General features: G+C 39.1%; 10 protein-coding genes across 19 annotated transcripts; 5 read left to right on the top strand and 5 right to left on the bottom strand.

Moving 5' to 3' along the window:
* Window positions 1–7,888: 7,888 nt before the first annotated feature.
* On the top strand, window positions 7,889–8,555 carry sln (sarcolipin). Its single transcript, XM_088920142.1, has one exon. The coding sequence runs from the start codon at window positions 7,889–7,891 to the stop codon at window positions 7,982–7,984; it is 96 nt and encodes a 31-aa protein (XP_088776268.1). The 3' UTR covers window positions 7,985–8,555.
* A 1,509-nt stretch (window positions 8,556–10,064) lies between these two features.
* Window positions 10,065–15,330, bottom strand: kbtbd3 (kelch repeat and BTB (POZ) domain containing 3). The gene is made up of 4 exons (XM_088921205.1): window positions 15,237–15,330; window positions 14,809–14,852; window positions 14,132–14,376; window positions 10,065–13,721 (listed from the first exon to the last, which is right to left on the bottom strand). The coding sequence occupies exons 3-4, from the start codon at window positions 14,350–14,352 to the stop codon at window positions 12,122–12,124; spliced, it is 1,821 nt and encodes a 606-aa protein (XP_088777331.1). The 5' UTR covers window positions 14,353–14,376; window positions 14,809–14,852; window positions 15,237–15,330; the 3' UTR covers window positions 10,065–12,121.
* Window positions 15,331–16,211: 881 nt separating this feature from the next.
* elmod1 (ELMO/CED-12 domain containing 1) lies at window positions 16,212–28,563 on the bottom strand. 8 transcript variants are annotated; one of them, XM_088920137.1, is made up of 12 exons: window positions 28,457–28,563; window positions 26,785–26,862; window positions 23,431–23,576; window positions 23,207–23,235; window positions 22,814–22,911; window positions 22,575–22,704; window positions 21,783–21,916; window positions 20,958–21,026; window positions 20,003–20,026; window positions 19,750–19,800; window positions 18,332–18,465; window positions 16,212–17,804 (listed from the first exon to the last, which is right to left on the bottom strand). In XM_088920137.1, exons 2-12 carry the CDS (start codon window positions 26,799–26,801, stop codon window positions 17,632–17,634), a joined length of 1,005 nt encoding a protein of 334 aa, XP_088776263.1. In that variant the 5' UTR covers window positions 26,802–26,862; window positions 28,457–28,563; the 3' UTR covers window positions 16,212–17,631. The 8 variants fall into 8 exon arrangements, with proteins under 8 accessions (XP_088776263.1, XP_088776262.1, XP_088776260.1 ...); XM_088920136.1 differs by having other exon boundaries at window positions 28,461–28,520; XM_088920134.1 differs by lacking the exon at window positions 28,457–28,563 and adding an exon at window positions 27,619–27,918.
* Window positions 28,564–29,438: 875 nt separating this feature from the next.
* LOC148830447 (queuine/queuosine transporter SLC35F2-like) lies at window positions 29,439–39,257 on the bottom strand. 2 transcript variants are annotated; one of them, XM_088922121.1, is made up of 9 exons: window positions 38,880–39,257; window positions 37,918–38,041; window positions 36,542–36,717; window positions 35,815–35,942; window positions 35,445–35,604; window positions 34,668–34,824; window positions 33,775–33,827; window positions 33,015–33,169; window positions 29,439–31,817 (listed from the first exon to the last, which is right to left on the bottom strand). In XM_088922121.1, exons 2-9 carry the CDS (start codon window positions 38,022–38,024, stop codon window positions 31,587–31,589), a joined length of 1,167 nt encoding a protein of 388 aa, XP_088778247.1. In that variant the 5' UTR covers window positions 38,025–38,041; window positions 38,880–39,257; the 3' UTR covers window positions 29,439–31,586. The 2 variants fall into 2 exon arrangements, with proteins under 2 accessions (XP_088778247.1, XP_088778248.1); XM_088922122.1 differs by having other exon boundaries at window positions 31,516–31,817; window positions 35,815–35,922.
* A 595-nt stretch (window positions 39,258–39,852) lies between these two features.
* LOC148830446 (ras-related protein Rab-39A-like) lies at window positions 39,853–44,028 on the top strand. Its single transcript, XM_088922123.1, has 2 exons — window positions 39,853–40,641; window positions 41,219–44,028. Exons 1-2 carry the CDS (start codon window positions 40,427–40,429, stop codon window positions 41,643–41,645), a joined length of 642 nt encoding a protein of 213 aa, XP_088778249.1. The 5' UTR covers window positions 39,853–40,426; the 3' UTR covers window positions 41,646–44,028.
* A 1,144-nt stretch (window positions 44,029–45,172) lies between these two features.
* LOC148830445 (cullin-5) lies at window positions 45,173–64,473 on the top strand. Its single transcript, XM_088922381.1, has 19 exons — window positions 45,173–45,939; window positions 49,343–49,452; window positions 49,696–49,795; window positions 49,989–50,165; window positions 50,477–50,618; window positions 50,985–51,130; window positions 51,696–51,776; window positions 52,156–52,249; window positions 52,673–52,803; window positions 53,310–53,417; window positions 53,754–53,818; window positions 54,435–54,567; window positions 55,001–55,132; window positions 55,598–55,721; window positions 55,908–56,083; window positions 57,271–57,432; window positions 57,809–57,927; window positions 58,425–58,548; window positions 59,304–64,473. Exons 1-19 carry the CDS (start codon window positions 45,916–45,918, stop codon window positions 59,496–59,498), a joined length of 2,343 nt encoding a protein of 780 aa, XP_088778507.1. The 5' UTR covers window positions 45,173–45,915; the 3' UTR covers window positions 59,499–64,473.
* A 1,040-nt stretch (window positions 64,474–65,513) lies between these two features.
* dcun1d5 (DCN1, defective in cullin neddylation 1, domain containing 5 (S. cerevisiae)) lies at window positions 65,514–73,594 on the top strand. 2 transcript variants are annotated; one of them, XM_088922379.1, is made up of 11 exons: window positions 65,514–65,611; window positions 67,316–67,372; window positions 67,764–67,809; window positions 67,904–68,012; window positions 69,678–69,769; window positions 70,330–70,400; window positions 70,778–70,869; window positions 71,033–71,141; window positions 71,462–71,566; window positions 71,843–71,945; window positions 72,464–73,594. In XM_088922379.1, exons 4-11 carry the CDS (start codon window positions 67,942–67,944, stop codon window positions 72,517–72,519), a joined length of 699 nt encoding a protein of 232 aa, XP_088778505.1. In that variant the 5' UTR covers window positions 65,514–65,611; window positions 67,316–67,372; window positions 67,764–67,809; window positions 67,904–67,941; the 3' UTR covers window positions 72,520–73,594. The 2 variants fall into 2 exon arrangements, with proteins under 2 accessions (XP_088778505.1, XP_088778506.1); XM_088922380.1 differs by lacking the exon at window positions 67,316–67,372 and having other exon boundaries at window positions 65,515–65,611.
* A 145-nt stretch (window positions 73,595–73,739) lies between these two features.
* LOC148830443 (uncharacterized) lies at window positions 73,740–78,505 on the bottom strand. The gene is made up of 4 exons (XM_088922443.1): window positions 77,980–78,505; window positions 76,778–76,947; window positions 76,189–76,510; window positions 73,740–75,460 (listed from the first exon to the last, which is right to left on the bottom strand). The coding sequence occupies exons 1-4, from the start codon at window positions 78,503–78,505 to the stop codon at window positions 73,740–73,742; spliced, it is 2,739 nt and encodes a 912-aa protein (XP_088778569.1).
* Window positions 78,506–80,290: 1,785 nt separating this feature from the next.
* On the top strand, window positions 80,291–117,837 carry LOC148830441 (calpain-5-like). Its single transcript, XM_088922376.1, has 13 exons — window positions 80,291–80,411; window positions 87,206–87,378; window positions 95,455–95,586; window positions 103,204–103,412; window positions 103,652–103,844; window positions 104,893–105,086; window positions 108,740–108,817; window positions 109,519–109,714; window positions 110,769–110,891; window positions 111,479–111,675; window positions 112,452–112,573; window positions 113,186–113,322; window positions 114,435–117,837. The coding sequence occupies exons 2-13, from the start codon at window positions 87,214–87,216 to the stop codon at window positions 114,615–114,617; spliced, it is 1,929 nt and encodes a 642-aa protein (XP_088778502.1). The 5' UTR covers window positions 80,291–80,411; window positions 87,206–87,213; the 3' UTR covers window positions 114,618–117,837.
* On the bottom strand, window positions 100,157–103,084 carry LOC148830442 (olfactory marker protein-like). The gene has a single exon (XM_088922378.1). It carries the CDS (start codon window positions 102,402–102,404, stop codon window positions 101,931–101,933), a length of 474 nt encoding a protein of 157 aa, XP_088778504.1. The 5' UTR covers window positions 102,405–103,084; the 3' UTR covers window positions 100,157–101,930.
* Window positions 117,838–119,949: the final 2,112 nt, after the last annotated feature.

The following is a 119,949-nucleotide window of genomic DNA, read 5'->3' as shown; positions in this document are numbered from 1 at the left end:
AAACACCTGTTGTCTTACTCTCTGATCTTTCTGCACAAGCCTTCTATATTAATGGTTTTAACATTCTGGATGTCTTCCCAGAAAGTTTCCCATTGGTCTCATTGGTCTAACAAATAGATACTAAACTCCCTCTCTCCCAGATTGCCTGCCGAAAAAGAGGAAACCCTTAAAAGTGTTCTCTAAACTCTTTCACCGTCTGCTTTTATTACACAGTAAAATTTCTGAACATGTTTATGACATATTCCACTAACAGCGGGGTTTAGTACACAAGAAGGTGTGTACTGTCTGCATAAAATAAAACATTGTTTTTACTTTTGTATAGTGGGTAAAGGTGTTCAGAACTTCACTTTCAATCTGAAGCACTTAATGGTACATATTGTGACTTTAAGGCCATAGGAGCCCCTCAAAGACCAGTAATTTCTCCAGTAGTGTCCAAATTATATACAAAAACATTATAACATAACATCACTTTATTAGCCCTATACAATTTCTTGCATTAGGAATTTGTCCTTTCAGATACCCCAGCTTGCTCTCCATGAGACACAAACAGGGAGAGAGAAGCTTGGGGTCAGAGCACAGGGTCAGCCATTATACAGCACCCCTGGAACAGTTGGGGTTAAGGGCCTTGCTTAGGGGCCCAACAGAGTAGGATTCCTCTGCCAGCTAAGGGATTTGAACCAGCAACTTTCCAAGCACAGGCGCAGATCCTTAGCCACAGAGCCACTGCTCCGCCTACATTATCGGAATACTACTGCTGAAAATCTTTTCATAAAATACCCTGATGGCACAGTTACTGTGGACACATGAAACAGTGGCATTTCAAAGGGAAATTGATGTCTTTGCAGAATATTGTCCCTTTAAGTTCATTCTTCTGCTTAAATGTGCAAAAGACTCTGGTAAAGTTAATAACTGAGAATGTATGGTCAGCAGGTTGTAAGAGAAGAGGGGTATAAATATGTGGGCACTGTCACAGAACTGTAATTTGATCTAAAGAGTACATTGTTGTTGAGACAGGTGAACATTTATCAGTCAGCACTGCAATCCTTTTTTTATTGGTACCTTCATCTAAATCATATTTACCTTTGGTATTGTAGCCTGGCTTCAGGGCATCAACCCTGTGAAACAACCAAAATCAAATAATCATGAATTGAAATAGTAAGACTATCGAACTTGATAAGAAAGTATGGAAGAATTTCCTGTAGAAGCACTTTTGGGAGAAAGCAAGGTAGATTGTTTCCTATCCCACTACAGTACAGCTGGCTTCCCGCTGTGTGGCGATTTTAATCACCGAAAGCTTTGTTCATTCTTGTAAGGCTGATGAACGCTTAAGGTTCACGTACATTTTAAATATGAGTCTCATATCTGTATTAGTAATGCAACCGCAACTGAAGTTCCCTTCAGTGTAAATAAAAAAGGTACTTGCCTTGCTGTCCAGGGCACTGCTAGGTATTTATCACCTTTTTGGTATTTATTTATGTTAACGTGGAAGGCTTGGGGAGGGCAGTGAGTTAGCTGGTGTCAATGTGAAAACAGAGATCAACTTTAGTTTCAGCACCATAGATCAATCATCAAGAGCAAAGAAGAATTTAGCCTATGGCGGCAAGCTTTAAGCTGTATGTCTGAGGGGAATCAATTAGACTATATCTATCCTCTGCATTCTGCATTCATCCCTGTCTGTTATGGTCTGCTGATTGTTTGAGGGCTTTTTTTCATGATATTGTATGACTGGCTGCTGAACTGGGATCAAACGAGGCGGCACCGTGTTTAATAACAAATTTTGAAACCCACCTGTCCAGCAATGTCAAGTGGCTTAGTTGACACATTGTTGGCCTGCCCTCTCTGTCTGGAAACTTACCACGGCCAAGACCAACAGCGCACATGACTGACCCGTGGAGCTAGTTTAACATTAAAAATACGTCTTCCCTTAAACCTCCGTCATACAACATGACACCTTTGTGAGCGGCAATTAAATTTGCCATTTCCTTTTTTAAACAGAAAGTGACAAATTAGAGGCATTGAGCCAGCAAAGGTTAAAGCTGACAGAGCTGACAGAATAAGATCGACATTCAGTGCAGCTGGGACAGACACTTTAGTTTAAACCCTTAGTTTTTACCATCAACTGACAAACCTGCTCCCTCCAGTGGTGCTGTAACTCAAGGCACCTGTTCGAAATGTCTGTAATTTTCCATGGCCTCCTTCATCCTGGTTGGGATTTTTCAACTGTAAGGTGTATAATTGCAGTATGTATTCAAAGCTCTGTTATTTCAACCTTGTAGCCAAGGCAGATCTACACTGGAATCCCTATATTTTAATCGCATGAAACAGAATGCTCCTGAGACATCTGACCTGTTTTTTAAATAGCACTGATTGCTTATATAGTGCCCTTTAGAATCATCACTAAGAATGAAAAGCATGAGGAAATTTTTTAACCTGCAATCCCTTTAACAAGAACCAACTTCCAGCAGACAGGAGATGAGTTATATGTGTCAAACCTTTACACAAAGTCCTTCCACTGGCACTGATGCTTTATCCTAACATTAATCAATTTCAGGCCTTCCTGTACACTCATTTTGATGAATTGCAATAAACACAACATCTTGTGTACAGCATATATGGTAAGGGTGAGGTTATTAGATTTACAGCAAGATATGCGATACAACATGACGTCTGGTTCTCTGTTCATTTGATGACCATCTGGTACTCTATTCATTTTTCTACATGTTAGGGTCCAAAATGCAGGTGTTTGTGACCCAGAAGTTAAACTACTGCATCCAACTGGTGAAAATAAAAACCTTAAATATAAAATGCAACTTGTTTTTCATACATTGAAATCACTAAGGCAAAGAACAAACAGCCAAACTTGTACAGAGCTACAGTTTTGTGAAATTGTCGTACTTGATAGCATATCATTGATTTATACAATCCATTATGAAATCCTTCTAAAGTGTTTCTATTAGTTATAGCTAATCAATATTGACTTACTTTTACCATTTAAGAAGGCTGGGCTCTGCAGAACATTTGGATGAGAGAGGAAAGACAAAAAATAGGGTCTAAGTAGACGTGCCTTATAAGAATCTTTGATATGGAATAATCTAGCAATGTCTATTTTGAGTAGTAGCTGAGCAATACTAGTGTTCACAGCTGTTAAAGGTGGCAAATAGCCTGGAAGGACTCGGTTGCAGGCAAGGTATTGCAAGGAGGTCATATTGCAAGGATTCTAGAAAACATCCTTATATTTCAGCTTGTTAAATGCAAATATATACAGCTAATTTGACACAGAACATAAATGTCCAAGTGTTGTGCATCACCATATGGAATGTTTACCAAAAGATGAAGATTAATACAGGAAACATTTCTGCACTCTGATGATCTACTTTGTTGGCTTTCATTCAGCAAACAGAAACAGCACTGAAGTTGCAAGGGTGCATCGAATTTTGCTTCCACACTGGTTCCTAAAGCAGAGCTCTTGTCTGCCTATCCAAAGAGGTGCTTAAAGATCTGGGACACCTCTGCATTTTGCATTTTCTTGTTGTACACACACAAAACATCTGAGCTGCAATACCTTCAACATAATGGCAGAAGGTTATTACCTGTCACTTTGAACTCATATTTTGGTTAAAATCGTGACCTGAGTCACTCCAGTCACTCAAGGAGTGGGATCTACCAAAAAAGAAATGAAAAACCATGTACTTCTTTCTTTTCTTTGTAGTAAGAACCTAATTTGTTCTTTGGTAGGAGTGTTAAAATGTGAGTGTCAATAGTGACTCGTATAGCAGTTCAGTTGAACCACTGTACCCCAGAAATGTGTACAAGAATACTAGAAAATAATATGGACAAATTCATATTGCACAATATGTCAACATTTGAGGAAAATATGAGTTAAACAGGCTCATACTGTATCAGCTCCAGTCTCATGCCACACTGGATGTTTATTCCCATATGAAATTTAGGATAGTGAATGTAGCTTTATATTTAGAACAGAGTGGCTACAGTATGTGAAGTATGAAGCAGTGACTGCTGTGGGAATTTAGGAGAAGGTTAGAGTGTAGCCCTCCTCAAGAATTGTTAAGAAACACAATAGTAACTGAGCAGGAAATAATCGTAAAGAGGGAGGATATAGTGATATCTAGGAAATAAAATGTATAAAAGGCAATTCAATTTTCACAGATCTAACAACACTGATCCAACTCTGCTCTCTTTCCACTACTACAGCATAGCAGATAACTGAGCCCATAGTTGTTCAAGTTTTACAGCCCTAAAGAAAACTGTCCCACTGTTCAATAAGATATGGCACGAGTGTGCAAAATGTCTTCTATGTACAAAATGACAAAACAATGGTATAGGTTAACATTTTAAATGTTCTCCATATTTTTAATTTTTAAGAAGCATAACTGTGGTTATTAGGAGGATATAATCTTAACGCATAATGATATCTGTATTGCAGGTATCTTATTTAGGCTGTTATTTGAAAATATCCCAATCATTTGTGATCACCCCACTCCATTTAGTCCTCATAAACACTCTGTTAGATGGTGACTAGATGATTGTATTAGCAATGGAATAAATATTGTATTGATACCAGAAAATACTGGGCTCCCAACCTCCTATATAATTACCAGGTTTGGACAATATTAAATATGTATAGTTCTGATTTTCTACCCCTAAAAAAGTCACTTTAATGGTAGTGCTTGAAAATTGATCTAAACTCAGCATATTCGTTTCCGGACATCAAACAGCTGTATTTTAGATCATACATTAATCACATAATAACTAAATATATTAGTATATTAACTAAATACATTATCCACTTGCGAAGCACAAAGACGTTCTTCTTTTGAAGAGCAGAATGAAAAGCACATTGAACACATTGTCCGACGTTTAACATTTCTGTCTCCTCTCTGGTGTATCCTGCTTCATGGTAAGTGCCAGGATAAAAGTTTCACTTTTCATTACACCTTCATCCTTCAGTAGAAACAGAAGGACCTGGAAAAGGCTCATCCCGTATCTATCCTCCATCTCGAGTAACTGTGCTCACAATTTAATTCAATGGAATTTAATGGAATCAAGGCACAAAACAGAGAATAGGTCTTTATGTCTTCTTGTGGTGCACTCCTTAGATACTGTGCATTTATAAATTAGAGTATTCTCCCCCAGATCCACCACTTGTCCACTTGCCGTATAAAATCAATTTTCCAGGTACTCAGGACAACTGTGCCACTCTGTTGCCTCGTCCAAGACGCTGTCGATGCAGATGTCATGAAGTGCATCGTTTTCACCACTGTCCACTGAGCAACTTCCATCTATCACAACTGGACAAATGTTCAGTCTCCCTGCTAATGAGATCAGAGTCATCATATCCCAGTGCTTGCATCAGAATCGACGTCCAGGATCAAGCACGGTTGTGTCTGGAATACAGTAATAAGCCTAGCATACAGCCATTATCTTCAGCAGTTAATTAGTATCATTGATAAAATATGTCTGTCCTGTTTCTGCTGGTGAATCAGGTAAATGCAAACGTTTGAAAAAATGCTAACAATACAGTGAGTTTTGGCAAATAATTGTAGTTGTTATTTTCACTTAGAATGATTTTGCAATTGAAGATTTGCCATTGTGTAAATACAGCATATTGCCCAGAAACACGTATATGGTAACCACTGATTCAGAAAAGCCAAGAAAGATATCTGAGAAAAACTATGTAAAGCTTAGTAGTTGGTTAGAAGCAAGAATTTCTTAAATATTAAAGTCAGTGCATGTCATGGTTTAGTCAAACCAAAATGCATTGCAATTTGTATCAGATAGTATCAAAAACCACTATAAACACTAAAAAACTCCAATGTGATGTTTGTGAATGTTATAGTACCTATACTTTTATAGAAAACATTGAACTATAAAACTTTACATATAATATTGTACAGGATGGACTATGGCGTATTATATTATTGATAGAGTTGCTTTGACTTAATCTACATCATCAAAAGAAATATCTTAAAATAAGTTCCCCAAAGGGCTAAAATTCCAATAAATACAAACTGAATATTCAGAATCCCCCGAAAAATCCCCTCACAGAAATCCTTGGCTTGCTTTGTTGTCTGCAAACAGGACTTTAAATACTTACTCTGTGACATCACTGCTTTTGTTGCCAAATTATTTGGTGATCCCCTCCCTCGGAGTACTTTAGAGAAGACTCAGTCACTCCCAGCCCAGATGGACCTGGAGGATAAGGCACCAGCCAGCAGAACAGTGAGCCCCAGAGAAACCCTGGAACTGTAACTGGTTTTGTTGGAAAACTGCTCAATACCTGAACCAGGTAAGAAGGTGCTGACATGAGACAGAGGCTATTTCAATTGCCATGCAAACCTGTGTAGATTCCATCATTAAACTGGAAAGAGGATACTCACCTTTTATTACAGATATAAAGTCCTATGTGGAAAAGTAATAGCTTCATAATAGCTGAAGGAATGTGTTGTTTTTTTAGTTAATTCTTATTTCACGCATTATTTGCATTTATTTTAGAACATTGTATAATTTGTTAAATCCTTCTTACATCCACACTCAGTTCTTATAAAAAAAGGCATGGGCCAAAATAATTTCAGAATGTCAGCATTCTGAAATTATTTCAGTGTTCAGGGATTTCAGTGTTGTTTAATACATCTAGGAAATAATATGCATCCTTCTCAAGACCTGACACTGCTTTTGGTACAGCAAAGTAACAACGGTAATGTTAGCATTAATGTAATGTTTTCAGCAAAAAACTGTAAAATGAGAGGCGTGAAAGAAATCAGTAAAGCACCATCAAAATAGCAATGCTGATGGGCATATTTAGTGACAAGTGGCTATGAAACAATGAAATACCAGTATCCAGTTCACAATGTTGGGATGCTGTGTACGTGCTGTCACTTTGTAGTCTGTGGAATATAAGAGGACATGACACGCACCAAGAATCTATCAGAGCAGTAATTTTGGTTATATTGAAACGTGATCTTTTTTCACATGTGTCCTCTAGACTGTCAAAGAATCATCTGGAGCATGGCAGCTTCCAAACTTATGAAAGACGAGCAGCTTCACAAATTGGCCAGAGCTGGTGCATGGGTTTGGGGTGCCTTTTAAATCTCTCTGTAAATCTATGTACACAATTTATTTTTAGAGTGAGCAATCACAGCCGCTTGATAGGGTGACAAGCTGCAAAGTAATCAAGTGGTCCCTATGGGATGGTGAGGATTTGTGTTTCCCTGGTGAAACGCAAAACATTTCTCAGCAAGAAAAGGCGCTGAATCTTAAACACTTGCCCTTTTGATTAGCTTTCCCTAACATCCACATACATTTAACCAAAGCTCAAAAAAGTTAAGAACACTGTGACAGAAAGACTACACAGTTTTTAACTGAGTAGCACTACTATAACTAGTAGTAACTACTGTAGTTCTGCAATTTCCCTCACAGGATCAATAAAGTATCTGTCTATCTAGTTAAATTTAATATTGAAGTTCCGTAACACAATTTCCAGTGTTACAAACACGGGATATGAAGGTTCTGCATTTATATTGTTTTAGATGATGTGATAACACAGATTTCATTTGATATCCCCAGTTGATCTGCTATAGAACAACAGGCAATGTCAATGCAGCAAGGCAAAAGACAGTGGAATAGAATACATTATAAATATAGCTCTTAGATTAACTTACAGTGACAGAGCCATGGTAAAATTTGCACTCAGGATGCCTCAGGATCCTCAGGATTCTGGAATGTGACGGTTATTTTTTCTTCCCGTCAGAATCCAGCCTTGGGAGCAGAAGGTGTGTGGCTCTTCCTGCTGCGACTGACTCCAGCGTCTCGAACTGAGCCTTTGGCACAGATCTCCCCTCCAAAGCCCTCGTCCTCAAGCCAGAACAGAATGGATCGTTCAGTGCAGGAGCTCTTCCTGAACTTCATGATTGTCTTAATCACTGTGTTACTCATGTGGCTCCTTGTCAAATCCTACCAGGAGTGAGACATGTCCTGTGCAGCCAGGCTTCTCTTTCCAGAGGCACCTTTTATAGTCCCAACAATGGAGAAAAGTAGTGTTAAATATGCTGAGCCCCCATACCAGCTTGCCTCTGGATAAAGGGCTGATTAAGCTTTGGCATGTGCTCTTGCATTCATTACTGTAACCATCCTGCCCATAACAAGCTTGTGAGTACAACTGTCTGGCCTTTAAAAGCAGTGACGTAATAGTGATAATGTACGGAAATATAAACTGGATCAGGTGTTCTTTAATCTGTGTACCTCCTATTTCATTTTCGCTGCTGCTGTGTATGCATTAGTGAACAGTTCAGCAAAAAAAAATGTTTTGAGCTGTGTTGCAAAGTCTTTTTTTTACATCTGTTCTTGTATAACATTTCCAGTACTACAAGAGCAACTTCTTGAGTGAAAGCAGCTGCTGACAACTGAAATCCTTAGTAATGTTCTTTCAGTGCATTTGGATTTGTGCCTGATTATTCTTACAAGCAAAGATGTACTAGAAATGTGAAACCTCTGTGTACATTTCCGTTTACACTTTGTATAATAAAAAGGCTTCAGTCAGACTGTCTTTGTTTTGTATCAATGTCAATGAAGATTCAACAGTATTTTCCAATTATTTCTATTTCCGTTAGGCAATCACCCAATTTACAGCATCCAGGTCATGTTTCACAGCCACACCATGGGGAAAATCATGAGATATCAATAAGAATCACAGCCCATCCCACTTTGAGCCTTTCATCTTTATAGGAGACCCATTCAGGATGTTTAGTTCATATTGAAGTACAGTGGGAGTCCTTTAAGACTGGGGTGGTCACCATTTCACCGGTCAACAAACTGTAACTCTGCCAACTGTGAACAGCTGCTTGGTTAATTCTACACCTGTCACAGTCCACCAGTGACATGACCAACCCCTGACACCTGGGCAACAGTGCATCACCTCAGATGAACTCTCAGGAGAACACATTTTCAGAACATTATTTTGTTATAAACATTCTTTCATCCTAGCATTAATCCCGCATCAGCAGGGTCCGCTTGTTGGCACGCCCGTCTCCAGTTGGTGGTTTGAACCAACGTTGCCATTAAATGCGACCGAGAATACTCCAACCGGCGCGTCGCTCTGCCTGCTGTCAGAGGGGATGGGGGGGTGGGAGGAGAACACAGTAATGTAGCCAATTCATAGAGGGGGATTATTAGGAGCCATGGGAAATTTGGCCAGGATGCCGGGGTTACACCCCTACTCTTTTCGAGAAACACCCTGGGATTTTTAATGACCACAGAGAGTCAGAACCTTGGTTTTACGTCTCATCTGAAAGACGACGCTTGTTTACAGTATAGTGTCCCCGTCACTGTACTGGGGCATTAGGACCCACATGGACCGCAAGGTGAGCGCCCCCTGCTGGCCTCACTAACACCTCTTCCAGCAGCAACCTTAGTTTTTCCCAGGAGGTCTCCCATCCAGGTTGACCAGGCTCACACCTGCTTAGCTTCAGTGGGTTGCCAATTGTAAGTTGCAGGGTGACATGGCTGCAGGCACTTTGTTATAAACATTAAGGTGTTGAATTTCTCTTTTTCCAATTGAACTTTTCTACATTATATAAAATTCCGGAATCTTAGCTTCATTTGTACAGACAAAAGAACAGACTTTATTTGTACAAAGGAAGAATTCCCAATACTTGGCCAGTAGTTAAATAAGCAGATGACTAGAACTGGTCTACTGGAGATCACATCTTTCAGTGTTTACATTAGAGAATGATTCTGTCCAATTCTTAAGGGGTTCTCACAGTTCTAGTTATGACCAGAAGAGGGTGATAAAGTTGCATAACCTATGGCTCCTTAAATTTATATTTTTCAACTTTAACATATTTATTGAGAGCTTATTACACAGTTAGTATGACAGGATCACAGGAACAATATTTAAAAACCTTTCCTTACTGATTTCAGTGTTGTATTTTTACATTTCACTGCAAACACAGGGTGAAATCGAAGACCAGCGGTACTCAGGGTAGCTTTGCTTGGTGTGGAGTAGTGACTACCAGCCTTTCAAATTAAAACCCAAAGACAAATAATATATCCTTCAGCTTCGAGGCTACTTTATTAAGATAGAGTTTGGTAACATGGATAACTTACATAGCCTTAATCATACAGTATGTGTGTACAATATTTACTCATTCTTCAGTTTTCATGCATTAGAATATAATTGAATAAATATACACTGATATGAGCATCAGTGTCTCAGCATTTGATTTTGTTCTGAACATGTAAAGCAAAAAAGTTCTAAATGGCAAAATTAATTGTAAAGCAGCATAACATCTGAATCAATATAAATACATTTGTACAAAAATGAAATGGAAGAGACATTTTGCCTTCTTACAAATCTTCTATTAACACAGAAAATTGAATTCTAAAAATATAATGAGAGTTTTGAAAGTGGTAGCCCACTGAGCAACATCACTACTAGAATGATGGATAAAATATTGCTTTTTTTCTCAGAATCCTGTTTATATTGTCTTTAGGCAAAATTAGCATTGATAGTTACAAAAAGTATACAGTGTGACTCATGGTGTTTTTCATGTCTGTGAAGTGATGTCAGATGCTCTACTGCTTGCTGCATGACAAATGTACATGAATCACAAGTTTTACCATTCTCAGAAAGCACATCTCATGCTCAGGCCCGACTACTGTAAGTCCCTAAATCAGGAAAGGAAAGCCAGTGTGATGACGTATGAGATGGCAGAACTGCGGAGTTCACAATACTTACTCCATTCACAAAACCACTCTGACCGTGACTATAAACACAAGCATCAACATGACTACAGCTGAGTTTCCTTAAACATACCAAACCCTTTTCATTGCTCACTGAAGCACTGACAAGCCATGCACAATAGTAAAGTTTTCTTGGTTTTTCTTGTTACCCTAGTATTCAGCTGTTACAGAGCAAGGATGATCACATACCAGGGCTTTAGAAGGAAAAAAACTCACACCTAAAAGCCAAACTTCATTTTTGTTACCTCACATTGAAATATACTATCTAATATACATACTGTTGTACATAATATAATTTTTCTTTGTATGATATGCATTTTATGTGGTTTATTAAGGTAGTATAAAAAGTATATATTTGAATGTATGAGAGACTGCTAGGATAAACAGGCAAAATCTAACTGATAATGTGAAAGGGCATGATCAGGTTTGTATTCTGTGTGTCTGGTACTTGTATGAAAAATATTAAATTACATTTGTAAGTGCCCGTGTAGCATTAATAGATTATGTTGAGTTTTTACAGTACATCTTGTATAAAAATGTAGTTTAAAAGTAATCTTAAAAATCATTGTTATTAATAATAAGTACAACATGAAGAAAGATCAAATCAAGAAACAGTACTCCATATATATTTTCAGGGAAAGAAGCAGGAATTACATCATTTGAATGGTATCAAAGAAGAGAAAGGAAGTAGTCTCACAAAGAAGTGTAACAGCAGCTGTTTCTTTTATTTGCCAGTATTTGATTGTTCATGCTTCCTGTCGTGTCCTGATCTGGAAATTGAATGTGTATCTGGGAAAATGAAGAAAGTCGTGAAGTAAAGGCCATTTCATTGACCAAGTAGGCACTGTCTCATTATTACAGCCACCGGGCAGTCAGAACATATGAAGCTAGGAGCAGGAGGTGATTTAGACCATAACATTAAACACATCAGCTTTAGTATTTATAGAAAGAGCTTCATATAACAATAGTTTAGATAAATACACGACCACTCTACATCTACAGTATCATGTATATATCTGGATCTTTCGTCTTCATGCTTTATGTTGTCTTCTTGAACTTGAACAAAGATTTCTTCATTCTCAAATTATTAAGGATAATGGCCTAAAGCTTTGCACAAAAACTGAGCTTTGGCACTCATAAAGTGTTTTTTTGACAATGTTGAAATATATACAAACTGAAATGTCGACAGGATCGAAACCTTGCCCCGGCTGGGTCCTTATTTGTGATTGTTTGGGCATATTCAGTGACAGCTGTGCTATGTATGAAACAGGGCCAACCTATAGAGAAAGACATAGAATGAAGCCATTCCTTTTCTAAAGATACAGTCGCCCCTGGATATGATTAGCTTCCCACCACTGTGCATTCATGGATCTGCCTTCCACGGGTCTCTGTAACGGTTGAATCGCATCACCTGGCAATGGAATTCTGTCAAAGCTCTTGGCATGGGAGAAACCTCCTCCCATTCGGATCTGTTGCTGTGATAGACCTGCACTTCATCTGTTATTTCGTCCGGAGCGTAGTCTCCGCCCAGTATGTAGATTTTGTCTGCAATGCCAATAGCTCCTGCATTGAATCCGGCACACTCAAAAGAGCCTTCGCCCTTCCACACACAGGTTTCGGGGCAGAAGCTGTACACCTTGTAAGTGGACAAATCACAGATGTACAGAGTATTGTTGACTGGCACTGCTTTGACCAAGGTGGCATGAAAAAACTGACCAAATTCAGCAACTAGTTCTGACCACTGGTTGACCTGAGCATCATACCTGAAGAAACAGTCTAGCGACGGGTTGAAAATGTCAGCTATTTCTACTTCGGACCCCAAAGTGTAGATTACATTATTGCAGGCACTGGCTTCAGGATAGTAAATACCTCTGGGCAGAGGACTCACTGAGTTCCAGTCTTTTGTGAGGGGGTTGTAATACTCCACATCCAGCAGGCTTCTGATATTCCTGGCCCCTCTTGTCTTTCCCCCGATTACGTAGACCCGGTTCAGGGCTCTGACGGACGTATGCATAGTTCGTGGATTCTTCATCGGGGGTACCAAGAAAAAGTGGTTCTGGACTGGACAGTAACACCAGGTCTCATCTGTGGCATCATGGAAGGGCTCGGCGATGTGCAGTCTCACAGCCCTGCAGCAGTTTCCTTTGCAACCCCCCGTTACAAAGAGCTTTTCCCCAAAGCTAGCCAAGCTGGAGCCGGACATGTCCACGAGGTTGGAATGAGGAAGCTCTTTCCAGCGGTCAGTTTCGATGTTGTAGCAGAAGGCGTGGCGAATCTCCCCGTTCTCTTCCGTCTTGTGGACATAGATGTACTTCTCTGTGGTAGAAGGACGAGCATCAGGAAAAAAGCCACTGAGATCCTGGAGGCTAACAATAACCTCTCTGATGATCTGAAGGCAGTCCCCATTGCTTGACAACAGGCTCTCTGATTTAGAAATTTCCTCCAGGACTCCCCTGGGTAACTGATGCAGTCGAACCAGTTTGATTAAATGGGGAAAGAATTTTTGTCTGTTTTCCAAACTGTGCTTTGTCCACAAAAGTACTGCGTTCAGGACAGCTTCCTCGTCTGGGACATTGAGCTCATCTGCTTCCAGGCATTTCTTGAAGACGTTGACATTCATCTCCAGGAAGTCGGCGGACTTCGTCAGGGTGTGAAAGTGCTTGACCACAAACTCCAGCGTGCGTTCGTACAGCCGAGTGGATCCGTACCCTTCTGACAGAGACAGCAGCTGCAAGCAGTTCAACAGGTCGATGGTTTTGATAAGATAATCACTGCAGGCTTTTGAAAGAATGGAGATCTGCAGGAAGGAGGACAACTGGAAGAGCATATCTACATTCTCCTCTGTGATCATCGTCTGTCCAGTGTAGGCAAAATCCAGAAAGGCTTTGATTGCTTTGGGGGACAAATTGCTCATTGTCACACTGCCATCATCTCGCTCTCTCATGTTCACTTCAAACATGGCCCTGTGAGGAGGTGCAACACATTCCAGTTACTGTTTGGGAATTTCAGGCTTGTGCAATAATTAAAACTATTACGTGAATCAATTTTCATCTAGTGGGTGTAAACCATAACTAGACCCAGTCAACTAGAGAAAAGTTAAAAACTACTGTACACATTGACAAACACATTTTCCTTCATGTGAGGTATGGACACTTCATTGAACATTTCTTTAAAAAACGACAACATCTAACATTACTACCATTTGTCCAAACTATTTTCCCATGTACAGTAATACAGTTTTAAATTTAAAGCTTAAGGCCTGAGTGTAAAGGAAGAAAAACACTCTCTTCTCCTTTCATGTAAGTGACTTAAATCTGAAGGAAGTCAACTTTGTACTCTTAGGTTGTGTCTTCTAACATGTAACGTACAGTACCTGAAAAAATCACTGCAAGCCGCAAGCACACAGCGATGGCAGGGTATTGTCTCCCCTTTGACCAGGATTTGAAAATCGAAGAAGGCATTCTTCTCCCTGAAACTCTGAAGCACGCTCAGGATCTCCTGTCCATGGTCCTCTGCCACCAGCACAACAGGTTTCTTCTCCGGCACTCCATTGCACACAGTCTGGCTGAATGGGTCACACCGGCTCTCCATCATCACAGTTGGTCAGTTTAGGACGGACTAAAATTAACAACAAGGGTATTAATTAATTTAATACTTATTTATAAAGGATTGCGTTCTTTAATTCCTACGAGTGAAGAGAAACCTGAGGAGCAGTTACTGTAGTATGGAACATTCAATTACATTACAATTTAGACGGTTCCCAAAAAAAGGCAGTAAAATATAAAATAAAATTATGTAAATATATTCTATTCTTTCTGCTATTGCACATTGTGGTTCTGATCTGGCTTTTTAATTGCCAACCCGTTTTCCTGTAGGAGGACCATTACATATCTCTGACTTGCAGAAAAGAAAACTGGATGTCTTTACCACCAAAAGGCATTAAAATACTTTTCTCTGTCTAAAATAATCACATCGAGAAAACAGCAAACAGTCCACGCAGGCCAGTGTCAGAAATGGGTTAAATATTCGTATACTATCTAGCGGAATTACCTCGAAAAGCGAATGCAATGTTTGCAACGTGACTGATGTGCAACCTGTAAAAACAAATGAAAGAAACTTCTTTAGCAGCCCCAAGCAAGACCTGTCTGTGCATGCTGCTATGAAACTTGAGCATGAAGCAGCCACGTCCAATACGAACATATAACATTTAGTAAAAACCTGCCACAATGGTTTCCCGAGTCTTTTCCTGTTAATAATTCATATATTAGGGTGGATAATTTACTATCCGCAGTCTGTTTAATTGGATTTCCATGGGTCTTGATGTGCTCCTCAGAAGCGAGCGGTTCCGGAGTATTCGCGGTTTTATACAATGCAATAGTGGTTCAAAATTAACACTTATAATAATAGAATTACTGTAACCTTTTACAACTACAGCGAAACCACGACGTTGAACTGCACATTCACAATATTGTACTTACCCAATTTTGAAATGCTCAATTCTACTTTACCTACGATTTCAGCACCCTGGACAGCAATTGCTGCTCCGCCTTGAAAAATATACCGGAAGAGCGGGAGGTCGGAGTCTGAAGGCATGATAAGACAACAAGATGAGGAAATGATGTCAGGGTTTATCTCTGTGCTTCCTGGCAAAGGCGGACAGGTATTAAAGTTTTTTTTACTCCTTTCTCTGGGAAAAAAATAAAAAAAAACGTTTGTTCGAATGGAATTCCGGAATTCATATTTGTTGTTTACTTATTTGTCACCAACAAAAGACGCATTTCATACTAAACTCATTGAGTGTCCTTTCCTGCTTGTATGATTGAGTTACTGAAGATTTTAGAAATGTCCTTTTAAGTTGTCGTAGCTTGTTTCCTATTATTATTCTGAACATATCTATAGATTTTAGAGAGATTTGTAATTAATAAAATAGGCATAATAGGCCCGTCAGGTTAACATCTATGTAAAAATGATAGGAATAAAAAAAATCATCAGGTAATTTCAAAAAACAGCTTTTAAAGTACAATTGGAAAGCAGCTGCATTGCGAGATGCTATGATGTGTAACAAGAGAACAGACTTGCTTATTATGCTTATTATACTTGCTGTAACAGGGATGAACTATTAAAGCTTTATTAAGTAATTTAGTACACTACAAAATGAAGTCTGCATTAAAAGTATTTGTAGTACTCATTTTATTTTATATACTTTTTAGGAAATTAACATTTACAGTGAGTTCATAACACAAATATTTTGCCTCGATTCAAATGTTTGTTTTGTGTTTCTTAGCATAAATATGTTGTTTCGTTTTGACAACCTAGATTTGATATTGTAAAACGTATTGAGAGTACTGTATTGAGTGTGCTGGTTTGAGAAAATGGTGCCAATGTAATTATCAATCTACAATCTCTGTACTCCAGAGGAAAATGTAAGCATTTAAAACACAAATCCAGTAACATTTTTTTATTACATTAAGCGTTTAATATAATAAAAAGCATATATTTTTTACACTTAAGTACACTGAATCTGCACATTACACAAGCATCAGATCCACTAGTGTGTATTGTCAACAACACATAGGCCTGAGTAGAAACTGCACAAAAAAGCCAATATGCTGGACTAATGAATTTCAACATGCGCCATGATACTGTGACAAAGATTCTTTTTAAGCCATTTACACATCTTTTCCTAGGAGTGATCTACCTTAGTGCACGCTAAGGCAAAGCCCTTTAATTTTAAACACAAATGCATTTTTTATTAACCAAACTGTGTATTTACAATAAGTCAAATCAATCATACATGGAAAAGAAAATAACTAAAATAAAGTGAATGATTATATCCCTGCCTTATTCCTGTTAAGATGTCAAAGTAAGCTTAAGAAATAGTTCCACCACAGATTGACATTAACACAATTTTAGTGCAGCTAAAAAAACCATCAATTTTAATACTAGTCAATAATACTATAATGAAATGATTTATTTGCCAAAAAAATGTTATCATTCACCTTCCTTGAGCTCTGTACTGTTTTTGACTGCACAGCATGCTTTAAATATTATGATTTCATTAAAGTTCAGCATGCAAACCCTGTAATTCCTAAAGAAAATAACCAACACAACAGAGAGCTGTAATAATGAAAGGAATAAAAACCTTGAATAAATTAAAGGGCTTTACAAGACTATACACAGTTAAGAGTCAATTTTACAAAACATGCCATGATGCTAACATTTTGTATACATTGTGATGCTGTCATGGAAAACATTTACAAAAATAGAAAAATCTCCTCTAGGGAAACTCCAGGAAGAGAGAGTCACATGAGGCAACAGTAAGTGCAGACACTGGTAAACAGCTAACCTTTGGAATGGATGAGTGTGTAGCAATACTGGAGATGGCAGAAATATGGTAACATAACAAAAATGCATGCATTAGTGCTGCATGGATCTATCCTTAAAACACTTAAATAACTTCTTTATTATTGCTTTGGCTATCTGAATACTTAAAGTGAGTCATATTCTGTTTCTGCATCCTATCGATAAACAGGTACACCGTACAAATGGCCCACTATCAAATTAAACGTCATTAAGTTTCTCTCAGTGTAATAGCTAATCTTTCTTTAAAAATACCCCTCTATGTGCATTTATTTTTCTCTAATTAGAATACTCATTGCAGTTATTTGTTTATTCAGATTGCAGGATAGCCGCCTCGCTTGTAATACTTTGGCTATGTGGGTTAACCAACTGCAGCACTGCCACGCATGCATACAATTGCTATGGTCATTCATTTTGCTGGTGGTGCTCAAGGCTGCAGGTTCAATGTGGATGAGCAGTTGGCAGTGATGAGACACAGCTGGTGAAGGGAGGAGGAGGTGTGGTCAGGAACAATTACAGGTTGATTAAGTGATCTGAGGCAGTGAAATGGGGGCACAGGGCCATATCGGGGTTCCTCAGCTGCTTCAGGATCCTCTTGTGAAACTTTGCACGGACACAGTTGAACTCCATTATATCAGAAGGGTCCTCCTCAGTCCAGAAATTATGGAACTCCTGCATCAGATAACCTAAACAAGAGTAGAAAATATCTTGACAATGTTGCTACAGTTTGAACAACATTCACCATTTTATTCTGTGAACTAATATCCCATCTAAAAGTGGTATAAATACATTTGCCTTCTATACAGTAAATGATACAGTCTTTTTATGACAATACAAACAAAAGGACTATACATATCTAGTGAACAACAGTGAAGAGAAATACTATTATTTTACAGTGTAGTGGTGCTGTATCTAAACAAGCACTGAAATCAATGAATTATTAGCACCTTTCAAAGAAAAGAATTTTCTTGTACCACTGTACATTAAAAACAATTTGGATACAACGGAGAATGCACAACCAATCAGAAAATGAAAGAGAACAGTTAGAAGAATAATACAATTTTAATAAACTGGAGAGCCTGGAAACATCTGAACAGGGAGTCTTATCACAGATGTAAGTCTAGTTTGCCCTCTGCTGCATTGCAGAATCAGATCTCCAACTGAGACAAGATCTTGATCAGATACAGTTTTCTCTGTACATGTGTACACTTACAGAACGTCTGCTGAAAGTGAGCTAAAGTGGGCATCTCAGGGGCCACATTGTACAGATGTGTCTTCAAAGCTCCACTCACAAGCAGCGAATACGTCAGATCAGTGATGTTAATGCCCACTATAGCAAAGGAGTACCTGCAAACAGATCATTTTAAACAGGAATTTGTCATTATCTTCAATCCGTCCTGTCAGGTTATTTGCGAATTTCCAAAATATGTGGAACATCTTGTGTATTCTGTAATTCCACAGTTTTCAGCCTTTCTTCATCTACAGCCTGTACATATTATTACTCTGAAAAAACAATATGCACTCATATTGTTTGCACTCAGCCAATAAGCTTTAATTACACTCCACACAGATATTCAATCACCCAGATGTTCCTAACTGGACTATAAAATACTAGTTATAGTCTAGTTAAATCCATAACTGTGATTTATCCAAATCTGCAATATAATAAGCAATATAACTAAGGGTAGGTGTGTTACCTAAAACATATTTAGTAGAAAGTTGAAACAAAGACACAGCTCAATGATACAATGATATAGGATATGTTGTGCAACAGAGAACCTTTGGCAGGGAAAGGAAGGCTCTGAGTATTACTGACTAAGACTTCAGTACTGAAATACTGGAATATCTAACATCATAAATCTTTCTGTTTTGTTTTTTGGGGATACCCCAAGCCCTTTCCTCTAACCCCTTCCCACTCATCTTACACGCCTTTCACAAATCATTGGGCAGCTTTTTGCCTTTTTGGGCTCTTCCTGCCACTTTTGATCATCTTCAGAGCCGCCTCAGCTCTTTTTATTTCCTCCTGCAACCGATCTGCTGAGGTAAGTTCACCAGACAAGCAGATTTTCTTTAAGCTAGATGGCCACTGGTGACAATTAGGCTTAATGCATTGTGAAGGCGCTTGACAAGCACAGAATAATCCCCCTGTTTTTAAGGACTCAAAAAGCACAAGTTAGATCAGGAGATTCAGCATGCAATATCTGTGTGCAGTCTTCCATGATTTTGTTAGGTTTTTACCTTTTTAAATGTCTTTTTGATTTAATCTCTCATGTTTGAGCTTAACCCACTAATTTTAAAGGGTTCTTTTTTTCTTCCAACAGAAGGTACAAAGAGAAAGCTTTTAAATCAATGATCCTACCTTTGAGTGCCCTTTAATAGGCAGCTGAATCTATAGGGTAGTGGCCAACCATGTTGCATGTTAGCAAAGGGTCTTACAGTTCTTGTTTTCTATTAGCTTTTAAATATCAAACAATGTTTTCAATTAATAGGTCAAATTAGAACACAGCCACAGTACCTTTAGCAAGGTGCTTTACCCCAGTTATACAAGCAAACTAAAACAGGAAAAAAGTCAGTAGTTTTTAAGGACTGTTGCTCTTTAAGATTTGTATTGGTCAAAAGAGATTTACTTACCCTATGGCTTTATCAAACTTCTTTTTTTCCCATTCAAGTTCACTCATCTTGCTGTGAAAATACATACAAAGCAACTGTATTTCACGTTGGAAGCATCACTGTGTTCTTATTTTTTTTAATTGCAGCGTGACTGCTAGTTGAAAGTTCTCCCACAAAAAATGAGTAAAGTTTATTTGCAACATGTAAATAACAGTGAGGTGAGAAGTAAACATAAAAAAACCAAAATCAATATGAAATACAGTAATTGAAATACCTTTCTCCTTCCTTGAAAATATTCCTGGATGTGAACAAAGATGTTAAAACAAGAATGTTAAATGAAATGTGATGGATGTGGTCAACATAAATAACACAAGGTCCTAAATACAGTGCACCACAATGCCTGATTTACTTTTCACATTTTGATTCACAATGGAAATGCAGAAAATCAATACATGATGAGCGGAATGAAATACACAAGAAAAGCCACTGCCAAACCTGGTTGCAAGAGGTAGTGAAATGTTAATTTCTTCTCTAGAGTTTCTTTTCTAATAACTATGAACTAAATGAAGTTATTTCAAAACATTTATACTCCTAATTAACTGAGGACACCACTATCATTCAATACACTTTGTCATTCTATTTAAATTTATAAAGGACAACATACTACATGGGCCCTGGGTTATGTACGAGCTTTTAAAATATTCTGTTTTTTAAAGTTAGTAGGATTGTACTGTAGGTGTAAGGATATGACAGATCATCACCAGCTAGAGGAAACCCAGAATGGGGAAAGAACACAAAAGCTGGAGATAATTAAGTAAGTGTTCCTTTGTAATTAACAATATAATAAAAAAGCAACAATTATAAAGTGATTTGTAACCTAACCACAGACCTAGCCAGGAGGGAAGTATTTTTTTCTTAAAAGCCGTTTATAGCCACTTAAAAGCCATTTAAAGTACACATCTAATAGCCTTTAAATCATTAAAATAAGTTAGCTGCTGATTGTGCCAGATATAATTTGAATTGTTTTGCCCATTATTTGCTTTTCTTGATGGATTTTGCTTCACAAATTTAGGTTGAGGTACTAAATGTATTTCAAAGTATGCATTTAAATTGGTGGGTCGTCTTTTCTGCACCAGTAGGTACAAAAAGAGCATCTACAGTATCACCACATGTGACTCAATGGTGAATTGTCACTGTCACCAGTGTGTCTCTTGCTTTGAAAGCCTCACCTGTGCTTTGGCTGCAGAGAATCATGAAGCACTTGCAGGGCTGTGGTATTGTCGTGTTCAGCAAAGTATCTGTAAATATTAAGCTACAGCAGTTAAATCCAGCAACACTGAATACATTTACAGGGTTCAGGTAAGAGGTTTCAGTCAGTAATAACAAAATCCTCTCGCTCACATCCCCTGTTGAACTTCCCTGCAGGCTGTGTTAAAATGTGTTTTCTTTTTGTCTGGACAAACAATAGGAAATAGGAGGTTTCTGAGTGATTCCGTCAAGTGCAGGTGGAGTTCTATGATCACAGATGTCCCAAGCCTGAGTCTGTGATGCTTGTGATTCTCTAAGTGGCACTGCTGAGTGGACCAGGGTTGGGATGAGCTGGCCAGGGGTCTCTCTCTTCCCAGCAAAACAAAAGATCTGGAACTTCCTGAGCACATGGAGGCTCAAGGTGACACAGGTAAAGGAGGGACTCTTCTCCACTGGGCACTGAATCTCCTGTACTTCACTGCAGAGCTTGTAATATGTCAAGACATCAACAGCCTGATGGGTGGGCAAATCAAAGGAGGCCCTCTGCCCAGACAGAAAATAAGTTATTATATATCCAATTTGGGTGGTTCGACTATATAATAAAATAAAGATGGCTATTCTAGCTGTAGGTAAAAAATAAAGTATTGTAAACTGATTCATGAAACATGAAGAAGTTCTGTTTGATAAAACTAGTGCTCCTCAAAATGAACTTCCTTTTCCAGGATTTCGCAGAGCATTTTAAAGCTTTTGATGAATGTCAACCTAAAAAAATGTATGTGAACTGCAGCACAGAAGCCAATACTCACAGCAGGTTATGCAAGCCAAGCAGGCCCATTCCTCTAAAGTCTGTCTTGGGGTCACTGCCCTGGAAACCAATTTCACACCACTGCTTTGTGATTCGGCCTTTCAGTGCTGCATCAGGTCGCAAACACTTCCACAGCTAAAAATGGCAAAACAAATAGTAACAGTGTTGAAGAAATTAGATGAAACGCAGAAGTACAAAGATGTTGAATTCAATATAGAATATTTTTACATATTGAAGTATGTGAAATTCAAGAGTATTAATACTGTAGTAATAATATTGTTTTTTTTTATAAGGCCAAGTAGGTAGCTGCCTCAGCATGCGTAGGCTGCAAAGGAACAAGTAAAGGTTTATTTCATAGCCGAAATGTTGTGTTTCTTTTTTTCTTTTCAGCATGGAATAAACCTGTATTGTGTTTTTTTTTATGTCAGTTTGATTTCTGATCAATACAAATGATTAGCAATAAAAGATTCCTTTGGTTCACAGTCCTACACCTTGCACTTGGTTTAGAAGGAAGATGCACAAAGCTTTGTCAATCGCACACTTCTTGAATTACCAATAGGTCTTGTTCATCTCCAAAAAGTAATCAATGACCTCCTGAGATTTGATTTTGAAAGCAGATATTCAAATTTGACAGAGTTAACTAAAAAAAGCCTACATGAAAACTGTGAGATTTGCGTCCCTGTAACAGGTCTGATTTGAGTTTATATTATGGGGCAGTGTAACCAGTTATAAGCAGTATGCTGGTGCAGGCTGGATCTTGTTGTCAGGACAGCTGTCTGAGTGTCTGTTGCACCTTTAGCAGTAAGTCCTCATGCTCAGGGTTTTCACTGTCATATGGCTCTCGTCGCAACTTCTCCACCTCAGCCACCAGGCTCCTGTAACCTACAATCTGGAGGAGACTGGCCTGTAAGGATATTCCCAGCCTGGAGCACACAAAAACAAGGGAAAACACAAAACAGGGGACTTGAGCTCTTTGGTTTTAAGATCATTACTCAAACATGAAAAACTGTGAAAGCCGTTTGCCGTACATACTGTGGGTTAGTGTCCAGATTGATCTTTTTCAGATTCATTATGTCTTCGATGGTCTTCTCCACTGAATCAGGGTGGACAGTTACAGCTGACTGCAGGAGCTGTAACAGAAGGGATGATGCAATGCAAAGAATCAACACACAATGAAAATGGTTTGTGTTCGCTCACCTGCAGTGCATTACAAACCAGATGTACAATGAGACACAGATGGGCATTCCCTCTAGGTTACTCCCCAAATCATATCAATTTCAAACTACAGGACTGGGAGGATATAAAAAGACTGAGCATTCATGTTTGCTCCAGTTTTTAATGTTACAACGTAAGAGCCAGGAGGGGCTGAAAATGAAACATTACAATACCATGTAACCAGACAACACAAATGTGCTTCACACTCACCTCACTCTTAGAGAACTTGAGTGAAGACTCTGTTAACAGAGAAAAAAATACATTAGAATTTAAGAAGAAAGCAGGCTGTCAAATCTGTAAAACATCTGAGTTTCAGCACACGCAATGCACTACACTGCAGGTCCACAAGCTATGATTGAGCTCTGCTGATTGAGGAACCTGCTAGTCCATGTGAGTGTGCTCGAGAATGTCTTGTAAGAACTACAGTACTGTACCTATCTTGAGCGTTCTTTGAGCTCCTGGTTTGTTGTTGTAGCAGATTCGCTGCAACTCACAGCGGCCTGTCATTTTGCGAATCACAAACTTCAGGGATTGCCACAGACATTTACAGTAAAGATAGAGGAAGAACTGCATCAGCACCCTGCCGAAAAAACGGGACAGACGCAAAATGTATTTCAAAAGAAAAACTTGAAGTGCAAACATGTTTGAGATCAATGTAATATGCCACTCCTTACATTTTTATATCAGATTGCGCATTAATGGATATGCATATGAGCTTTTAAAAGCACAATATAAAATAATACTTATTATTACTTGATTGAACAGTTGAACGGCATAAACTGCCTGGTCTCCTTACCACAGAGTAGCCCTTCCTTCCATTATTTTGTTCATAAATGATTTGACCTCACGGACGTCTTAATTTCAAGAATTTCAGATTTGCTAATACAACATTTAATTATAAAGCATTTGACAGTTTAAGCAATGCCTTGTTTCTCAGAAGCTGGCTCCCATATGACAACAGCACAGATCAAATGCCATGTATCAATTAAACCACAGGGACATTGGCCTCATAATGGGAAAGAGTAAGCCAAATGACTTTTCAATGCACGGGTATGGTAAGCCTAAGTGCAAATGACTGCAGTCTCCAGAATTCTTTTTTATCATCAAAGAGCAAGAAAACACACACTGCCCTTCAACTCTCTGCCTCTTTGTGTAGTCACATTATGCTAATAGTGCTTAGAGTGTTTGCTCATGCAATTTTGGCTTAGTCATTCTGCGAGAAAGAGATGAACAATATTGGGTCTCTATCAATGCCCATAAATTGATGAACTTGCCTCTATTTCTATGGAGCTTAGCAAATTCATTATAAGGTGAAGTGTCTAATTTTTTTCTGTACTGAAAAGTCCAATCACACATGCAGCTCAGTCCCGTTTCTTGAGCTCAACTAGAACAGAGCAACAAACTGGGACACAGGACGCATCATCACCTTCTAATCTAGTACAGACTCAACAGGGCTTACGAAACTAGGCTAGTTCCCTATAGAAACAAATAGAGGATTTTATACTGAAATGGGCATTTATGTGTTTTTTGTCAAATGGGTCCAGTGGTTATTTGCATGTTTAGAGATCTGTTTTAAAGACTGTGTAGCTTAGGCTCAAACACATAGCCCTCTAATCAATGCAACCTTCAATTCTGCTTAATGAGCTATAGTTCTGTCTATATATTTAACTCTGTAGCTCAAGAAAATTAAATTGATCTTTTTTATGCAATCAGCAAGTGTAGTCATTAATTCTTCAGTTATGTGGTAGATTGCCATCTTGAATGAAGTCTGGGGTGATTGTGTTCATAATGTCCTATAGAAGGATACTCTTTCTGCACCAAAATGACTGAGATATTGTTGTATATAAGCGTCATTAAACAACTTGTTTCCAGAAACAAAGCACCGTGATTAAAGGGCTCTGGAATTTGTTTTCAGCATATTCCTTTTTTCTATTCTTTGATAATTCAAAATGTATTTTAATTTAATACAACACAGTCTCTATCCAGTTCCAGAACACCACATAGTGTTCATGTCATCTGTCCATACAGTCCCCTCACAGGATGAATCTCAAATGTTTTATTATGAGTTAACACTTTAGAATCCCCCTGTACTTCACCACAAAGCATGGTTGGATATCTGTTGATCAGTCAAGAAAAACACTTAAGGACTCCAGGTAAACTCCTACGTGCTCCTAGCAATACCTATTTGACAATATTGGGTTCCATTCCCAAATTGAACAGGTACAGATTGATCAAATTCTCCTCTCCTTTTACTCTAAATGGATACAAAACAGAACCTGTGATGATCACACAGCAGGTATGGGTCTTAGTTCATGTCAGACAAAGGGACAAATCCCAGGAAAGTCTTCTGCACTTACACTCAATGTTAATCACATTTATATACAAACATCGCTATACAAAACACTTAGAAAACACTTCCATAGTTTCTTGATATAGCTCTAAAGTAAATGCTGCCATATAATCATCATCAAAGCTGCCATTAAAGATCATGCAGAAGTCTACAATAGCAATTTTCCATTAGGCAAGGATGAGAAGTACAGTATATCTCAGATATACTATTTTGTTAATGGAAGTGAGTTGATATACTGTATGTACAGTATTGTCACTACATACAATAGCCCAGAATGACATTAACTTTTAGAAAAAAATGTGTTTAACTGTGTCTCCTTTACTCATATAAAATGAATTAATTACTAGCTACAGACACAGACAGTGTAGTTGTAAAATAAGCATGTTCAGGTCTATCATGTGGTAAGTAGCAAGGAGAAAAAAATCAATACTGTAGTGTTTCTACAGTACAAAACATAGGTTTGTAGAAAATGTACGGTAACTGCATTAACTACCACCAAGGGAACAATAGCTGAAATAAAATGCCCTTGGGTCTGCACGCAGACTTTGTAATTAAGGAGCATGCACATTGCACTACAGTACTGTGTACTACGAGAGAATCAACAAAACATAAAATTTAAACTCTGAGAGAACCACAACTATGACAAAATATTGGTGCGCGTTTTGTGTTGTTCAATGCCCAAATGACAATTATTAACATGAAAGTTTTGTTTTTCAGCATATGTGGTTAATAGGCAATAACATCTGAACACACAGGCCCAACCACAGTGTTTAGTTTACCAGGTTCTTTAGTGATGGGCATAAGCCAAGACAATTTAATTCATCACTTCTGTTATACAGTAGATGCTTTGCATGAAGTAGCACTTCCCTGGATTGAATTAATAAAAGAGCAGCCACATCATCACAGAAAAGCATAAATTCATTGATTTGTTTTCCTTACTAAGGGTCCAGATTGGAAGAGACATTGAAAACATGCTGAAAGTATCACGATCATATGTTCAGAATACACTTGAGGAAACAACCTGTTAAAAAATTAAAGACACGCAATGCTTCCATTTTGGGGGTTATTATATAAATAGCTTAATAATGAAATACAAAGATCATTATTGTTCGTGTTGCATCTCGTTACTGTTTTCTTCCCAATTTAGATTTCTACTTGTCACAGCATAAAGGATTAAACTTCAAATATACTGGTATTTAAGATGATAATTAAAATCCCAAATGAAGATATTTTCCTCCAGAATAAAAATATGTTTAAAAATGTGCTACTGATCTAGTATGATTTTAGTCACAAGAGCAACAATGAAACAACACACAAAGGTATACATGTTAAATTTTACATTCTAAATCACCTCCATAGTCTATTATAAGTTAATAGTAATCCTTGTAAAAATGTCTTACAAATAGTCCCAAAATAAATAAACACACGAAAAACATACCTTAGAAAATGCTTCATTTTGATTTTCCTTCGTCAAACCTTAATTGATGAATCAATGAAAATACTGAGGTTTCTCTCCCTGTGCAACAGAGTAAAAATACACATATGGATAAAATGCTCTTCTTTATGTTTGTCTAAAATATACACTGTATCATACTGTACATCATGGATAACTTACTCCTTTATACAATAGAAATGAAAATAGATAAAACTATTTTAAATCGATATATTACACACACAGAAGATGTCGGTATTTTACTCAATGATATTGGCTACTGTACCTCACAAAAGCCCTTCTTTGTGTGTTTAAAAGGTTAAGATGTCGCTTGTCTCAATTTTCTATTACACCTCACATTATAAAGACAGGAAAATAATATTAATATCGCTATATATGACAAATACGCTGTGTCATATGCAGGCTGTTCTTAGCTAATGGTTATTACACGTACCAAACGGAATGCAAGTGTCTAATAATTACCAAAAAAAAATCACACCTCAACAGAATAATTCTGTTTTCTTGAGCGTTAAAAGTAGGGAGCAGTCCTCTTTGATATAAAAAATAGAGAAACGCACAAGGAAGATGTCGCTGCAATTCCAAAGGCTCTTGTATTGTTCAGTCCTTGGCAGGTACCTGTTTCTCCTCCATGATGAACGTGTTATTGAATGCTAAGACCGAGCTACCCACAGCATCGCAATGCAGAGCTGCAGCAGAGACCCGATCTACCCAAGCCACAGCCAAACACAGGGGGCTGCTTTCCTGTCCCCCTCGCTCCCTAGGACAACTAATTTTAATGTCTGCTATATTTAGACGCTGCCCTACATATTGTATGCTTACCTGAGTGAATTGATACAGCGGCGTGCTCACTTCCCCCCCCCCAAAAAAAACGTGACTAGTGTGAAGTATCAGGAAAAACAAAGATAACTCAAGGGCATCGCTTTTTTCACGAGCCTAATGATTATATCCGTAAGAAAATCCAACTCTGATATAACTAGGCATTGGATAATGTACGATACATAAACCTTAGCTTGTACGTTGGCTTCAGTATCGCAAACACTTCAGTGATAGTCGAAGCTGAGTGCCCAAAAGCCCAGAAGGTCCAAACAGTATGGAGTGAATAATCGCGCATGGCATGTTTCAATAAGCATATTATTTTAAACCAAGCGGCAACACTTCTACCTTTTTTTTTCTTTCAGGCTAAGCAAGAGAACTATTCTTCTTTTCTAATTCCATAACAAAGTTCGCGTTTTTCTTTATTGTAGTTTTTCTCGATTCATTTATCTATCACCAACAACCCAGACGATTTTTTTTTACTTCTTTAATAGTGTTGTGCTGTCGCCTCCCCCCTTCGGTGGTAGGTTCGACATATTGATCTGTCGTCGCTTAGCGACAGACGAGTCCTCAGCTCCTGCTCGGACTGCAATGCTGAATAGCACATCTTTCACAATTCACACTCTTTTAGTCATTAAAATATTCTGGCATGCTGACAATGAAAATGGTCATCGCGCACTTTAACAGCATGCGTTTAAGAAATGTTTTAAAGACATATAAACATTTTTAGTGCTTTGACGATAAAATATGTAAAGAAAAATGCATTGCGATTAGGCGTTTTTTTGGGGCTACGGTGATATTAGGAAAAAGAGGCGATACAATGTGTAGAGCATTTCGTTCTCACCTACAATTAAGCCGGTATTAGCCTCCCATCTCTAAGTATTCCAGACAGTCAAGCCCAGTCCCCACACTCTTATGACGCTGTTGTAAACCATCGGACAGGAAACACATGGAGGAGAGCTGTAATGTATTGGTACTGTACTACGTCATCGTGGCCCGTACTAAATTACACGCAGACACAACGAAAATGTCATAATAAATGTTCCTTTGAAATGATTTTTTTTTACAGTTCCTTGCCCGAAAAAGATAAGATACTGTACGTAAACGGAGAGGTCTAAACTCACACGAATGGATTCTTTTAAAAATCCTAAGAGACTGGTAGTTTTCTCTAAATGTACCTGTGGGACACCAGACCCCACGGAAATGAATTCCAAAGTACAGTCACATTTTAAAGTCTGACATACGTTTTTACAGCGGATTGTGACCTCCACTTGATAGCACTCTCAAGATTCACGCAGAGTGCAAGATACCACACGAGTAATGTTTTAACAAGAAAACGTCAGTGGGGTATTTTGTTTTGTAGAACAAACATCTCCAGTATAAATTAATGCAGTTTGTGTACTGTGTGTTTAAGAGAGCTCTTAAATTATTACATTTGAAAATGTAAATAACTTGAATCATGCAAAGCACCTGCATAATGGTGCAAAATGATGACTGACCTCAGGATAGTAGTAGTAGTAGTTTGATAAAATATTGTAATGTGTGAGCTATGTCATTAAGGAGTAAATAGATTATAAACAAAACAATAGATCCACTGTCTTGCTCTCAAAAAGCAGCCCCTCAGAGGAGCATGCTCTAATGCAAAATCTCATAGACAGCATACAGAAAGGGGACAGTAGATTTACACTGGCAAATACTGAACCCCACCACAAGCACAGAGTGGGCAGGGGGGCAGAGGTTAATATTACAGCTCATGGCAGAACTACTTCTCTGTGTATTACTTAGTAATAAAGGCATAACAAAGGATGAAAATCAAGAAAAGCAGATTTTGTATTTTAATGGAGTTTTATTATGCATATAAAAGTGCTATAAAACCTTGGTATTTTTTTTGCCAGAAGTACACAACATTTGTTTAAAGTGCCCAAATAAAATCCTTGAAATCATCTTAGATATCTGTTGTTAATCTTAATACTTAATGGAACTTAGAAATACATTGACGCACGTAAGAAATGTAGCACTCAGGTCTAACAGATTTAATTAAAAAACTTCAAATCTATATGAAACAATCAGAACACGTTTAACAAAAGTACAGATCAAAGAATCATAAATTTGACACCCTGTCAAAAATGAAAACATTACAAATTCAGTATCACTTATTGCTGAATTCACTGAACTATAACACAACCCCGGTAGTGTTTGATGCCCGGACCTGATCAGCCTCTGAACAGACTGCTGTGGGATATCCTGCTTATTGCAAAGTTGAACACAGCTGGGGCCAGACTGGCCAGACACTGCTAGCTTGAACAATGCAACAGTCAACGTAACACATACAATGATATCCTCACATGCTGTGAAGATATTACTGTACATGGAGGTCTGTCAATTTATTGCAATATAAGACATTCCAACATGATACGTTATCTGGCCCACAAGACAGTAATTGTATTTCTCAGCTTTCAGTGTTACTCCTGTATGGCCTGTGAGCATTCAAGTAATTTTATTGCAGATGGTGAGCTACAACCACTCTGCAAATTTGCATTAATTCACCCAGGAATGTTTCATTTTATGCACACATACAGTCTGAAAATAATTCCATAAATAAGACGGATGTAATGTCCCACAGCCAGTTTGAAAGATCCCCTGTCTTACAGGATGTCACCTAACTCTCAAGAGTTTTTCTGGATTAGTGAAATTATTACTGAAACAGAATATCCATTCTACAGGCAAATTCCCTCACAGACAAGCCATTTTAAATCATGTCAGTAGTGATCAAAGGATCTTTACAACTTAAGTAGGACATGACCATATCTTTCACCGATATTGTTTTTATTAAAATCACGCTTTTTCTGCATGTCTGTTTAAAGATTTATAATCAACTCATTGGTGCAATTTACTGAATTCAAATACTAAACTCATGTGATTTTATGAAAGTTCGGTATTTTGTTTTACCAAATAACAGTACTACTCAAATCCTCAACAAACCCTATCACTATTTAAAATAAAAATAACAACCAATGTCCACAGAACTAGTGACTACTGCGACACTAAGATGGTTGCATTTTCATTGTTCAGCAGCATATCTTGTCTGAAACCAGCCAATAGTTAGCTGATGAATTAAAGTCATCTTTAAAGCCTACTGCATTATTATCCTTAAGGACTAGTTTCACACCTCTGATTTATTCTATCAAATGCACATTTTTAAAGAAACAACAATGTTTTAAGATTCAGCTTGCTCATTAATTAAGAAGCAAACCCTCACATATAAAACATGCGAGGTGTTATCTCAACAAGGTAGCAGCATTTAGGCAGTGGCAACCTCTGAATGAGTTACAGAAGATTCCAGTTTTAACAATGAAGATAAGGCTTCTCCTGAAACAGTACTGGCATTCATTTCTAAGATGGAAGACAGCTGAACAATATCTTCTCAGTGCTTGACAGACAAGTAATTTGAATGTCATTATTCTTCCAAAATTTTGAGATACGTCTCCATTTTAAAAACATACAAATCCATCATTTTCATAAAGAAAACACTTCACATCTCTAATACGCAACATTTTAATGTTTCAATCGTTTGTCAGAAGTCAAATAGGTAGTTGAAGACAAGCCAAAATCAAACTTGTAAAAGCATTGCTTCTGAAACCCAGGAAAGACAATGCAGGTCTTTTTTGCAATAGATTTTACACTCCCAGCTTCAACAACCGAAGTCATATGTTTTTACGGAATGTGCAAAATAATGATTCACTCTTACTCGACTGATTTCTATCATATCCTCTCACAAACAAAAAACAAATAAATAATACCATACTGGGGAAAAATGGAGACAGACGCATAATGGCTTTTGTGTCTCACCCTGTGAATGGCAGCAATTAAATCATTGCCTATTCTTTAAATTATCTATAAAAAGCAAACAAAAAACTCTTTCAGACTTATTTTTCTATATAAAAAGCAAGGTGTACTCCAGTCCATTTTAGATTTCACGTGCCTGGGCCATCAGTCGTTACTTGTGCAGCTGCTGTGTCCATTAGTGCCGGTGGAATCTCTATGGCCGCTTCCTGTCTGTTATCCTCCTCCGTCTCCGAGGCAGGATTATCAATGCCTTGCCCGGCCGGTTCAGGTGCAGCAGCCAGAGTGTATGTTGGCACCGAGTTATACATAACAAACCCAACCATGATCACCACCAAGGCGACGACGTACAGAACCGAGAACTGCAGGGAAAGAGAGAGGAAATTATTAAACAAGGACCTTGACTAAGAAACTATCCCGGATCCCCCAAAAAGTTATGCAAAATATTATAAATAAGGACAGGCCTGCATATCTGTTCACTGATCAGATGTAGTTCAGCAGTTAAATGTTCACAAACCAGCATCAAATCTTGGAAACCAATGCAAGGATATTTAGATATTATAGATAATATTCTAATTTAATGAGTTACATGCTAATAATGTTATGGTGTAAATGAAAGAAATACTAAAAAACAGTTTCACTGTATACTCTTAAGTCTATGAATTGGCTAGTTGTGAAAACTGAATTCTTTACACATCCATCCTACACCTGCATACATGATGAAGTCCTAAAAAAGCATCCAGCATGCTAGTTTATACATGTTGCTTATATTCTTAGTTCTAAATTCATATCATTTTAATGTTAATTCTGTATTGGCAACACAATAAACAGGAAAAAAAAGAACAGAAACACAGCATTGTTTATTATTGCAAGTTTAAGAAAATTTAGCCACTTAAAAGATGATATACTGGTATGAACATTTGCTCTACAGCGCATAATGGACATGATTAGCACTGTGCGACTGGTACGAACATTGCACTTTAAAAAAATGTGCAATACTGTTCTGTTTACATATTATCAGTGCAGCCGAGAGAACAAAATTAGCATGAAGCAACCTTTCTTAACATTGATATAGCGAATGAATACGAAATAGATGATAGAGGTGAATGATTAAGCACATACTCTTTCTCAATTAGAGCACTTCATCATCCTGTGAAGACCACGAGGAGACACTCTTCGTTAGAAAATCTAAACTTTTCTATTTTTACACTGTAGGCTTTTGAAGACAGCATGTCTTTTCTCAAAATTATTAAAGACATTTCACTCTGCTCTTGTTCACAGTTATCCCTGCTATAAAACGGATATCAGACCATTCTCGACAGTTGGCTGACTCCTGATGCCACATCTCACCAAGTCATGACTTTGATTTACTTCCACCGCAAACATGAGAGTGTCCTAGCTACTAGCTATAGACAATAACAACCCTTACGGCACTTATTCTTTACACAGTTCTGTGCTAAAGCAGATGGCGAGCCACACAGAATTACAATTCAATCCACTGATTTTGTGACTTTAAAAAACACATGCATGCAAATTTTACATTCCTGTGTTTACCTTACCTGGCAATGGAAAAGGAAGATGCCCAAGAAAAGACTGAACAGGTCAGCGGTCAGCAAGGAAAGGTTCACTGCAGTGGCACTGGTCATTTTAATAATAATGGACATGAAGCTGTACAGCCCAAACATACAGAGAGCATAGACGGCAAACAGCAGGCCTGCAAAGACACAAACAACTTGAAATCAATTCATCGGACAAAAACATCAATCATCACCCGTTTACTAATTAATTTTCCTGATCCAAAGTAACTCACATGTTTACCCATTTACAACAACTATATCCCACTTGAGATTTGAATCCATTACTTTCCAATTACCACTCCAGAGCTCTAACCACTACTCCACTGGTTAGTGAATATTCTGAAAATCTAACAACATTTAGAAGCTGTTAGTTAACCTCTGCAGCTGTTGTTTCTATTCTTAAACCTACCTGATGGCATTAGTACTGATAATAAGTTCCTGGTATATATTATAAAACTATCTGAACCTAGAAAGTAACAAACATAATGGTCAAACAGCAAAATACATGAAATGAATGTTCACAAAAATAACATATTCCCAAAAATTCAAACTTGGCTTAGCTGAATTAACACTGAGAAAAGTGAAACACTAAAGTGAAGGCAACCGTGCTTCACTCCAACGTTTGAAGATTTTCACATCCACAGATGGCGTTCAGAAGGTGACATTTACACCAGCAGATGCTTTTAAACAGTATTTCATTGAAAAGGATAAGCACATACAGGTTTTCAAAGGCAAAACATACCAACTTGCCAGTTCCAATTGATTTTTGCAACCTCTCTGTGTTCCAATATGGCTCTGCATAGAAAAACAAAAACTATTATTTTCCTAGATCGTTTAAGGTAACCCACCTAATAAATGTACAAAACAGCTTGTTTTTATTTCCCTTTGTAAACCTTGTTTAAAAGTGGCACACGTTTGTTTTGGGAGCGCCCAGAGGTGATTACTTTCTGCAACAAGGATTCTTCTTGTGTGGTACTGTTGTTAGATGATGACTCTGACCTGGGCAGTGGCTGAAATAGATCTGGCTGGCTGGTCTAATAAGAAGATGCTGGCACTGTATCGGGAGCCTCCATATTCCCTCGCCAGGGTTTTCCTGGATCCCGGCCTGCGATGATGTTATTTATATAGAGGTCTTATTTACTGCAGTCCCCAAGGCCAGTGGGAGGACAGCGGAGCCCTGGAATGTTGCTGGTGATGCAGTCAAAGCCCACTGCACAAGGGCTAACCTTTGACCATATTTTAGGGGTCTTTAAGAAAAAATCTGAGGGGGTTAGGGGTGTAGGACTGCTATGTTTCTCTTTGAAAAACAAAGATGTTCAGAAAGAAAGACAGTATTTATAGTATCACTATTGAAAATTACACATAAAATCCCAAATATTAAATTTTCAAAGGGAACTTAATATTTCTCTCATTTCCCTTTTTTACGTTGAAAAACAAAACTAGAAATTTAGCGTTTATAATTTTTTAGAACTGACCTGGTGACTTGTATCAACTCAATCATTCATATGTCCAATTAAAGTTACATAGCATACAGATAGCACAGGTGACCACAAGTGCAAAATACATGATGCAGAGGCACTTGTGGCATCCTTGACCCTGGACCCCACACATGGATAGAGAGAAACTGTGTCTTACAGCTGTATTCCACTGAGCAAGGTCCCGAACATTCCCACCATGCCTAGGAATTCCACTCGGCTCAGGTTTTTCACGGTGTACTCCTGGCACACATTGGAAACACCATACAGGGCAGCACCAATGAGAACCAGACAATCTCCTAACAGAACGTCACTTGCTGTGGGGAAAAACACAAAATCAGCTTGAAGACGAACAAGCCTCACCTTCGTAAGTCACTCAGACTTCCAGAACACACACAGCATATCCGGAATTTATCAGTCGAGGTTGAATAGCTACTCAAAACTTAATGCAAGTTAAAAGCACTACAAAGTTATCTTAAAAATGTTAGGTTCAAATTTTGTAATGCATCTATTTGAAGCCCCATGTACGGATTCAGTAATTTCTGAATTTATCCACATTTTCGAACCACAATTAGTCTGAATAAGAAGTAAATCTTTAATATAAATGGATTTATGCACAGTAGCAAATGACTCCATAAATGCTGCACCTGTCACCATCGCCCTTTTCCAGAAAGGAACACATTCCAAACACATAGCAGGTCAAGTTATTTAAAGTTTAATAATAAACAAAGCTTTTGCACATTAACTTAGACAGCTGAAAGCTGGTGGAGTTAAACTCAAGCAGTAAAATCTGGAATGACTTGTGCTGTTGCGCAACCTACAGTTTATTTTTCTCGATCTTTTTGTGAAACGTTATTAACAGGATGTTCGCTTAAAAACAACACATGGAAACATTTGCTCACTAAAGGCTTTGAAAAAAAAAACATTTTTTGCTTACAGGAGCCCTGGTCTCTTCCTGACAAAACATCAGCCCCAACCATGGCACCAACTCCCAGCAAGCACACCCCCACCCCCACATAGTGGACTATCCTGTATCTTGTCTTCAGGAAATACCAGGACAATCCCATCAACACGGGAATCACAAAGCAGTCCAAGAGCTGGAAGACAAACACAAGGCAAGTTTCACACCAGCAGAACAACTCTAAAGTCTTCTTTGTTTAAACACTCTTCATGAAGATTATGTATCTTACACATTAAGTTTTAGATATAAGAGCAGATTAGTTCCATTACACTCTAATCACTTAAAAAGCAAATGCTAGCAATGATAATTATATAACAAACCTATAAAGATTAAGGAAAGGTGTTACCTGTATGCTTGTGAGCGTTGTGAACTGATATGCCTTCACTACCATATAATTGGCTTCCACATCAGTAATTCCCAACAATAAGTACTTCCACCATTTTGCCTTTAGAATCTGCAAAATATTTTCATTCCCTATGATTAAAAGAAAAGTAACCAATGTGTTATTCCTGTAAATATATGTGATTTTTATACAACCCAAGAATATAAAAGTGGGTATTATCTTAAGAATACATTCAGTCCATTAGGCACTTAGATTCAGTCATTTCGTGAAAGAAGTCGCAGTATTGACTTCGACAATTAGTACATGTACAGTATTATTTCAACAACATCTTAAATAAATATTACTAAGGCAATTTTAACAAGCAATGACGATTAGCACACAATCCAACAACTGTTTTTCAGTTTGTTTTATATACAGCAAGAGATATCTGTAAATGAAGAGACTGTGTGAAAACAAATAAATTAAGGAGACAGGGATACACTGTATCGTATATTTTGCTGTTGTTAAGGAAGCCATCCAGAAAAACAACTGACAGAAAAACTGGCAGACAGAATACATTTGAATTCCAAATGGAGAAGGTCACAATTAGAGAGACACAGGCCACATTTCAACAACTAGGTCAAGCTGATGATAAAGCACGGAAGAAAGAGACAGCTGTGGCTTCTAAGTGAAAAGTGAGAATGACATGGTAAGAGATACGATGTGTATACTGTCCAAAAGGTTTACCCACCTTTTCTCAAAGCCAGCGCAAAAGTGTATGTCAGAAACAGTAAAACATAATTAATAAAGCTCTGTAGCATTGGAGTGTTCACAGAAAAACTTTGTGCCAAGTATTGGCTGGTGACCGCAGTCCCACATATAAGGACAGATAACCACTGACCCAAGACTACAGTTTGGAGCAGATTCCTGAAATACAGTAAATTTAAAAAAAATCAACAGTGTAAATACATTGAGAGAAGACAAGTAAATTCCCTGCCTGTCACTTAAAATCACTAGTTTCACAAAGACACAAAATCCTGTTTTAAAAGGCAATCATGATAATATGAATACCTTTAGTTAGGTGTCAGAATTCCCAAATGATTTTATCCAGTTCCATCATCTTTTAAACATGGTATTCTGGGAGAATAGCTGTCTGTTATTTTAGAAGTAAAGCATACTTGATCCTCATGAAAGGACCAAATATACTGTAGAGACCCTGCAGCAAAAACTTGTTTTGTTACATTTGGTTTGTATGTGCGTGTATGCCCACGTGTACGTGTCCAGTATGTGCGTGAAGCTTGGTACTGTAGTTCTAAAGCTTCTGGCTTAGTTTGTTGCGGGCCATGAAAAGAGAAACTTTCACCTCTATCCTGGGCCTCCTCATTAACTCAGCCAAGAAAAGGGTCGGCTTAATGATACTATGAGAAGTGACCTTGACATGACTTTCCAATTGGCAATCGAGCAAACGGCAGAGAAAGAAAGCCAAAATATTGTTTCTCCCAGTTCATCCAGTTAGGTGTACCCATTGGTGGTCTGCAGCTGTTGTTTTACATTACCTGGGCATGTATACTTTTAAACATCTGTACAATTAGTGTGTGTCTGTGCAAGAGGTCTTTCCCTATAACACATTTGGTCCTTCCAGACAAAGCAAGAATGTCAGGTTTGTGCTTACACATGAAGTGTGTTAGTTCTTGAAAACTACCTTCAAAACACTTTTTTTTTCCTAAAACTGGCAAATCATGGAGTTTAAATAATATGGGAGATAATGTGTCTGATAATTAAGAGTTTGGTTTTAATAGCCTATCAATAGGTTTAGGCTAACCCTGAAATAGGCTACATGTCTCAACTCTTTATTTTAACAACTACGGTTTAAGCTGAGTGGCAAAACGTGCACTCCAACCACAGGGCCTCCTTTTTTCTATTTTTTTTTTCATTTTTACAAAATGGTCAGTCTGATAAGACAATAAGTTGTTAACAAACACCTGCAACAAAACACTCCATTTAATTAGAAATAACTGAACAACTAAGAAACTAATGAGATGTTCTAGCTGCCTCTTAGTACAGTGTACAAACAGTACCTGCCACAACAATGTTTAAATAAGTTCTTTCAAAGCTTATTCAACTCACCACGTAAAAACTTCTTTCAGTTTATATTTCCGGAACATACTGAGAAAGCTGCTTTCCCTGCTTGTCCTTTGAGCAGAAGGTGATGAAGTTTGCTCCTGGACTTCCATTCTTTTTTGAAGCAGACCTAAAAATGATCAATAAATGTTACTTGCTGGAACTCTGGACTGTAAACTTTACAGCACTCCTCTAAATCATTAACTCCCAGACTCAAAGTGCAGAAGAAAATGCTTATCTTTCTTTGAGTGTCCCCCAATCAGACAACTAAGACATAAATAGATGCATTGCAAAGTACCAGTGTACCTGTCAATTTTTATGATGTCTCTGGTGTCTTTAATCCACATAAATATACCTCTACGTTATCATACACACTTAAAAACCTGTCTTGTAGCACAGTTCCAACAACTCAGGTCTTTTAAACTCATTCACTAAATAATTGCCTAATGTGGTGTTTTTAGATGCACCTGAATTTTAACATCAGTACTTACTATTTCTGTATACATCAACAACTGTCTAATGTTTTACTGTAAGATAGCAGACTATGGCAACACAGCAATGCCCGCAGAGCAGTAGCAACGTGACAATGAAACCAGTAAAGTTGGAAGCCCGCGGCTGTTGCATGCTATCATCTTCCAGATCAAAGACAGGTTTAGGAAGTGAAAGCACAGCAGTAGGTAGTCTGAACTACTTCTGAACTTAAGAATTGAAATAAAACGGATGTCTTCCTCTGTTTTCTGGAATTTGTTGTAGCTATATTTAAGAACAAGTACACTAATATACAAAAAAGTCGTTTATTTGTTCGACACAAAACCATAACTTGGAAAAAAAAACGTATCTCAATGTTTATGACTCGTTTCCGAGTGATTTTTGATTCTTCGTCGCGAAATACAGACCCGCATTTTTTCAGGTTGCTATTTATACATTATGTATGACCCGAAGAGGAAATACATGTGAAGGATTCTTACTCGATTCGTGAATGCATCCGGAATTTTCACTCGTCTTCGGAAGTCCATTTGATTTGTCAACGTCGAATGAAACCGGGACCGCTGTTTTCAAATAGACAAAAAAGGTTATTTACATTTTGCAAAAGGTACAGGTCGTGAGCTTTATTAGTTAATACTCCATACAACATAAATGCTACGTTTTTATCGAAACAATACGTGATGTGATAATAGTACAGGTAACCGGTAATAACAGATAATTAAAACTACCAAGTTGTTAAAATTTAACTACAGAAAACAGTGTCGTTAGTATACAACGTGATATACTGCAACTACATATGTATTCAAAGGTAATGCACATTAAACACATGCTTGCAGTAAAACAGGAAATCCTCCAAGAGCACCGACTGGATGATTTAATATCACACGTGGTTACAGCGCACACGTGTGGTTTTATCTGTACACAGTCCAATAAACCACGTATTAGTGAAGAAATCATAATGAAATGAGTTAAATATAAAACGATCTCGCCGTATAATAAAATTATTCAATTTTTTTTCAATCGTATTCAGTGTAAGAATGCAGATCGTCCACTTTCTAAATAAAATTCTAAATAAGATCTACTGCGCTGTATTATGAAGTAGCTATTTACGTGATTGCCTATGATGAAATATTGTATTCTACCTGAATATTTTATTCCTCGCTTGTCTTCCATTTATAGTTTATTTACTCCTTCTTAATTTTGAGACTAGAACAATATACACATCGCCGCAGGTAATTGTGCCAGGTCTACGGGATAATCTACCGTGTGACTCGTAGGTCCCTCCTTCCTCTGCTCTGATAGGCGAAACTGAAAAAGCCGGCGGCCTTTATCCTCCGTTGATTGGTTCAATTACGTGTCACTCGAGCTTGGCGCAGTTCCGCGTGGTACAGGGAGTTTGCGGCTGCAACCAAGCTCTACCGTGGTGCTGAAGTGACAACTCCTTTCTCTGGTGCTAGGGGTGCACGAGTATAACTAGTTAGTGTATCTTTTGTAGTTCAGTGTTGATTTTTTTTTGTATGTGTACTGTACACGTCATCATCAAAAAAAGAAAAGGATACAGACCGGCGGAAAGGAAACAGCCTAAAGTACTCTCCGTTGCACAGGATTTAACTTTACTGCGCTTGGTATATTTTTGTTGGTTTTTTTCCTTGGGTGAACTTGTTTCTTAATTGAATCGTCATGTTTAATAGTGTGCAAGTGCACGGAAGTATGCTTGAATTAAAGAAGCCGTGCTTAGATTTAGAAGAAGGATGATGTGATATCTGCAGTAAAGACATTTGAGCGAATATACTGGAAGCAGTGTCACTGCACACACACAAAAAAACTGGCGGATGGCATGATTCGCCCCAATAGACGCACATAATTTCAGATATTTCACCATTTAATAAAAATCTATCGGTTTATATTCGGTTATCAGATTTTACCGCACGTGGATACTGAACGAAAACTGGGGGTGCTCGGTTATTGCTTTGTCATTATGCGGGATCTTATGGGTGTTTTGAAATCGCTGATTTAAAGGGATGTTGTAATGGAAGCGATTTGGATTTACCAGTTCAGATTGATCGTAATAGGTGACTCGACGGTGGGGAAATCTTGTTTGCTGCGTCGTTTTACCGAGGGCAAGTTTACCGATGTTTCTGACCCTACGGTAGGAGTCGACTTTTTTGCCCGACTAGTTGAGATTGAACCGGGGAAGCGAATCAAACTACAACTCTGGGATACGGCGGGTCAGGAAAGATTCAGGTAGGAGATCAACCGTGTTGTGTCGCCTCGATGTAAAGCAAGGGAAGTTTTTGTTGTGCATGAGGTGAAATGATTTTTAAAACAGTTTAATCATTTATACCTTGTGCACAGCATTAAACGTCCTTTTCTTTCTCGACCATTTATTTGTACGATGCAATTCAGGTTCCTCTATTTATTGTGTATGAAACATTTAAAAAGTCTTACTGCATGGATCCTAGAAACTTTTGATTCACCTACATTTTTTGGGGGGGGGGAATGCGGATTATGATGATCTGTTAGTTAAAACCGCTTGTAATGACTTGACAAATAATTTGTGTTTGCACTTCAGGGCCAACGTATGTTATAAAACGTGCACTCCTAAACAACCAAATCTAATGTAGGCCGCGATAATGATCATGTAGAAATAATCTGCCACAGCTCAAGTAATAGATTACAGTTGGCACAGTCCTCAAAAGGACAATTAGGAATTAAAGGTAAACAAAATGTTATGCACCTTCAATCTAGAGTAGTAGTCTGTATGTACAGCAGGAACAGATTCCGATTGTTTAAAGTTACTATTATTTTTTTATTATTGTAGGTCTATAACGCGTTCTTACTATCGCAACTCAGTGGGAGGACTCCTGGTTTTTGACTTGACCAATCGGAGGTCCTTTGAGCACCTGAAGGACTGGTTAGATGAATCCAAGATGTACGTGCAGCCCTTTGAGATCGTGTTTCTTCTGGTGGGGCACAAGTGTGACGCCGGACACCAACGGCAAGTGAGCCGGGAGGAAGCCGAGAGATTTGCGCTGGCTTGGGGGATGAGATACGTAGAGACCTCGGCGAAAGACGCCACGAACGTGGAGGAGTCCTTCACCATCCTCACCCGAGACATCTATGAGCGAGTGAAGAAGGGGCACATAAGCATTCAGGAGGACTGGGAAGGTGTCAAAAGCGGTTTCATTCCAAACGTAGTCCACTCCTCTGAGGAAGCTGTAAAACCTGGAAGGAGGTGCCCATGCTAGCAAGTCAGACGTGAACTGTTCTTCAGCCAAAGACCGCGAATGCGACAGCGTGGTGTAGCCTAGTGCGCACAGAGAAGACTGTGTGATGTCCTGTCAACAAGCTTTTAGATTATGCCATCCCGATGCAGTCCTCTTGATCTGACCCAAGTTGCTGTTCCTGTATTTAATCACTTGACTTGGGTTGTAAGACATTTCATAAACAGTGTAAAGAAATGCTCGCCGTTGTGGTTCCCAAACGTTCTGAATCTATTGACTATAATTCCAGAACAAACTCACTTCTTTTAGGCTAGCCAGTTTTGTTTTTCCCATGTATGTGCTTGCATATTTTGTAAATAAACCTGAGGTTTTGGGAAAGAAGCTGCCTGAAAGACCAATATAGCAAAAACGGAGCATTTTTGATTTGTAACTCCACGGTTGTTTTTTATGTACATTTAACAATGCCTTTCTGTGAATGACTGTCTATAGTAATGTGCCTCCCTTCAGCAATAGGTCTTTGAAAGCAAGAAGCATCTGTTGTGATGTCAATTAAAGGGCTAAGAATGTATTTGAACAAAGTCGCTTGTCTATTATCAAGAGAATATTTAAACAATTTGTGTAAGTGTTCCCCCTCCCCCCCTTCCCCCTTAATTCAAAGCCATTAGGAAGTCATTTTAAAACCACGAAAAAAAGGTAGAAAATTAAATGTGTGAAAAAATCTGCAATCTCGGATAAATTCGTGTGTAAAAACATTGATCCTTGTGAAAACAATTTTTATATAGGAATTGTCAGTTTAATGTGCAGAACTTTAAGAGGATAGAGCTATACGTTTTGGTTTGTGAGAAAAACATTAGGAACAAGTAAAGGTTAATTCCATGCTGAAAAAGAAATAAGAACCCCATCTCAGCGGTTGAGCCTCTTTCAGATGTGGCACTACTTGTCAAGAGCACTTTTTCCTTACTGCCTGCAGCTCACAGCACCACTTGGGTGGTTGCTGCACTACACAATGAGGAAACCTCCCAGCCAGTGTGGATTACACACTGCCCCTCGGGGATTCCTAATCCAAGATGGCTGACAGTATCGCCAGGTTCAAACCAGCCAGATTGGAGCCCAACTCCAATCCCCAGGAGTTGCTGTCCAGCAGGTTTTAGAAACTCTCCTTAAAAAAAAACAAACTCTAAAGAACAAGGAGAGGCTTCAACTTTTCCACTTAAGGAAAACAAGGAGTCCAATTGTTTGAATTTAAGAGCACAGGTGGGAAGAAAACCATAAAGCCTCTTGTTCTCCAAGACTCCAGGTTGTGCATCTCCTGCTCTATTATTTGTACACTCAAGGCACCTAAATGCAGCCTTCGACAAACAGGCTATAGAGTGTATCTATCCCACACCTGAGGATATGTTATTTTAAAGGGAAATGTATTGTTGCACCAATGTTATATTCAAATAGGTGGGAAAAAGGGTATTGTGTTCAGAATGTCTCTATCCCTTGTAAGTGCGAGATTTAAAGCAGTGCATTTTTGGCTCTGAGGTATGGTTTCACAGACTCCAGAAGCCCTAGTCCTAGACTAACTTAACTTTAGGTAGCCAGAGACTAGAACTAATGAGGCTCTGTGAAACCAGGCCTAAACATATTTTGTGTTTTAGGGCGATGTTCGCCTACAAAGAACAATGTTTCAGATTCTGGGACAGTAAGAATGAAAATGAGAATGTAATTTAAGGGACTTTTATGGCTAATGAGAGTGCAATGATCCCTCAGTGTTGTAGGGACTACACTCTGTGAATGTTGCCTTTTTGTGTCTTCCAAGGCTTGCCAAGAACGTTGCCTTAAGCAGATGGTGTTTCTACTTGCTTGAAAACTTGCATAAAGAAGATATGCATGATTGTGTGTTGTTCACTGATTAGATCAACTTTACATTATTGCTTATACAAATGTGCTTAGATTGAGATCATCATGTGACTGTATTTAATAGATTACACACAACTTTAATATCATTAAAAACTCTAAACCAACAGTAATGTCTAGAGGAAATACTACTGGCTCTGTATTTCACAGACCACTGTTAAATGTGCACTTTTTCTCTTTCATGTAAAACTTTTCCTTATTAGATGGAAGATGCTTTGAATGAAAGTTAATTAAAAAAGTTCAACTGCTATACTGTAGTTACTTTGTAATCTATTTGTTTTTTTCAGTTATTTGAACTGCAATGATTGTTGTCCACATTATTTTTCTTTCTGCTGAAGTAACATTCCTCTGTCTGTTCAAGTTTCTAGAAAAACAGCTATATTTAGTGATAACACTATAGCATCATGCAGCTTGTGATGTGTAAAGGATGTCCTGGAGATTAGAGTTTTCTAAATGGATTTAAAAAATGCTTGCATACTCATGTACATTAAAAATTAACTGCCAGCATTTTATTGGTTTTGATGCATTTTTTAGTTCTTTATAATTTAGGACACTGAGAGACCAAGACTGAATCCACACCACACATGAAGTAACATGTCATTCCAAATTCTAGGTATTAATATCTGACCTTAACGTTTTGTTTAAAAATGGATTATTAATTCCTATGAACATTCAAAGTAGATTTATTTTTGGGATATGCTGATCAATAGCTTACACAATATAATACTTTACCATGGTGCAATATGCTTGCAATTTGATGTGGTTGTGTAAAACAGGTTTCTGCAATATTTATTTGTTTGCCCTACAACATATTATTTTAAAAAAGCATATAGTGTCCCCTAGTATGGGTACCATGTAATACCAAGGTAGAATAGATATATAAATTATTCAGCGCTAACCAGAGATACAGAATCTCGTGAGAGTCTTAAACATGAATTTGAAAATAGATATTGAAGGTCTCTATAAAGTAAGATTAACAACTATGTTTCAAAACCATTTACCTACAGAATAAAGGCTAATAAATCATTATATTTTAAAGTCCAGTAATTATTACTGCATAACTGAAATATTAATTAGGTGTGGAAGCATGTCAAGTATCATAATAATAAAAGTGGGTATGAGATAAATACTTAATTCAAGTTTAAGTTTTATAAATTACTTAGAATTGTTTTACATTTTCTATAAAAGGCGCAAAGTGTAAAAACTGTTCACCTGAAAATGAAATCTTTGAAAAGCCAACTTACCGCAGAAGCTTGCTTCTTTTAAGAGCCATTTTCTCTTTAGAGTGTATTGTTGGACTGAAAAGGTTTTATCGGTAAGGAAAAAATTCGGAACACTTTTTGTTTTTGTCTTCCGCATGATCCTCAATAGTTTGTGTGCTTTGGGAAACTGTTTTGTTCACAGCAGGATTTGAAGGAAGAGGAGGATCTAAAGAAAAACTTGGCCTTCACTGCGGTAAAAAAAAATGAACAGTTCCTAGAATCGAAGACTGCTGCGGCAGGTTAAAAAAAAAATCACTGTTGGAAAAAAACTTTAAAGACTTCTTTTAGCAATAACCCTGTTTCTTGGATACCGGCACACCATTTAATACAACAGTGCCACCTAGTGGACAACAACAAATAACAATTTGTGCAATCTGGTATTTTCATAATCATGGGAAGTTACACTTGGGGAAAAAAATGTCTCCCCGTTTCGGTTCTTGTCACTGACGACTTCATCTTAGCAAAATTTGCGTGTTCGAGCTAATGCACAAAAGTGTGAGGAACAACCAAAACATGTTTTTGTAGCTGCAATTCGTCTACACAAGTTACAGGTTCCTCAACCACCTTGTTATTGGATCAGTAGCACTTCTGCATGCCTCTCTGTTCACACCATTTATAGGTTTTATGGGTCTGTTTGAAATTGTATAATTTCTGCCCCTGCAATACACAAGCCAGGCTCTGGATAATATAGTCATTGCAGTTAATGGACACAGCTCTAACTCGGAATCTCTCTTACGCTGTTTTTTTTCTCTTGAATTGTCTATTCTGTACTGTTTCCCGGTCATGTGATATACCCTTGTATGGATCGACTTAGTTCGGCGAAGCTAAGTTTAGCATCCACTCAAATACATGACACGGTTCCAGTGAGTTGCGTTCGTGTTTTGAAGGCCAATGATTAAAAAAGGGATTGCAAATAACAATTTAATGCGTTCCACTACACCACATAATAAGTGCCCGATAACGAACTTAATATGGAATAGTATAAACTGTAATTTATAAAGGGACTATTTATATTTTAAAAACTTTGCCGACTGTATCTCTATCAACATTACTCCATCTCTCAGGACCCCTTGGTAACTAAAGCCTTCGGAAATCTCGCGAGGCTGCGCGAGGGGATAAGTTGAGGGAACATGGCGACGTCTAATTTGCTAAAGGTAGGTGGCACTTCATTTTAATAATGATAGTATTTTGTGTAAGTAACGCTAATTCGTGATCGACTGTCTGCATTTTAAAACGCGGCTCTTTACAAAGACGGAGCGTTTGGGGGCAAGGTTAGAATAATACATGTGTGCATATTAATAGAAAAGGGAGACAAAGCTATCTTTGGTGGTAAATATTATTGGCACTGGGTGGCTGATGTTCAAACTTATTTTCAGGATATGGGCCTTTTTAATTGTACTAAAACAATAAAGATTTGTTATTGCTAAGATTTTTTTCATTTTTAGATATAATATACACCCTGACTGTAGTAAAATAACCAGCTAGCTGTGGTTGCCCGGATTTCTGTACGTGTTGTCAGTCTCACTAGGAATTCCGAGTTAAAATTAAAACAGTCGAAGCTTTGAGAGTGCTTTAAAGAGACACTGGATGTATCGGATACGACTGGGGAAGTTCTATTTTATTGAAAGAGATTTCAGCTTAAATAGCCTGTGAGCTTGTAGTTGGGCTACACGATGTACGCCATGCAATACAGGAATCCTAATAAATCATTCCCTGCTCTCAAACATTATGAGGATACCGGTGAGTGTTGAAGTGTGTATCAGGTCTTGTCTAATCTGAGACAGTTCGTATGACCACAGATTTTTATTCTATGTTCTAGATGTCAGAGATCCTTAGTTTAATATTAAAGACTAAGATGCGTGATGTCATCTTTCCACGAATTTGTGAAGAATACGTCGTATGCCGGGAAATTATGTAATGCAAATAACACGACCCAGCAGATTGCGTGAATGTAAATCCCACTGTGACAGTCGTTGAAGCATTAATGTTCAGTGTTAAAAGCTGCACTAGGCGAGGTGTGGGCACTAGGCAAGCATCATGAGAGCTCGCCCAAATCTCTGCCATTTCTCCTGCATTATTTTCAGCCACAACCTGGATTAAAAGCGCATACTTAAATAACTGTCAGCTGCGATTGACAAGGTTTGTTGTCTGTTACCTTATCCTTTGCTCAACCTTATTTTGACTTATCTTCCTAACATTAAGAGGAGAATGCAGAGTTTTTGCCAAACTTGTTCAGAACTGCAGCTTTTGGGGAAAAAAGAATCACAATGTCAGAATTAAACTTGTGAAGTCCCAAGGTTTATACATACCAGACCCTTTTTTCGTTGAATTATGGTATGTAGGTTCATGTTCCACAGTGGCATGCCATACAGTATGTCTAATACAGAATTGAATAAACCCTGGTCTTGATGACTCACCCACCTGCTGGTTTGTGTTCCAGTTGAGGTCTTTCTTACATAATTAAATCCTTAATTGACCTAATAGGATTAGTTTGAACTCTTTAATTGTTTTCAGTTACTTAAATTCTGGAAGCGGCCTATTGTGTATGGCTAAGTATGGATCCCCACAGGAATTAGTAAAGAGAGGACTCTTTGCAAACTATCTCTCTCCTTGCAGCTCCAGGTCAGTGATGTGCATTCCTTATTTTCCAGTGCCATTTTTAATGCATTCCAATTCAGGCCTAGTTAAAGCAGTTGCATAATGAAATCATACGTTTATCATAGATGAAAGGTTTGGTATGGATTTAAAGTGCAATGGAAGGATATTGGTACTACATCTTGCCTGTCGATGTGCAGCTCAAGTGAAGAAATCTGGGTTTTAGAAGAAGTTCTCCAGGCTTCAAGATAATTGAAAACACAGATCTTAAACATGTTTAAAATAGCACACTGTGACCCATGTAGTTATTACATTTTTTAAACAGAAAAGTTGTGAGGTGTGATTGCATGCATTTCCCTAGTCATCCTTAAAAAAGATTAAATGGTTTGTCAAGGTTGATTGGGTCAATCACTTTTTGTTTTAAAAAAAGGATGTAAGCACTTATTTTTATCTTTGATTCGTGAAGTGTCTCTTCTCATCATAATTTTTTCAGTTGCCTGTTAAATTCTCCCTCCGTGCCAAGTATTTAACATTCAGCTGTACCCTCACTCCCCATGTTTCAGTTTGCTCTTCTTCTAAATTGTATCCATTTGGAAAGCTGCCATTTCATCCCAGAGATACGGCTATAAAAATGCCTTTAGTTCCAGTTCTCCCTGAAATCATTTCTGTCCAGGTCACCTGTTGTGTATATCAGTGGAGAGAGTGCAGGGAACACTGAGATTTCTGAATACTGAAAGTTTTCTCCTTTTCCGGTGTGACTTGATTTGAAGATGCAGTGTTAAGTGCCTCGTTTCTGAAATTGGCTGAGTACAATTAGGATGCGGTTTAAGCATAATACTTTACGGAATTAAGCTGAGATTAAAATGGAAATGCAACCTTTTTAAAACTTTTAACAATGTATTATACAGCATAGAATTGTTGTGGGGGTGCATTCATGGTAATTCTCAGTGTGGTGCTGCAAATCATCATTTATTTCTCAAAGGCCTGTACCATAAGTACATATCCCTAAAGGGGAAGATGAACACCATTATTCAGAGCAAGCTGCCAACTCTTGTCAGATCTACAATTAAATCACCCTTCCTAAATCAATCCATAGTATGTGCTGATACCCTAATCACACTGCTGTCCAGTGCATGTGATAATTTTGTTTTAATCTGCAGGCCTGTGAGTAGTAAGTTACATAAACACCCAACTTTAATACCAAGCGTGCAGAAGGGATTATTTGAAGTTGACTACTGATGGTAATTACTTCAACTGAGTAGAGGCTGTAAATTCCAGACTTCAAAAGAGACACGGCAGTGATCCCTTTAGGTATTGATCTTAAAATAACCATGAACATTAAAATTATAACCTCAAAAGCAACACTCTAGAAGAATGTTTGCAGTGTCTTAGCGAATGCACAGCTTTGCTCTAGAGAGACAGTCAGTGGGAAAAGAGAGATTTTACGAGAGCCTGCTTTGCTTTACGTGTGAGAAGAATTAAGAGAAGAGAGGCAGGAGACTGGAGAACATTGAGCAGCCGAAACATCCTCAAACAGTGAAATGCACAAATCTCAGCTGCCTTATTTGAATATGGTCATTTGGTGAATTTGAAAATAATTTACAAAAGATGTTCAGTATCCATAGACTGCAGCATGTGGCTTTTGATTCTTTTTAAATGAAGTGAGATGGTATTTTCCCAGGTCCTTTCCTTCAAAAAAGTGGGATCGAACTGAATAAGCAGGCTTTGGTATCTGCAAAGAAAACTGAAGTGACAGTGAACCATAAAATTTGGATTGACTGAAATGCCTAGACTAAGTAAAGACAATTAAGGTCATTTTCATATAGTTTCCGGGTCAAACAATGAGATATTGCCATTGTTCAGGCACTGTTTGTTTAAATTGAATGAAAAGCTTCAGAATTACCTCTCTGCTAATCTTCACTCCTTCTCATTTCATTCTCTGTCTTTTAATTGTCCGCTCAGAACAAAGGCTCCCTCCAGTTTGAGGACAAATGGGATTTGATGCGCCCCATTGTTCTTAAGCTACTACGTCAGGAATCTGTCACAAAACAGCAATGGTTCGATTTGTTTTCGTAAGTAGTCACCTCTTTATCTCTTTTGTTGGAGCTAGAACGTAACACGTCATTGTTTGACGTGCTATCTAGGATGTCAGTGGGAAGAATTTAAACCTTTGAAGGTTGTCAAAATATCTGAAAGTTAAAAGATGGATCAAATCACAAATATTAAGATTTTCAAAGCAGGGGTGTTTGACCATTGAGCAGTAATATGTCAGAAATGTCAGCTCGACTTACCTTTTTATTCCAATGCTTGTGTAGAGACGTTCACGCAGTTTGCCTCTGGGATGATAAAGGTCCAGCAAAGATCCACCAGGCTTTGAAAGAAGATATCTTAGACTTTATCAAGCAAGCCCAGGCGGTAAGTTGTCCTGCCTTTCCAAAGATCGTAATGGCACGTGGGGTTAGATTTTTTCCGTAACTTCAGCTATTCACTGCTGTGAGCAGCACAAAATATTTAGATTCAGTTTCAGTGGAGGGTTTGAATCAATCAGCTTCTATTGCTCATGTCTTAAGCCGAACAAAGTGATCTTCTATCTTTCCTGCGCATGCAGAGAGTGTTGAGCCACCAAGATGACACCGCCCTGCTCAAGGCCTACATCGTGGAGTGGCGCAAGTTCTTCACTCAGTGTGACATTCTCCCTAAGCCGTTCTGCCAGCTGGAGATCACACTGATGGGAAAACAGGGCAGCAACAAGAAATCCAACGTGGAAGACAGCATTGTGAGAAAGGTAAGGGAGGTGGCCTGGCCTTTTGTTTTCTTTCCATGATCTCCCACAGCTGGAGGGCTTCAATGAATGGTAGGGAGCAGAGGTGGGCAGGCCCTCAGACCTCTCTCTCAACTGCAGTACTTCTCCTAGGCCTCCCTGCGCCTGAAGCCTACCTAATTATGTGGCCAATACTGACATCATATTCTAATTCTTAAAGAATAATTTGTAATTCATATCCACAGTACAGTATAAGTACAGTCTTTGGCATTTTCTTTGTTTGTTTCTTTCCCTCCTCTTTAACTCGAGCCTGCTTTTTTCCCCCTTCCCCTCAGCTCATGCTGGACACGTGGAATGAATCCATCTTCTCCAACATCAAGAACCGGCTGCAGGACAGCGCCATGAAGCTGGTGCACGCAGAGAGGCTGGGAGAGGCCTTCGACTCGCAGCTGGTCATCGGCGTCAGGGAGTCCTACGGTGAGGTGGAGAGGAGGGCGAACTACTCGGTGAAGAAGGTCTTCTTCTGTTAATTGCTGCCAAAAGTAATAGGTGCACTGACCAGGCCATGTTGTGATGTGTACATTGCAAGAGTTTAAGAGTGTTTTCTGACTACTTCTTCTTGAAAAAAAAAAAAGGTCTTATTCAGATTTTGACTTTGAAGTTTCCCTCGACCAATTTTTACATATCTAGCAAAGCGTTGCATGATTCTGTGAGATTACAACCTATTTTTTCTGTTTCGCTGACCCAGGCAATGTAGATTTCTTTCTGGCACCCCTTTTTTGAATAATTGCTCTTTAGCTGTTCATGAACTCAAGGTTGCAATGCTTTTGTCCTTTTCCCCAGTGAATTTGTGTTCCAACCCAGAAGACAAACTCCAGATCTACAGAGATAATTTTGAAAAAGCCTACCTGGATTCCACTGAGAGGTTTTACCGCACACAGGCACCTTCCTATCTGCAGCAGAATGGTGTACAAAATTATATGAAATATGTAAGTTGACCTAAAGTAACGCATTTCTGTTTGTCACAACTCAAGTGGGGTACTGAAGAGGGAAATGACGTTTTAACTCATGTTCTGGGATTCCTGAGTGGCTCAAACAAGAGAGGATCTCGCTCTTAAGTGCTGACCTTGCAACTGCCTCTATAAGGTCAGGTCAGTTTGGCTTTTATCACTAGTTTGTAGCATTAGTGCCCTAACTGGCTCGGCACTGCCATGAGCGCATTTGGGAATAACCAGTTTCCTGGGGAACTGTGACTCATGGTATTTCCCAGCATGGCGACATCAGTGAGGGACGCACCAGTCCTCTAGTCAGTGCGGAACCTACTGTATGTCCCTGCAGAGCTCGGCTCTGAGACAACGGCTTGGGGGGGCGGGTGGATCTGAAGACCGTGGCCACAGTTCTCGATCCTTCCTGTGTGATTGCCGTCAAAAAACAATAGACGATCCCAAAACGGGTGGGTGTATAATAACAATAAGAGTCAATTGCAACTCGAAAGTAAAGCGTAAGAATGCTCCCACAGCTCTCTTACTGATTCTCACTGGTATTATCAAACAGGCAGACGCTAAATTAAGGGAAGAGGAGAAACGTGCCCTTCGTTATTTAGAGACGAGGCGTGAATGTAACTCTGTGCAGGCAGTAAGTATTGTTGCTTTCATGGGTTTTGCGTGTCTAAAAAATATCTGAACTGTATTTAGTGTGATAAAGTTCATTGATAGAGATAAATACTGTAATATTTAGTCACCCTTAAAGAATTCTTATTTACATTACAACGCTATGCATTTTTAACAGATATTTAGTCTTTTAAATTGGCACCTGTGTAGTTATATAAAGATTGTGCAAGGTGACTCCTATCACTCCTTTTAAGGTATAGTGTATAATGTTCTTTTTTATTCCTTCATAAATCCTAATTCAGTATTTATTTTGTCAAGTTATTTTTCTTTCACAAAAGTTTTGCATCAAAATAAAAGTGCTAAAAATGGAAGGAAGGATTAAATTTTTATTTCTTGTTTTGCAGCTTATGGAATGTTGTGTGAATGCTCTGGTAACGTCTTTTAAAGAGACAATCTTAGCAGAATGTCAAGACATGATTAAACAAAATGAAACTGAGAGTGAGTACAGAACATAGGGTACTAACTGCTTTCTGTGCCATTTTCTAATGTAATTACTGTGTTAATACTTTTTTTAACTTTCCTCCCTGCATAGGGAGTAATTACTGAAGAGTCTTTACTTACTGAAGTTGGTTTTCAAGGATTCTAATATTTTACAAGTGTCATTTAAAAAAAATCTGTTATTTTATACTTAAGTGTGCTCAGAGTTTAACATGAAAAAGGCTAATGTAACTTCAGATCTATCTGAAAATAAGAATTATTAACAAAGCTATCAGAATAAATTTACTCGAATGTTTTTATATGCTTATAAAACTGTATTATTCTTACGTGCATTCGTATACAGAAAGTAAAACATCTACAGCAATCACCTTTCCAATGTGCATGTTTTGCTCAGCCTGAACAGTTTGTTCCCTCTTTCACTAGAACTTCATCTCATGTTTTCACTGATGGACAAGGTTCCTAATGGCATTGAGCCCATGCTGAAAGATTTAGAGGAGCACATAATTCATGCTGGTTTAGCAGACATGGTAGCTGCCGCAGAAACTATAACTACTGTAAGTAAGATAATTGCTGTAAACCTCATTTTCCCTAGATGTTTAAAATCTCAGTCATATACAATATACATATATATCGTATATATATACAATAGTAACTTAGAGCAGTCACTATTAAGAATTGTATCCTATGCAGAAAAATACAGTTTATTTTCTCATAAATCTCCAGTTGGTCCTCTGCATTGCAGTCAGAAAGGTAGATTTACCAATAGATGCAGAAATTAAGGATTCCGGAGTGTGAGTTCTAGGCATTTCTTCACCAGGGGTGTAAAGGTTGTTCTGAAAGAGATGGCCGATTGCAGTGGACTGCACAATGTTAGCCATTTGGAATATTTGCATGACATCTGACAAATTGTAGTGTTTTACAAAACAGAGGCAAGAGCTCTTTGGTGTGCAAGGGCTTAAGGTTAGCATGATGTACCATGCTTGTGCTAATAATAAATGTGATATGCTGCAGAGGAGGATAGCTTTATTGACTTTCTTTTTCCTTTTCTGTGTTTGCAAAGGATTCTGAGAAATATGTAGAGCAGCTCCTTACTTTATTTAATCGATTCAGTAAATTAGTTAAAGAGGCTTTTCAAGATGATCCTCGATTTCTGACTGCCAGAGACAAAGTAAGTATTTATTTCCTATTCTCTGTGAATGTTGACAATTTCCATGTTGCCTTTTCTAAGAAATTTAGTATCGTATAATGTCTACTATTTGTTCATGAAATTATTTTTAGTTTATTTTAGTAGGCTGTGTTTTACATACTCATTTTAAAACTGAGTAACTTTCTTGTTGCATGCAATATCATTTTTAAAGCTTAGCTTAAGTAGAAAAAGTTGAAATCCACTTATGATAGTTTCGTTCATGCTGTGACTGAGGACTTTTTTGCATATAGCAGTGATGAAAATAAAAACTGAAGCCTACTGTTGTCAGGCCAATTACAAATCCTTGTATTTTTTTAGGCATATAAAGCTGTAGTAAATGATGCAACAATATTTAAACTTGAACTCCCACTGAAGCAGAAAGGGTAAGATTCCTAATTTGATTTATGTAGTTGTAGATATGTGGAAGTCCTTAAATTGGTATTTCAATCACATGAAATCTAGTAGAATCTTAAAAAACCTGAGAACAGGTACAGGTAGAACAGGTTAGAACTGATTTTGTGTTGATCTTTAGATCTCATTTGGACAGTTGCAAATGTGTAATATTACACATTTTTCAGCTGTTTTTTTTTCAGATTGGATATGAATTAATAAGGATATTTAATGATAATTCCTGCAGAAGTCCTTTGAGAAATCCTTTACGAAGAAAATTAAATGAATTTAATTACTGACCGGCAGTTTCTTAGGGTGTTGAAGAACTGATCTGTAAAATGCCTTCCGAAGGCTTGTGATGAATATTCCAATTTCTGTCAAGGTTGGTCATAACCGCGTACAATTTTACTACACTGGCATACGACAGTGAGCTACTGTATGGAGTAGGAGCCTCAGACATGTGAAAAAATACTGTATTCCTCTACAAGCATCATACCCATTAGGCATGATGGTTCAAACTATTTGTTTCATTGCTGCTACAGTAGAAATGTGCTACTTGGATTATAATGGAGTGATGGCTGACGCACTGTGTGTTTTGTTCTAATGTAGAGTGGGACTGAAAACCCAGCCTGAGTCCAAGTGCCCTGAGCTGCTTGCTAACTACTGTGACATGCTCTTAAGAAAAACACCACTAAGTAAAAAACTTACATCAGAAGAAATAGAGGCCAAATTAAAAGAAGTGGTATGTATGAATCCTTTCATGGTTGTGAGAGTGCCTAATATGTTCTTAAGTAGTTCTTTGAATTTCTTTTCAGTGTATTTTACAGTGTAAAAGGGCACCTAACACCATCAAATCCTGTATTTTATCTTCCTATATTAACCCCCAGGCATGAGTTTTTTTATTGTGTCAGGCAGGTAGCACTGAAAAACAGTCCTGTAAGCAATGTTCTGAACCATTATGGAGTTTAAAGTAGTCATCAGTAAAAGAGTAAATCTCCGTCGTGTTCCAACTATTGTGTTCTTTATATTTCTTTGCACCAGTTCATTTATGCAATTTCCATGTAGTTTGTAGTAAGGATCCAAAGCCACATGTGTGCGCTCCTCTTTTTTTTTGGAAAAACTTTTCTTATTGAAGCTTGGAGGTTGTGATTTTTTTTCTTGACTCTCTTTCTCAGTTACTGGTGCTGAAATATGTACAAAATAAAGATGTCTTCATGAGGTATCACAAGGCCCATTTGACACGCCGTTTGATCCTGGATATTTCGGCTGACAGTGAGATAGAAGAAAACATGGTGGAGTGGCTCAGGGTGAGAAACATTAGATAAGCTTCTTCATTCTTCCTTTTAGTTTTGCTCCTGTGTACCCATAATAGTTCACAGCTGTAAGATATACATTGTGCGTTGTAGTAATGGTATATGATATCAATGCACCTGTGTATAAATGTCATTATACAGTAAGTGCAATAACTCTTTAGAGACAGTAGCTTACAATGTGTAAGAGGTGGTAGCACCACTGTACAGTAACAGTAAAATACAGAAAATGTAATAGTAAAGTACCAGTTCAGCAGGTTGACTCAAAGATGACTGCTAATGAGTCTCCAAACTGAAATAAAAAAAAAACATTTGCAAAAGATAAATCTGCTGAATTCGTTGTTGTTTTTATATTTCTACTGCTTGAAAAGCTCTGAATGACTTACTGGTAAAAAGCGCATGTTATGTTGACAATTGCAAAGCCTGGGTCTTATACACCCTTCTGCTGTTCTCTCTGGACAGGAAGTGGGCATGCCTGCAGATTATGTGAACAAGTTGGCCAGGATGTTTCAGGACATCAAAGTTTCTGAAGATCTAAACCAGGCTTTCAAAGAAATGCATAAACACAACAAGCTGGCCTTGCCAGGTAACGTTTTGCTGTACAGTTCTCCAATTTTGTAGCATCATGTAATAATAAACAAGCGCAATGCTAAATTTGTCAGATATTTTTAAATATACAGTTTGTTATGGTTCCATAAAGGAAAGCATAGTGACCTGTTATTTTCAAGAAGTGCAATGCTGATCTGTCACAATCTGTTTTGCTGTGGTGCAGCTGACTCCGTGAACATTAAAATCCTGAACGCGGGTGCCTGGTCGCGGAGCTCAGAGAAGGTTTTTGTGTCGCTGCCCACCGAACTTGAGGACCTCATCCCAGAAGTGGAAGAGTTCTACAAGAAGAACCACAGTGGCAGGAAATTGCACTGGCATCACCTCATGTCGAACGGAATTGTGAGTAATGCACCTCCTGTTTGCTGGCCTCTCAGAGCTGGGACTTCACAATAGCTGGGGAGCAAATGAGGAGTTACCATGCAAAATATTTAGCCATATTTAGTCTGTCTCTGAGGCAACATACTGTAGCAGGCAATTTTAGTGGTGTAATGGGTAAAAGTGATGCCTCACAACTCTAGAGTACTGGGTTTGATTCCAGCTTTTTGGCACCCCTCTATGTTGAATGCAGTTATTTGGCAATATTTGGGTGTTTTTTTGCTGGGTGCTCAGGTTTTCTGGTTTTTCAAGTTTCCCAGATTTTCTGCATCATCCTTTTCTGCAGGGGAGCAGGAGAGGGATCCCATTATGACCAGTATTGGTTCTGTGACAAAAACAAACACCAGCTCCGTCTTCTCCCTTTCGGATTTGTATCAGGAGTGAAAGTCATGGGTGATGCTGTAGGTTAGGGCATCGGGTGAAAGGTGACCTCTGTCCCAGTCGGTTTAATTGCCCGATACACCCTGATGTCATGTCTCTGTGGAATTCAGCTTTGTTGCCATCCTGCTATGCCTGTCTGCCCTGGCTTACATCGACAGGACAAAGCTGTTCACTCTCCTTGCTTTTTTTATCCAAGTGAACATGGAGACCTGGAAAGTAACAGCACAAATTGGAGATTAATGGTTGCTGTTGTGAAACAAATATATTGTATATTAAGTTAAACACTAGTTTTTATAACCGTCACTGCCAGTAGATTTCCGCCAAAACCCTCAAACTTGGACAAGTCTTCTACACTCACTGACTTTCATCAGGTCGGTCTATAATAAATGTTGATCTCTTACTGAGGTATGGTCTCCACTATAGAGGTGTGTTCTCTTGATATGCAGGTATATTAGTTCCTTTCTGTGTTTTTTATTAGACCTGACTTACAAGAGGTTAAACACCTCATTACCCATGCCTAATCAGCTTGCTTACTAATGAGGTGATTGAGTGCCTATGATACAAAAACACTCAAGTATATCACAGTCTCTTTCGAAATACAAATATGAGTCAACGATCTTTAATTAATGTCCAATATTTATCTACTTTATTTTAAATACATGCGTAGTGAGATGTGTTTCTTTGATGGTCTGATAATGTGTTTGTTTGCTGTTTTTAAGTGTGTGGTCTGAAAAAGTATCAGTGCCCGTAATGTGTTGTCTTTTCTGCAGATCACGTTTAAGAATGAAGTTGGACAGTATGACTTAGAAGTTACGACCTTTCAGCTGGCTGTACTCTTTGCCTGGAACCAAAGACCAAGAGAAAAAATTAGTTTTGAAAATTTAAAATTGGCAACTGAGCTTCCTGACGCAGAGCTTCGACGAACTCTATGGGTGAGCTGTAGCCTTTCGGGAAAATGACGTTTTTTTGGCAGCAAAGGTTTCAGTATCTGTCTTCATTTCATCAGTACAGGAGTGATCCTGGAGAGTCATAATCGAGTATAGCTGCTGCCAGTTCCCACACAGAGCGGAGTTGTGAATATTCTCAGTTGACGGTGCCTTTTCACAGTCTAATTCTGCATAACATTAGGTTTATTTTTAGTAGTATTTGTGGAAGTATTTTTTTCAGAGCTTTTTATTATAGTATTTGGCTTTTCATTCTTTGTAATACTGTATATTATTCAAGGAATCCGTTTTATTCTGTTTTACTGCTTTCTGCTCAGTTCTTCATATGGTTAGTAAATGTCTGCAATCCTTCCCTCCCCCCCAGTCTCTTGTAGCTTTTCCAAAGCTGAAGCGGCAGGTGTTAACATACGAACCTCAAGTCAATTCTCCCAAAGACTTCACAGAAGGCACCCTCTTCTACGTGAACCAGGAGTTTTCTCTAATGTGAGCATTGTGCCATTTTGATTATTATAATCAAATCATAACAACAAGCATAATTTTAAATATAATTTCAAAAAAATAGTTCTTGTTCTTGACGTCAGATTCTTTCTTTTAAAAATCAACATGGTGTAACGTAAGGGACATATATTAGCTGTCTCCGGGAAATGTTGACATGTTGAGGGGTGTTTATGTATACATCAGGTATTGCTTAGGGAATAATTTTCCATGTTGGCGTAATGGTATTGTAAGGTTGAATAGCAAACGTACCTGCCAGGGATAGGACTGTGAGTTTAAAAATTGCTTTGCAAAATACGAAAAAAACTATGTGACTTAGGATGTTAAAGATGTATTCATTTGTTTGAACAAAAAGAATTAAAAGGGGTAATTAAAATGTTATGAATTACTTGCATTGCTACTAACCAGTGTTAAGGGTTTCAAATGGTCGAGTCATTTATGAACATACTGTAAGTCTGAAGCTTGTATATTGTGTTTCCATTTAGAAAAAATGGAAAAGTTCAAAAGAGAGGCAAGATCAATCTCATTGGCAGACTGCAGCTCACAACAGAGAGGATGAGAGAGGAGGAAAATGAAGGCATTGTCCAGCTTAGAATATTGAGAACCCAGGTGTGTGCATTCCGGTGGACAGTGGCTGTAATGGGTGACAACATGAGTAAAATTTCCCACATAAAAAAACATCTGGAATTTTTAGATGCATTTCATGAGAGGTGCAGTTTTTAAGAAAAAATAAAACCAGACTGGAGTACTATTTTTTTAAAGCAAATGTCAAATTACTTATCTTGACCTAGGCTCAAGGTTTACTTGAGTTTTGATTGATGGATCTTTCTGTATTTGCAATAAGAAAGCAAGTGACACTTGAACAAGAAAACAAGCAACATATTAGTAATCTACATTTGTAATAAAAATAACATTATTGTTCACTTGGGGGCTATTTCAGAATTTTCCAGTTACGTAAAACAAATTACTGTAGCAATAACCTAATGAATTTGTCTTGGATATTATGTTTTTTTTACATTACTGATCTACTGCTGGTATCCTGTGTTATACATAACATTTTGATATACATGTACAAACATTTTCAGAACCAGAACTGAAACATATCTGTGAATAACTTGCAAAACCACACAAACCTACTAAAACAAAGAAATCTAGACAAACCCATTGCTCTAAATTTATGATAACCTGCTTGTTGCATGGATTTACACACCACATCGATGCCTTTGTTAGAAAAAAATGTAATGGCTTTATTTTCTAGCTGAAAGTACTGACTAACTAAAATTAGATAGACATAAGCGGGTACAGGCGTTTCTATTGTATGTGTGAAAGTCACACTTTTTTTCCCCCCCCCCTTTTTATTCCAGGAGGCCATTATCCAAATAATGAAAATGCGTAAGAAAATCACCAACGCCCAGCTACAAACTGAACTGGTAGAAATTTTGAAAAACATGTTTTTGCCACAGAAGAAAATGATCAAAGAGCAAATTGAGTGGCTTATTGAGCACAAATATATCAAGAGAGACGAGTCAGACATTAATACCTTCATTTACATGGCGTAGCGGAGATGGGGCAATGGAGACGGCGATGAAGACGAGGATGCCAGGTGGAAACTGCATTGGTCAGAAGCTTCTCAACAGGCTTGTGTGGAGATGGACTGGATTTCTAACTGACCGTTCAGTGACATAAATATTAAACTCCCTGCCTTACCTTAGGAAAATTAAGAAAAAACAACAACAAAAAGGACTATATTTTGCCAATTTTAGTCAGTATGCATGGTGGCATTTGCCTTCCTGTTTTTCATCTTCAGCAGCATGCTATTCTGTGGAAAGTATTGCATTCATCAAAGAGCCTGTTGTGTGCCGTTTAAACAGTTATGATTTCCATCCACTGATATCCAACTGAAAGGTTGGATCACTCATATTTCTCCTTCAGACGAGCCCCCACTACTGTTAACTACAGACCCAAAAGTCAAAATGAACTGGGGAACTGATAGTAGTTTTTGAACTTAAAGAACTGTGACTGTATCTAGGATTAGCACCTTTACTTCTGGAATACTATACATACATTTACTATGGTTCTAGTTTGAAGTCCTGGTTCTCAAACTTTCTTTTTGGTACAGATGTCTAAAGATCAGTAAATGTGACCATAAAGCCTACAGGTCACGCAATACGATAATGATGGAGATGGTATCATTGGGCTTTTTCGTCTTTGCCTGGAGTGATCTTTTTTAAGTCACAATTTTCCTTTTATTGCTTTCAGTTCTCCTTATTATTACCCATCTTGCCTCCCTTTAAAGGACACAGAACACAGATCAGATGCTGATTTCAGGGAGATTTTTCATGTTTTAATAAGGTTTGTAACTGTAAGGTAATAAAAACATGATGTTAACAATCTGGTCTTCTGAGCGTGTGCAGAAAGAGGTCTTTGTGCTTATTTAGATCCCATTTAATGTGGAAGGAAAAAAAATTTGAAAAAGAAAAAAACTCTTCTTATAGCCTGGAGTGTTAAAGGTTCAGGGATTTATAGTTGGTGATTATCATCATCGGAGCAGGGCTCACTTCTTTCTTCTTTCCAGGCCCTTGAAACAAAGCCAGCCGCTTACACACATGTAATCCATGGTGTGTTGAAAAAGGTCCCCTAAAAATCAACTTCATCCCAAGGTTCAAGATTCAAGATTGCCGTGTCTTTCTAAAATTAATTGAAAATTTAATCCTTCAATAAATGTCAAAAGTCCTTTGAGCTTTCCCAGTATTATTCTGTATTCTTTCAAAGCACAATGAGCTGCATTTGTCATCTGTACCATGTTTTCTGAAAAGGAGATCTAATTGAAGCACCTTAACTGTTAATTTTTTGTTTCATTCATGGAATATCATTTGGGGGTGCATAATCTGCTGATAAAGCTCACAGATAAGGTTTGAAATACAGAGGACTAAAACGTGTGACTTGACTTCTTTTAAATCCAAGAAAAATCAAGGTTTCACTGCTCATTTTAATATTTTCTTTCAGTTTTATAATTGTACTTTAAAATAACCTGTAGAAAAGATCTGTAACCTTGATCTCTGAAGCATGGTATTTGCTTGCAGTAAACCATCAAGGGTTAGACTTCAGAATGTACAGGTATCGTCACAGTAAATGAAGCCGTACAAAGTTTTTACATGAGTGGCATAAAAGTGTTTTTTGAGGGATTCCTACAACGCGATGGACAACAATGTGTACAGGATTGCTTACTCTTGTGTAGACCTTGTCATGCTGCACACTATGTTCTCCAGATCATTTTTAGACTTTACAGCCGTTAGATTAGAAATCCTATGTTCTTAAAAAATTAAGTCACATCCCTGTTTGTCTTGACACACGATACCATCTTATTTTAATAATTATCGCAGCCTGTCCATGAAACTCAGGTACTTGCAACCTCTGAACATCTGCAGTATGTGGGGTTTGTAAGTGCTCACAAAGACTTTCAGGTTTACACTGGTTTTGTCACTACCAATTTGTCAAAAAGCCCCCTTGAATGCTTCTTTTACTTTAGAACCCAATGAACAATTTGGTTAAAAGTTTGTTTTCCTTCAGAATCTGGTTTTCGTTAAGATAACTGGTGTTCTTGGTAGAGCAGACGATTTCCTAGTTATTACGTTTGATTTTGCATCCACAGAATACAGCCAATCCGTTTTCTCTCTTGTAAAGAGTTCATGTTGAAAGGAGGTAATGTCGAGGGTTGGTGGCTGTGTGTGTTGCTAGCAGACTGTTGTCAGCAGAATGGCAGGGTAGTCGCATCAGTCACCTCTCATTCTGGCTTTTCAGCTGGTTTTGTCAAATGTTCCTAGTAACCAGTGATGTTTTCTTCAGCCTAGACAAAAACGTCTGTCTGCCTCATATAAGAATCGACTATGAATTAAGGAAGAGTGGTGATTGTTTAGTATGATAATACAAATTCTTCTATATTTTGTGTTTGTTGCTTTCATTTTTTTGTGTTCACATTAGCCATTAATATGGTGCTTAGAGTTTTTTTTTGTTATATATGTATATATTTTATTCTGCATTCAATGTATTGGGCTTTTAGACAATTAAATTAAACTATTTCTGAAGATCAATAACGATACAATGTATTTTTTGACGCTTGATCCCTTTTTACTTCCATTGGTTTCTAACATCTGAAATTGTGACAGCTTTTGTGGCAGGATGGATCCGTTCTCTATGGATATTTGCATTGCTCTATTTATAACGATGTCCATAATATTTAAGTAGAAGCTAGGGAATTTCATTACCTTTTTACGTACATGAATGGTTTTGTTCATTTTCACAGTGTGGAGCTGTTCAAAGACGTTTTTGTTCCAGGATTTCTCTCAACACGTTCTCTGCACCTTGATTTCCAGTACAAGATACACTGTACATGCATAAAGTATATAGGAACAAAAAATTGTAACAAAAGCATATTTAATTAGAGCAAAAAATGAAAGGGGTGAATCTCTCCGATTTATATTTAACACTAAAGCATGCTGTTTTGCTGTCAGTTTTTTTTTTTCCTGTTTTAAATTTCACTAGTGGTCTACTGTAATGAAAAGTGTTGTATTGCGCATTGCCTGAAACATACAGTAGTGTTACATTATTGTCCTAGAATTGTGTTTTGCTTGTGTTCGTGATTGATGAACCATTAAAGAGGGAATACCTGATTGCCTGTAAAAAATACTAATGGATGCACAGTTCACCCTTTTATATTTCTAGAAATACAGGCATAAAAGGGGGCACAATAGCAATAGTTTTAGAATATTTTTGCTATCAATACACTCTAGTTATAGCAAAATGTATAACACTGTCCTCATTCTGTGACAAAACAGTTTGGTTTTCTATTGGTGTCTATGCAAGGTATAATGCCATAAGAGCATTCTGTTCTATTATAACAACATTATTCGGTTTTGCAGTTTGTTTCACACAGAACATATCTTAACAGTGTGCAGTTTATAGTATTCTTAAATCACATTTTCTGAGAAATACCTGAATTACTTAATCCTGCAAAAGAACGATCACAAATCCTATCTTTTGATCCAGGGAATGTCTGGACTGTATCATATATTTTTATCGATACCTAGAGCTTTTAAAATATTTTTGAACAAGAGATGGGTATTGAAAAATATGGAGGTGTACAATTATAGGTGTATGAATGTCTTTCATATCACCATTTGATTTATATGCAGTAGCCTTATCTGTCAGATAGTTTATTCCCCATTATCTTATTAAAAAAGGTTCCTTGGTTTCTTTGATGGCTGTGGGTTTAGTGAAAATAAAAGCATTTGGATTGTTGAATAGTTTTACAACTACTATACATGCACCAGCATGGTAATAAGGATGTCTGGGTTTCAATTATCCTCTCTTAAATATATCTGAACATTTGTTTCAGAACATTTTCCTGTACATGATTTATACCTGTGTAGTTCTGAGTTTTGCTGCTGTGGGGTTTCTTGAACTTACTAAAAGAACACATGAATCTTTAAAAGCCCGATACAAGCACTCTGCCCTTCTCTGAACTCAAGTGTTAAACCTTGTATGTCTTGTTTGAGGTTCTGATGAATATTCAGTGTGGCATCGTAGTTTACTCTAACTAAAGAGATCAGAACTGCCTGCTACACTGTTGGTGAAATCTTTTGAATTGATATTCCTAATGTAGTTTGATGTCTTCCACTTTTTAGTTTTAATGTTGACATTAAACTCTATCCCATGCAAGATTTATTGCTCCTGAGGGGATACTCCAAATAGTTTTTTTTTTTTTCAGTTATTCCACTGGATGATAGCGGTTCATTCTACCTTCACTACAATGATTTGACAGTGATTTTTTTAATAAAAAAATGTAAAAATTAATGAAAATCCTTGGCCTTTACTCTTACTTTGAGATGAGATTTTGATCTAAATTCAGTTTTTTAATAATCTTTAAATAACATAAAATATAATACAAATGTGCTAAAAATCTGAATGTTATAATTGCTTTTTATCTCTGTGAAAATGTGAAAGTGGAAAATGAAATTATTATTTTTTTCCTGAAAGCATTTTTTCTTAGTTTAACTTCACTTTGAGGTTAGACTTGATAGGAGAAACTTGATGGACTACATAAGTGTTAATAGATGAATTGACAGTTCTTAGGTACAAATTCCTTAAATTAAAATTAAAGTGTCTGTTTTTATTATCCTCACAAGTATGATAATTACAAACATTTTACATTTTTTATGTGATGGGTGAATTTTGTCTGTAAAAGTTACAATGAACCTGTGATCCATTTATAGAGTATGATTTTGTTTGTTCTGTAGTATACAGTATACACTATTTGTAGCCTGGAATGCAAAGCAAACTTGAATTCCTAGGTTTTATGTTACATATACCAGTTGAATGTGTGCCACTACATAAGGTTAAAATGCTGTACAATTTTTTGAATGATAATCATTTATGTATGGCTGTCTGGCTGAACTATTTTGATGTAATGCATTATTTCTGAATTTATTTTTTAAGTTGTATAATTTATTTTCTTGCAAAATAAACGGTAAAGAGGCTGTTGAATTGCTTGCTGCAATTATTTTTGTGAATTTGTATCTTTCTAGATCCTCTTACATCTCTTATATCTCAATCTTCCCTATATACTTTAAGATTAGAAGGAAAGCACACTCCTATAATTCTCCTAACATAAGCTTTTCTCCAGTTTTGACTTTTCTATTTTTGTAAAAAGATGTAGTAATAGTGCTTCAGGTTTTTAACATTCTAAAGAGTCATTTCTATTGAAGCATTTGATGACATTCATTTATGGATGAGACCTCTGAAATAACGGTGAAATATGGTTCTATTTACAGCAGAATTAACCTGCAGCCTAATGCAAATTATTTATGTGCATATAAGCACTAACGCAACTAATTTATGGCACTGAAATTGTGCACCTATCAATTGTTTATATAACACCTGACTTTATTTTAAAGATTTTGTTACTCTTCATCAACCTTGTCTTCTACTTCTTCTTTATAACCAACATTAGATCTTATTCTGATGACTAAACTGTCACTATAATGATATGATGAATACCAAAGATATTATTCCTGTTGAAAACACGAAAATATGGGGAACATTTTTAGCCTATACACCGGATTAAGATCTAATGGTATTTAGTGCTGTAAATTCACTTATAATTAATCTCACGTATTTATATATTTTTGAGGGGAGCTGCAAGATCATAGCTTGTAACACACTTTGCATTTAATAAATGCCTGTTATTCTATTTTTTTCATTTTATGCAGTATTTTTTTTTTCACATTTCCACAAACCAGTGCACTTGCATAAACGGGACAAACTAGTTTCAAGAATGCCGAGGGGGGCAATATGCATCTATCACATAAAGCGAACTAATGAATTCTGCCACAAAATAAAGATGTATTTTTTTAAAAAAATTCCCCATGTATATAAAAACAAACAGATTTTAAATACTTGATTTGGTTGTATTGCCTGTGTTTTTATATGTTACAAATTAACTGACCTCCCCCTTTAAATGTGCAAAATGCTGTGACCTAAGAGGGTTGCTGTTGCCCCGGAAGGAAGGAGTTTGCAGTGCCGGTGTGAGAAAGTGTTACTCATTTCTGTGCTGGTGGATGGAGAGTTCGGTTGCTTTGCGGGCAAAAAGAAAACAAAGTGTCGGAATTAACTGGTTTGTACAATAAAATGTCTTAGGTTTTTACGTAGCTCAACAGTAAGTGCCAAACTTGTCGGATTGTACGGAAACTAACGACGGTATTTGCTCAATAAGTCCAGTCCTTTTTTCTTCTGCTGCTAGTGATAGCTAAGTCTAGACTAAATATAGCCTGGGAAATGCTGGGATAGATCTTACTGAGAACGTTACAACCTTGTAAGAAAAACTATGAACTGCCGATTAAGACCTTGCGGAGATCGGTTTAACGGTTAAAGATACAAGTACTGTACAGCACAACGGTGAAGAAACAAAAATAATTACAGTCCTTCTTTTGCGGTGGGGATATTTTCAGTTATGATTTCGTTGTTTGGCTAAAAAAAGGATAGGTTATCCGATTTTGTTTCGCTACAGTACAGGCCTGTATATTTTTGTTGCTCGAAAATGAATGTCTTGTTGATTATGGTACGTCAGCCCGTATAAACGCAGTAACGAATTACCGTGAAATACCTCGACAGACTGCAACGACTGGTGGATGTTATTTTTCTGACTGGGTCTTCTCTGATAAATTGTGAAGCACGGGCAAGACGAAATGCCCGATCGTTTTCTTCACGCCAAAATGTGCAAATGTATTTGGACCTATAGGTAGCTCGGTTAAGTTGTTGGATTTTGTAGCAAAACGTTTTTCACCATGAAGTGGTGACGCAGTTAGTTTTCTTCTCAAATAAATATTCGAGAAAAGACTATACCTTTCTTAATATAAATGTTATTGCTTACATCTGTCTTGCCAACTTCTCTTATTTTACTGCTTATGCGTGGGAAGTTAATATGGGTCTTTACATGAAAATGTTAGTTTTGGTTCAAATGTATAAGGTTTCGTCGTGCAGCAAGATCTACGATATCGCCAGTGCCCCAGACTTGGGTGCCTTGGGGAAAAAGAGTAATATTTTTACAACACAGTTGTCCATGTCGTATGTTGTTTCATTTAGTGTAAGAATCTTTGCCATATGAGTTTGACTTAAAATATACATTCCATTTCCCCGTACGTTGCGCAAAATTTAAACACGACGACGTAGTGTCGTGGTCCTGACCTGTTCACCTTAATCTTCTATGACTATTTAAATATTATAATTACTATTACAAGGAATTACTCACTTGTACGATAGTCTGATTTCTTTGGGGGGGAGGGGAGCGGAAACGTCTTGACGTGTAGATTGATGTGGTGTGGGGGTTCAAAGAGATTGAATGATTATCTTGTTCTTTTTTTAAAAAAAAGTTGAACTGTTACCAATATGATCTTAATTTCACAGTCGGCAAATAAAAGCTGTTGCAAGCATAGGGTTGTTAACCCAGTGTAGTGGCTAAATTCTGCTTTTGTCTTGCACACTCTGGACTCCCTAAAATTACTAATTAACTGGTGAGGCAGTTTCTCACTTGTCTACCTGATTTGCATTGGAGTGGGGCTGCTGGTTTATACTGGCTGTCTGCATGTCACCCAGGTACTGTAAATGGGTGCTGCACTCCAGTGGTAGATCAAGTTGGTCGTCTTATATATGTAAAGTGATTTGGGATGCTTTGGTTTTAAAGGGCCACAGAAATGCAAGAATGTCGTCTTGGTCGTATGTCCATTTCAGTACAATCTAGTTATTTTCTCCACTTGGCTGTTTAGGGCCTTCGAAGCCAGTGTTTGCTCTAACCGTCTTTCTTTTCTGCTTTGTGTTTCAGAAGAAACTGTGCGTACTGGCTGACATTCAGCACGTATCTCAAACACTTGACAGACTTGTATGTATTTTATCTTGGTTGTCAGAGCTACAGAAAGCAAAGGTTTTAGAATAGCCCCAACAGGGCATTCTGTTGGTGTCATTGGATCTGTAAATGAGGGAACTGGAACTTCAGTCTGTAATGGAAAAAAACTATTGGAGTCTGACCTTATTGTACTTATTTTCATCTGTCACCCTTTTTCGTGTTCGCTGTGTGCATGTGGTGTTGGGGTATGTTTTCTCTAAGAGAAAATATATGGAAAAGTTCTATAAGTGAAAGTCATCCATTGTGGTAAGAATGCTTTTGAGACTTTAAAACTGACGATCTTTATTTTGATACTGCTTTACTCTTCAGAGATATTTGTAACCAGGTAACAGGTTATGTACTAATGTTCTTTTTTCATGTCTCATAGAATTTATTAGAAGATTTGAATGGACAAGGTGACCAAAAATACATAGGTACCTCTTAATTTGCTAAGCGTTCCATCATTTGCACAAATCAGTCCTACATTTGCCTACATTTGTACTCATAAATGTATTTATTTTTTACCAGGACAGAGTCAGATAAGCAGAACGTCCACTCATTCCATAATGCCAGTGAAAAAGAAGAGAAAGTCTTCAGGTCCTGATGATTCTGGTCTAAGAAAATGCAAAATAACTAGGTAAGTGGGATTTCCATTGTCTGGTTTTTGTTTTGGATGGGACAGTTATCCTTAACAGAACATGAAAAAAGATTACTATATGTTCGTTTTAGTAATTAGCACTTTTTAAACCATCAACAATCTAACTTTTATGTTAAGAATTTTATATAAAACACTTTCTGGTGAAATGTGATTTATACATGCTCATGACTAATATATCTAAACAAAAACAATTCTTACATTTTCATTCAAAATAATCCATTGCGATATTTGTGATGAGGCTGGTTAGTAGCAGCAAATGATGTAGTTTATTTTACATAAGAACAAGTAAAGGTTTATCCCATGCCGAAAAGAGAGAAAACGTTTCGGCCGTGGAGCCTTCTTCAGGTGTCATTTATTTTACATGTTTAGGCTCTGCAGGGTAGCATTTATCCACCAGATTAACAGACATGAACGTAATTTAGAAGAAGATCACACAGATGCTGACAGTGAATTAACTAGTCAGATTACTCTGACACCTGATCATCACTCAAAACAATAAATGGAAATCTATATGATGAAGAACAAGCCCTCGAATCTCAGTGTCTCTTGTTTTGTTGATGATTGTGTAGTACTTTCCACTCCCCCCTTGTTGGAAACTGTTTTACAGCAGTGTGGAATATGTAACAATGAACTCTAATATCCTTTTATCTTAGATCAGGTCCATCCAACCACTGTGTCTGTACACTCTGATCTAGCACAGAAAGCATTCCTGGAACTTTTCCTCACTATTGTAACAGTGTGGGAGTGTGAGGAGCCGTGGCGAACACCAGTAATAGTCAACACCCCGTCTGAGGGGGTAGAGGCGGTGTGAGGCTAGCGAAAACCGGAAAAAAACAAAAAGGGAAAAGAAAAATGTCACTATATAGTGGGGTCCAGCCTGGGGAAAAAGAATTGCATGGGACAGTGGTAGCCAGTCTGGATTATCCCTATTTAGCGGGACCCAGACTGGAAGAAAAGGAGCATGAGGCCGAAATAAAATAATTCAACGTCTCCCAGTGGAGATACACGGCGGGACAGGAGAAAAGAAAAAGAAAAAACTAAGGAAAAATGCGGCCTCGACGCACTCTCCAGGACAGTCGGTGGAAGGTTCTCCCCTTGCGGGGGGCCTGCTCGTCCCTCCGGGGAGGTGCACAGTAAAGGAGGTGCTCAGTCTTAAAGAGCCCTCACAGCTGCAGCTCATCCTTAATCAGCAAAGGGCAGCTGTGGTTACTAAGGCAACGCGTCGCCGTTTATGCAGGGCTCCGCCTCCGCACTGAACACGCCCCTGCGTTTTGGCACACTACACATTCCTGGATTAGGTTCATTCCTGTACATTTCCATTTCAGTGAAGCCAGAGAGTCAATGGTTAAATACAGCCTCCATGTTATTTGCTTTCTAGCATATGGAAGCATGCTTGGTCAGTCGAAGGCATTCGGCTTGGATTGACTTGGCTTCAAACCCTTTTTGGTTAATTGTGAATTTTTCAGTGCTCAGCAAATATTTTAGACAGTATGTGTATTGTGGTTTCATGGAGAAGAAATAAATTGACACTCTTCCATTCTAATTACATTGTGTTTTGTGCTCTCTACATTTTTTTTATCAGCTTGGGATTGCATGATGTGACTTCTCAGTTTTAAAACAGTTCCTTGCACTTTTGTGGTCTAGCTTTTGCAGATCACAGGGCCCTGGTAGACTGATCAACATGGAAGACCACTTTTCAAGCAAGAAGTGCCTGTCCTGGTTTTATGAATATGCAGGTATATATAGTGCTGGCACTGAATGCCATCTCTCAAATGTGACTCATGATGCTTAAAACACTTGTCAAACATTTTAATCAGGATTTGTTAACGATCGTGCATCCATATGAATAAAAACAGCAGCCAGTCATGTTGCAGAGGTACAGTGTGTTGCTGATTGGATAGGGTTATCTACATTGGCTTTAGCTGGTAGTTGTTGTTATTGAAATTAAATATTTTACTTATCATACCCACTTTAAGGTTTTCAGCATTTCCATTTAAATTGGAAAATATCTATTATATTGCTTTGTAGGCAGCTGTATATAGGCTTGTGTATCCTAAGAAACAATTTCTAAGATATAGCCAAAGTAGGTTTGTAGCCAAGTCTACAAACTTGAGAATTTATTGATTTCAAGATGTGGAGTTAATGTATTAATTACAGAGAGTCAGCTTGTTTTTGTATTATTTCAGCTTTATAATGATTTGGGGCATATGTTCCTTCTTTTCCATTTCCATATTTGAGGTTGGTTAATAATAAATAAAAGAAGTCAGGTTAAGCAATCTTTCTTTTTTTGTCAAAGGTCCAGATGAAATTGTAGGTCCAGAAGGCATGGAAAAATTTTGTGAAGACATTGGTGTGGAGCCTGAAAATGTGAGTTACACCTGGAAAGTCTGTGGGTGTCATTTTCCAAACGCAGCAAGCAGTTGTGACCAGTTATTTGGTCTATAAAGTACAATTTCCTAAGGAGAAATAAAAAAATATATAGTGCACAAGTTTAACTGTTATTCTAAACTTCTTACAACATAAAAATCTGTTTTCTGTAGAATTATCGTAAGTAGCAAATTAGCAGTTGTATTTCTTGATCTTTAGAATGCTTACCTGAGCCAGTTTTAATTTAACCCTTGCTGGTGTTTTACCCTTTTTTAATTTATGCTTTAACTAAAATATACATTTAAATGCATCTGTTCCCGTGGGGGAAGACTTCCTCCTTGAGTTAATATGTGCATCTTAAAATGTGTTTTTTGCAGATTATCATGCTGGTTTTAGCCTGGAAACTAGAAGCGCCAAATATGGGATTTTTCACCAAGGAAGAATGGCTAAAGGGAATGACCTTGCTACAGTAGGCATCTGTTAACTGTATTCGCATATGCACTACATTTTGAAAATCTGTTTTGGCAGATGCAAGATTTTTTTAAATTTTAGTTGAGTTGCATGTTTTAGATATACAGTTGTACTGATTTTGAAGTGTAATGCTGAAGATGTTTTTTTTTCTGCTCTGCTAGATGTGACTGTACAGAAAGGTTGCAGAATAAGCTTGATTATTTGAGATCCCAACTCAACGATAGTACAGCTTTCAAGAATATTTACAGATATGCCTTTGACTTTGCAAGGGTGAGTACTGTACCATAGTTTATCCCCGCCAACCCATTGGTTTCAAATGATTACAAGGCAATAAAGGACTTCACTTTAGAAGACTGGTCTGAGCTCAGTATCTTGGAGCTCATATAACACAATTCATTTTCAAATTTGGGGATTATTTCTCCCATTAAAGGGACATGGAGTATTGTAAGGATGTTTTGTCTTTTTCAATGCCCACGTTCCTGGACATTGAGCATTGTGGACATTAGCTGATCTGCAGGTGAACAGCAGCGTGTTTTCAATCAGAAGTCATTATCGATCATTGAAGGTTCTGTTGCACGTCTTCTCCTCAGGACAAAGACCAGCGCAGCCTTGACATCGACACTGCCAAGTCTATGCTAGCTCTGCTACTAGGAAGAACCTGGCCTCTCTTCCCAGTGTTTCTTCAGTTTTTGGAGGTTTGTCATTTGTTTTTGTTTTTTTCTCTTTTACATCAAGGTTATGTTGGGCCAGAAGGATTAAAAAGATTTGGTTGTGGGTTAAGCCTCATATTTGAGTATATGCTACAGGAATGTATTGCACCACTTGAGGTACTTCAGCATGGTTCGTTTTAAGCCTCATTACATTATAAATAAGATGCTGAATATGTAGTCACCCTTTAGCAAAAGAGATCTGAATTATATTTTTTGAAAGTACTAATTGTGTTTTCTGCTGTTCTACTTGTTCTCTTTAAGCAATCAAAATACAAAGTAATGAACAAGGATCAGTGGTACAATGTCTTAGAGTTCAGCAGGACGGTCCATCCAGATCTCAGTAACTACGATGAAGATGGAGCATGTAAGTAAATGTTCTCTGTATATCCAGAAACTAGGAAAAATGTATGTAATAGTACTCTCCCTAAGGCTTTTCTCACGTAGGAAATGCAGTGCAACCCTGACGCACCAATGGAGTTATAACCCGAAACAGGAGACATGTATTCTTTTACTATAAAATATTGATGGCTTGGAAAGAAGACCACTGAAAAAAGGCCATATTGAATAAAATTAAAAAAAGATACCAGATTATACATTCAATATACAAACAACACTGAGCCAAATATTCATTTGTTCAAACATGTATAATTAAATCCCTAATTACCAAGTTGTTTATGGTTGTTAAATTCACACACACATATATAAACAGCATTCTGTTATTTATCAGTGCATTGATACCAGCAACAGCCGTTTTTGTGACTTTTGTTTTTGAGAGATATAAAAAAAACTATCATTTCTATGAAAATAAAAAAAAAACCTGCATCATTTCTATGAAAATAAATCCCCAGCATTCTGTAAGTGTGTATTGTACTGCTCCTGCAGGGCCAGTTCTTCTAGACGAGTTTGTGGAGTGGCAAAAGGCTCGACTGGCGTCATAGCAGGTGCAGAGCACATGTGGATGTTTTCTGTCGGTTCAGGAGGCACACCTCCGAGGACAGTGGAAAAGCCGCCATCCCTGGATTTATCGCTCTGGAGAGACTTTTACAGTGTTAATTGCTTCAAAGGGGGGGGGAGCCTTTGTGTTTCACGTCTGTCAAGACCACGCAGACCCAGTGCTGAGCCATCAGCCTGGATTTTCTTTTTCCTTTTTCTCGAGTCTTACCTTGTTTATAGTATATGTTTTCGGAACAGGAATAAAGAATGGAATTGTACCTCTTTTGTGTTTCCTTTGGCCTGTTCTGGGAAGTTTTTAAAGGTGGGAATGTCAGCAAATGGAAAGGTCTGTGTTGGTAAGAATATCGAGTTGATGATGGGATAGACTGTGGAAAGTAGAAGGTTTCTGATATGGTTCACGTTTTGTTTAAATTGGTTTTTGGGGAAAAAATGCCGGACGGTCCCCAGACTGCTTGGGTTTTAATTTACTTTTGAGATGAGCATGCGGAATTTAGCTGAATTCTTTATTTGGCAGAAGCCATTCTGTCTCTGTCAGTGTAGAAGGACTTTATTTATGATGCTTTTAAACATTTGATTCTATTCTATCAGTACATATTAATCTTGTAGGGGTAATGTTAAACACAACCCCTTGTAATTACTGGAAAGCAATTTAACAGCATTGTAACATTTTACTTGGTATGAGTCTAACTACACAAGCTTAAATGTTTTAATCAAAAGTTATTCTGCAGACCCCCAATCACTTCCTGTGAAAGGCAATACGGTTTACAGTTAGAAATGCATTTTGTGTATTTTATGAAAGCCTGCCATCTAGCGGCTGGAAGTGGGAATATTGCCTAGTTAAAACTACCGTACATTTCCGAAATTGACAGAAAAACACCAGTACCACATAAGGGACCTGAAGCACTGAAGTAGTTCTTAGTAACACTGATAAAGTCTACGAATACCACTGTAAACCGCTGTCAATGATATTTCATAACCACTACTTTATCACATTGCAATTTCTAAGTTTACCACTGTATAAAGCATTACCTGTTTACAAATTAAACGAGCAATAATTGAGTTTTGTGTATTCATGCAAGGAAACTAACCTTTGTTCAAATCAAGCAATAGTAGGTATGACTACAGGTAAGTAAATTTGAATTACACATCTGACGCTTTTTAATGGAGGTATCCCTTTTCAATTGAAGCGTATGACCGAATTCATTTAGATTGTGAGTTTGAAGAGGGGGGTGTCAACAGGGGAATGTTTTGGGTGTTCTGTGGTCTGACCCGTTTCCGCACTCATTATTGCGTTCAGTCGTGTCAGGGACTGCGATCTCTGTTTCAGCCGGGGCGTGTTCCTGTATTCATCAGGATCTTTGATGTGACCGTAGAGCTTGCCTTCTTCATCGTAGTTGTAGAGCTTAATGACTCGGCGCTTGGCCACCCTTGCCTGCTTCTCGCCTTTATCTTCTCTCTCCTCCTGAAATCTCTTTTCTTCATTTTCGTTCATGCTGTGTTCTTGGTTTGTGGGGTGTCCTTCCTCCCCCTCTGTCTCGGAATCATCTTCGGAGCTGCTCTGGCCACTGACTGCTCTGCAAACAGCATTTTCTTCCCCCATTTCTTCATTGTCCCTGAGGGGATTACTGCAGATCCCAGAAGTCTGGCTCGCCTTGGCTCTAGCATCTTGATCTTTTTCACTGGTTGTTTCCTCTTGCACACGAGATCCTGCGGATCCTGTGTCATCATCTTCAGAAGCTCCCTTCCACCTGCGCAATTCCTCTGAGCTCGGTCTCGTACTAAGCTGGGAATGATCTGTCTTGCTTACATCATTTTCTGCTGGCATTTCAAGTTTGATTTCAGCAGGCGGTGTGGATGGCCTCTCCTGTGGCACAGCTGAGAGGGGGACTGTCTTGAAATGGGTGTCTTTATTTGGAGAATGGGCATCGGCAGTGTGTGAGCCAACCACCTCGAGAACGTCTTCCACAGGGAAAACTATGTATTCTCCTTCCTCGTTTCTCTCCTCTGGTGCCGCTGCGCTTCCAAAGGAGTCTAACATCATGCGGTTTTTGGGAGAGCGCACTGGAGCAGAGCTTTCTATATCTGTGCTTCCTTTGCCTCCTTGACCTTTGGAGGGTGCTGTCTCAAGCTCTTGGTATCGAGTCGAAATGTTTTGGGAGAATTCACTCCTTCCCAAACTGGCACTGGATGGGGAGCCAGGCACACTGGTGTTTTCTGGCTTCCCATCACTTGGTTTTGAGATTGCTCTACTACTCTCAGGGTGTGGGTACAAGGTTTTTGTGCTCAAAGGTGGCTTTTTCAGTGTGGCATCAACCACGCAAGGTTCTTTTGAAACACCACCCACCCTGGGAGCACCGGAATCCTGGACATTCAGGGTGTTTGTGGTCGGAGTAACTCCCTGCTTTGCACTTCTAACCAAGAGAAGACTCTCATAGACCACTGTAGCCCCTGAGTGCTCACTATGACCCATAACTGGGTTTTCATATTGATTCGGCAGAGTGTCCAGTTTCATGTTTGAGTCACCTCTGATATTTTTTTGCGGATTCATTTTCTTACAGCATCTGTTTAAATAAGACCTGCTGAGGGCACCAAGCACAAATCCACCTAGAAAGCTAAGAGCTACCGAAACAGCGACAGCAGAAATGAAGTCTCTTTCAGAGACAGTGTCTTCATTTCTACTTGCTTCTCTCGTTCTCCTCGGTTTCACTCCTTTAACATCACGTATTTCCCCAAAATCAACTCTGTACGGAACAATTGTTCTTTGTTCTCTTTCACTAAATAAACAGTAATACAGCCCAGTGTGAAAAACCACAGGCTTCACAATCCTTAAACTTCCATCTCTCAAAACCTTAACAGGATCCCAGCTGCTGTAACTGGCATTTTTCTCCAGTCGTCCCCATGGAGTCTGCCAGTACAGAATTTGTCCTAGAAACGAAGGCAAATAAAGATCAGGTTGTCAGTTGTCATAACAAAATTGCCAAATGCCTTGTCTGAATGGGTAATCGTTATCCATATATGAGTATGTTTGAATGTGGCTTCAGCTATAGCATTCTGCAACTCACAACTGGCAGCCCACTGAAGCTCAGCAGGTGTGAGCCTGGTCAGTACCTGGATGGGAGACCTCCTGGGAAAAACTAAGGTTGCTGCTGGAAGAGGTGTTAGTGGGACCAATAGGCCAACTCAGCAATCTGTTTGTGTCCTACTGCCCCAGAATAGTGAGGGGGACACTATACTGTGAAAAGGTACTGTCTTGAGATGTAAAACCAAGGTCCTGATTCTCTGTGGTCATTAAAAATCCCAGGTTTTTTTTTTTTAAAGAATAGGGGTATTAACCCCAGTGTCCTGACCAAATTTCCCCCTAGCCTTTACCAATCATGGCCTCCTAATAATCCCCATCTATGAATTGGGTTCATCACTCTGTTTTCTTCCCCAATGATACTATCATTATCATATGATATCTATCAGTGACAGCTGATGTGTGGTGAGCATACTGGTGCACTATGGCTGCTGTTACATCATCCAGGTGAGTGCTGCACATTAGTGGTGGCAAAGGGGAGTCCCCATTACCTATTAAGCCCTTTGAGGGGAGTGTCCAGAAACGCTCTTTAAAAGTGTAAGGATTATTTTCCATTTCTCCAGCTAATTTCTCTTACCTTCCTGGCTGGCTGTCTTACATGCCAGCGTCAGGCCCCGGTCCGCTGGGAGCTGAACTGTGAGGAGGGGGGAGACCCGTAGGGGCCTGCGGCACGTCCTGCGCTCACCCCTCGGTGCGGGCGGCTGGCGGCCCTGCAGGGGCTCTCCTTGGCACCGCACTCCGTCGGGCAGCCAGGCGGGCGCCCGCACCTTCAACTCCTGCAACCTGCGGTCTTGCAACCAGGGGTTACCGCCCAGAACTACATCTGCTCCCCGCTCCCAGAGCTCTTGAAGGGCAGCAGGGGGAACGGTTCCCAGCATGTTGCAGCCCAGATTCAGCATCTGGAAGTGGAGAAAAGACCTAATATGAAATCGACGGCATACAAAAATCCCAGAAGTTCAATATCTGGCTCTAATACTGTTGCGTCTTCATTATAATTGCATTACAACTGCTTCATATCCTTCCTCCCTGGTTCTCTCTGCTTTATACTCAGTCCTTTTGTGTTTTTTTTTCTTTAGTCCACCTCTCGTTATACTGTTTATTGTCGGGTTCTGTCTGTATCCCCCCCTCTTCTTTATAAAACCAGTCCTGAGGCGTAAACACTTCACCTGAAGTTTCCCTAGGCCTTCGAATGCATCCTCGGCCACTCTGGAAATGGCGTTGTGCTCCAGGTGCAGAACAGCCAGATCTCGACACGGCCAGAGATTTCCGGAATCAATCGACATGATCCGATTGTGAGAGAGAGACAGGACCCTGAGGGAAGGTGTCCTCTTCAGTGCTGCAAATGCAAAGCTGATAATTATTCCATATTGACAATTGCACTCCTTCCCTCAGGCTGCATTCAGTTGAGGCTGGACCTCTGCTCGCTGTGCCCAGGATTAAATCTCGGGCTTTGGGTGACCGTACTTTTTCTCTCCCTGCCCCGTCGTCGTGGAATGCCCTTCCCCTGATTCTCTAAGACACAAATTCTTTGACTCCCTTCAAATCTAAACTCAAAAATCACCCTTTTACCAGGCTTATGTGCGACTGCACTGTATTCTAACCCGTATATTCTTTTACTTTTATCGTACTTTTTAAAAAGTTCTCTTGATCACTATGTACAGCATCCTTGGGTCTTATAAATAAAAGTTATGAAGATGATCTTATACAGAAGAAATATTTTACACGATCGTTCAGCTTCTGTGGAACCCGCAGAGGTTTTCCTTCCTCGTGAATTGTATTTGCGTCTAAAGAGTCCTTTGCGGACAAAAACATTAAAGAATGTCCTTGTACTGGGAGAGGTGTATTCCACAACTTTCACCAAGGCACTAGGATAGCCATTTAGAGTGATTGACACCGAGCACTAAAGACACATTTACTAGCAGTGTTAGCAATGAACTCTTGGAATAAAACATTCTTTCAGTAAAGGCAGCATGATGTGCTGCAATGAGGGAGAAAGCTTGCATTACAGATGTAATTGGAGATGTCCTTTGCTATGTGGGTGGTAATGTGGAACGATGAAGAGCGGCTTGCATTTAACGTTACATATGTCATTCAGTGGGTGACAAGACAGGGCATCCTGACATTAGCGAACGCTAATTTAAATCAAGGAGACGAAATGAAGGACTCGGCAGAATAATGAGAACCAAATGGGTTTTGGCATGGCTGAATGGATGGCTTCATTACATGCTTTTCCCTCAAGACAGAACAACTTGTTTGCTTAATTGCAAATCAAAAAGTCTGCAATGCGATAAGCAGCAGCTTGGAGTGGTTCCAAATTGTGCGCCCATCTCTTGAGAAGCTGCGCTGGAGATTCGGCTGCTCGCATTACCTTGTGGGACGCCAACCAGGCTGTTGTCTTGCAGCCATAATTCCTCCACCCCGACGAGGCTGTCAAACGCAGAGGGGGGAATGTTCATTATGGCATTGTGTCCCAGGTGCAGCTCCGTCAGCGCAGCCAGGCCCCGCCAGGGCTCGTGCTCCAAGGCCGGCAGCCGGTTCCTGCTCAGGTCGAGCACTTCCAGGTTAACGAAGCCGGCCAAAGCCCCATCTTGGATTTCGCTGATCCAGTTGCGGCTGAGGTTGAGCCTGACGGTGTGGGGCGCCAGCGGAGGGAAGTCTGACCGCAGTACGCTGGTGATCCTGTTGGAGCTGAGCTCGATGGCGGAGGCTTGGGTTGGCAGGTTGGCGGGGACCGTCTGCAAGCCCCGGGAACGGCAGTTCACCTCCGTGAAATTTCCCCCAAGCCTCTTCCATTCACAGGGAGCGAGCGAGGCTGGTGCAGTGACCCCACCAGCGGCACAAAGGAGGCACGAGAACAGGATGAGGCCAGATCTTCGCAGGGCGATGGCCTCCATATTCCTTTCTTCTAGAACAGATGTGTTTGTGAGGAGAAACCTTAATTCAAGTGCCCCATATTTGCTGTACAATACACAGTAGCCTGTTGGCTATCAGATGACAACTATCAGCTGTAAATACACATACGTAACAAAATACAGCCTCTTTTTTATAATGTGGAAATTTCAAAAATATCATGAGCTGCATTTTGTTTTGCATATTTGGAACTGATTTACTTTTGTGTAATACAGCAAACTTCAGCTCTGGAAAAATTCTTAATTCATGAATACATTTAGGTTAATGCATTGATATTTGTTTAGCTGTTGCCACAACTGCATTATCCCAGATGTCCAAGATACAGCAAACAAAGAGGTTATGACTTACCATCAGGCTCACTTTAAACAATGTAAAACCAAGAAATACACCTGCAAACTGAATTTAGCGGCTGAGATTGCCCAGGTCAGGCCGTTTCCCTCTGGGATGTGTTTTTTCCTTTTTCTTTCAGGGGTATAAAGTGCACTTTTCACATGATACTTCTTGTGTCCTGCTCCATCCTTACAGTTAAAAATTAACCTCTTTTAACATCAGTAAGTGATTAAGGAACTGTGATTCACTGTTTTCTGTACACAACGCAGTGTGTCTTGTCACCTCTTTATCTGAACACAGAACGGGAAGCAGAACCGGAAGCCGCAATTTGTGTTCTTAGACTAGAGACCTGGAATGCTGATATTGCTCGTGATTTCCAGTCTTTCAGATGCGACTACAAGACTGCTCATTTTATTGTTTTATTGACATTTTCAAATCCTACTAAACGTTTCTGTATACCTACATTTGTTAATTCATCTAGTCTAAGCATTCTTTTAAAAACGTGGACGTGCTTAGCTATATGACATACTGTTTATATATATAGCCAGCTTAGTCCCTGACATTGACCAAAAAACTATTCCAGTATAATCTAATGCTATAGTTCGCCGGCAGAGGATGGAATTGAGCAGTTTTTAACGATTCTAAGTAACCCGGTCTAGCTAGTCCCAGTTTGACCCCTAATCACAGAATATGACGGTATAGGTGTTCGCTGTATGTACGACCAGGTAAAGTTTTTTTAAAAATTATCTTTACACATGCAGTTTATTACCCGCCTTTACTCTATGTGGAAGAATTCAATAATACTGTGTAAATATTTTGTTTCATATATATTTGTATAATCCTAAAAAAGAAAAAAATGAATTGTCGTGACACAATCCATCTTAATAATAATAATAATAATAATTGCTTACACTTATATAGCGCTTTTCTCGACACTCCACTCAAAGCGCTTTACAGGTAATAGGGACTTGTAGAGTTAATGCTTATGAGACGAAGTTCTACCACTAAAAATGTAGTTCGTGATTACAGTCTCTGTGATGCATAACGCCCATGTTGTACAATCATGGCAACAGGGAGATAAAAGTCGTGGTGAGCTAGAGAGAATGCCGCAAACCACCTGCAGACCTTATCAGCTCGATAAACTATAGCTATGGAAGAAAGCGCAATGATCCAAAACACAAAACGCCCACATTGTTTCAAAAGGGGTTTGAAAAGTTTTAGAATGCAAATGCTTATATGACTTCATCGCCGTCAGCCGACTTTGTCAAAAACACAAGCAAAATGCGACTGTTCATATATTGTGCAAAACACAAAATGCGCAAAACATCTCCTCACTGCCAGTGAAGACCAACGTTTTCCGCTTGGGTTTAGCAGAAGTAATCGCACATGCTCAGTTGCAGTTTAGTGGCTGCCTGACGGCTCCTCCCAAGCGTGTGTAAGAAATTTGCAAACAGAGCGAGGATCCGTGCATCGCAGAGCGGGAGGGCTGCAGCTCCGGGACAGCTGGATCCCCGGAGAACTGGGTACAAGACGTCACCGAGGGAAAGGGACTCCATTCAGGTGAGGCACACAAAACAAAATACCGCGACTCCCGATGTGTATAATCTGGAAGATGTAAAATCCGGTTGGAGAAAAATAAAAAAAAGAACTCAGGGAAGCAGCTGACATCACTCAGAGAAGGAACCCCCGAAATGCGATCCCATTTTTAAAATCTGTTTGGCATTCCTTGATCTGAGCCTTCGCGACGGTCCATCTAAAAATATGATTGGGGTGGGGGGCTACCTTTTTTTTAATCTGTAATTGTGCAGGCTGTACGGCAGAAATGAACTGAAGTGGCATATGCGTGTAAGGACGGTGTTGTTAATTGCTGTTTTGAGATGTTCAGATCACGAAATGATTTGACTCGGAGTGTGCAGGGGGCGGTTTTCAGTACGAGACATTTGTGTGGATTAATAACAAGACGTTTCCCTTGCTGAGGATGTTAAGCTTAATAAAAGTTAAGGGATTAGCAGAGCTCAGTTTTATTGCACTACTATTATTGACCATAATGTAATCATTGTTTAAAAAGAGGTTAAGTTAGACATCCATGGAAAACGCTACAATGGCATTTAGCTTGAAGTTCGAACAGCAGCTACACCGCAGAACTTTATATTATGCATCTATAATACAACCTTAACCTTTTAAGTGCATTTTGTTGAAGTTTTCGTGGTTGCCTTCGTAGTTTGCTGGTCTTTATGTTCAATCAAAAAGATCCCGGAAAAAAAAGACCAATTAAGAGACAACTACGACTATGGAGTTGTATTTATAAAATGTTACTATCATGTTTAATCGCGTGAGCTGAAAGCTTAAATTAATGTAGTATACTGTATGTCTATAGGGACAGATTGTTTGAACCCTGGTGTTCGTCGTAAAGCAACAATCTTCAGATTGATAGAAGGTTTCAGTCCCTGTTTCGTCTTCCCAGTTAAAGATGACTCAGCGGAGGTGCTTCTATTTGTATGCGAGTGAAGAGGTTCAACAACCCAGAGAGCACTTGTGTCTAATTTAACCTCCACTAAAAATATTGTCATCATTCCCTGCAGGGGCACACAAAGACCTGGACTTATTCACTTGAAGAAAAGCGACTCTCTCTGGTATGAAAATACGTAATTTTAAGTTTTTGTTCACGCAGCTGAAAGACAGTCCTGAAATAGATTTCAGATGTTCTAAACGGAGCAGGTTTACGCCTACGCTGTAATTTCTTAATGAGGTTTGGAGTTCATTAACGCCCGGTTAAAAAATGAAACTCGCACTGTCCTGCCTTCACTGAAATATTCCCTTTTTTGCACGATCTCTCAAAGGAAGTGTGTGGGTAGTTAGAATTTGTATACAGTATGAAGTTTTATATCCGTAGATGACATGGTCATATGAGGAAAACTAAACGAGGTTATGTGCATAACTCTAGTAATATGACTCACATTTGTTCTTTTTCTTCAAAGAAACGAATCTTACTCGTGCAATGGCCCTCGGGCAAGCTGGTGGTATGAGGGGATGTTTTAAAACCTATTCTCAAAAGTTTCTCCCACAAGGAAAAGCAGGAAAGACCAGACACAAATGTAGTTGTTTTGATGATGTAACAGCGAGGTGTGGTTGCCATTCAGTCCGTCAGCTGTGAGAGATTAGTATTATAGCAGTGGATAACTACAACAAAAAACATGGATGATTCATTTTTCGAAACTTTGTTTTGTGTAGCTATTGTGGCAGGACTAGAAACAAGGGCATTTAGCCATTTAACTGGAGAATGTTTTGATTTATAATCATTTTTGCTTCCTAGTTTATTCTTGTTTAGCTAGAATGACGGTTAAATACTGCGTTCTCTGTCAAGTTACACAGTAGAAACTGCTGTGTGTAATGATATCACTTGCATCTAGTAACACACTAAAAACATTTGCATTGAAGAGATTAGTGCATCTGTATATTTGATATATTAACATCCCCAGATGCACTGTGCACAAGTTGTGCGATCAGTCTGCCATTTTTATCCTTTTTAACTGATGTTTGTTTTGTCAGTTAAGTTCACTAACTTTACTCTTTCCTAATTAAAGTGATTGAGGCTACACCACTTCTCAGTTATTTTTTTTAACCTCTGGGGTAACTAATAAGTGACTACACTGTAGCAGATATACAGATTCTGTTGTCATTTCTCAGTCGTTAAGAGGAAAAAAGAAGTATGAAATACATTTAAGCAATTGTTTGAATTCTGAATGAAAAAAAACCCGTCTTGTCACCATTGAAGCTCTCTGACTTCCATCCATCCATTTTAGAACTGCTTCTTCCAGCTCATGGCCACTGGAGCCTAATCCAGCAAGCAACAGGTGTAAGGGGGTATACACACTGGACGGGATACCGGTCCATCACAGGACATACACACTCACACCAGGGCCAAGTGTCTTCTCTTTGGCCTGTGGGAGAAAACTGGAGCACCCAGAGGAAACCCCACATAAACATGGGGGAGCACACAAAACCCACACAGATAGCACCCCAGGTCTGGACTTGAATCCTGGACCCCCGCACTGCGAGGCTGCAATGCTAAGCATCTCACCGCACCGCCGTGCTGTTTATGTGACTTGAAACCACAAAATCAATACAACTTTTTTTTTCTCCATGATCCGGTTTGCCTACATGCCCAAGTACCGTTTTCCACCCTCCCACAAACTCTTTGCGTGAAGTGTCTGCTCATCTCCGTTTAAAAGGCACTTTCTGTAGCAAAGCACATTCCCGATTGTATGTACAGTACTGTTACCCATGGGATTGTGATGTACAAGCGTTCAGTTTAATAGTTGTCATCTCGGATAAGTGTCAGGCGGTTAAATAAATATAAACCACCAGGCATCAAGTCTCTCTATGCTGCATGCTAATTTCTGTTAATTTATTTTAATTTTACACGTGGAGGCTGTCAGCAGGACCGCACAGTTGTTCTTTAAAGAAAAAAAGAGTCCTGGCGGGGCGCTTCTGAGGATGTGGGCCGTACAAAAAAAAAAAACAGCGCTGTGGGGCGAGAGGCGGCCGTACGGCTTGCTGTGTGCCGCCGAGGCGCGGCTATAGGGAGGCTGCGCCTGCGCCGCGTCCCGAACCCCCGCTTCGCCGTCCCCGGAGAGCCACCTGTCTATCAGCGATCCTGCCGGTGCCCTCACCTGGAACGGGAGGCGACAGAGGGAAACAGAGTGGCGCTGCTGCCTTCACGCCTGTGTTCTGGCTGAAAGCTCCGGGCCATCTGCCACCGCTTTCTCCGACAGCGCTGCTTTCATTTGCCCCTTTTAATTTGTGTTTTTCCTTGGTAAGAAGTTTACCCCTCCCCCTTCTCTCCTCGCCACAATCTGGGTTTTAATACCGTTCTTTATTTAGTGCCTTACCTAGGTACATTGTATAATAAGGACTAAGGCTCTCCTGCAGTGGATTTGCGGTTAGAGAAGCAATGGAAGCACCCTCTGCTTTTCCAGTAATTAGAACGGCACTCTCTCCCTTCTGTTTGTTTTGAATTTTGCAAGATAGATTTTATTTTGTTTACGAAATACCCCTCCCACAACACCTTAAGGTTGCCATGTCAATAAAAAGTGCTCAAACCATTGCTCATACTTGAGCTGGGATATTTTGTGAGTTTTCAATTGACTTGGGCAAATGTCTATTTTCTGCTTTTTAGTGGATAGGAAAAAAATGGTGCCTATTGATTGCAGCCTTCATTGGATCTTTATCTAAAGTAGTTAGTCAGATTATATTTTTAGCATTTTGTGATAAAATGAATGGAAATGTACAGTGCAGCATGTACCACACTCTTTTATCTTACTACTGCAGGAATATTTGAATGGAATTGTTGTTCTGCTCCATAGAAAGATCCCTGTGTCTGTACTGTACTGCTCTGCTAGTTCAATGCATTAAATCGAAATGAAGAAAAGTGACTTGCGTATGGAGGCTCCAAAATATGGGATTTGGTTGCAAGTACTCTGCCGAAAAACAGAAAATCCAGGAAAGGGGGAATCTAATTTTTTCCTGATTATTTGGCTGTCCAAAAAAGTCACCTTAAATGAACTTGCTGTAGGAGATAGTGGTGTGTTAAGGTTGTGGTGTGTGATATAGTGTCCGTATAAGTTAGCACAAATTGACACAAACACAGGAAACTTTGTGTTTTGGTCATTCTCGGAAATTAAACTGAAGCCCCTATGACACATATGATGCGAACTGACGCCCATATGACACGAACAGCATGAATGCCTGAATGAAGCTGATAAGACGCTCGAGAGTTTCATTTGGCAGAGCATGCTGGCATGTAGGTGTGTGCAGCTTATCTCAGGGTAAATCTTCGACTTGAGAAACATTTTACAGTTTTTCTTATGCACAGCTGACATATAATTAGGTGGATCTTGAGGCTAGTTTACTTAACATGTTTTCTATATTTTTTTTTCATATGTGGCTGCCTGTCCTGATGTTGCACTTCAACAAAATGCCAACATCAACAGATCCTCAGTTGGCAGTGCTGTTTTCGTCTATGGGCATCACATTTTATTCTGTCTGTCCTTGCAGAATAAAATCAGCATTGGTGAAAAGTTCGAGTGAAATGCAGAAATCCAGTGTTGAGGGTCAGTGTTAATTATTAAACAGCTGGTATGCTCTCTGAGTAAACAGTTAGGGGCAGAGATGGTAACTGAGGATTGTTCTTCACTATCGGTCAGATAATCAGTGTATTTCTGGTAATTGGTTCTAAAAGAATCCCGCTTCTGTAGTTGAAGCATTATAAGACTGTAAAAAGACAGTTATAAAGTTTTCTTGAAGTAAAGTAAGTTTTTGCTGTCTGTATTGTATATAATGAAGCAAATGGGAAAGGGTATTGGACATAATTTCCATTCTTTCATGGTTTAAATCACAGCTGCGGTTAACTGGCAGTTTCCATATCTCTGGGAGCACTGATGGTTTCCAGATCTAATTCCATGTTGCTGTTTTTTCTGTCCTTCGACAACCAAGTATCTTTCTTCCTACAATAATATTGCGCAAACAATAACAAGATTAGGGCCTTGCCTGTTTTATCCCATGAAGGAATCTCCTTGACAACATGGTTTGGTTGCTAGAGACTAATTGCAACAGAACTAATTTACGGAGTGCTCTCTCGAGTGAGGCCAGGTCAGCCAGAAGAGCATCAGGTTGAAGCCAGAACTCTTGGCGACATTTGAATTATTTGAAATTTGAAGGCACCACCTTTACATTTTTTAAAGAATTAGAGGTAAAAGATTAAAGTCCATCACCTTGGAACAAGCAATAGAGCTAACAGGTTGTACATGCATGTGGTGGTTTGCCCTTAATTTTCACAAAACATTTGTAGAACTTGACACATCCAATGTTTGAGTAGAATACTAACTCATGAAGTCCCAGAGTGGAATAGTTAGGGGACTTTTCCATTCCTGTACTACAGCAATTACAAAGCTGTAGAACATTTTCTGACTTCTGTTTTTGTTTACTTTTTTTCTTTTGTGAGGTGTGCTTCACATTTGGAACTGTTTGTGAATTTATCTTTCAGTAAAACTTTTTGTGCAGATCTGCTGTCGAAAATATATTTTTAGTCATGCTGAGACAGTCCGGTCTTGTGATATGTGCTCCTGTAGTGTTTTTTCTTTCAATCTGACGTGCTTTTCACACCTAAGAAGCCTAGACAAAAAAATGCCTTTATTGAGTGTTTTAGGTAAATCAGATATACAAGACCAACATCTACTGCAACCTGACACCAACACAATACCTCTTTTGAACTGTAGTCATGTGTATCAAAGCAAGTAATGATTTGCAAGAACACACTACTGTAACAGATACTCTACCATGTGCACATGTGTTTTAGAAAAGGTAACACTCAAAGAATGAATTTTGTATAACCAGTACATTGTAGTTACAAGGTTATTGAGCACAAAATCAAATGAAAGGTATGCTGTATGCTGCATCTGTATTTGGATAATTCTGGTTAATCTTTTTCCACCATGATTTGCTCTTTGTAGAGAAACAGGCTCTGTGAGTGCAATGTCAAGCCATTGTGACCTTAAGAAGAGCACTCTCTGTGATTATCTTGGGTTTAAATTGCTTCTGTCTGGAAGTGATAGCGTTTTGAAGATGGATAGGGAATTCTCCAGCCTCAATATTATGATGATTAGCCCTGTCTCTAATAGTGTCAGTCTCCAAGGTTATACCCAAATTACAGGCGATAGATCTATGACAATAAAATTATGTCAAAGCCGTTCTGGCATTCTGATGTCTGCAAATGCGCGAGCATCTACATTACAGCCAGGTTAACTCTGTGTGTGACTGGGACTTGCTTAGTGCTGCTTGCGTTTTTTAAAAAGAATAGATGGCACCTGCGGTAATCAATTTTTTGGTTGTTGTTGTCATCCCTTTGTTTTGAAAACCCCTCCCGGGTAGCAGTAAGAGTGTCCTGGCTCAGTTCCAGTTCAAGTTGTTTCCCTCCTGCTGGCACAAGTTTCTGCCTCCATTTAATTGGTCACCTGAATGACCTCCTTTCTGCCTTGTCTCCTGTGCAGTGAGCTACTGTCACATAACAGGGGGTCCCCTGCCCACATGTAAGTACACTGGGATCCTGTTTGATGAAATGTAGCAAGCTCCTTATAAGTAAACAAAGAAGCAACATTCCATTGAGTCGTACTTATCAACAATCTCACAAAATATCCTCCTTCGATGCAAGTGTTTTAAGGGATGTCACTAATGAAACACATTTTCGCCTGATGTTTCTAGTCAGACCATTGGTCCTCCTTCTCGTTTGGAACAGAACCCATTGTTTAGTTTAATTCCCACAGGTGTGATAGTTTCCCTTGCCTGCTGTGTTTCAGGCTGCAGTATGTTCTCATCAGTGAAGGCCTACGAGAACCAACAGTATTCCTCTCTGAAGAAACAGTGCCAACAGAGTGGAGGGCTGTTTGAGGACCCCCTATTCCCTGCTGTTGATGAGTCACTCTTCTACCAGGGCAACAGGATTGGCAGAGTGCACTGGAAAAGGCCTAAGGTAAGGCGTTTTAAGACACACCCCCCCACCCCCCACCCCCGCGGAGACAAATACACAGATATGTGCTGAGTCACAGCATGTGTGAATGTAAATGTGTAAATAAGCACTTTCAGTTAAATGATACAAATTTCATGTTTTCAAGCTTTGCAAAGAAGTACAGCCCAAGGCATGAAGACAAATTGTCTTTTAAATGTGCAATAGAAGTATTTTGGGAAATCACTGGACAGATATGTCAAACACTGTACAACCTATAGTTCAGAGACTTACCCACCAAGCTACTCTGCCCCCAGCTTTTGCAAAAGTGCAGTTTGTGAATCTGGATCTTGCCAGACTACCAACTACAAAGATAATTTCTGCAGAATTTAAGATACAGAGTAAATCACGGTGTCTTGTGTGTGGGTTTCATAAACATGCAGCACGCCTTGTCTGATTTAAGTACATGATTAATGGGCATCTGGATCAATCAGACGTTTTCAGAGTTGCAGATAACGGCTGTCTGGAGAAATTCAAGATGGCATAGAAAAAGTAAAGCTCAAGGGACCAAAACATTAGACTAATTGCTGGAACTAGAAACTTGGCAAATACTGAGAGGGTCAAAGTCAATTTCTCATTTGTGGTCTCAGCTGTAAGTTTAACTTTCTGAAAGTTTAAGCGCTACAGAATCTAAAGCAGCATTAAAATAAAAGAAGCCTCTTTGAAACTAGAAACCTTCAATTAAAATGCAGGAGTTAAATTCAACATTTCGTTAGCCACAGAGTATAGACTCAAACACAGAGCACCTTGTGGTCGTCCCTTCCATAACAATGAGATATGGTCTGTACAGAAGTTTATCTTTCTTGCCAGAGAAACAGGTCTGAGTTTAGTTTAACTCTTTCTCTGTTTATTTATCCTGCTTGAAGTAGATGTTAACACAACTGCATGCAGGTACTGTAGATGATAGTGTACATTGAGAAATGATTGGCAGGTGTGATCCACCTATAGAGGCATCGCGTTCCTCTGCATTTCAGGCAAAGTCCATACCAGAGAGCTAGAGGAGAGCCTTCATTCATTTGGTGAAACTAGGATTAAGAAAGAGCAATGGGAGATTTCATACAAAAAGTGGAACAAGACAGACCCTGCTCCCTTAACCCAGCTTTATGCTACAGGCTTCTCATTAGGGTTTGTAAAATGGTATGTAGGGTACTGTGTACAGTATATTAGTCTATATTTCCTCCATAGAGAGTCCACCATTGTGAAGTGTGACAGATTCTTTGAGGTGGTTTTGTACAGCTGTTCCCCAAGGCAGGGTGTGACTCAATGCATCTCGCACTGCAACTCTACCATGTCTCTCGGTGACGTGACTGGGTTGCTCACAGTGGGGAGGTTAATGGAAATTCAGGGATATTTGGAGCTCTGGGAATCCTCAGGTTCACAGTCTGTCTTCACTTACGTGTGTCAGCTCTGTGCCATTAATTCACAGAACCAGGGAACTGAAAGTATTCCTTTCTAGTCTTTAGGTGGCTCAGAGTGCTTGTTGTAATTATTAGGCCATGAAGACATTTTGCGAATACAGTCTTCAGAGAAGCAGCTTGATATCGGGACAGATCACGTTCTTTGACACATGGTGCTGTTTTTAAAGTACATGGAACCACTGTGTTTCATTGAAGGACAGAATGACATTTGACCAGATTCAAAGAACTCCAAAACCCTCTCATGTAACTGTTTTTTTTGTGAACTGAATGGCTTACCATTAGACACATTTGAAGGTATTTTTTAATCATATGATATGTGCAAATGAACAATTTTATAGTTTCATTTTCACTGCATAGTCCTTCAAGTCTTGGACAGTAAGCATGTTTATATATTATCAAGACATGTTTTCAATTAGTTTTAATGAAAATTCAATTAGGCCTCTACTTCCTCCATTATCTTAGTTACTTTTCATTCACTGTAATGTCTCTCTTGTGCATGAAAGTATTCTTGAAATGGGAGTTTTTTGTGGTCAAGCTTCACTCAGAATTAAGAACATAAATTATGCATAAGCAATGCACTCTGGCTCTCTACCACATCCGATAGGTATTAAATTAAAACAGAAGGAGGCCTGTATCGATACCTCTCTCTCTCACATGACGTGTACTAAACCAAGGCAACAAAAAACAAACTTATAATCTTCCATTTCATCGTTCTCTCTTTCACTTATTCTTTCAAACAGGTGTTGGTTTGATTTAGTGCTTTGCCTAATGCAAGCTGTGATTTTCTAAGTTCAATCCTGCCAGACATGATGTTTCAAATAATAGTTATGGGAATGTGTGGGCACATATGTTGAGTACTAAAGCTATTTTTTGTGATTAAGCATGCAGTGGGGTCTCAGATGTCTCAGTCCATCGCTATGGAGTGATATATGATAAATGCCACTCAGTTTGTGTGGGTTGCAATCTCAAAGAAAATTGCATTAGAGCCTCAGAAAAAAAGGTTTAAAGTGTTGTGCAAGTTTAGGGTTTTATTGTGCTCAGAATACGAATTACTTGAAGAAGACATTAGCACTAGTCATGTAGTGAATGTTCTTTAATGCAGATGGGTACTATTATTCTTGGGGAAGGGTCAGACTGAAAAAAAGAGATTTGTGTGCCCTGATATTATTTTTGTGAAGGATTATTTTAAAATCTGAATAATAACAATAGGACATTTTCAGGGGGCTGGTCACTCCAACGGCCTTGAGAAAATGAGCTAGTGGCCTTCCTCCTGTTCTCTGGGTGGGATTAAAAGTTATATTTGTGATTCCGTAGGTCTGAGTCAGCAGATTACTGACCTTTTACTGCCCAGGCTTCTCTTCATTCAGAACATGCAATTCTTTAGGTTCAATAAGGGTGCTCAGAAACACAGAAGGCAATAATGTGTTTTAGTCAAGAACAGACTGTATCTCATTATAGTTCAGTGTTGCAGATTTTCACTATCAGTCAACATAAAAGGACCCTGACTGTGAAGCAGAATATGGTTTAGGTTGTAAAAGAGCAATGTATAAAAGGTTTCATACAGTAGATGCATCCTGGAAACCCTGGATTTGTATGGGGAAATAATCATTATGGGATGCTCACATGATATTGGAGTTGCATGCTGCAGTTCGCATTCATTTTTCATTTTAATTCTTGTTTTATTGATTGTTTTGTTTATGGGATTATTGATTGTCTGTCTAATCAAAAATCATTATCTGTGCATTTGATATAAATAAATGTAGCTGACTGTTTGCCGCATAGAATATCATTTATCTAATCATTTATGATGGAAATAAATCACCTGATTCAACTGGCTCTCTAACAGTTCTTGTCTGAACTCCAGAGCAACTTATCACAGGCATAAGTTGAGCCTTGGTAGAGAGAATGCAGATACCGTGAAACAGTTTTCTGTCTGGCCAAATAGCGTGAGGCTAAGAAGATATGAAGATATGTTTTGATTCTAATGTGCTATGTGCAATAAAACACAATCATGTGAGTTTAGAAGAGAATTAATACGACCAGGGCAGAATTATTGGTTTCATCAGTTAATGCAGCCCTGAGAATCTTATTTCTCTAAAGTAATTTTTGTAGTGGGAATGGGCAAATGGGTATTGTATGGATCCCACCAGTCCAACAGTTGGTGATGCTGGGTTTGGGGGTGCCTTCATTCTTAAGTATAAAGCCTTTGTGTTGTACCAGTTTTCACATACTACTGTGAATTTTGTAAGGATTCGCATGTTTAGATAAGGTTTCATCTACTGGATTGAGTTCTGATTGAGCAATGTTGTTAAATCATGTATTGTATCATAGTACAGTATTCTACTGGTGTTGACTTATATGTTTATGAGCTCTTGATATGCAAGATAAATTCCCTTTTGGGCAATAAAGATTAATTCAGTTCAATTTTAACCATTCTTAGGGCAGAGAGAGATAAAGAAATGGGTGCTTTTGCTCATCTTGGCCAGATTTTGAATGAGATTGTGAGCTCTCAGCCACAAACTCACAGGGTAAACTTGCCACTGGAAAGGAAATCTCACTCCCTGTAGCAGACACAACAAGGCCAAGTGTTTTGCCAACACATATGATTCAAATTATTAAAATCTAAGCTCCAACAAAAGCAAAACGAGTTTGTTTTTGAAACATTTTGTTTAAGGCAGATTCATGGCACACTTTCAGCTAAAACAGCAATGTTTCATAGCTATGCAGGTGTGAATAGATTTGAACTAAGTAATTAGTAATTAAATTCTCTTTGATTAGATTTATGTCCTCTGAATGTAATGTCACTCTGGTATAGTAGTTAACATGTTTTGTTATTATGTTGTAGAAAAGCTAGGATTAAACCTGTGGTGTTTTCAAGATTACATAAGAGTTCTCTCTATGAGCTCTTTTTTTCCCTCTGCATACTGCAGTGTGTTCCTGTGTCTCTGAGCAGCAGAAGTCACAAATCGGAACGTTACTGACTCATTTCCGGGTATCAAAGCCAGAGAAGGATCTGAAGTGAAATAGCAGCTAGAGAAGAGAGAACCAAAACAGAAACAAGGTTGTTGCTGTTTTTAAATTGTATTTCTATTCTTTCTTCTGGGGAAGAGATCTAGGATTCCTCTGGAACAGGTTTCGCTCATTAAGAGTGGGTTATCCCTTGTGCTGTGGGACAGATATTTCATTATCTCAATCCTTTTTTTGTGAGATTAAAAATACTGTTAGAAATAAGAATTCACAGGTTGTTAAAGTGCAGAAGAAGAACTGCTACTTTAATCGCTCCAGCTGAGCCACCATGTTTTGCAGATTTTATGTTGCTTTCGGACTTGTTTGTAGGACTTAAAAATCTCTGATAGTGGGAGAACGCAACTACCTTTAAAAAGGAAAGGAAACTAAAAGTTGAAAAATAAGCCTGATTTCACGGCTGCCAGTGTGATTCTGCTGCAATGTTCATGGTACTTCATAGCAGCCAATAACAGGTTCTGAAACACTAAAGATTATTGCTCAGTAAAATGCAACTGGCTTTGCATTTTATTTTGACGGCACCTTTAGTTCTACAGTGCTTTCAGATTTCACATGGAGTACAACACAACACAAATACATTTTTAGTTAGTACTTTTCGGGCCTTAGCATTTTAGAAACCTAAAAACAAGGTATATGCAAAGACAAACCCAGTTCCAGTTCATTTGTTTTAAAAGCAAAAAGACAGGTTCTCAATTAGGTTTTAAAACATTCAAGTCTTGTGTAAGAGTGTTTCATATTACAAATAATGAAAATCACATACAGTAGTTAACACAGTGTTACAGTATATAGGGGTGGTGATAGCAGGGCACTTTGTTAGGGTTTAGTATTTAAACTAATATGAAAGGTAAACTTTAGTTTAATCTCAATGTATTCTGTACTTTTTATGACATTTATGTAGCTATATTCATGAAACATGGGTGTGGTAAGATTATCTACAAAATGAATATTTGCAGAGGGTTTGAGAAGAATAACCAGTCTGATTGGTTCTTGAGGCAAGGAGACATTATGAAAGGCTTAAATACCTATTAACCCTTCTAATATATGGTGTACCAACTGAACATAATTTAAGGAGAAATGGTTTGCAAAGCCAGGGAAAGTGGCTCCTGGAGACATTTGTTGGACAGGAGACCAGTGTGTATAATTTTATAATTGTATAATTTTAGAATAAATGTAATAAAACCTTCTTGTGTAAAACTTTAATCTTGACACGTTTTGCAGGATATATAAAGCAGGTTATTTGTTTTGTTGCAGATGGCTTTCAGTTCAAAATCACCTGCTTGCAATAGCACAGGAGGATTCAAAACAAAAGGTCATGATACAATTGGGTGACGCAAATGATCATCAGGAAACACAGATCTGGACGATCTGATCTGGACGACATGATGGCATGATGGGACAGCTGGGTGCAATTTCGATATTCACCCAGTGTCGCATCCCTTACCAAGAAAAAGCAGCTGTCTGCCAGTATATAGATTTTTGCATAATTATACGGAACAAAGGACTAGTGTTCTGGGAGTTGAGGTAACTGTATAAACAGAGCAGTGTTCTGTTTTTTATTTGATTTGTGCATTGCAGCTTCTAGTGTCATGCATTGAAAATCCTTAATCCATCTGTTACCTGGAAATGCCCATCCATTTGTATTACCTTTTCATGAAATGTCAATTTATTTTAATTGTCTTAAAGTGGATTACATTCATTGAGATTTTTTGGTTGCTGGCAACACATTCCGTTTGGTGTCCATGTGATGGGGGTGGAAGGGCTTAGGAGTCAACCGTCCCAGAGAATTGTAGCTCCAAGAGATGGCAGATTTATTTCTCAGAGTGAAGATCAGCCTGTTCCGTCGACGATTGTTTGTGTAGGATGATGATTTGTGTTTACTGTGCTGCGAGAGCCACACCACAAGATCATGTAACTCTGCTCCAGGCACAACCTTACTGACGTCCTCAGACTTCAGTACTGCATTCCTGGTGACGTGTGACTCCTGTGTTCAACTTTCATGTCTTTTGAGATTGCTCTTAAGGAGAATTGAGTTGTTTCTTGCCCTTGACAGATTTAAGTATTGAACTTTTGTGCTTAGTAGACATTGAGTACAGATGACAAGAGGAAGGTTTGTGTCTTGTTTGCTTTGTCTTTTTTTCAGCTTCTGTCAGCCACAGGCGCTCACCAGATTGCACAAAATACTGTTGCACAGAGACACAGAGTCTCCTGATTATGAGACAAACTCACATTTTAATCAGATAAAATAAAAACAATTTAAAATCAAGTACATTTCTTTAAAATAGTCAAAGAAAACACCTTTCATATATTATTTATAACTGTATAATGTCTAACCAGTAGTCTCTATAGGGGTATTCAGAGTAATTTGATTCACTTTTTACTGGTCTTCTTTTGGCAATGTCCCGGACATTAATGGTCACATGGCAGAACTTGCATAAACAAGAAGGATGTTCTTGTTCTCTTTACATGCACTCTACTCACACAGTTGCCTGTGTTGTTCCATGTTCCTTCCTCGCAGACTTTCTTAGTTTTAAGTGTGCTGCTTAGTTTTTCATCATTTAAAGTGTGTTCGGTCGTTTTGATGAGGTTGACGCAGATCTTCACAGCACTGTGAGAGCCGACTGCCTGCCTTTATCTCTTTCCCAAGTAACATTTGCAGGTAGTAACTCGCTTCACTAGAAGCACGAATTCAAATCACCAGATTTTTAGCACAGCAACAAAATGACAACAATACAGTCTGTAAATAAGCACTCCCTATGATCAATTTAGAGTTCTATAAGTTTACATCCAATGTGCAAAGCAAACGCCTTGATTAAACGTGGCATAGAGCTCCCAGCCTCTGCCCTCTATATAGAAGGCTTTGTCACATAGTTTACTGTCTATTCATACTGTGATTCTTTCATTCTGGTCTTGCCTTTCTTTGTCTTTGCCTTCAACAGAACAGTATTGTTTGGGTTCAGGGTGGAGCTGAGCTGTAAGTAATTGCTGTATAGCCTGTTTAGTGATTGTGACATGTGTCTTGCCACTTACACCAGTGATGTGTGCTCTTAGTAGATTCTGTGCCATGTTAGTAACTGATGAACTGTTCCAAAGCTTTTGTCCTGCATGAAATTATTTAAGTGTAGTCCTACAGTACAGAAATCGAAAACAAAGCTTAATCTAGAAAAAAACAGGAGCTGTGTGCTACCCCAGCTGCTTGCTGTGTAAATGCTTGCTGTGTACAGAGGTATTTCTCACTTACTTAAGCTGTCACCCATTTTGGCCAGGTATTCCTGAGGTCTTCTTGAAGTTAAGGTTAGTGCCACATGCATGAGTCTAAATTCAGGCTCAGGATTATTCTTACACCTGCAAGCTGTAACATTTTTGTCATTTTCACATTTAACATTTTTCCATTTTTTCCATTCCAAGACAGCAGCAGACACAAGCTGTGAGCGTGCTAACTAGAGGCATACCCAGTGCTGTCATGAGCTATATTGTCAACTTGATTTATAGTGGGTGAGCTGCGCTGCCTACTGTAAAATGCAACGATTACTTGCTTAATTAATGAGTCCCTGCCATGCTTCATAATGCACTCAATCCACTTTGCTTTCTCTCTCTCTCACAGGAGCTGTGTGCTGACCCTCACTTGTTTGTTGATGGGATCAGTGCTCACGACTTGCAGCAGGGACAGCTGGGAAACTGCTGGTTTGTGGCGGCCTGTTCCAGTCTAGCCTCCAGAGAGTCTCTATGGCAGAAAGTAAGCCCTGACCTTCAGATTAAAGATGCTACGTTTTCCAGCTCCTGAAGGGAACAGTATAATTATTAAACTTGACAGATTTCTTGGCTGGTGTGGGGCAACCATTCTTTATGTACAGTAAACACAGTTCCCTCCTATCTGCTAAAAAAAATGATAAAGGACTGTTGGGCCACAGTCCCCATTAATCGCCTTTTTTATCTGCCTAATTCCAGCCATCCAGTTTTCCGTAGGCTGGATTAGATACTGATGAAGAGGTAAAAAAGAACCAGAAGTCATTGTGAGTTATATTCAATATGCCCACATTCTTAGATGCAGAAGACCAATAAATGTGGTTATGACTTCATGAATGAAGGCAGGGGAAAAGAGAATAGATTGTACACAGATGAAGAAGAAGTTAACGGTGTCTTGAACTCATCTTGTGTCTTTGAACCCACACAACAGGGCTTGTCTTTGTGACTGTCAGCCCAAACGACCATTATCCGGTAATAGTGGACAAAGTATCAACCAGACAAATGTCTCTTTATTGCACTATGACAGTGCTGTTGTTTCTTTGATCTATTATAGTTAAAACACTGAGCTCTTTCTTGGAAAACACTATTACCTCCAAAGGCAAGCTTTAGACAACATCCTGTTATGGTTCATTTTATTGAAATTTGCTAGATGAATTCCTGATTGTATTTACCATATCTTCTTTTATCAGTACAGAATTCCATATGATAGATTGTAAGGTGATCAGTATTTTGTGCACGTTTCTTTTGAGTTTGTTAATGCAGATGTTAGTTGTCTTTTTATTTAGAGTGAATCTAAGAGCACTGAATAGATTGGACGCATAATAATGTGCTTTGGCAGCAGCTTTGTGAGGGTGGATGCCTAAAAGCACATTTTTGTGTAATATTATAATATTGCAATGTTTTCAGAATTGTCTCAAGGCAGTGATTTTAATATTACAAGATCACATTATATTTGTAATTGTGATAACATGATTTTTTTTACCAACCTTTCAAATAAATGGCATTTGCAGATTTTTAGGGTATTAAGCTGATATCCTTAAAAAGTTCATTGACCAAGATCAGTGATGGTGGGGGCGGGAGGAGAAACGTTACTGATAAAAAAAATCAAGACAAATTGTATTTTTAATAATCTAGAATCAACAAAGGTGAACTTTTGTATTTTTTTCTTATTAGTCTGATAATGAAATGTGTTTTCTATGCCACATGGTCTGTACAGTAGATACCAGATTTGGCAGGGTGTGGGTGTGACTATAGGCAGGAGGCCAGCTATTCATGAGCTTGTAAGGGACCTGTCCAAAGGCTAATTGAAACTGGCCTTTAAAACATACAGAATCTTTAATTCAGTATCTTGTTGGATTTTAAACCTTGGTCAGGTTGATTCAGAGTTTACATTGAATTCTTTCAGCTGAAGGTATCTGAATTATCTCCTGTGTCTGTGATTGAAACAGAAGAGTGGTACTTGGCTTGCGGAAGATTTTTGTATGTACAGTAGTGTGGTTTCAAGTTAGCAAAACAATTTAGGGTAACTGTAAGGGTAAACACTGAACGGAGTGTGCTGTAGGACAAAATATAAAGGGAGGGGCTTTTGTTTTGGAGTAGTGATTTTCTGTGCTTCCAGTTTTATAATGAAAATGGATTAAAATAACAGGACAGTATGTAATACAATAATCCCTAAGATGAGAGCCAGACTGTATCCCAGTAACCTGTAATGTCCAGAGACCTGTGGCTGTGGCTATTTGTGTTATGTGTTCATTGTGCTACAGCTGTACCAACACTCACGCAAAAACATTGGGGGGGAAAAAAAGGAAATATTTTTCCATTTCCTGAAATAATTGGTTGGAAACACACCACCTCATGAAATGGATGCCCCTGTCTTATTGTGCCTAAGGGGAGAGTAAAGTAGATGTCACGCTCAAATTAAATTATCCAAGGGTTGCTAAACTGTGACTCATGCACGAAATGTGGTTATTAAAATGTCCCGTGTATTTCGCAATCCTGATATGCTTATCCTCAAGCATGAGAACTATGTCAACTGAACCACAAAGATAACAGGTAAATATTTTTTTACGCTCATGAATGCCTTTAAAAATGCTTCCATTTTAGATTGTAGTCATGGATTTACATACCTTTTTTTTCCTCACAGTTTACCCATTGACCATTTTAAGCCCTCAATCTTAATTAATTTGTCACAAGCAAGCAATCATGGAAGGTGTGATTGAAACCCTTTCCTGCTGCACCATTCACTAGTGATAATGTGAACCGCTGGCAGTGTGGCTGTTTAGCACTGGAAGTTGGATCTAGTTCAGAATGATCTGATTAACAATTCCCTTTCACATACAACTCCGTAGAGTGCTGATGTTCACAGACACCTCCTTTCCTCCCCGGGCCTCATTACTGCCTATTTCTGCTTGCGTTTTTGTCGATGTTTCACTAGAACATCCTTTCCCCAGCTCCCTATTGTTTTCACCTACACTGGAAATTTTCTAACCACACAGTTGCGTAAGATACTGCTGCTGTCCTGTCAGACACTACAAGGTCTTTTTTTTTCCTTCGTTCTGGGCCCTCAGCTGCTGTTGATTTCTGTACGATGTGACATGGATCACAGAACTTAAAACGCGCCAGTTCTTAGAAGAATGCCCTTCTATGAACTGGCGTGTTTTAAGTTCTTATGCCCTTTGTGTGAAGCGTCCCAACTTAAGACAGTATCACTTACCATCAACTTGGATTTAACTGATAAAATCAGTCATTGGAACAGTGAAGTCTCTTGGGTCAGCACTGGTTTTAGAAATGTATTCAGTGCATCCTTTACACTTAGTCGTGCAACAGAAATAATGTAGGTCCAATGAGCTTTCTCTTGACGGATTAGTGAGGGTTTCATTTCATAAACTCAGGGTAACCAATGCCAAAATTACAGACTGTATTATACACACAGTAACATCAAGAACCCATGATTGTCGTATTCAGACCTTATATTAATCATTAAGGCCATAATAAATATGTACCTGCTTTTGTGTTTCATTTTTCTTTAGTATTGTGAGTTAATAGAGTGAAGTAAACAGTACACTTTTAAAAGGCACTAATAATTATCCTGATCATAGTTTTATGTTTTTCACACATTATGAAACCTTTACAGATTATTTCTTGACGTAATTTTGTGTTCAGGGAGAATCACACTATAGCTTTTGTTTTCAGTTCTTTTTATCCCCAGCAATTCGCTGCAAGTTTTAGATTCACACCGTAACATCAGTATCGCATGTTACCATCTGTAGGACGCTGCATAGCAAATGCAAGATGGTGGAGCCACTTATTCTGGTAGGTAGTGCAGGAATATATGATCAACGACACAAGAAACACATGGATAAAAATATGAAGTTTAGGAAAGCATTTGGTATTTTGAAACAGATTGTGCTGCTTTTACTGGTGGATCTTCATTCTGACAAATGACTAGTAAAAATTTCAGCTATTTAACATGTCACATAGGTAATTCTAGTCAACTCCCAGAAACTGGCTTAGCAGGCCAGGAGGTCTTCTGGTTCGTAGGCCTGAGGCAGTCGGAGACCACGACTCCGCTCCTGGATGGGGAGGTCAGTCCATCACAGAGCCTAGACCCAGCAATTCTGGTTCCATTTCTTACAGCTGGGTGGGTTGGAGCAACTAGGGTCAAATAGCTCACTGAAGCTACAACAGCAGTGTCTGCAGTAGGGACTTGAACCCACAAGTCATGAGTCCAGAGGCTTGCCCACTTCCCAACACTGCCCTAGCAACACACCACATAGCTGATATTCACTCCTGGAGAGCCACAGTAAACTAGTATTTATAGGTAACCTTTCATTGTCCATGAGTAAAGAGCTGGAAACAGTGGTTGTAGAGAACAATTTAGTAAACACTGATTTGACTGAATTCATTACGAGTCCAGGGTGGAATGAAAATCAGAAGATACTTTTGACTCTCCAGGACCAGGAGTGCATACTGTATCACTGATATTGGCTAATTGTAGTCTGTGTCTGTATTGTGTTTGTTCAGGACAGACTGACAGTTGCAGACTTCGATACCCAAAAATGAACCTGTTTTTTTTGTACCACAGATTTGGTCCCATTTCTTCTCATCATTTGCACTCAAATATGAAAGAGGCGGGTGGCTTGATTGGTTTGGATAGGAAGTGTCATAAATGAATCCTGCAGTGTGATTCACCTTTTACTGTTCTGATTGGCCAGCGTTATCCTTAAAACCTTTTTGCAGGGATGACGAAGCTTTAATCAGCTGGAACGTTGGATTGAGGAGATACTAAGTTAAATCTTGCCCACACACAGTCATTTAACTGTTCAACTGCTAAGTGGGAATGCATGCAGTTGAGTTACAGAGAAACTGGCTGTTCCATAGGAAAATAGGTCTTCTAAAACATCCCAAGGTAACACTAGTTTCTGTCAGAGGAGCTACTCTAGGATGTCTGTTTTTTGCGTTTGATTAGTGGAATAAAAGCACTTGTGCTTGGTTTAAACAGTGCTTTGTTTCTATAGCTGCACAAGGTGTAAGTTTAGAAAAATGCTTCTATTACATTGTTTTCAGTGCACAGAAAGGTTTATTTACTGAATTAAACCAAAATGTAATACATTCTCATATTGCACCATGAAGTCACACATTTGCATTGTCAATTGTATCAAGGACCTTTCAGAAAAAAGATTCTTATTCCTCTTGAGGAAAAGGAGGAGATGGAATACAAGAAGCAGCTGAAGATTAGAATCAGAATCATTTTTTGGTTATGTCTCTTAGCAAGATGTCGTCATGTTAACATTGTACATTGTGTTAACATTTATGCCCCTTTAACCAAAAGAAGGTTTGGGAGAAAGTTACCTGTTTCAGAGAGAGCACCCCAGTGGGTGGATCTCCTTTTTCAAACTCCCTCAAAATTCCCTGATTTTTTTTAAATGTGTAGATGTACAGTTAATTTTAATGTTAATAAAATGTACAGGTAATATCTCTGTAAAAAATATGCCTCACATTCACAATACTGATTTAAAAAGAAAAGTGGTGCACAAATCTATATCTTAAATATGTTTCCAAAAACATGTAGGGTTTTCATTTACATTCTTGGTAATAGCATTCAACAATTAAATGCCACAAACGTTAAAAACATTGGATTTTTCCACCCACACTTGTCACTCTTAAAGGACAGGTCTAAGCCATTTTGGTCTAGAACATGTGAAGTGTAATTAGAGCAAGGTCACAGATTTTAATTAGTTTGGGCATGTGGGCATTTTCTAATTAATGAATCATAAATTTGCAGCTGTTGGTTTTTTTTAGACTTCAGCTCTGCAGAATTATAGACCTAGCTAGAATTTAACAATTCACTGCAACACAATATCCTGATTCTAACCTGAGGGAGTATGACATGAATTCAATTGATCCCATTGAAGCGATGCTCACTGGCTACTGCAAAACATTTTTATGGAGTCTAACCTCCTTTGTACTGTACCAGCACAGGGACACTGTGAAAACATGCCATCTGCTTTAATCTGTAACGCAAAGTTGAGTGAAGGTTATGACAAAGCTTTAACAGAGAAACCCCATTATTACTATGTTATAGATTGCGTTCCTGACTCAAGAAATTTAGCACAGTATTTATTGTAGCGTAATAATTAGTCATGCATGACTAACTTTGGGTTAGTTGAATTTTAGCGATCTGTGTTTTTATGGTGTTTGTATAGTTTTTAGTCTAATCTGCACAGGAAATGTTGCTGCTTTTAAACTTTAATTACAATATATTCCTAGTCTCATATATTAGATAATGCTGATTTATAGAATTGTTTTCTCTGTGTATTTTAGATTTTTATGTAACAAAATAGTACTTTTTGTTATGGTATCAAAACCAGTTCTATCTTATCTTAAGCTTAAAACTAAATACACTTTATTAAATAAATATTTCAAAATAAAGACTAGGAGCAAGTCTTTCAAGCCATTAATATCCTATCGAAATTTAACACAAGGTAGGATAATCAAAATTCAGAGGTAAAGCTGCCTAAAAGCTCTTTTGTAATACTTTAACCACATATTATTTAATTTTCTGTAATATAAAGCATGCTAAAAATCTCACTTTACATTAGCACAAGTGATTCTATAATATTGACATTACAAAAGCACATTGGTGTGTGAAGACTGTTATGAGTAAACGTACGACTTAACTTTAGCTGCGGCCACTTGTTAAATTAATCAGAAAGCGCTGCATTTTTGGAGAGTGCCAGGCAAAGCAGACACCGACTGCAACCACAAGCACAAAACGCGAAAACAGCCTGACCCCAGGAAAAAAAAGATTTTGTGCTGGGGCTTCTTGTCCCCTCAGGGAGACCCCCTGAAGCTTATGGAGCAGTTCATGTCTGCCGGGCTCATGCCATCTTCGAATGTGAGAAGGAAGTACATCACTTTCCGGATCTTGGCCAGCTCGGCGATCCGTTCGCCGAACTCCTGGGCGTCCGCCTCGAAGCACTGCACCTTGTCCTCGCCGGGCTTCTGCCAGAAGATGCCCGCGGGCTCCAGCAGCTGCCTGGTCATGAGGTTGGTGAGGTCGGGCGTCCAGAGCTGCGAGGTGCCCGTTATCGTGATCTTGCCTGGGGCTGAGAGCTGGACGTTCCACCTCAGGAAGCGGAGGTTCTGCTGGGAGAAATCCAGCCGGTACACGACCTCCTGGGGCTGCAGGAGCTTCTCGCCGTCCTGGGGCCTCTGGTTGCGTTGCTGCAGGCTCTTCACCCTCAGGCGCATGACCTCCGTCAGCTGGGCGTCTTGACGGAAGGTCAACTCCAGTTGCGAGGCCATAGCTGTGGGATCTCGTCTGTCTCGGCTCCTGGCTTGCTCGGTGCCCGGTCCTGTGTGTTGCAGTGTTCGGGTGTCTATTGATTCTGTTGCACGTACAGTTAGGAGAGGGAAGGGGGAGGTGATGTTGGTGTGATGTGTGGTAGCGCTAGGCAACAAAGGCTAATGACGTATCTAGCTGCAACTCTGGGATTTTCCTCTGGGCATTTGGGAGAGTTGATTTCTTTACATGTGCACTCCATGATGCCTGCGCTGTGCTAAAACACACGGAGGCAAGCTTACCTGTTATATAGCTGGTCTGATCCAGAGAAGAGACTGCTCACTGTTTTTTTTTGGGCCCTCCCTTGTTCAGGATGGTCTCGGTCCTGCTTGGAGCCCAGGCTGACAAATCAATGTGGTGTGAAAACATGTCACTGCAAAAAAAAAAAACAGGGTGGTCATAGTGATACCCTTGAATGCAAGTGAAAATATGTTTTATTAAATTTCAGTTGCATTACATTCAGGGCGGCTTTAGGTCTATTTTCATGTGCAAAGGGGTTTGTAAATTTTTTTCGTGAATAGTTGTATGAGTTGAAACAACGGTCCTCTGCTGATTACATAATAGGACACTGGCTGAACTGCAAGCAAGAACATACTAGCAGAAGAAAACGGAATACTCAAAGAATTTTGCAGAACAGTTTGAGAAAAAATGGAGATATAATCCTCATAAAGCTTTGCATTTGTAGTTCTTGAATGACCTTTAATTAACCAATTCCTTTGTACTTCATTTTCCAGTATCCTGACTGTGGGGATTATTTTGCAGGTTATTCCAGACTGGAAGGACCAGGAATGGGATTCAGAGAAGCCAAATTCCTACGCCGGGATCTTCCACTTCCGCTTCTGGCGCTTCGGAGAGTGGGTGGATGTGGTTATCGATGACAGACTCCCAACCGTCGGCAACCAGCTAGTATACTGCCACTCCAACGTCGGCAACGAGTTCTGGAGTGCTCTTGTGGAGAAGGCCTACGCAAAGCAAGTACAGCCAATAACAGTAGATAGGGAGATAAGAACAGTGTTAGCCACGATTAAACGGTTATATCCTATTTCACCTCTAGTGTTGCTATTGACAAGCATTAGAGGCTGTATAGCATCCTCTATAGGTCAGTTTCAATTACTACCCTTCTTACAGCTGGCCTGCCATAGAGAGATTCTTTATACAGTATGTAGTCAATGGACAGGGAGTGTCCTGACAAGTCACTATGTCTCCCCAGATTGTATGGCTGCTATGAAGCTCTTGATGGTGGGAATACAGCAGATGCACTAGTGGACTTCACTGGAGGGGTCTCTGAGCCACTGGACCTGGTGGAATGCAAGTTCTCTGAGGACGAGGCAGCGAGGAACCAACTTTTTGAGAGGGTGCTGAAGGTGCACAACCGTGGTGGCCTCATCAGTTGTTCAATCAGGGTAAGATCTTGATGTCTATACCCACTCCGGCAATTCTCCTTTTCTGTCGCAGATGTATTGTTAATATTCTTTCTATAAAATATTCCATTGTAGTTTTTTTGCTTAAGTATTTTGGCCATGAATCCTTAAATGTATAGTGGTAGTACATTTTGCATCTACATCTGCCCATGGTAGTATAGAAGGCTTAGAGCCTTTAATATCGGCACTCAAGCATAATCAGTCTGTGAATCTAACACATCTGAAGTACAGTTCTGCATTCTTGAATAATAAGCCTTGGATTATAAAACGGCTCCTATTCTGCCCATTTGCTCCAGGTTCCATTTTTTCCAAAGCCACTGCAACAACTGAATAAGAACACTTTTGTTGAGATTTCAGACAGACATCGTCACAGTGAATTGAAAATACTGTTTTATATTCATGAATTTCAGAGATCAATTTCAACAAAACATTCACAAAGCACGAGGAGTGTGCACAAGAGCTGCAAAGTTGTTGACACCGGTTTCTCATCACCAGCTTGGTGACCCAGGCATTCCTTGTGACCGACTGAGAAAGTCACAAGAAAGAAAGGGGGAAGGGAGTGCCCATAGCAGTGACTGAGCAGAGTTTCAGACTAATGCTGATGAATCGTAATCATTACCGCTCAGTATCATTATACTTTGACTGCTAAATCTGGTCAAACAAAACCCTTTGTGGCGCACTTTGTTGGTCACTGTATGTTATTCAGAGTAAAATCATTTGTTGCCAGCCAACTAAAAATTTAAAAACTCCACGGAGCAAAAACCTTAGGTGTGATTTGAAAACAAAACGTTTTTGCTGTGTTATTAGTTGGATTCGAGCCCTCCCAGCCCCAGCTGTGCTCAGACGATCGTGCTCCCCTGTTTTCAGGGGGTCCTGGTCACAGCTGGCTGACCACAAGCCCAAGCTCAGAACCATGGGCTCGCCCAGCTCACCTGGAACACATTCCCCCGCACCTTCGTGCCTTTGTAAAGATCGTACGGGGGCTGTTCATTCCCGCGGCCCTTTCAGGTGTGTTCTTGTGCGTTTGAAGGCCACCAGCTCGGCGGACATGGAGGCGCGGCTGGACTGTGGCCTGGTGAAGGGGCACGCTTACGCCGTGACCGATGTCAGGAAGGTGCGACTGGGCCACGGGCTGCTGGCCTTCTTCAAGTCGGAGAAGCTCTTCATGATCCGCATGAGGAACCCCTGGGGGGAGAAGGAGTGGAACGGGCCATGGAGTGACAGGTAAATCCGAGCCCTGAGGATCATGGCAGATGTGTCGTGTGTGGGATTAACCTGTACATACAGAGATGAGCAAGCAGCTGTTGAATAGCAGTTCCGAGAATGATGTTGGTCTTGCGGTCTTACTTTTTTAATAGTCTACAATATTTGACCTATATTTGAGTTTGCTTAACTTGATATTAATTGTAACTATAAAGGGGAACAGCAGTCCCAATGTCTCAGTCTCGTTAGTAAATCTCAGTAACGAAATAAACTGATGGTATCGCAAAATTTTACAAATTGTGAATTAGGCGCAAAATCGTGAACTTTGTGAAAGTACTGTATGGTTGCCATGTTGTCAAGAGATTTGTGAGAGAATTGTGACGTGATGCGGCCCTTCCTGCTCCCTAGTCACCGTTATGACTAATGTAATGTGATGTTAGAGCGAATAAGTACAAGTTGGGCAGCAGATATTTCACCGCAGAAATGTTCCAACGTGATCTGCGTGCAGAGTTGACAAGTAAGTAGTATTTGTCGGCACGACCGTCTTTAAGTTGAGCTGAATGTTTCTATTGGATTAAAAGAAATGTATTCACAGGCCTGTAATAGGGCCGCTTTGCCTCACTGGAAGTTTTGTTGCCTCGTTCTGAAGAACACAGAACATGGTACAGCATATACCTGGAAATGTCTGTTTTGTGATGTAATTTGGAAGTTTTACACGTTACCGTGTACATTTTACTTGTGGTTTGGAATGCACTCATCAGTGCGAAATATGAAAATAGCATTGCGGTTTCCTTTTCAATTTAAGTTGTGTGGTTTCTGTTTATGTCATAAAGCTGGTCTTTATCTTTTGACACTAACACTAAAATTAACTGTTTTTGATATTATCGGTTTGGCACATTTTGGAAATTACACATTTTAGTCAGCGTGACATAACTGGACAGATAACTGAAATCATGCCACACTTTCTAAAGAGTTTGATAGTGCAAGGTTCCCCAGAATTAGATTTGTTATTAAGCTGTGAATCTTTTAAGGCCTGTTACTGTCTTCTTAAAATCCATCCCGTGGGAGGAATCAACTTCCATTCAGGAAATGGCTGACTCCCCAAGTACTGGCCGGATCACTTGGAACCACTCCGGGCCGGGTTTTTTAGACCCTGTGTGTCTCATTAGAGTGATTTCTCGGTTGTCTAAAATGCAGTGTTTGAGCGAGCAACAGCTGTCAGGGGAATTGCATGGCAGCTGTTGAAGACTTCTGTCTGGGTGGGCAGAGCAGTACAGTGTCAGATCAGTGGATGTCAGGCTGGTACTACATCGACTTGTGTGTCGGCCGAGTGGAGGTCGGTCCCATCCTGCAGCTTTCATGTCTATGTGTGTCACAGCACTCTTCTGAACTCTGGGTACTTCTGATCTGTTCAAGGAAGCTGATATACTCCGACATCCTAGGCGCCATCAAAGCTTTCCTTTAACACAAGGTGACAGAGGCAGAGCTGGGGAACCTGAGGTACAGAGCAAAATCGTCAGAGTAGTGAAACCTGCTGGCCCTGCCCTTGGTGCTTCCTGACTGAGAAAACGGGGCCTGACAGCTATGCTCCCTGACTGATAAAATTCATGCAAAAATGTTATTTCCAGTATCGACTATGGTTTAAAAGCTGTATGTAGTGTAATAACAGCATACTTGTGTGTCTCTTGTATTTACTTTTCTCAATTCCTGCCACCCCAAAACAGGTGTGTGCCAGATTTCCAGTGCGTACGACTCGTGATGTAATAATCGAAATTGATGAGGCTTAACAGCTGCAGACTTGTTATCTAAGCAATCTGCTCTAATGGGCCTCTCCAGTCCTGGAGCGCCCAGAGTCCTGAAGTTTTACAGGTACTTTTCAGTCAGTCACTGATTAAGACAATCAAATGTCTAAAAATACAGGTGATTAGACTTCCTATCCAAATAATTAGCTCAATTAAGTCATCAGGATCAGAATGAACACCAGGGGGACCTGATTGCTCTAGAGAACCGGAGCTGCCCACTTCTGATGTAAAAGAAATTAAGAGCAGCTTCTATCATGTATCTTTTTCCACTATAAATCTTAATGTCTGCAGAGGGGGTTCACTGTCATACTGTATCTCCAGATTTTCTCCTCCTTTGGCATAAGGTTGTTCCATAATTACTATTGTCAAATTCTGAAACTAAAATCTTGATTTTCAGTTTGTAGTGCTCTGTTGTGCACTACAGACAGAAAGATTGAAAAATTATAGACAACATTTTAACATTAGAATTCTAGTAAATTAGCATTGTTGTCACAGCAAAACTTTTTACATTTAATATTTAATGTAGGTTTTGTACTATTTTACAGTATTTTGGGCTTAAATGTATGAAGTCAAATGTTTTCTTCACCTGTAAACTAGATTGATTGTAAAAGAGCATGTTTTTAAATTCTTGCTATGTGGTTTTTGTGAATTTGCATGATTAATTTGGGATTACTTGTGGTGTTTCCAGAAACTGAAAGGCAGCTGCTGTCTTTCAAGTAAATTTGGTGCTCATCTTTTTTTCCACTTGTGTTTCATGGCATGCACTTTAGATGAAAGTGTGTTCTCTTTTTGGCTTGGCTTAATTTGGCATAAATTATTTACAAGAAGAAATCTTATTAAAGTGAAGTGAATCTTCTTCATAACATGCTATGAATTATTTACTTAACTGGCCGTGCTTTCATTTCAGGTCAGTCAGAGCAGAGCTGTGCTGGTTTTTTAAGAAGCTGCTTCCAGCAATAGTAGTCTGTCTTAACTGAAGATTTTTGGCTAGAAGGTGTCTGGGTTATTTCATTAAGTTATCTGTAGCTTCTTGGGAGTGTTAGATAAACTTTCTGCATATAATTTTGTTTTGGGGTTTTCTTGAGGTCAAAAGATTTGAGTTAGTGCTTTTGTGCTTTTGAGGCCAGATGTTCTGGCATTACCTTTTTTAAAAGTTTTATGAAACAAGTGGAGGGGAAGAATGATGTAACTGGCTGGAGGAGCCCTTGAGGTCGTTTCTCAAAGGACAGCAGTGACTGCAACGTATTTGGGTAGCTTATTCCAGACTCCCACAACCCTTTGTTCAAGAGACACCCCTGTCTTAAAGGCACTTCCTGGACGTTTCCCTTGTGTCCTATGGTCCATTTCTGCCTGTAGATGCTGAAAAAGGTTTTGTTTTTTTATGGCTGTCTTCTCAATACATTTTTGTTCCATCTTGAGTGCCGAATGCTACTAGGGGGCTGTACATTAGTGTTTGCTTGTTTATTTCATCCTCTTCTTATTATTATGTTAATGTATATATCTTATTAAACTCAGACCGTCGTCTCTAAATTGGAAGGCTACGGAAATGAAAGTACAAAAATAGCACCTTTTCAAAGGAGTTAATGTCTTCGCCTGATTTACTTCCATAATATAGGATTTTCTGTCATTCTTACTTAAAATTGGCAGTTCAGGCCATTGGGGACAAAAACTCATTAAAACAGAAATAAAGTAAAAATGGTGCTTAGTCTTTAATAGAGATATTCTTTGTGAAGGAGATAGTTCCAGCTTGCAGCACAGAGAGAAAGAAGTAGAGCTGGGCACAAAGATGGTTTCTTCCTGACCACAGCAAATGTGTCATGGCCTCCTTAGCGTGCAAAGTTGTGAATGTCTGTCTCGTTCTTTTGTCTGCAGCTCTGAAGAATGGCAAAAAGTGAGCAAGAGTGAGAGGGAGAAGTTGGGAGTGACTGTGCAGGACGATGGAGAATTCTGGTAAGACTTGTTCTCTAGCGACTTCTTTACCCTGTACTTAAAGCTGCAGTTCTCTTTTCTAGCCAGCTTTCCTCATTGCTGCTAGTTTACCCTTAGAGTGATTGCAGCACATGTTTCACAAAAATGTTTACAAGTTCTCACCACACTTTCAGTGTGTATCATAGCCTCAGCCCGGTCCTCATTTCTATTGAGAATTTAATACAGTTTCTTTTTATTATTCAGTTGTTCTTTAGAAAATAACAGCACATACAGTACTGCTATATAATTACTATATGATTGCTGTTGTGTAAAAATAGTGCATGTACTTTTGCTGTAAAGCAGACAGGAATGGCACAGTGCAAGAGGTAAAACTGAATGATAAAACTGAGGTCAGGACTCACATAAGTTGACTTTAGCAGTGTAAATTTATTAAAAATTTTAGTCATAAGACCTCAAGGGTAAGAGAAGAGAAATCACTGAGCAAGTTTTATAGGTTTTCTTAAATCTTCACGAACTTCAGATCTAGAAGGTTACAGGGAGGTTAAGCCTTAATTGAGCTTATTAAGCTTCCTGAGGGCTTGTGCTGTTAGTGATTCAAAGACATCTGCAAATCCTGCTGGACCTGGAAAGCCCTGTGTTTAAGAATGTCTGTCGGAATTCAGGTGGGATGTCATGAGAGAATTCCAGGTTGATTACCTTTGGTTTGCTGGGCGCTTTTCAAGGATGACGTTCGACGACTTCTGCACCCACTACACGGACCTCGTCTTGTGCCGGCTGATTAACACCTCCTACCTGAGCATCCACAAGACCTGGGAGGAGGAGGTGATGCGGGGGGCCTGGGTTCGCCATGAGGACCCCCTGAAGAACCGCACGGGGGGCTGCATCAACCATAAGGCCACCTTCCTCCAGAACCCTCAGGTACACCCAGGGGTTATAGATTGCCGAGATGATCTATAAATCTAGTGATTCGAGCCTGCAGATACAGTACGTTCTGTGAAAAGAGAGGTTCTAGAATCCAGAGATGATCTGTATATATAGGGGTTCTAGACTGCAGATGCGTTCTGTGAATCAAGGGGTTCTAGAATTCAGAGCTTACAGTATCTGTAAATCATGGGGTTCTGGACTGCTGATACATTCTGTGAATCGAGGGATTCTAGAATGCAGAGATGATCTGTAGATCATGGGGTCCTAGACTGCAGATACGTTCTGTGAATCGAGGGGTTCTAGAATGCAGAGATGTTCTGAGAATCTAGGAGTTCTAGATTGCATTGATGTTCTGTGAAGTGAGGGGTTTTAGAATGCAGAGATAGTCTGTAAATCTAGGGGTTCTAGAGAGATTGTCTAATTTTGACACACGCCCGTTTTTAGAAGAAAATCTTGGCGCGTTCATTTAGCTTATACCATGCAGGTTTGTGCTATGCCACTCAGATGGATTTTCATGGCACAGATGAATGCTCTACTCAGATGTGCTTTTCAGCTGTGTGTTCACATATGGTATTACTGAGGTCTCATTGAACTGCAACAAAACTGGGTTGGCAGAATGAAATTTCAAAGTTATTTTTGCCCTCAAGCAACATTTCTTCGATTATTCATTACTCGTTGACACTAGTAAGTTCTCAAACTATTCCTTACTTCCCTGTGAATGTATGAAAAATATTTGAACTTGAAATGGCAAGATGTTTTCCCAGATAACTTGGTAAATATAAAATGTGTAAACTGATGTGAAGAAGAGGACAGGGCTTTCAGCCATCTTGAGGAGGGCTTTAGTCGAGTTGAAATAAATCTAAACTTTAAATCTAGTAGGGCCGAAACGGAAGCGAGACGAAATCTGGACACGTCTTTGCGGTGAACCTGTATGAAGTGCTTTACAGTTCTCGCGGCGAAAGGTTTAAGCCGTCGGGGTCGCGAACGCATCTTGCCTTTCGCGAGCCTGCGTCTCAGAGCTGGTTGTGTCCGGTGCCTGTGTGTGCAGTACATGTTCGACGTGAAGAAGCCCGAGGACGAGGTGCTCATATGCTTGCAGCAGAAGGACCGGCGCGCCCGGCCCAAAGAAGGCAAGGGAGAAAACCTGGCCATCGGCTTCGACATCCACCGGGTGAGCGCTGGGGGGCAACTCCAAGCTCCGGCTAAAAGGTCTTTTCTGATCCGAAAACAACAACAGAACCTGAGACATCCTGGGACCAACACCACTTCTACCTGAATCTATCCAAATTGAAGTGAAGCAAGTTCTAATTACACCAAACCGAATTTTGCACAGGTGACACCTCTCACCATTTTAAATCCATTTATTTACACCTTGATATTATTTAACAAGGAGAATCACCTCCGTAGAAAATTTGATTACATACTGTATACAGTATGCAACCAGTTGTGTTAACACAGCGGTCCTTTTTTATCATGTGAATCCCTCTGAAAATATGTCATAAGCAAATTGGGGGACTGGGCAGTACTGCTCCAATGAATAATTTAAAGAAGGCTCTTCACGGTACCTGTTTTCCAATAAAAGTATGGCAGAAACAAAAAGAAATTACTTCAAAACTTGAATTCTGTACCCGCCGGCACTGACCCTAGAAGCTTTGTCGCTGGGTGTCTTTCACAGTCCTCAGTATAAGAAGCCAGGGCACTCCCAGTGTGATTGTGTCTCACATTGTCCGTCCGTCTCCTGCCCCACCCCCAACCCAGGTGGAGCTGAACAGGAAGTACCGTATGCACTCGGCCCAGCAGAAAGTGGCAAGCTCCATCTTCATCAATTCCCGCTGCGTGTTCCTGAGGAAGGACCTGAAGGAGGGCCGCTACGTCATCATCCCCAGCACCTTTGACCCGGGCCTGCAGGGCGACTTCCTGCTCAGGGTCTTCACGGACGTGCCTTCGGACTGCAAGTAAGTGTGACATATGTGCTACTGTACATCCTCACCTGATTGTCCTCTTCTCTTCCCCCTCTTAGTGTCTTGTTTTCAGAACAAAGGCCTTTTAAATTCGGTAAAACTGACAAAAACAACCTTTCAATGAATTGATTTTTACAATCATTACTATATTTATGTTTCCTGGTGATGGCCCGCCTGAATATCCTCTCATACAGACACTTTTTACGTATTTTATTTCCCCTTTCTTAAGACCCAAGAATATACTTTTGTCCAGGAGTCTTTTGATTTTGTCTTTTAACATGACTGCAGTGGTGGTGATTGATAGTCACAGTCACACCCTCCCCCATCTGTTTAGGAATCCTCTTCCAGTTTGCTCTAGGAATTCCCTGTCCATGGCTCTTGAGTATCTCAGGCAGTGGGTTGAAAAATGAAAAGGTCACCGTTTCCAGTCTGAACCAGCACTAACAGAGGTTTCTGAATCGCTTCAGCAACATGGCATTTTCTGTGAGGTTTAGGCACCTGCACAGTTGCATTGACGGTATATCAGATCAGCCTGTAAAGGCTAAAATGTTTGACAGCTGAGCTTGTCTGCAGGTCCTGGTAATTCCAAATGTGGTAGGTCTGAAATAAAAATCTGATAAAAATCCCACATTTCTAGTAAAACAGTGCTCTTCAGCTGTGATGGGAGTTTGTGAGGTTCAGAGGGTTGTGAATGGCTGAGGTAGGGCTGGAGACTGTGAAGAGCAGATGTCTTGCTCTGTCCCGTGTAAGACCATGTCTCCTGGTTCCAGGGAGCTAACGCTGGACGAGCCACCTCAGACCTGCTGGACCGGCATGTGTGGATACCCCCAGTTGGTCACACAGGTGCATGTGGTCAGTGCCCAAGGCCTGCAGGCCCAGGACTCTGATGGAGGTATAGTTTCGTGCAGCGTGCAACACTGCAGAGGCAAAGAACGTGGTGGGAAATCGGTCTTGCATTTCATTGCTAATTCTGTCCCACTATATACAGATAACTGAAGCAATGCAGGGCTGTGTATTATATGCATGATGTGCTTATGGTAATCTTGAATAAAGTATTTTAAATTTAGGTGTGTAATTATTAATTTTATTATCACCAAGTAGCAATTATATTTCGAAGTATGTTGCGTGATATCAAATGCATTTTATAACAAAATAATTTCTGTTAGGGAAGTATGTGTTTTTGAATAGACAAGTGAAACAAATCAATTTGGAGATTTGTGACACTTCCGAGTTAAATGAGAATGTTTGTGACAGAACACCACCTAGTGGTCTTAAATTGTAATACCTGAACAGGAAGTTTTATATTAAACTGAGTTTTTTTGTATGCCCTACCAAATATTTTTTTTCAAAGGGAAGACCAGTTTTTGTAAACTGATAATGGATGTTTAAACTGCTGTAATGAATTTTTTAATTCTAATGAAGACCTCCTTCTTGGAAACATGCTGGAAAGTGTATGTGTTATTCTGACAGGATTTGAGATGTTTCCATCTTTTTTTTTTTTTAGCTTCTGATCCCTATGTCATCATAAGCTGTGAAGGGCAAAAGGTTCGCTCTCCAGTGCATAAGAACACACGCAATCCAGAGTTTGATGTCACAGGGCTTTTTTACAGGAAGAAACCAAAAGAAGGCATCCAAATAGAGGTATGGAAATGACGTTCATGGCTTCTAGTGCTCCATTCACGAACGTCTCTCTCAGTCTCTTAGCCAGTACTGATTGTACTGGGATCAAACTGCACTTCTTCCTCCGAAAAAGGCACCATTAAGAGTAGCCAGTCAACCCGAACCTGCATGTCTTTGGGTAGTGGGAGCCAACTAATGTGTCCTAGTGAAAATCCCCAAAAAAGCTTGGGGAGAGCAAGCAAACTTCACACAGAAGCACACACCCAGGACCATAGAACTGTGGGGCAATATAGCTAACCACAATGCCATAGTGCAGTTTTGATAGTTTTACAGCAGTCAAACTGTCTCACGCCAAAGCAGATGTTGGCACAAGGGCTTGTTGTTAGACCTTTACTCACCAAATCACTTACAGCAAAAAAACTCAATTGTTAACTTGTAGCAGGGAGGACAGACCAATTGATCCCTAGTCTTTCTTTTTTGTTGTTAAATTACATCAGTAACTTGTTTGTAAACCCTCCCGATGAGGATCTACAGTTTTTACAGTTTACAGTTAATCAGTGTGCCGCAGTCCCAGTGCCACGGGTGTAACAAGGACATGTATGCAAACCTCCCCCAACACTCTGCTTCTCAAGCCCTTCATAATGTAACATGCTGCAAACCTCAGAGTTCATTGCAAGAGATTTTGGAAGAGAGCTTCCTCACTGATGCACTGTGCTGCAAAATGACAAACGCCCAGTTACTACCACTTGACATTGTTGCGCTGAGCCCGAGAAATCCTGGCCAGCTCATGCCCATCTCCTGGGATGGGGCTCGGAAGGGAGAAATAATATAGAGTACAATAGGAATAGGAAACAGTTTTCAAAGTTGGCTGGTGAAATGGCCCGGGCTCAGACCTTCTGCAGGAGCACATTTCTGTTCTTCTCTGTGCCTTTCTTCAGATCCTTTCTGAAACAGGTTTACAGCTCTGCCGGGGCTGAGAGCGAATGTGCCTGAACACTGTTCAGTTATTTGACATGTGTTCCTCGAATCCCCTGCGAATATAGGGCTCACAGACCCCTTCGTAGTCCTGCCAGTAGTCAGTGTCTAGTAAGAGGATAACACGCTCTCTCCCTCTCCGTCTGGGCTTGGGACAGATCTACAACAAGAACGTGATGTGCGACTCATTCCTGGGCCAGGTGGTCCTCCCCAGTGACCCCAGCGACCTCCAGCAGCACCACACCGTGCACCTGCGCGACAAGGGGAACCGGCAAAGCAGCGACCTTCCGGGCACGCTCAGTGTGAGGATCACCACCAGCAACGTGCTCACCAACATCTGAGCGTCGCCCCCCCGTGACTCCGCGCCGGGAGAGGCCCGGCACGGCCGCCCCACACTAAAACTCTCCCGGGAATTGAAACCTCTCCATATACCTGCGCGTTTACAAGGGCTACGCCTCGTCGCCTCGCGGCACTGTTCGTCTCCGTGTTAGAAAAACCCCGTCCGCGGCTGTAGCTGGCTGGCGTCTCTTTCCTGGCTGCGTCTTCTAGATAGACAGCTGGCCTCCCCTTGGGTACGGGTATTCCACACTATTTCATTTCCCTCCAAAAAGCCGGCTCATTCTGTGAGCGGCTTTCAGCAGAAAGGAATTTAAACAACATTCTGAACACCGTCTACTTTTAGACAGTGCCAGTGAAGAGTACCAATCCAATAACAGTATGTGGAATAAAAGGATTTAGGTTATATTAGCTATGTTTGTGTTTTTGTCTGGTATATGTCATATCAATAAGTGCTTTAAGAGACCAAAGGAAGCCATGTACTTAATTGTCTACCAAGCGCCATGTTCCTGGTCAGTTGATTTTCTTCTTTGCTGTTTTACCTGAGGCATTGTTAGCAAGGGCACATATCAAGCAGCATGAGGTTTCACAAGGCCAAGTAAGCTACTGTACAGTGTGCCTGGTGGTGGTGAATTGACCAGAGCTTTGGTTTGTCCTAAAAGAAACGCATGAAAACAGATTGCGAGACTGTTAGGTGACCAGGGGAAATTTGCATTTTTTATTTTTTAACGGTCTCTGTTTTCTGTTACATATTTAAGACATTTGTGAGAATGTAAGACAATCAAGAAACCAAGGAAAATGAATTTTAAAAGGTGCATTTTACTTACTAAACTCTTCTGAAAGCAATGCAAGCCATTCCAGTTTGTATTTTCCCCACTGACTTCTTTACTTATTGGCATGGGTGTAATTAACTAGTACAAGCTGAGCTTGATGGGTTTTTTAAATTTCTTTTGCATAATGGAATTGAAAGATGGATTTAAGTATGTCAGTGCCCTAAAGATCATTTTTTTCCTTATCCATCACATTCCTCATCTATATGAACAGTCTTGTGCTTTTTTCATCTCAGATTGTCAGAAAATGCTATTGATCTCAGCGTGACATTTTTTGCCTCGTTCAACATTGGGTATGAGTCAGCCTTACCAGACCCATAAGGGCCGGTAGACACAGTGGTGCTGTGATCGCAGAGAGGGGACTGACACGATATACCTCACCTGATCCTGGACACTGAAAAACATAAAGGTGTTTCAGGATGGTAGCTTGTCTGAAATCTAAAAAGAACTGTACATTTTGCTTTGCCAGTTTAGCTCAAACCAAATCAATTGTGCCATATTCTTGTATTACTTCAGTACACATGAGGGTACTGTAGCATCAAATGCAGCCACTCATTAATTCAAGTTTACATTGTTAGTTGTCAATTGTGATCTAGTATTATTCATTTTTGTAATCATATTAATTGTTGTTATCATATTAGTAATCAATATTAATATATCTGTAATAATTCTGTATTGCATTCTGTTTTTCATTGTAAGTGAACAAAAATTAAAAGCCCTCTATATTAGATATTTATATGGGAAGCTCTCCATGCATAGTTGGGGGACTGTTTTGCAGTCCAGGGTAATTGTTCACTTACTGTACACAGGCCAGGGGTGTTTGTATAGAAGCTCATTAAACCAGAGTTTATTCCTGATTCCAAAGCGTTCAGCAGGTTGTGAGTTTGTTGGGACTTCAGTCCATTGTAGCATTACTTCCCAACAATGCTGGTACCCATTTTTACAGCTGTGGATTGGCTGCCAGAAATTGGGGTGAAGTATGTGCTGTAAAGGGACTTAAGTCTTGGGTTTCTAGAGACCAAACTCTGTTTTCCACCAAGTGCCCCCAACATACTATAGTCTCCCTGCTCCAAACCCCAGGTTTCTAGAGCACTCTCCTTTAAACAACATGCACTTTTGTTAGTCATTCAATTTTAGGTTTTACCAATATTACAATGAAGCGTATGTTTATAGATGAATATTTTTAAAGACGACTAGGCACACACGGGCTAAACAAGGATATTTCGGGCAGTGTTCGTCCATTTTGATTTTGGTGTAACAGTTTTATTCCTTGTAGTCCTCATGCACTTTGTTCTGATGGGTTTTCTTTTAATGTGAATAAAGCTAAAAATACAAATATTCCAAGTACAGTGCGGGGATTGTCCCAGTGGCAAAAGATGCTAACTTGTGCTCTAAAAGCTTTAGATCTGAGGAGAAAACTCATGAGCAAATTATTACAAAGTATTTTTGTTTACACTTAAAAAGACTGACATAGCTCTGCTTTATATACTGTATGATGTCAAATGCATAATGATATGTACTTCTTTAATACTGCTACATTTTTTCTCTGACCTACTGCTGGTAGATCTGAGATCTGTGTAGTAGCTTTATAAGTCATAAATGACTGAGTATAACATACTGTATGTAAGTGTATTTGTTTTCTTAATTATGTGTGTCCTAGTCTGAAACCGGCATCCGATATAAAAGGATTTTTTTTTAAATCATGCATGGAACAGAAGAAGGAGCTTCTTTCACCTACCTGATTGTAACATGTTTTTCACTTTGCTTAAAATATTGCCAATTATTATTGTTTTTCAGCATACACATGTGACCATATATGCACCTTTCAGAATGACCTTTGATATTATAGTGTAAATTAAATCCTTTTCTGATTATCGGCTTTCTGCACATTCCTTTGTGTCATTTTCCAGCAATCGTGTACTTAACAACAGTTTATGCAAACCACAGAAATAGACAACATTTCAAATAGTAGTCATATAGACCGTCTTTTCATTCTGTGTAAAACTGTGAAATTTAGTCAATAAAATCAGCCAATTGCAGAGACCCAGCTCTTGTTTTGCATAATCTGACTTGAATCTTGCAAATGTATTGCATGATAACTTCTATACCAGACACTGCAAGATTTTTATGAATATTTTTTAAATATTTTCTACTTTTCTGTTACATCTTTTGTATTTCTGTGCGGAATATTGATTTAAAAAATGTCTAATGTTGTTAAAAAGCTTTTTGCTTAACAATGTCTGTGCTTCAGGATGTTTTCCTTGTTTCTTGTCAATTCCTAACTGGGGTGTTACTGTGGTTATTTTATAACACTTTATGGATTTTGTTTTTGTATTTTATGTCAATTTATGGCATGAATTTGAAATAAAATTAAAGCGCTTTTATTGTTTTATTATTCGGTCCTACCAGCGTTTTTTGTTAAGATGGCTACAGTATTTAGTGATTGTTTTAGTTTTCTGTGGGTAGTGTATTGTTGAAAAGCAGAGAACTATTGTGGGGTTAGAATGTGGCTTTGTTAAAGACGAAAGCTGCTTTGCTTCAGAGCTGACGACAACAGCAATGCTTTTTGTTATGGACTATACAGATTTAGAGTGCTGTGAGCAGGTGATATATTGAAAGCTGTCATATCGGTGGAGCAAATTAACAGTTCGAAACCAGTTTGCTAACCAATTAATTTAGAGGAACACCTGAACGTTTTCTTGTCTTCTTTGAATGAAGAAAGAAAGGCAAGGCAAGGAAAGGGGCAGCAGAGGGGAATTCGAGCTCACGTGATCATTGCAGACATCACCCTGGTTTTTCTCTCCCTTTTAAACCCACCAACAGCAAAGTGGTCCATGGCAGTAATATCTCAGCTCGGTTGGATGGCAGTTCCTGGGATGAGAGGCCTTTAGGGAAAGCCATGTTGCTGCAGTATGTTTTGTAGGTGGACCAGTAGGTGGCGCTCTTCCATCTGGACCAGACTTGCCATACCAGTGCCCTAGTATCATGACTAGGGACACTGCGCACGGTAAGTTACTCATATTTGTAAGAGAAATGGTGCTCGATTACACTGAGTTTACCACTGGCTTAATTAAGGTTGCCCCTCAATTCAATTCAAATGTTGAAGTAATTTTTAACTTCACTATAAGACCAATTAAGCAATGTGGCTGTCAGAACGTCACAGCTACTGCATATCACCCAGATCTAGAAAGAAGTGGTTCCCATCCTGTGTGTAAAGAACTATAAGATCCTTCGTGATGGCAGGTGTAATACAAATGAAAGAAATTGTAGGAATCTTTAAGGGAACAATTTTTGAAACACTGGTTTTTAATCCTCCATTTTATGAACTATTAGCATGGATTACAAACATAAATTCACTGTGAAGTCAGGTTATACCTGATGTGGATAGAAAAGGTACTTTTACTTTTGAAGCTTTCATAAGGCAACGGTGATTCCTTATAAAGGGCCCTGAGACAAATTAATGTGTTTTTCATTCCAGCACCACATGAACAATGTTATTAATCTCGCATTGTGAAGAAGAACAGTTTGGGATATACCAAGCAATAGATTTTTCTTCAAAGATTAAATAAGCAGTTAGTGTAGCTTCTTGATTTGTGGCATTAGAGAAGATTTCTGGCATTCATCTTAAAATAAATTGTGCATCTATCATAAATATTTGAAAATCTAATTTGCTGCAGTGTTGAATCTAAGTAATTTTTTTATTTTGACATTAAGAGAATCTTTAATTGCATGACGGTAGAATAAGACTCAAAAGATGCTCCTCAGGAATTATGTGTGGAAAGCTACACTGTTACTGAAAAATAAGGAAAAATGCAGCTTTGTAATAAAATAATATGACTTTGTTGAAAACATACAGTAGTTTGCTGAGTATTAAGAGTGTTATGTTAAACAAATGTATTATTGTTGATATTTACACATGCGTATTTACTTGTGCGGAATATTAGACAATTTGCTTTCCACACAGTAAAGATAATTGACATAAAATAGCTATTAATTGCAAACAGAGTGCAACTGTAAAATGTTACAAAGTGCTTGTGTTTTCTCCAGCGTGACATTGACAGTCTCTTAAAGATTAATGTCACTGAATATTAATAGTTACAATTTCATGCACCTTAACAGAGAAAACTTAGTTCTGTCTATGTCAGTTACTTAAAATATCTGACAAGTAATCACTGTATTACTATGCATTAAGAGGTATTCTAACTTTTTCAGGTTGGGACTGACAAACCAGCATTGTGAATGTTACTATCTTGTTCTCTCAAGGATAATCCATGTGTATGATTGGTCATTGAGAGCAAATATACACTTTATATTTTAGACCTCCCTGCACTAAGTGCAAGAAGAAGTGCTGAAGACGTCTGCGTGCTGATATTTGTACAAGCGATTTGGGTACAAATTGAAATTGTGAGAATATGATCACTTTCTTGTAGGAGAAAAAAACTTCCACAGTCTGTTGATCAAATGAACAAGTAATAGGTTTATTCCATGCTGAAAAAAAATAGAAAAC

Source organism: Atractosteus spatula, chromosome 7 (assembly GCF_055471065.1).
Source record: "Atractosteus spatula isolate fAtrSpa1 chromosome 7, fAtrSpa1.hap1, whole genome shotgun sequence".
Taxonomy (NCBI): Eukaryota; Metazoa; Chordata; class Actinopteri; order Semionotiformes; family Lepisosteidae; genus Atractosteus; species Atractosteus spatula.
This window is presented reverse-complemented; position numbering and strand designations above follow the sequence as displayed.

Excerpts from the sequence above, each read along its gene's own strand:
- dcun1d5 (XM_088922379.1), top strand. The coding sequence starts at position 67,942 with ATGCCAGTGAAAAAGAAGAGAAAGTCTTCAGGTCCTGATGATTCTGGT. Across the intron at positions 70,870-71,032 it reads AAGGGAATGACCTTGCTACA|ATGTGACTGTACAGAAAGGT; the intron begins GTAGGCATCTGT and ends CTGCTCTGCTAG. Across the intron at positions 71,567-71,842 it reads TGTTTCTTCAGTTTTTGGAG|CAATCAAAATACAAAGTAAT; the intron begins GTTTGTCATTTG and ends GTTCTCTTTAAG.
- elmod1 (XM_088920137.1), bottom strand. Across the intron at positions 19,801-20,002 it reads ATTTTCAAGGAAGGAGAAAG|CAAGATGAGTGAACTTGAAT; the intron begins GTATTTCAATTA and ends GTATTTTCACAG. Across the intron at positions 18,466-19,749 it reads AAGTTTGATAAAGCCATAGG|GTACTCCTTTGCTATAGTGG; the intron begins GTAAGTAAATCT and ends ATCTGTTTGCAG.
- LOC148830441 (XM_088922376.1), top strand. The coding sequence starts at position 87,214 with ATGTTCTCATCAGTGAAGGCCTACGAGAACCAACAGTATTCCTCTCTG. Across the intron at positions 103,845-104,892 it reads TCATCAGTTGTTCAATCAGG|GCCACCAGCTCGGCGGACAT; the intron begins GTAAGATCTTGA and ends GTGCGTTTGAAG. Across the intron at positions 113,323-114,434 it reads AAGAAGGCATCCAAATAGAG|ATCTACAACAAGAACGTGAT; the intron begins GTATGGAAATGA and ends GGCTTGGGACAG.
- LOC148830445 (XM_088922381.1), top strand. The coding sequence starts at position 45,916 with ATGGCGACGTCTAATTTGCTAAAG. Across the intron at positions 45,940-49,342 it reads CGACGTCTAATTTGCTAAAG|AACAAAGGCTCCCTCCAGTT; the intron begins GTAGGTGGCACT and ends TTGTCCGCTCAG. Across the intron at positions 54,568-55,000 it reads AGGCCAAATTAAAAGAAGTG|TTACTGGTGCTGAAATATGT; the intron begins GTATGTATGAAT and ends TCTCTTTCTCAG.
- kbtbd3 (XM_088921205.1), bottom strand. The coding sequence starts at position 14,352 with ATGATGGAGAGCCGGTGTGACCCATTCAGCCAGACTGTGTGCAATGGA. Across the intron at positions 13,722-14,131 it reads GCTTGCAGTGATTTTTTCAG|GGCCATGTTTGAAGTGAACA; the intron begins GTACTGTACGTT and ends ACCTCCTCACAG.
- LOC148830447 (XM_088922121.1), bottom strand. The coding sequence starts at position 38,024 with ATGGAAGTCCAGGAGCAAACTTCATCACCTTCTGCTCAAAGGACAAGC. Across the intron at positions 33,828-34,667 it reads TTGCTCAGTGGAATACAGCT|AGCCATATTGGAACACAGAG; the intron begins GTAAGACACAGT and ends TTTTCTATGCAG. Across the intron at positions 33,170-33,774 it reads CAATTGGAACTGGCAAGTTG|GCCTGCTGTTTGCCGTCTAT; the intron begins GTATGTTTTGCC and ends GTGTCTTTGCAG.
- LOC148830442 (XM_088922378.1), bottom strand. The coding sequence starts at position 102,404 with ATGGCCTCGCAACTGGAGTTGACCTTCCGTCAAGACGCCCAGCTGACG.
- sln (XM_088920142.1), top strand. The coding sequence starts at position 7,889 with ATGGATCGTTCAGTGCAGGAGCTCTTCCTGAACTTCATGATTGTCTTA.
- LOC148830443 (XM_088922443.1), bottom strand. The coding sequence starts at position 78,505 with ATGGAGGCCATCGCCCTGCGAAGATCTGGCCTCATCCTGTTCTCGTGC. Across the intron at positions 76,948-77,979 it reads CCTGGTTGGCGTCCCACAAG|CACTGAAGAGGACACCTTCC; the intron begins GTAATGCGAGCA and ends TTGCATTTGCAG. Across the intron at positions 76,511-76,777 it reads AAGGCCTAGGGAAACTTCAG|ATGCTGAATCTGGGCTGCAA; the intron begins GTGAAGTGTTTA and ends CTCCACTTCCAG.
- LOC148830446 (XM_088922123.1), top strand. The coding sequence starts at position 40,427 with ATGGAAGCGATTTGGATTTACCAGTTCAGATTGATCGTAATAGGTGAC. Across the intron at positions 40,642-41,218 it reads GCGGGTCAGGAAAGATTCAG|GTCTATAACGCGTTCTTACT; the intron begins GTAGGAGATCAA and ends TTATTATTGTAG.